Consider the following 122,500-nt stretch of genomic DNA (forward strand, 5'->3'; position numbering starts at 1 on the left):
ATATATATATATGTATGTATATCATCATCATCATCATCATCGTTTAACGTCCGCTTTCCATGCTAGCATGGGTTGGACGATTTGACTGAGGACTGGTGAAACCGGATGGCAACACCAGGCTCCAGTCTGATTTGGCAGAGTTTCTACAGCTGGATGCCCTTCCTAACGCCAACCACTCAGAGAGTGTAGTGGGTGCTTTTACGTGTCACCCGCACGAAAACGGCCACGCTCGAAATGGTGTCTTTTTATGTGCCACCCGCACAAGCCAGTCCAGGGGCACTGGCAACGATCTCGCTCGAAAATCCTACAGGAGCCAGTCAGGCGGTACTGGCAACGGCCACGCTCAAAATGGTGCATCTCATGTGCCACCCGCACAAGAACCAGTCCAGGGGCACTGGCAACGATCTTACTTGGCTTGCGGGTCTTCTCACGCACAGCCCATTTCCAAAGGTCTCGGTCCGTAGTCATCGCCTCGGTGAGGCCCAATGTACGAAGGTCTTGCCTCACCACCTCAGCCCAGGTCCTTCCTGGCCTACCTCTTCCACGGGTTCCCTCAACTGTTAGGGTTGTGGCACTTTTTCACGCAGCTATCCTCCTCCATTCTCACCACATGTCCATACCAGCGCAATCGTCTCTCTTGCACGCCACAACTGATGCTTCTAATGTTCAGCTTTTCTCTCAAGATACTTACACTCTGACGGGTATTCACATTGACATTACACATCCAACGGAGCATACTGGCTTCATTCCTTGCGAGCTTACGTATGTCCTCAGCAGTTACAGCCCATGTTTCACTGCCATGTAGCATGGTTGTTCGTACGCATGCGTCATACAGTCTGCCTTTTACTCTGAGAGAGAGTCCCTTTGTCGCCAGCAGGGGTAAGAGCTCTCTAAACTTTGCCCAGGCTATTCTTATTCTAGCAGCTACACTTTCAGCGCACCCACCCCCACTACTAACTTGGTCGCCCAGATAGCGGAAGCTATCGACTACCTCTAGTTTTTCACCCTGGAATGAGATAGAAGTTGTTTCCTGTTTGTTTGCTGTCTTTATTGCACCTGAACATCTGCCACAAACAAAAACTAACTTGCTAGTTAACCTGCCTTTGATGTTGCTGCCACCTCTTATGTGTCCATAGCTTGCACCGCGTACATCTTATAGAGTTACTACCTACTCCTTTTCTACATACTGAGCAGGGCCATCTACCTGAAGGGGTTTGTGTTTTATCTACCTTCCTACTTATTAGGATTTTGGTTTTAGCTAGGTTGACTCTAAGGCCCTTCAATTCTAGACCTTGCTTCCACACCTGAAACTTCTCCTCTAGTTCTGATAGTGACTCCGCAATTAGGGCAAGGTCATCAGCATAGAGGAGCTCCCAGGGGCAACCTGTCTTGAACTCCTCTGTGATTGCCTGGAGGACTATGGTAAATAATAGGGGGCTGAGGACGGAACCTTGGTGGACCCCTACCTCTACCCGGAATTCATTGCTGTACTCATTTCCAACCCTCACCTTACTGGCCGCATCTCTGTACATGGCTCGCACAGCTCTCACTAGCCATTCTTCTATCCAAGTTTCCTCATTGACCACCAGATAAGGGATCGGGGGACCCTGTCAAAGGCTTTCTCCATGTCAACGAAAGCCAGGTACAGAGGTTTATCCTTGGCTAGGTATTTCTCTTGCAACTGTCTCACTAGAAATAAGGCATCAGTAGTGCTTTTACCTGGCACGAGACCCAAACTGCATCTCATCTAAATTGATTCGCTCCCTAATTAGTTGGGCTATGACCCTCTCTGAAACTTTCATAACCTGATCTAACAGCTTGATGCCTCTGTAATTATTTGTATCTAAAGCGTCCCCTTTACCTTTGTAGCAGTTGACTATGATGCTGCTACACCAGTCATAGGGTATGACTCCTTCGTGTATCACCTGGTTCGTAATACGGGTGACTAGGCTATAGCCAACACTGCCAGATATTTTGAGCATCTCTGCAGTGATTCCTGATGGGCCGGGGGCTTTCCCGGTCTTCATACTCTTAATTGCTTTATCTACCCTGGTACTATCAACTCGGATAGCTGGTCCCTCTATTGGGTCGACATAAGGCAGGCTCTCTTTCTCCCATTCATTCTCTTTATTAAGCAATCTATCGTAGTGGCATCTCCAGACCTCTTTCTTTGCATCCTCATTTAATGCAAGCGTACCATCATCCATGCGAACACATTCTCTCCTACAACATCACTATTCTCTCTCCTACACTGTCTTGCAACCCGAAATACCTCGAGTCTTTGGTCCTCACGGCGCAGAACATTGGCAAATCTTTCCTTATCTGCTTCCCCTCTGGCTAAATAAACCTGTCGCCTAGCCTCCCTTCTGGCACATTGGTACAATTCCCTGCTACCACCGTTCTTCCAGTCCTTCCAAGCTTGTTTCTTTTGTCTAATAGCCCTGTCTACCTCCTTGTTCCACCACCACGTTACTCTGGGTTGGGAGGGGACCTTACACCACCCACAAATCTGGTCGGTGGCTTTCAACAGGTTGTCCCGCAGAAATCTCCAATTGTCTTCCACATTGTATGATGCTATATCCCCTTCTATTTCGTTAAATGCTTCAAGTAACTTGTCTCTAAGTCTCTGTCCGTTTGCAGGGTCTTTAAGCTTCCACACCCTTCTTCTCCAAGCCTGTCTAATTCTGGGCACCCATTTTGCCTTGATCCCAAAGTCGCTAACTACTAATCTATGTTGTGGGGTACATTCTTCGCCAGGGTAGGTTTTGGCATTTATAAGCCGCCCTCTTTCCCTATTTCTGGCGAGGATGTAGTCGATTTGGCTAGAGTGTCTGCCGGAGCGGTAGGTGACTAGGTGACTGGCAGGTTTCCTGAAGTTGGTATTGCAGACTATAAGATTGGTTGCATCACAGAACTCCAGCAGTCTGGTTCCCTCCTCGTTGCGGGAACCGAAGCCATAGCCTCCATGTATGCCATGGAAGCCCCCAGCACGACGTCCGACATGACCGTTGAAGTCTCCAGCCACAAAGAGAAGGTCCCTGTCACTCGTCGACGAGGTAGTTTGCAAGAGGGTGTCATAGAATTGGTCTTTCAGACCATCTGGTAGCCCAGGTTGAGGTGCATAGGCTGAGATGACAGTAGCTAATCTATGATGAAGCACTAGTCTGATCTTAAGTACTCTGTCACTTACTCTAACGACCTCGATTACCTTATCCACCCATTTCTCCGCTAGAAGTATTCCTACGCCCCGACCCGTCAGTGTTCCCTGCCCAGAAAATCTTGTACCTGTGTTCTTTGCCTGTGAGGAACCTTGCAGAACCTCCTCTCCATCTTACTTCCTGGATGCAGCACATATCTACGCATCTCCGTTCAAGCATCTCAACAATTTCACCAGATCTACCTTTCAGCGTGCCGACGTTGAGAGTGCCAATCCTAACAGTATGGGTGTTGGGGGTGTGGGCCTGTAGCCTGGGAAGAGGAAAAGCAGTGTCGTGTACCTGAAAAGAAAACTTGCAATTGGAAGAATTCATAAGCAAAACATTACCTACAACCTGCAAACATTTCTCATATATATATATATATATATATATGTATGTATATATATATATATATATATATATATATGTATGTATATATATATATATATATATATATATTATATATATATATATATATATATATATATATATATGTATGTATATATATATATATATATGTATGTATATATATATATATATATATATATATATATATATATATATATATGTATGTATATATATAATATATATATATATATATATATGTATGTATATATATATATATATATATATATATATATGTATGTATATATATATATATATATATATATATATATATATGTATGTATATATATATATATATATATATATATATATATATATATATATATGTATGTATATATATATATATATATATATATATGTATGTATATATATATATATATATATATATATATATATATGTATGTATATATATATATATATATATATATATATATATGTATGTATATATATATATATATATATTATATATATATATATATATATATATATATATATATATATATATATATGTATATATATATATATATATATATATATATATATATATATATATATATATATATATATATGTATGTATATATATATATATATATATATATATATATATATATATGTATATATATATATATATATATATGTATATATATATATATATATATATATATATATATATATATATATGTATGTATATGAGACCTTTGGAAATGTGCTGTGCGTGAGAAGACCCGGCAAGCCAAGTAAGATCGTTGCCAGTGCCCCTGGACTGGTTCTTGTGCGGGTGGCACATGAGATGCACCATTTTGAGCGTGGCCGTTGCCAGTACCGCCTGACTGGCTCCCGTAGGATTTTCGAGCGAGATCGTTGCCAGTGCCCCTGGACTGGCTTGTGCGGGTGGCACATAAAAGACACCATTTCGAGCGTGGCCGTTTTCGTGCGGGTGACACGTAAAAGCACCCACTACACTCTCTGAGTGGTTGGCGTTAGGAAGGGCATCCAGCTGTAGAAACTCTGCCATGGTCTTTATCAATTATCTATCATGTGGAGTCACCTTGTACTTGACTTTTCATCTTCTTTGTAGTTGTTTCTCGTTTAGGATCAGCATTAGACTAGGTAGGCTGCAGTTTGCCTTTCAGATCGCTAGAAAAGTAAGACACTCTATAAAGGTTGGCACCTCTTCCTGGGAGACTTCTGGTTTGTTTGTCTTTTATCTGGGCTCATTTTGTGTGTGTGTGTGTGTGTGTGTGTCCGCACTCTGCTTTTTCTCTTAATATTTCCCCAACCTATTCTAGCTTTCTGAATCAGTTCAAGATAGTAAGAATGGAACTGCCGCTTGTAACCATTTCTGTGCTGGAGGTGGATCCTCCACTCTCCTCCTGATTCTTGACCGTGGTCGGTCTCTGGTGGTTGTGGTACAATAGATGAGACACTTTTATGTTTCCATTCTACTTATTCTTGAAACTGCCACTGTTGATGCCCTGGAAACAAGCACAGCAGCTGCCATAGACTTCTGCTCTTGGAGAGATGTAGTTGTTGTTGTTGTTGTTATTGTCCACCGTCCTCTTTTACTGTTGTTGTTTAAAATCTAATTATCATTGAAAATCTAATTATCATTGCACATTTCAGAGACCGACCTTTCAAGCCAGAATATATGGATAAAGAGCTGAGGTATACTTTTCAAGATCGCATGGACGAGAGATGCCCTGTTGGGAAAATGCACTTCTATCTTCGAGATTTTTACACAAATATATATAACAAGGAAGACAGAAAAGCAGCAGAAGAAGCAGAAAAAGCAGCAAAAGTAGCAGCAGCAGCAGAAGCAGCAGAAGTAGCAAAAATAGATAAAATATTAAGAGATGCAGTAGCAGAAGCAGGAAACGAGATGGAAGTAGACATTTGATTGCCTTTTTTTTTTCTCAATCCCACTTTTATTAAAACAAAGTTTGAATAACATCTAAATCTCTTACTTTTTTAACATTATTTTTTCATTGTAATCAATAGAGTTTATATAAAATGAATTATTTACAAACTAATATAGAGGATTATTATACCCTTTTACTCATTTTAGCCATGTGGCTGCGGTCATGCTGGAGCACCACATTTTACAAAGTATTGTGTTGAATCAAAAGCTTTGCAATATTTTAATGCCTTATTTGCTTTTTTCATCGAGTTACAGCAAAGGCAGCCTAACATTCAAAGTGGAGGCTATCATGCTGCACCATCTGAAGCCACTTTTCTGCCAGTTCTTTGATTCCATGTTGATACCAGTTCTTGTCTTTCAAGATAAAGAATTCCTTCAGTGAAGTTTCCTCCTAATTTTGGTTGATGAAGCATTGTAAGCAGCAGGAGCCATAGAGGGGAACAAGTAATAATCCAAGGGGGATAGTTTTCTGTAACCCTGAGGGAGATAGCTTAAGCACACACATGTAGCCCTCATGTGTTCAACTAAATAAATCTTTCACTAACACATCCTGGGTCTCTGTTAATTTTTTTGTGTATAGCTTAACTAAAGCTATACTATAAAGATTAATATTCAGCATAACTTATTCTCTCGGTATATTTCTTTACTTGCTTTCAAGTCCAGTCTACTTCTTCCTCTTTGTGCAATAGAAGAATCTTCCTGTTGTGAAATAGCTGTATGTGTTAACGGTTTGCAAGATGCATCACAGAGATAATATCCTTACTCTTTTTTGTGGATTATTTTACACAATAAAGTGAGCATTTTTAGCAGAATATTCTATGTTAATAGATGAAAGATAGCAACACTAATTTTTATGTTTAATTTCTATTATAAATTCATTTTTAAAGTACCAATTATTTCTGAAATGACAAAAAAAAAAAAGTTAAATTCAGAACTGTATCAAAATCAAAAAGATATGTATTCCATTTCGTTATAGATAATTAAGGAGAAATCTAATTAGGGTGAAGGCCAGTTCTCCCAACATTCTCTGAACACCATAATTAGAAGGGGCCTTGACATGACTGGAGCTGGGTCTTAACTGTGGGGATGGTAAAGCACTCCAGCAGATTAACCCTCTTTCCATACAAGGGAGTCAGACATCTAATCTGAGACATGACATGCTGCGACAAGCTCTTCAGCTCCAGTCTGCAAACTCACCTGAAATGCAAAGGAGAGAAAAATAAACAAATACAGGAGCCTGGCCGGCTGCTATCAGTTTGTGTTGCTTTTCTGTCAAAATCTTGAGTGTCCTCAAACTTCACATTGTCAGTTTCCATAGCAGGGTCAGGATGGCTGTAGCCATCTGGAGGTGGACCCTGTGAAGTGCAGTAGCTGTTGTAGTGGTTGTCACTAGCCATTCTTCACAGCAGCATCTTTGTGGTCATGACCATGAGGTATGGCTGGGTGTGCCCATTGCTCCCACCCCACTGTCTTCTACTGCTTGATCCCCACCCTCTTTCTTCATTTTCTTTGTTACCTTGGTGAGATGGTTGTGGGGTTTTTTTCTCGATGATTTGATTTTTTTGTACTTTTAGTGTTATTTTTCTTTTGTTCCTATAAAAATATGTTGTTAATAAAAAAGTTTACATCAATTAAAAATACAAATAAAATTTTAAAAAAGCACCACATGAATTTTAATGTTGATTGTTTATATATCTGTTTTCTTTTGAAGTGTTATTTCTCAATAAGTTGGAGTGTTAAAATGATAAAATATTTAATACCAGAAGAATTTTTATCAGAGAATATTCTCAATTGTAAGTTTATCTCTATAGATTGTTGGTTCCCATCCTTTTCACTACCAAGGACCCCTTTTATTTAAATGAGTTTTTCACATGGACCCCTTTTAATATGCTTATCCTTAAGTATACATATCATCATCATCGTTTAACGTCCGCTTTCCATGCTGGCATGGGTTGGACGATTTGACTGAGGACTGGTGAAACCGGATGGCAACACCAGGCTCCAATCTAATTTGGCAGAGTTTCTACAGCTGGATGCCCTTCCTAACGCCAACCACTCAGAGAGTGTAGTGGGTGCTTTTACGTGTCACCTGCACGAAAACGGCCACGCTCGAAATGGTGTCTTTTATGTGCCACCCGCACAAGCCAGTCCAGGGGCACTGGCAACGATCTCACTCGAAAATCCTACGGGAGCCAGTCAGGCGGTACTGGCAACGGCCACGCTCAAAATGGTGCATCTCATGTGCCACCCGCACAAGAGCCAGTCCAGGGGCACTGGCAACGATCTTACTTGGCTTGCCGGGTCTTCTCACGCACAGCACATTTCCAAAGGTCTCGGTCAGTAGTCATCGCCTCGGTGAGGCCCAATGTACGAAGGTCTTGCCTCACCACCTCAGCCCAGGTTTTCCTGGGCCTACCTCTTCCACGGGTTCCCTCAACTGTTAGGGTGTGGCACTTTTTCACGCAGCTATCCTCATCCATTCTCACCACATGTCCATACCAGCGCAATCGTCTCTCTTGCACACCACAACTGATGCTTCTAATGTTCAGCTTTTCTCTCAAGATACTTACACTCTGACGGGTATTCACATTGACATTACACATCCAACGGAGCATACTGGCTTCATTCCTTGCGAGCTTACGTATGTCCTCAGCAGTTACAGCCCATGTTTCACTGCCATGTAGCATGGCTGTTTGTACGCATGCGTCATACAGTCTGCCTTTTACTCTGAGTGAGAGTCCCTTTGTCGCCAGCAGGGGTAAGAGCTCTCTAAACTTTGCCCAGGCTATTCTTATTCTAGCAGCTACACTTTCAGCGCACCCACCCCCACTACTAACTTGGTCGCCCAGATAGCTGAAGCTATCGACTACCTCTAGTTTTTCACCCTGGAATGAGATAGAAGTTGTTTCCTGTTTGTTTACAGTCTTTATTGCACCTGAACATCTGCCACAAACAAAAACTAACTTGCTAGTTAACCTGCCTTTGATGTTGCTGCACCTCTTATGTGTCCATAGCTTGCACCGGGTACATCTTATAGAGTTACTACCTACTCCTTTTCTACATACTGAGCAGGGCCATCTACCTGAAGGGGTTTGTGTTTTATCTACCTTCCTACTTATTAGGATTTTGGTTTTAGCTGGGTTGACTCTAAGGCCCTTCAATTCTAGACCTTGCTTATATATATGACGTGGGGTGTAACTGACCCACTTATGAGTACCCCTCATTCATTGGACAATGAACTTTGCTTGCTTGCTAAGACCTATTGAGGCAAGTGTGAACAAATCAAAATCGCTGACGTGGCTGATGACAGTATCGCCTGATTGGCACTTGTGCCAGTGGAATGTTAAAATCACATCCGAACGTGATTGTTGCCAGGGCCATGGATTGGCTCCCATGCCAGTGACACGTGAAAAGCACCATTCGAACATGATCGTTGCCAGCGTCACTTTACCTGCACATGTGTTTGTGGCACATGAAAAACAACATTCAAGCGTGGTTGTTGCCAGTGCCGCCAGACTGGCTCCCGTGCAGGTAGCACATAAAAACACCTCTTGAACGTGGTCATTGCCAGTACTGCCTGACTGGCCCATAGTAAATATTTTGTTGTGTCTGGGGAGAGTCATTCTGTTTCAATGCCTTATTAATTAACACACTCACCAGTTCAATTTCCACTTATTTATTTATTTCTAAGTTGCAAGAATCAGTGAGAATTTTAGAAAAAAAAAGTAAATGAGTGGAAACTGAACTAGTGAGTGTGTTAATTAATAAGGCATTAAAAGAGAATGGCTCCCCCCAGACAATAAAATATGCTTCAACACACAAATTCACATAAAGAATCTTGCAAACCAAATGCAGAATGAAAACATAGTAAATAGATTTCCTCAAATGCTCAAGAGGATCCTTTGAAGTAGCAGATAGTTTTTGTGACCTGGGTGATGAAATAAGAAGTGGGGGGTGGGGGATTGCTCTGAAAGTTAGTTGCAAGAATAAGGTCTGGCTGAGTAAAGTTCGGAGAGCTGTTATCTTTGTTAGTAACAAAGGTCGTCTCCTCAGAGTGAAAGGTAGATTGCACGATGCCTGTGTACAAACAGCTATGCTACATGACAGTGAAACATGGGCTGTGAATGTAGAGGACATGTGAAAGCTTGAAAAAAACAAAGGCAGCATGCTCTGCTGGATGTGCATATTAAACAAAGCATAAATGTGTTGAGAGAGAATTAGAGCATAAGAGGCATTAGATATAGTGTGCAGGAGAGAAGTATGTGCTAGCATGGCCACGAGATGTGTATGGATGAGGAAAGCTGCATAAAAGAAGTGCTGATCTATAAATCTGGAGGGAACCTGTGGAAGAGGAAGACATGGGGTAAAATGACCAACATGACGTTAAACTTCACAGAGCAGATAACAAAAGACCAACACAATTAGTAATTTGCTATGCATGAGAAAATCTGTAAAGTGGTTGGTGTTAGGAAGGGCATCCAGGTGTGGAAGCCATGCAGGCAGTAGAGTTTGGTGCGGCCTTCTGACTTGCCAGGTCCCGTCAGAATTGTCCAACCCATACCAGCAAAGGAGGAGGACATTCAATGATGATGATGGCCATCATGTTTTGAATCTGTAGGATGAATTGCCATGCCTGAATGCTTATAAAGTTTTTTTTCCTCTTGGATACAGTTGAAACATTCCTGCTCGAAGCTTCAGGGCAGTGGTCAGAGTGTGCTGCTTGGGGCAGCCCTTCCCTGTGTGAGATGGATTACAAAAATCTCAAGAAATTCAGATGTCTGCAGACAGGTGTGTCATGCACAAATTCTTAGATGTGATAAAGATCTTCTATGACCCCTGGAATTTACCATGGTGCTATTCAAGTCATTAGCTGGCACATCCCTACTGAAATACCAGTCAGGAAAACCAGCTCCTATACCTGCAATTCAGAATAATTTTGAGAAATAACCATTATTATTGTCATCGTTATCGTTATCATCATCATCTTCATTATCATCATTGTCACATGTGCTGGTAGTACATAAAGGCACCTCAGTGTCACACAGGTGGTACCCATGCTGGTGGCACATAAAAGCACCCATTACACTTTCAGAGTGGTTGGCGTTAGGAAGGGCATCCAGCCATAGAAAACTATGCCAAATCAGACTGGAGTCTGGTGCAGCCTTCTAGCTTGCCAGCCTGGTCAAACCGTCCAACCCATACCAGCATGGACAATAGACATTAAAACATTATTATCATCATCATCAATCTTGAGTCAGCAACCTTTGCTACAGTCAGTGCTACCATCAGAATACCAAAAAGCAGGAAATATTATCCATGACATCTTAAAGCAAAGTGACAACTTCTTCCTAAGTCATCTTCATTGCTACTTCACAAAGACAGGGAACCAGGAATATATCTACATATATACAACACTAGAAAGATTCTGATGTACCAACACAAGTGTGTTGCCACCTATCAACTTTGTTTCCTCATAACTTTCAGAAAAATAAAAGTTTTCTTTCTTAATGAAATTTTCAACAAATACCTTTCAGATATATTCTTTTATTCTTTTACTTGTTTCAGTCATTTGGCTGCGGCCATGCTAGAGCACTGCCTTTAGTTGAACAAATTGACCCCAGAACTTATTCTTTGTAAGCCTAGTACTTATTCTGTCGGTCTCTTTAGCCAAACCGCGAAGTTTCAGGGAACATAAACATACCAACATCAGTTGTCAAGTGATGGTGGGGGTGGGACAAACACAGACACACAAATACCAGTTTCCGTCTACCAAATCCACTCACAAAGCTTTGGTTGACTCAAGGCTATAGTAGAAGACAATTTCCCAAGGTGCCATGCAGTGGGACTGAACCCAGAAGCAAGTGGTTGGGAAGCAAGCCTCTTACCACACAGCCACAGTGTTGGTTACAATTATATTGGAATTTAATTTGAAAAAAAAAAAAACTTTGTACAGATACATACTGATCCACACAACAATTTCCCCAAAATTTTGTAGAACATCATCATCATCATTTAACATCCGTTTTCCATGCTGGCAGGGGTTGGACAGTTCGACTGAGGATTGGTGAGCCATAAGGCTGTACCAAGCTCCAATCTGATCTGCTAGTGTTTCTACAGCTGGACGCCCTTCCTAATGCCAACCACTCTGAGAGTATAGTGGGTGCTTTTTACGTGCCACTGGCACAGGGGCCAGAGGGGGCTGGCATTAACCACGTTTGGATGGTGCTTTTACATGCCACTGGCACGGTAGCTAGTCAAGGCGGCGCTGGCATTGGCCATGTTCAGATGGTACTTTTTACGTGTCACTGGCACAGGAGCCAGTCGGGGTGAGGGGGCTGGCATCAACCATGTCTGAAGGGGCTAATGTCTGATCTTACTCTTTTCCTAGTTCTCCTAATTCCATTTCTGTCGATAACTAAGGATGTGCAGTAAAGTGCAAATGTATTGAGAAAAAAGTCGGGCATAAGTGGAATCAAATATAGCATGCAAGAGAGAAGACTATGTCGGTTTGGACATGTGAGGCATTTGAATGAAGACAGCTGTATAAAGAAGTGTCAATCACTGAAAGTAGATGGTACCTGCAGAAGGTTGCACGGTGGCCTCTATTATCGATTCCGTGAGAGATAGCGGATATCTATATCAACCAGTACACAAATAGGTACAAAACCACAGTAGATAGGGCTGAGGATATTTTTGTTACCAGTGCCACCTGACTGGCTCCCATGCCAGTGGCACGTAAAAAGTACCATACGAGTGTGGTCGTTGCCAGTGCTGCCTGACTGGCTCCCATGCTAGTGGCACGTAGAAGGCACCATTCAAGCGTGGTCAATGCCAATACTGCCTGACTAGCCCCTGTGCCACTAAAGCACCCACTATACTCTCAGAGTGGTTGGCGTTAGGAAGGGCATCAAGCTTGCCAGAATAGATTGTAGCCTGGTGCAGCTTTCCGACTTGCCAGTCCTCAGTCAAACCATCCAACCCATGCCAGCATGGAAAGCGGACGTTAAACAATGATGATGATTCAAAGTGAGTACACAGCACACATAAATTTCTGTCAACTAATGTTATGGGGTTAGTAGCCATGTGTAACATTCTAGTTGTTTTCATAAATGTGAGAAAAGCATAGTCATTAACTGCCAATAATTACCAAAGAGTTACAGCAATTAAAAGCAAATAAAATTCTTATTCATTGTACCAGACTTTGTCCTGGTTGTGTTGAGGTCATGAAACTCATTGCAGACCCATTAATGAAATATTTGTACAATCCTTTGGCATAACCACCCAGATTTTTGGTTCCTGTAGCTTTCTTAAAAATGTGTATCTTTTATAAAATTTGCAGCAATTCTTTTTATTTAGCAATAAAAACACAAATGCTTTTTGCATCAAAGTCCAATACGAGAGGATCTCTCATGCTATCTACCACAGAATAGTTTGTTTTAACTGAACATCCACGTTTTTAAGTGGGGATAAATTAAACCCCTTGGTGTTAATATTGCCTCTGACGCTAATATATATCTTTTATTTGTCATTATTTTTTTATTTTAAATTAACCAGAAAGATAAGAAATTCATAGCTTTGAACCATTCATGTAACTTGCTCCTAATAAGAGCATGGCTGAGGTAAGGAAATTGCTACCCAATCATGTGACCTTGAGTTCAGTCTCACTGTATGACACCTTGGGTAAGTGTCTTCTAATATAACTCCAGACTGACCAAGGATTTGTGAGACAGAAACTGAAAGGCAGAAACGATAGCACGCCGGGCGAAAAGCTTAGCAGTATTTCGTCTGCCGCTACGTTCTAAGCATTTCGCCTGGCGTGCTAACGTTTCTTTATTGCCCAACAAGGGGCTAAACATAGAGGGGACAAACAAGGACAGACAAAAGGATTAAGTCGATTACATAGACCCCAGTGCGTAACTGGTACTTTATTTATCGACCCCGAAAGGATGAAAGGCAAAGTCGACATCGGGCTAATGTTTCTGCCAGCTCCACGCCTCAGCTTTCATCAGTCGTTCTGGGGGAATTTCAAACCCAATCCTTTATTTGACGGATGGAGTACACTGGGTTCTCAGTTCAAATCCCACAGGAGCCAGCTTTGCCTTTCATCGTAATGCAAGTCGATAAAATAAAATACCAGTTAAATACTGAGGTCAATGCAACCCAGTAACCCCACTATGTTTAAAAACTGCTGACCTTGTGCCTAAATTAGAAACAAGTATTGAGAAAATTATGAGGAAAGAAAATCGCTGGGAGAGATGGCCCTAAACAGTTGTTACGTGGAAGTTACTTCAGAAATACCCAAAGCATTTCGTTGTAGTTTTCTTGTCTTCCAAATAAACCTAATGCATTACGAAAAGTAAAGTGTTTTTATTTTTCTCTCATCTTAATAGTTAAAGTTTATATCATTCAAAACTCTATTCGTCGCTCATTTCACTATGAAAAAACTTAGTACACGATAGAAATTAAAAAGAATCGAAACCCTAATGTATATAGTTACACTTTTAAAATTTGGTTATCGTGTAATTGTCAATAATAATAATATTAATAATAAGTGTACCGTTCTAATCAAAACACAATTATAATTTACCGTCGACTGAATTCGATGTGGTTAATGGCGGGACTATATTCACCTTACACCGTTTACTGTTCGTCGTGATGTCAAACATCCCTACTTTCCACTTCCAGGTTCTTTTCTTTTTTATTTACTATTGAAAATAAATTGTTTTACCTAAATTAAGTCGAGTAATCTTTATGAGAAAGTATGCGTTCATTACGAAACAATTGCTTTAATTTAATATTTTGCTTTAAATAAGCAGATCACTTTGGATTTCCAGAGCAGAACTCAATTCATTGAAAAGCGTCCAATTAACGAAGTCGTTAGCGGATTGTTTGCTTCTTTTTGTTTTTGCGCGATTTGCTCTGATTCTTTGCACTTTGAGTTCAAATATCGCCGAGGCCAATAAGTAAAGTACGAGTCTTGTGCTGAAGTTCATTCCTCACTTTTTTTTCCTCTCTCATTCTGCTGTCTTTATTTTCTGAAAGAAATCTGCAACGTTCCCGATCTGGAAAGGGATAGATTCTATCAGATCTCAAAACAAGTCCAAGAGGAATTTAGGGAGCAGAGCAAAACAAATAAAAAATCTGGAACAAATAATGGTTTAATCGACAATATGAAGATTCAAATTAATTAAATTTGACTTCTTTTCAAGACACTGAATCTCTCGACTTATTAAATCCCTCGTCAATCCTAATAGAGCAGACAGATGATAAAAGTCATTCCAACAGTGGCCATCCTGGTTTGTTTTTAGGCATAGTGTATCCAGACTATATTATTTGAATGTGCCCAACCCTTTTTAAGGCTATAGAACCTTGGGGATTCATTTAAGATTTTCTGTTTCTTAAAATTTAAGAGCCATAAATTGCTTCTGCGCCAAATATTTGAACAATTTTTTTGAAATACAGTTCCTAGAAATATTTATTTCTTTATCGCCCACAGGGTGCTAAACATAGAGGGGACAAAGGGATTAAGTCGATTATATTGACTCCAGTGCGTAACTGGTATTTATTTAATCGACCCAGAAAGGATGAAAGGCAAAGTCGACCTCGGCGGAGTTCCTAATTATATTCAATTATGAAAATATAACAGGATTTTTTAAACAGAATATCTATGAGGGTTCATTTGAGTAAAATATGAATGAAAGGGGTCCACAGATGAAAAAAGGGTTGAGAAACGCTGCTGTAAGGTATATAATTTGGAGGGAAATTTGGGTGAGCGACACAGAAAGATCTCATACTTAACTTTCACGACTTCTATAAAAAGACATCTCAGAAACAATGAGGACGAGGAACAGAATTAAAATTGAAAGGAAACGACCTATTCCGTTTAAAATATCAGAAATAATGGTTGAAGGAATGAAATATATTTTTTAAATTGCTTATTAACAGTTAATACCTGGCCTGTTCACTATGACAGAGTTTTATATAGACATTACAGGACCAGACTGCATTGTTTTAGTTAATATCTTAATTAAAACAATGCAATAAATAAAACATTAAGTCAGTCATTAATTGCCGTTTTCACGTGATTTTTTGTTTTGACTTTTCACGGTATTTAAAGGAACTCAACAATTTAGTCGTTTCTAGTATTGAAAAACTATCGTATTCTATACCCAGCCTATAAATGTTATCTAAGTAACGCCCTTAAAAAAATTGCTTCATATTCTCTAGCAATCTCTCATGTCGATCTTCCGCATATGTGGTTGTAACAGCCAGTCTTCTAATCTAAATCGTGGTGGCTCGTAGATGCGATACAGGGATGAACAGACATACGAAGAGCTCTGGCATCACCGCTGATACTTGGGAAGAGAAGGCCATGTGACGCTATGAATGGCACTGACCGTTGAAGCTCGTAATACCAGTCATTGAAGAGTAACAACAGAAAGAAAGCCTCAGAGGTTATGAGAAGTATCACTTCTCCGTTGTGTCCAGTAACTTCACCTTCCGCAGATGTCGATCGTTGCTACAGATCAGGAGCAGTCCTTGTAGCCCACACGTGAGCCTGCCAAAGATAATTACTAAACAAGAACAGTCAACATCGACCTACAATGGACAGCTGAAGAAAAAGATATTTCCAGATTTCGTTTTTCATCGCTGTTTCTCTTCATTTTTTTGTTTTATACTTTTGTCAGTCACATCGCATAACTCAAGTACAGAAGTTTCACAGTTTTTAGATTTTATTTTCCCTGAAGGTAGGATTCCGACACAGAACGCGGACGGAGAGTCCGGCACATATTATATACAGGTGTTTGGGGTGATAGCTACAATAATCCTCTCAGGTATGGGAAGTGGTCCAAAGCGATTGATTATTACATACACTAAGGCAGGGATATGCAGCTTGCTCAACATAACAGGAAGCAATTGTGCTATATTATAGCGACGTAGGTTCCTGTCATCTATCTTAGCCGCCTTCCCGGGTCGTCAGGCTGGTAAAAAAATTCTAAACTATCGTGTAGTACAGTGGTGTGTGTGTAAAAGTAGGTATACAGTATCATATCAATGTTATAATACTTAATTCATTAAAATTATTAGCACGTGAAATTAGTTAGCCTCATTTTTGATATTTTCATTGTCGTTAATAATAGTTGTAACGGAATGGTGTAGCAAAAGATATCGTTGAGGCATTGCGGATAAAATAGACATGTGGACGACATCAAAGTAAAACAATGGGAAAACATCGGATTGTGGTTTAAATAATTTATTTAATCGACACCTGCATTTACGTGTTTTATACACCAGAAAATTGCGCCACATGACATTACCAACTTGCTTCGAGTTGGCGAAGTAGAAAATAAACGTTGAAGTGGGAAGTTTCTTTGTCTTTTTTCTGGAAAAAAAAAATGGCTTGCGGCGGTTTGGAGGTCAGATACATTGAATGCAACCGAAAAAACTATTCCACACCGAGGTAAGAAATATTTACCGAAAGAATAAAATCTTGTTCCGATTATACCTGTACGTTAAGTAATTCAAATTAATGTACCTGGTCTTGAAAAGTGGCAAAATTGTTGTCGGTTACCATCTGAGATAATTTTAGTAACAAATCAAACAGATAAGATGCATTAAGAATTTCAATTTTAGTGTTTATCTATAATGTTATTGCTTTTACACATGTTAATTAAATTTATCTACCCATAAAAGTTAAATTTACTCAGCAAGATCAGCTAAAATTACATAACTATAAACCAGTGGTATATAAAGCACCCACTGACAAAATTTCAAATCTGTATGTGAAAAATTTACAAAATTGCAAGCAAATATTGTAGACACCCCTTTTGAACCTGAATAATTCAAAATAACGTGAACAGATAAGCATTACATTTGACATTAATATGAACACTAAAGATGTTTTTAGGTGTTTTTTTTTCTTACACACACATAACACGGCCTCACTCGGTTGGGACTACACGTGTGTTACTTTAATATTATTATTCCATAAAATTTGTTTATGGGGAGAAAAATATTGAAAAAATTTTCAAAAGTTTTTTCTTTTTTGTTTTCGTGAAAAGATGCCTCCCATCATTCCAAAGACTTTGGTGGAAAACATTGGTAAAAATCCCCGTCAAAACGGAGAAATTGCAACTTATGTGGGCTGATCCGAAACTACGTTTTCCAGAAACTCCTCTCCCGCACCCTTAAAAACATTTTGCCTACAAATCTACACTGTTTGAAAGGAATTTGGGTAATCTTCAAGTTTAGGGGGATAAAAAAAATAAATAAAAATATTCAAGGGAAATAACTGAACGACTTACCAGTATTATCCGTTTTCTTCTAGCTGTTTATAAATAAATCACACCCTAATCCTAACCCTAACGTCAATCAAATCACGTGTGTGATTTATTTATAAACAGAGATGTAAGGAGAATACTGGTAAGACGTTCAGTTACTTCCCTTGAATATTTTTATTTATTTATTTTTATCCCCCTAAACTTGAAGATTACCGGAATTTGTATAAAATTTCATTAAAAAATATCTATTTTCCAGAAAATTATGAGGGGAAATTGGGTCCTGTGAACTTTCCGAAACTCCTCTCCCCAAACCATCGTAAAAGTTTTTCCAACAAATCTTTACATGCACTTAATCTACAGGATTAATTTTACCAGGACACCTGATGAAGGCTTGAGAGTAAATTAGCCGAAACGTTGTGGTAACAACAAATAAGATGAGGACATATATTCGTTCAATGTAAATAATATATATGTGTCTGTATTTGTCCCCCCACCACCACCATTGCTTGACAACCGATGTTGGTGTGTTTACGTCCCCGTAACTTGGCCCAACAGGTTTTTGGGATCTGACGATACGCCGTAAAACTAAACCCTTTATGGACAGGAAACCTAAGGTAATCCCATAAACCGGTCTTCCCCATTTTTAATATACATTGCTCTATATTTTAGAGTGTGCTTCTTTCAAATTTATGTTTTTTTTACAATATATATATATATATATATATAATCGATCGTCTGTAGAACATAAATGTGAAAAAGAAGCACAAATGTGCTGAAAAGTTCCTGGTTTTAAGGGTGTCGCGAAAGGCTAAGTGAGAGGCCCAACATTCCAGTTCTTTTACAGGGCTTAGAAAAACTGAAGGACCACTACAAATATGTGTGTGAATCTGAGAGGGGAATATGTTGAATAAAGTCATAATTAACTGATCCTCCCGAATTTCTTTTTTTTTTTTTACACAAAGCCAGGAACTTTCCAGCACCCCACCTATGTATGTATGTAACGATACATAGGCGCTGAAATGTGTACGGTATTCATTAATTAATATTAAAAAGGGAGAGAAAATTTAAGTGAGAAAAATATTTAGGAGAAAACGAAAGTAATTTGCGGAGTTGGGTAGAATACCGGTGCGCTGGAACCGCCTGTGAGGGAAACACGAGTGCGAGGAGTATGAGTGAGAGCGAGGAGGACAAGTGTGAGTGAGTGGGCGAAAGCAAGTGATAGTGTGAGTGAGAGTATGTTAGGAATTTAGCGAAAATAAACAAGAGAGTGAAAGAAAGGAAAATCCTGGGCCTGAGTGCATCACGTTAGAAAGGCGTGATGGAGTAAATGCATTGACAATGTTCGGAGCTTAACCGAATGGGCTTTCTCTATTCCTTCATAGATTATTTATTTTGAATATAACAACAACAAAACATGTCTTTTAAGGTGAGTAGATTCTTTGAAGGCAAAATTGAATGATAACAACGAATGAATATAATCATTCGGTTTGTTTCTCTCTGAAGATCTTGAGTTTGTTTTCTAACTTCGTTCAACACAAACCAATTCCACTTGTTAACCATTTACACACATTATGGAATGTTTCGCACATATTCTATATCTATCTCTCACTCACTCACTCTCTTTATATATATATATATATATATATATATATATATATATATATATATATATATATATAAGTATGTAAGAATCTGGTTTAATTGTATCGAGTTTATTTGTGAAGAATGTCTTAACGGTTTAGAGAACTTCCTACTGTCATTAATTTCTCTATTCATTGACTTACAATCAATATCAATCGTAAATTTTACACCCCAGTGTGTGTGTGTGTGTGTGTGCTCGTGCGTGCACACACGTTGCTACTTATGTGTATATCATGTTTGTGTCTGTATGAATGTAAGCATATATATATATATATATATATATATATATATACTCGTACAAGATAGGTCTGTAGAGTATACACAGAGTATATATACAAACTAGGTCTATAGAGTATACACAGAGTATATATATATATATATATATATATATATATATATGTATGTATTTATATACTCGTACAAGATAGGTCTGTAGAGTATACACACACGCGCATAAATATAGTAGATGACTACTGGTAGTGGAGAAAGGAATGTCTGGTGTGTGTATATATTATATATATATATATATATATATATTGTCTCGTGATATCTGCTATTTTGCCGTATAATGTTAGTCATTATTCACACCAGGGCTTGTCCTATATATATATATATATATATATATATATATATATATATATATATATATATATACACGCACACAGCACACATCTGGGTGATGCAAATATGACAATCCCTCTTTTAATTCTTGAGATGATGATAAACAACACGAATATTTTATTATTTCAACACGCAGTTTTCTCTCTCTCTCTAAAAAAAATTAATATGATAAAATGATTTGTACACATATTTATAAGATATGGGATACAATTGGTTTTTCACTAAGTGTTTACTATTAATAAAACAAATAATTAACAAAAAGGTAGGTAAGCAAAGTCTGTGGAGATATCAGATGACGTTTACACCTGGCTTCGATTTCAGTTCCTTTTTCGTTTAGAACATTTAGTTTGGGAATATAAATAGTGGTTTATATATGTCTCCCACCGTGTGATGATTATTTTAAAGCCATTTTAAAAATGGTCTTACGAGAAATCTATTTTATTTTCCCCATTTAAGTCCATATCGAATGGACGGCTCACCTAAGTTTTAGTTGCACCTGGCTTTCCGTGCCTCGGTATTTATTTGTCAGCCGTCAGATATTAGTCATAAGTTGTTTTGTCGGGTTTGATGGTAAAAACATGGCTAGAGAAACATTTGTCTCTATGTAACATAGCATGCCTACACAAAGTGAGCCGCCCCCGTTTACCTCCATATATATATATATATATGGAGGTATACATACATACACACATACATACAGTGTATGTGTGTGGATGCGCGTTGCTTAGTGGTTAGGGTGTTACACACGTGATCGTAAGATTGTGGTTTCGATTCTTGGACTGGACTATGTGTTGTATTCATGAGCGAATCACTTCATTTTACGTGCGACGGCGTCCCGTCCAAGAGCTCGGAGAAGGTAAATGCTACAGAATCCGGGAGGGAACTTTAGTTCTTTTGGTATCTATCTATCTATCTGAAGACTAATTCTAAATATACTGATAGATATAATTATATACAAACAAACATATATATGTATATACACACATCTATCTATAAATGTGTATGTATATATATATAGGTACTATTAAAGCAGCGCGGACCCGAACGCGCAGCCGCGCAGTTGCGCGTCCGCGCTAGTCGATCCTAACCCTAACCCTATCCCTAACCCTAACCCTATCCCTAACCCTAACCCTAACCCTATCCCTAACCCTATCCCTAACCCTATCCCTAACCCTAACCCTAACCCGCGTGTGCAAATGAATACGTGTTTAGGGTTAGGATCGACCACTCACGACTAGCTAGCGCGGACGCGCGTCTGCGCGTTCGGGTCCGCGCTGCTTTAGTAGTACCTATATATATATATATATATATATATCCGTTTACATGCAGACACATAGTGTTCCAGCATGGCTGCAGCCCTACTACTGAAACCATTAAAAAAATTAAAAGAATGCACATTAAGTTCCCTGTCAACTAGAGGTAGTGATTGCTTTAGAATTATGTTCATATATACACGTATATAGACAAGTAGTTTTCCTATAAATCTTATTGTTATTATTTTTATTAGACACTTGTTACTTCTACGCATTGTTTTTAGCCTGATGTTTTGCTGTGTCGTTTCGTATGGGAATTCAGGCCTATGTCTGATTTTCAGATCTATCTGCAGATATTGCAGTCCGTGTCTCCTCTCTTTGGTGACAGACTTGACCTGGCTCTATGTTGGGTGTTGATCTTGACCACCTCGAAAGTCAGATTCAAGTTGGTAGCAAGAGCTTCTCCACCAAGTTCTATTGAGCACAAACAATTCCTGTCTTCAAGGTTTATCTTAAAAGGTTTTCGAGTAGATCTTTAGATTGTCTTTATCATGGAGCAATGGACAGCCTTGTTGCTTGGCACCAGAGCTAAGTTGACCATAGAAGAAAGGCTTTAGGTAAGTGAGTGTCTTCCTTGCATACCACATGGTCAACCCACCTCAGTTGTATTTTGATAAGGAAGCATTCTATGCCTAAAATGTTGCATCTTGCTTGAATCCCTGTGTTGAGGACTGTGTCCTGCCACTTGATGTTGCAAACCAAATGAAGGCAGATGAGATCGTAGGGCAACAGGCCGTGCTTGAGGAGACCTGTTGAGTCAAGCACATCAACATCAAAAGAAATCAAATCACAATCAAATGGAAATTGTAGTTGTGGTCCCCATGCTGGTGGCACGTAAAAAGCACCATCCAATCGTGGTCGATGCCTGGTCCCTGTGCTGGTGGCATGTAAAAGGCACTCGCTACACTCTCGGAGTGGTTGGCGTTAGGAAGGGCATCTAGCTGTAGAAACATTGCCAAATCAGATTTGAGCCTGGTGCAGCCCCCTGGCTTTCCAGACCTCAGTCGAACCGTCCAACCCATGCCAGCATGGAAAACTGATGTTAAACTGATGATGATGATGTTGTCACAGACGGCTTCTTCAGATTCCTCCATGTGGGTTATGGTTGGGGTGTAGGCACTTTTGATGGTGGTTACTTGCCAATTCAAGGTACAGCTTCATGAAACGGTCATTAATTCCTTTGTTGAGTGAGTTGAGTCTGTTAGCAAGATGAGATTGCAGAACAAAGTGCTGTTTTCCTCTTTGAACTTAACCAGAAGACTGTTTCACTTGCCCCAAACTCCTCTCGCTGACCCTCTTCTGCAAATTTCGTCTCACTCAGTGCAGCTATGTCAGTGTTGCATCTGCTCAGTGTTCTGGCTATAAGAACAGTTTGGTGCTCAGGTCTCTTGTCACTCTCCAGTTGTGCCGTAATAATTCAAGAGCCAAGGATTGATTTACTGGTGTTTTGGTTGTGTCTGGATTAATAAGTTTCTCTGTGTCTTCAGCTACACCAACTGGTGACCAACCAGGAGAGATGGCCTGGTAAGTTCAGTTAGAGCAGGCTTTGATAAGGGTTCCTTTTCAGTCCCTTGTCCTTAGATTGGCGAGAGCAGTGCTGCACCTAATGGGGTCTGCTCTGTCATCTTGAAAAGATATCAAAATACCCGTTTATCTCAGGTCTGTGAAAAACAGCCATCGCTATGACAACCTGTGTGCAGGGTCAAAGCTGCAGACTTCCAGTAGCATTCTTTGCCTGTCCCTGTCGCCTTATGAAAGAGACAAATTCAAATGAAGTTGATAAGCATTTCATGTGACAAGCAATTAATACCTTTAGATAACCTCAAACAACATAATGTTACACGTAATCAAAAGTTATAAAAAAAATTAGAAACTTTAGTTAGTTAATGTTTAATGTTATAGAATTATGAAACATCATCATTCAATGTCTGTTGTCCATGCTGGCTTGTGTTGGACAGTTTGACCGGGGCTGGTAAGATGGAAGGCTGCACCAAACCCCAGTCTGATTTGGCATGGTTTTCTATGGCTGGATGCCCTTCCTAACACCAACCACCCCGAGAGTGTAATAGGTGCTTTTACGTGCCGCTTGCGTGACTCCGGTATCTGCCACAACTGTGATTTTACTTGGCTCAATGGGTCTTCTTCTCAAGTATGAGACAGTGCGAAAGGTCTCGGTCATTGGCTCCGTGAGGCCCAACACTTGAAGCTTTTCATGTGCCACTGGCATCTGCCACTTTACCTTCGTGAGACCCAGTTATTGAAAACAAATCTTAATCTCATATATCCAGGCCTACTTACCATCAACCCTTTAGCATTTAATCTGGCCCAAATATTCTGCCCATTTTATGTTCATATTGACCAGATCTAGCCTTTCACACCTATCCTTCAATATCATTATATACATAGTCACATCATTAAAATCTCTAAACTACAATATAGTGTGTGATTAATTGAAAACAATGTGAATAAACAAGTATTATATAAATGACAGAGGAATCTGAATAATAAAAGCTTAATTCAGTTGAAAAGCAACAATCAAAACGGGGCCGAAGCTGCTACGTCTTGGATGAAGTTCTTTCTCAACAATGCTTTACAAAGAATACATCTAATGCTGTCTGCAGTTTCTTCACTCTTCTCTCACAAAGCTGTCTACACTAACAGATGATGGCCATTCCAATGTGAAACTCACAGCTTGATGGCCACCACAACCATCTTAGCTCGGTGAGCCACAGTGGTCAGACCTTTGAGTATAAAAACGGGGAATGTGTGAACTTGATTCTCACTTTGAAACTACTTAATGCAGGCAGGACGGAAAGCCCTGTAGGCGGGGCGGTGGGGGGGGGGGGGTCAAGGATTGGTTTACATAACAAACAATCACTTGAGGATGTGTTGCTCTCCCTTCTGATTTCCAGACACGAAGAAACTGCCCATCATCATCATCATCATCATTTATCTCAATTATTCTCTTCTTTCTTTTCCAGCATTATTAGACAGCTGAATAAGTACAGAAAAAAAGAAAAAGAACAAGAAGTAAAAAAACAAAATGGATATGTTTAACAAATTGAAAACAGTTGTGAGCAATGCTTTGCCTGGAAATCCATTATCAAGGGATTTTGAACTCTTAAGTCAGATAGCCAGTGCTGGGCCCGGTTTGTTATGGAAGGTGTACAATGGTGTGAAGAGAACAACCAAACAGGTAGAAATGATATTTTCTCTTCTTTACTCCGAGGTCAACCTTTACAAGGTTGATCTGTGGACAGAAAACATTCTAACTTTAATGCAATTCTTATTTTCAGGCATTATGAAATTATTAGTATACTAATTGTAGCTATAGGTACATTTAGTGTACCTTATAGTGTATTGTGGTTGCTTAACGAAATAGCACGTGCCTACAAGTCGCTAATATTTACATACCAGCTCCAGGAATGTGTTTAATATGTAAATTGGTATATTTGATAACTTAACACCACTGTATGCAGTGGCAGTGGTTATATAAGCAATGTATTTGGAGGTGAGAATGGGTCAGATGGATGCTGATGAAGGAGACCCCCCCACAGAATGTGGCATATATTCTCATTACCTATTTTTGTCTTCAATCTCATTCTTTGTTTACATCAGATGTCTCAATACGAAACATTGTTGCAAAAAATCAATGTTGGCTAAAATTTCTATAGAATATCTGTAGAAATAACCTTAGTAAAATACGAGTCAAAAAGTATTTTGTTTAGGACACGAATATAATTACCAACACAGGAACATGTATCATACATCAAAATGAAGCTGGTCCTCTGTGGATCACATCCTTACTTCTCAACATAGTCACCGTTTCTCTCAATAGCAATGTTCCACTTTCGAATGAGAGCGTGTATCCCTACCCCGTAAAATTCTGTTGACTGTTTTTTGGGCCACTTCTTCCTTATAGTTTTCACTTCCTCGTTACTGGACTATCATCGTCACTGGACTATCATCTCTTCGGCCCCATGAAAGAGGGTTATATATATATATTTCTTGAAATGACGAGATAATGCATGATTAATTCAAAACTCTTGGGAATAATTAAGCATCATATTTGACAAAGTAATTTGGATACAGAAGGGTAAAAAGCACCACCTGAATGTGGCTGATGCCAGCATTGCCTTGACTAGCCCCTGTGCCGGTGGCACATAAAAGCACCATCCAAACATGGTCAACGCCAGCCCCCTCTGGCCCCTGTGCCAGTGGCATGTAAAAAGTACCCACTACACTCTCTGAGTGGTTGGTGTTAGGGAGGGCATCCAGCTGTAGAAATACTGTCAGGTCAGACTGGAGCTTGGTGCAGCCTCCTGGCTTCCCAGACCCCAGTCGAACCATCCAACCCATGCCAGCATGGAAAACGGACGTTAAACGATGATGATGATGATACCTCATTTCTTCTTCTTATTACTACCCTTCTTCATCATGGTGGGTGGGAAACAGCTAATGTTTAGTTGTTTGTTATTTTTGTATCTTGTTTATATATTTTCTCTTCTGTTTGTTGTAGGAGGTGGCTATATTTGTATTTGAAAAAAGGTTACTTGAACGATACTCCAAGCGAGACCGTGACATCATCACTGATGTCTTAAAGAGAGGTGTGTCTCAGTTGACACGGTTACGGCATCCGAGAATTCTTTCTGTTTTGCATCCTTTGGAAGAGTCACGGTGAGTTGTTACCTCTCAATATTTTTTGGCTGCTTTCAAATTAAAACAAGATTTCACAGTTCTGTATTGAAGAGATGAGGAATTATGTACATTATTTACATTTGACGGATATTTGTCCTCATCTTGTTTATTGTTAACACGTTTCAGCTGATATACCCTCCAGCCTTCATCAGGTGTCTTGGGGAAATTTCAAAACTGGGTTCTCTTTCCTAAGGTATTTTTCGATGTTATTATTATTATTACCTTTGCACAGCTTCTAACACTGGAGATGTACTACAGTGTCACCTGTTCACTACCAGTGAACTAAGGTAACACCTCTTATTTTTCGAGCACCTTCCGGAGTATTCGAGCGGTTCCAAGCTGTGCTGTTTTCTGCAAGTGCTCCACCCTTATTGCAGCCCCTATTTGTTCCACGTACTTCTTGAGATTTTTGCTCACTGTTCTCAGGGCTCTGACAATTATTGGTACTACTGCTACCTTTTTCATCGACCACAACTGCTTAACTTCCCAAGCTAACCTGTCATATCTCTCGACTTTTCTTTCTTCCTTATCGCATACCTTGTTGTCAGTTGGGCATGCTATATCTATTATTATTATTATTATTATTATTATTATTATTTCCCCAAGACACCTGATGAAGGCTGGAGGCTATATCAGCAGAAACGTTGTGTTAACAACAAACAAAATGAGGACAAATATCTGTCAAATGTAAATAATGTAAACCAAGATTTTTATAATTTCACAAATCTTTGGAAACACTCTTAGCTATTCATGCAATATTTCAGGAGATGATGCCACTGCCATAATCAAACTTCAACAAATTGACTTATTTGTGTAGCTTGGGCAGTTTTGCAGTTTTACCATTTTAATTTCTGGAGGACATTTTTTTTTGTTTTTAATTAAAATTTTTTTTTTTTTAGTATGGAAGTTTGCTGAATTAAAAAAATTTTCTTTGAAAAGTGAAGAGTAATAGAACTCTGAAGCTATAATGCATGCATTATATAATGCCACATGAAAAGCACCCATACTTGTGCCACATGAACAGCACCTGTACTTGTGCCATGTAAAAAGTATCCAGTACACTCTGTAAAGTGGTTGGCATTAGGAAGGGCACCAGGCTGTAGAAACCATTGCCAAAATAGATGATTGATGCCTCTATGTAATAAATTAGTGTATGTAATAGTAAGAATACTGGTTCCTTGTCTGTTTAATGTCACAGGTTCTTGGAGCCAGGCTCTGACTTCAAGTCCCTTCGGTCTGCACCACCACCACCTGGGTTGTTGGTGCTTTAAATGGAGTCCACTTTGCTGCAAGTATTCAGTGTAGGTGTCCTATCTAAGGATTACTTCTTTGAACCCCTCCCTTTGCTGTGATTTAACAATTTTATTTTATGAAACAGGAAAACGAGAAACGATAATAGTCAGGAAGGCAGGTGAAAATGTTATGAAAAGCAATTTCTTAAAAAATTTTACTTGCTGGGTCCTCATTGGTTCTCAACCCCTTTTTTTCTATGGACCCCTTTTTTTCCTGTCTATGGACCCCTTTGATTCTTGTTTTACTCTACTGGACCCCATAACCATTCAATATTCTAAAAGAAACCCTATTTTAATAACCAAATGTTATTAGAAATTGTATTTAAAATAATAGTTGAAATATTTTGTGTCTAACCAATTTATAGTACATAAATTCTAGCAACAAAATCTTAAGTGGACCCGAGGGGTCGAATGAACTCCAGTTGAGAACCACTGGTCAAGAGGAAGAGGCAGTGTCCATGGCCTTTGTAGACCCTACTAAATTGGTAGGGTTCATGTTATTGTCTCCATCAAAGCTTTGTAAGTCAGTAACTGAAAGGGACTAATGGAAGGTGAGCATTCAGAGAAGGAAGGGTTGGCCGTAGTGACCAGTGTGGGGAGTTGAGGGTTGTGCGCTACAGGGGTGATGAGTAGAGGAGCGATGAATGGAATAGGAATGCCTCAGTGAATGTAGCATTACTTCAACCAGATCCCAGGAGCAAAGGCCATCAAAGTATCAGAGAGAGAGAGAGAGGAGACAGTACAGTTATGTATCAAAGGTTGGAGTGTGTCTAAGAGTGGTTCTCATGGGAATCAGTTGGACGTTCAATAAATATTGCTTTATTATTTTGGCACAAGGCCAGTAATTTCGGAGGGGGGTGGGTTAAATCGATTACATCGGACCCCAGTACTCAACTGGTACTTATTTTATTGGCCCCCAAAACAATGAAAAGCAAAGTTGACCTCGGTGGAATTTGAACCCATGATGTAGACAGACCAACTGCTGCTAAGCATTTTACCTGCCATTCTACTGATTCTGTCAGCTCTTCACTTTACGCTTAATTAATTTTCATTCATGTTACGAGCCATTTAACAAGCAGAACATTCTATGTTGTTGTTAGACCTCTTGGCGTTTTTACATTTTGTATGAGTTGTTGTTTGTCTTATCGAGTTGATAAATTCTGCCGTTTCTATCAATCTGCAGAGAAAGTTTAGCATTTGCTACAGAACCGATATTTGCAAGTCTTGCCAATGTTGTGAAGTATTATCAGAATTTGCCGGCTCCCCTACCAAAGGAGCTGGAAGAACACAAGCTGTATGAAGTGGAAATAAAATACGGTCTACTTCAGGTGAGTATCTATGTCCTGAGAGAGAGAGAGAGAATATTTATGGAAAGTGATTTTCACTATTAAAAACAAATGTTTCTTTTTGCCGTTAATGTTTGCTATAAATATATAGAAACAATATTACATGGTTTATTTTCAAAGGGGGAAAAAGAAAAGAACTGAAAACACAGCATGTTTGGCGCAGACGTAGTTGTGTGGTAAGAAGCTTGCTTCCCAACCACATAGTTCCGAGTTCAGTCCCACTGCATGGCACCTTGGGCAAGTGTCTTCGACTTTAGCCTTGGGCCGACCAAAGCCTTGCGAGTGGATTTGGTATCCAGAAACTGAAAGAAGCCCGTCATATATATATATATATATATATATATATATATATATTTTCCCCTCTCATTCTTCCTTCTGTTACTACTATATCTCTCTCTTTCTCTCGTTGCTCACCTATTTTCTACTTCCCTTTTTTCTCCCTCTACCACTTTTTCTCCTTACCGCTCGCTGGTCACATGTGTCCAGCTACTAATTCTTTTCTTCCTTGGCTGTCGCCAAGCAAACATATGAACCTAATTCGTCTCACTTCCTTCCAGTTCGTTGCTTCACAGCGTTCAATATACACATAATTTTTCACGTCTGGCCGTATAGCCTTTTCCGTTTGTTTTCCTGTCTTGTTTTCTGTCCGCCACTACATTCCTCCATGGTACAAATTTCATTTGTGGTCCGTGGGAAGAGCCATTTTAACAATGCGTCCTGCCCTAACTCCTCGAAACGCCTGTGTTAGAATGGTAGCAGCTGATGAAGGAAAATGTTCTCTATGTGGCCTGTGTGTTTTCTGTACTCTGGTTATGATTATTTTTTTGTCTACGTTTTGTTTGCAACGTCCTGTACCCAGATATGCACCTATATATACAGGTAGATGTAGGTATGCACATACTTGTACGTATATATGCATATACTCATTTATTTGTTTTATATATATATATATATATATATATATATATATTCGCCATGATAGATCGCTGACCACTACATTTATATATTTTTTTTCCTTGTTTTTCTCCTTATTTCTTTCTGTTGAAGAGCATACCTCGAAATGTTAAAGACTTTCTCTATTTCCGAGCGTTAAACTAATACATCCTTTTGTTGTTTACACCACCTGTCCTCGTCTGTTGTTGTTTTTTTCGTAAATTCTCCCATATATATATAAAGGAATACAAAAAACGGGACAAGAATGCAAAACATCCAGACAGATGATACAAAAGAGGGACAAGAAAAAACATGTTCGGATCATTCGAACTTTTTATATGTTTGTTCCCTCACCATCGCTTGACAACCGATATTGGTGTGTTTACATCCCAGTAACTTAGTGGTTCGGCAAAAGAGACTGATAGAATACGTACTAGGCTTAGAAAGAATAAGTCCTGGGGTCAATTTGTTCGACTAAAAGCGGTGCTCCAGCATGGCCACAGTCAACATGACCGAAACAAGTAAAAGAATATTATTACATGGTTTATTTTCAAAGAGGAAAAAAAAAACTGAAAACAAAGCAAATTCATTTTAAAGCGCACGCGCGCACACACACACACACACACACACACACACACACACACACACACACACACACACTCACACTCATTCATAAGGGAGATAACTCATATTATTGGAATTGGAATGAAACCTGCCACTCTGACTGTTACTATACCTGTTCCTCTCACTTTCATTTTACTTCTCCTACTGTTACTCTTTTCCCTCTATTTTTTTCTTGGGCATTGACTGCTGCCCTTTCTTCTTAGCCTGACTGCAAATAAATACACGTGGCTAATTGTTTGTGGATCACTGACCTGAATTTATGGAATTTTTGGGTTTTTTTTTTGTTTTTTTTTTGTCTCTGCAGCTTGTTGAAGCATTGGCCTTCTTGCACAACGATGTCAATATGATGCACCACAACATCTGTCCTGAATCAATCATTGTAAACAAAAACGGGGCCTGGAAACTCAGTGGGTTTGAATTCTGCATTTCCAGTAACAACAAATCTAGTCAAAATGTAAGTTTCTCAGCATTTATAACTCTCAAATTACAACAGGTACGTAGTCCATTTTTTGTGTAATAGTGCATTGTTGTACCATTCAAAACTTTTTATTCTTTATAATGAAAGCAATTAATAAACTATAGCATATTTTGGAAAGACTTCCTCCCGTCCCCAACCATTTCCGCCCAATTTTTTTTTTCTTCAAAAACCCCCGTTTTCGGATACAGAGATTCTGGAAAATTGTCAAAAATCAGCATTTTGAAATTTTGCCCCCCATTCCCCACATTTCTTCATTTTTTACTTTTTCCCTAACCCCCTAACCCTAACACCCCCCCCCAACCCTAAACCCTACCCCTAACTCTAAAACCTTAACCCTAACACCCTGACACTAAACCTAACTACAAAAATTTTTGGAAATTGTTTCAGAATCATAATCTCCATTGCATGCGAAAAATTGAAAGTCTTGAAATTTAAAATTTAACTGTCTTTAACCCTTTTGTTACTGTATTTCTGTTGAGATGCTCTGTGTTTCTTTCAGTTAATTTAAAATATAACAAAGAATCTAGTAAAATAACTTAGTTATCATTCAGCTTGTGTTAGGAACATAAATTGTGACTAAGGTTTGGTGGAAGATTTGAATTCAGAACTTATGAAAACGAGACATTTGTACTCAGAGCCAGAGGTGGTTTCAGCCAGGTTGGTAACGAAAGGGTTAAGCCATCCTATTTTCACAATACTTCAGCGTCCCTTTCCAGTCCCCCTAAAATCGTTTTGTGGCCCCCTTTGGAACCACAGACCCCAGTTTGAGAACCACTGATCTAAAGCAAAATGGTTTTCATAGACCCTTAATTTACTACTGTGGGCCCCCAATTTACCATTTTGCTTGTGTGAGCTCCTAAGATTCTTCTCTGAATCCCCAGGGCTCATATGGAGCCCAGATGAAAACCATTGTTGTACATCATGCTAGTAATGTCTGATGCTGTCGATTCTGTGGTGTTTGATGTTTTTATTTTGTTTCTTCACTATTATTATTTACTTTTTAATGTTTTTTTTATTTATATTTTCCAAAATCTTTCTTCAGTTTGATTTTCAAGAATGGGAAATTGATTATCCACCTATTTCCCAACCTAAACTGGATTATTTGGCTCCAGAATATTCTTTAACGATGACCTGCAGCCCGGCAAGCGATATGTTCTCTCTTGGAATGCTTATCTACACTGTATGCAATAATGGTAAATCTTTATACGAATGTAATGATGAGTTGAGGCAGTTTAAAACGAATATTGACGTAGTAAGTCAGAATACATTTTAAAATTTCCTATTTGATCTCTTGTTAATAATATTCAAAGTAATTGTTTTAGAGAACACAAAACCATAGAGAGATGCCTTCCATCTGCCCAACGCTTATTTCACTCTTTCATTGTCTGCATCCATAATTTCTCTTCAAAGATTATGCAAATGATTAAATTTCTCATCTATTTAGTGTATTTCCTTTTCTTAATGGGTTTCCATTATCATCATCATCGTTTAACGTCCGTTTTCCATGCTGGCATGGGTTGAATGATGCCACCAGCACAGGAGCCAGTCAGGCAACAGTGGCAATGATCCTAGTCTTTAAATAATTTCTTCATCATCATTTAATATCCGTTGTCCATGCTGGCATGGGTTGAATGATGCCACCAGCACAGGAGCCAGTCAGGCAACAGTGGCAATGATCCTAGTCTTTAAATAATTTCTTCATCATCATTTAATATCCGTTGTCCATGCTGGCATGGGTTGAATGATGCCACCAGCACAGGAGCCAGTCAGGCAACAGTGGCAATGATCCTAGTCTTTAAATAATTTCTTCATCATCGTTTAATATCCGTTGTCCATGCTGGCATGGGTTGAATGATGCCACCAGCACAGGAGCCAGTCAGGCAACAGTGGCAATGATCCTAGTCTTTAAATAATTTCTTCATCATCATTTAATATCCGTTGTCCATGCTGGCATGGGTTGAATGATGCCACCAGCACAGGAGCCAGTCAGGCAACAGTGGCAATGATCCTAGTCTTTAAATAATTTCTTCATCATCATTTAATATCCGTTGTCCATGCTGGCATGGGTTGAATGATGCCACCAGCACAGGAGCCAGTCAGGCAACAGTGGCAATGATCCTAGTCTTTAAATAATTTCTTCATCATCATTTAATATCCGTTGTCCATGCTGGCATGGGTTGAATGATGCCACCAGCACAGGAGCCAGTCAGGCAACAGTGGCAATGATCCTAGTCTTTAAATAATTTCTTCATCATAGTTTAATATCCGTTGTCCATGCTGGCATGGGTTGAATGATGCCACCAGCACAGGAGCCAGTCAGGCAACAGTGGCAATGATCCTAGTCTTTAAATAATTTCTTCATCATCATTTAATATCCGTTGTCCATGCTGGCATGGGTTGAATGATGCCACCAGCACAGGAGCCAGTCAGGCAACAGTGGCAATGATCCTAGTCTTTAAATAATTTCTTCATCATCATTTAATATCCGTTGTCCATGCTGGCATGGGTTGAATGATGCCACCAGCACAGGAGCCAGTCAGGCAACAGTGGCAATGATCCTAGTCTTTAAATAATTTCTTCATCATCGTTTAATATCCGTTGTCCATGCTGGCATGGGTTGAATGATGCCACCAGCACAGGAGCCAGTCAGGCAACAGTGGCAATGATCCTAGTCTTTAAATAATTTCTTCATCATCGTTTAATATCCGTTGTCCATGCTGGCATGGGTTGAATGATGCCACCAGCACAGGAGCCAGTCAGGCAACAGTGGCAATGATCCTAGTCTTTAAATAATTTCTTCATCATCATTTAATATCCGTTGTCCATGCTGGCATGGGTTGAATGATGCCACCAGCACAGGAGCCAGTCAGGCAACAGTGGCAATGATCCTAGTCTTTAAATAATTTCTTCATCATCATTTAATATCCGTTGTCCATGCTGGCATGGGTTGAATGATGCCACCAGCACAGGAGCCAGTCAGGCAACAGTGGCAATGATCCTAGTCTTTAAATAATTTCTTCATCATCGTTTAATATCCGTTGTCCATGCTGGCATGGGTTGAATGATGCCACCAGCACAGGAGCCAGTCAGGCAACAGTGGCAATGATCCTAGTCTTTAAATAATTTCTTCATCATCGTTTAATATCCGTTGTCCATGCTGGCATGGGTTGAATGATGCCACCAGCACAGGAGCCAGTCAGGCAACAGTGGCAATGATCCTAGTCTTTAAATAATTTCTTCATCATCATTTAATATCCGTTGTCCATGCTGGCATGGGTTGAATGATGCCACCAGCACAGGAGCCAGTCAGGCAACAGTGGCAATGATCCTAGTCTTTAAATAATTTCTTCATCATCATTTAATATCCGTTGTCCATGCTGGCATGGGTTGAATGATGCCACCAGCACAGGAGCCAGTCAGGCAACAGTGGCAATGATCCTAGTCTTTAAATAATTTCTTCATCATCGTTTAATATCCGTTGTCCATGCTGGCATGGGTTGAATGATGCCACCAGCACAGGAGCCAGTCAGGCAACAGTGGCAATGATCCTAGTCTTTAAATAATTTCTTCATCATCGTTTAATATCCGTTGTCCATGCTGGCATGGGTTGAATGATGCCACCAGCACAGGAGCCAGTCAGGCAACAGTGGCAATGATCCTAGTCTTTAAATAATTTCTTCATCATCGTTTAATATCCGTTGTCCATGCTGGCATGGGTTGAATGATGCCACCAGCACAGGAGCCAGTCAGGCAACAGTGGCAATGATCCTAGTCTTTAAATAATTTCTTCATCATCATTTAATATCCGTTGTCCATGCTGGCATGGGTTGAATGATGCCACCAGCACAGGAGCCAGTCAGGCAACAGTGGCAATGATCCTAGTCTTTAAATAATTTCTTCATCATCGTTTAATATCCGTTGTCCATGCTGGCATGGGTTGAATGATGCCACCAGCACAGGAGCCAGTCAGGCAACAGTGGCAATGATCCTAGTCTTTAAATAATTTCTTCATCATCATTTAATATCCGTTGTCCATGCTGGCATGGGTTGAATGATGCCACCAGCACAGGAGCCAGTCAGGCAACAGTGGCAATGATCCTAGTCTTTAAATAATTTCTTCATCATCGTTTAATATCCGTTGTCCATGCTGGCATGGGTTGAATGATGCCACCAGCACAGGAGCCAGTCAGGCAACAGTGGCAATGATCCTAGTCTTTAAATAATTTCTTCATCATCGTTTAATATCCGTTGTCCATGCTGGCATGGGTTGAATGATGCCACCAGCACAGGAGCCAGTCAGGCAACAGTGGCAATGATCCTAGTCTTTAAATAATTTCTTCATCATCATTTAATATCCGTTGTCCATGCTGGCATGGGTTGAATGATGCCACCAGCACAGGAGCCAGTCAGGCAACAGTGGCAATGATCCTAGTCTTTAAATAATTTCTTCATCATCGTTTAATATCCGTTGTCCATGCTGGCATGGGTTGAATGATGCCACCAGCACAGGAGCCAGTCAGGCAACAGTGGCAATGATCCTAGTCTTTAAATAATTTCTTCATCATCATTTAACGTCCGTTTTCCATGCTGGCATGGGTTGGACAGTTTGACCAGGGCTGGCAAGCAGGCTCCAGTCTGATTTTGCATGGTTTCTTATTTTTTATTTTTTTATTTAAAAAAAAAAATTTCTTTATTGCCTACAAGGGACTAAACATAGAGGAGACAAACAAGGACAGACAAAGGGATTAAGTTGATTACATCGACCCCAGTGCGTAACTGGTGCTTAATTTATCGACCCTGAAAGGATGAAAGGCAAAGTCGACCTTGGCAGAATTTGAACTCTGAACATAACGGCAGACAAAATACCGCTAAGCATTTCACCCTGCATGCTAACGTTTCTGCCAGCATGGTTTCTATATGGCTGGATGCCCTTCTTAGAGTCAACCACTTTACAGAGTGTACTGCATGCTTTTCACACAGCACCGGTACAGGCCTATCTTCCTCACCAGGAGGAGCAGCCTCTTCTGTGGATCTCCAGTACAGCAAGGCGCCAGGCATCTTGATCATTTGTCATCTCATCTGAAAGATTTAGTGTCCTGAAGTCATCCTTCAGTACTTTGTCTCACGTCCTCCTTAGTCCTTTGGTTTCTTTCACTGCTGCAGTGATCAACATCTGAACAAGGACTGAAAGGACACTTTTGAGAAAGGGGCCAAGTGTCTGGTGAAGATGTTGGTTTTACATTCATGAAGTTTTGGGTTTGATTCCATTGTCTGGTATCTCGGGGCAAGTGTCTTCCATTGTAGCCCTGGGATGACAAATGCCTTCTGCACGTAGTTTAGTAAATGGAAACTGAACAGATGTGTGTGTGTGTGTGTGTGCTTATGTGCATTCATGTATTTGTGTGTATGTGTCCTCATGTTGACGGCAGTGACATTGTATATGTCTTGTATAAACAAAAAGTCGGCAGTTTGGTGGTTTGATGTGCAAAAATGTACAACAAAATGCTTTACTTGGAAGCAAGTTAAGATTGACATTAGGAAAAGCATCTGGCTGTTGTCTGGCTTCAACAAGTCTTATCCAATCCATAGCCTGCTACATGAAAGGCATTGGTGCTGGTGTCATGTAAAAAGCACCATTGCTGATACCATATAAAAAGCATAGCTGTTGGTGTCACACAAAAAAACTCTGGTGATGGTGCCACATAAAAAGCACCCAATACACTCTGTAAAGTGGTTGGTGTTAGAAAGGGCATCTAACTGTAGAAACCAGGCCAAAACAGACAGTGGTACCTGCTGTGGCTCCTGGCCTTACCATCTCCTGTTAACCCCTTATTACTGTATTTCTGTTGAGATACTCTGTGTTTCTTTCAGTTATTTTAAATATAACAAAGAATTTAGTAAAATAACTTGGTTATCATTCAGCTAGTGTTAGGAACATAAACTGAGACTAAGGTTTGGTGGAAGATTTTAATCCAAAACTTATGAAAACAAGACATTTGTATAACAGAGCCAGAGTCGGTTTCAGCCAAGTTGGTAACGAAAGGGTTAAACTATCCGACCCATACCAGTAGGGAAAAACATATTAAATGATGGTGATGATTTATTTTAATCTATATTAGAGCCCATAGAATCTTAGTATGGAACCATTATTGAAAGTTGTGCCAGAAACCTAAGTTTACTGAGGTTAATGATTAAATGTTCAATAATGAAACCGTTTCTTGAAAGATTCCCTGTTTTCCTTTAACACCAAGAAATGATTTTGTTTTTAAGGTTGAACAACTCAGCACAACAATAGAATTGTTTTGAGTAACTCCATTCAGCCTCTGGTTGATGCCTAAAACATTCCAAATAATCTAAGTTTATTCTCATTTATAATGTTGCTTTATTATATTCACTTTCAAGAGGTTCAAACTAGCTATTTGTCCTTAATTAGCCATTTGTCCTTAATTAGCTATTTCACTGCACTGCTCTACCAGTAAGTCATTTCTTTATACGTCACACCCCAACTCTGCTACCGTAGTCCCAACAGCCTAACTATAATATCATATTTCTGTACAATGTGAGAAGGGCGTTTGTTTGTGTCTGTTGATTGTTGTTCTCTGTGTTGCCAACTTTGTCTATGAACGTAGCATTGTCACTCTTGACATTTTCACTCTTGATTGCAGAGATTTCCTTTGTTGGCAGAGATTGCAAGCAGGAAACCTCTGCAGTTCTATAAAGCAACATTATAAATGAGAATAAACTTAGATCATTTGGAATGTTTTAAACATCAACCAGAGGCTGAATGGAATTACTCAAAACAATTCTATTGCTGTGCTGAGTTGTTCAACCTTACAAGCAAATTTACAGGCATATGGGGTAGTGGTTAAGAGTGCAGGCTACTAACCCCAGCATTCCTAGTTTGATTCCAAGCAGTGATCTGAATAATAATAATAATAATAATAATAACAACAACAACATTGAAAAATACCTTAGGAATAAGAACCCAGGTTTGAAATTTCCCCAATACACCTGATGAAGGCTGGAGGGTATATCAGCTGAAATGTTGTGTTAACAACAAACAAGATGAGGACAAATGTCCATCAGATGTAAATAATGTAGGAAACCTCTGGTCCTTCGTTGATTTAGAAAAGTCATTGGTCAGCAGAACCAAAAGACAACTGATTACATTTATGTGGCTCTGTTGTTATTGCTATGGGTTACCTTTGGTCAGATTTTTTATCCAGCCAACAACTCTACTCAGAAACTGGGATGCATCCTGTTACTTGTATGATTCAGGAGTGTCAGCTCAGGCTGTGTGGCCATGTTGCTTGGTTTTCTGACTTTGACCCTGATTGCCATGTCTCCTTCACTGAGGGTCTGGCTAGGCTAATGGCTTGTGCTGGTCAACCACATGGTCACGGCAGAGGAGGAGCTTTCTCGTGAAGATTGTGACTCACTGGCACTCTGCTGAACAGGTCACCCAGGGGGATCCAGGAATTTACCGACAAACGGTGAAAGCAGCAACATACTCCAGTGGTGTTGTTATTGTTTAACTCTGATGTAACAAGCTTCTGACTAAACCTATTCCAGCTGCAGCCTTCCTCTCTTTTTCTGATAGAGTTTCTCACACCACATTTTTCAATATACTCTTCATTTTTCAAACTACAGTGGAACGTGCTTTTGGCTGCTATTTCTAGCAGGTTGAGTAACTAAATAAAGCAGCAATTCTCAACCGTGGTTCCCAGGGCCTCGTGTGACCCTCAAGCATCCTTCCAGCAGCTCTTGGTGGGTCTTCCCTTGGATATTAAGAAGGTTAACAACCACCGATCTCGAAGTTCTGTGTGTTTAGAAGGTTTGCTTTTGCTATAAAGCTGTTGTTTTTATCTAAACAGTACCCCCCCCCCCCAAAAAAAAGCTAGAAACATCTGTCACTTATTGATTTATACAAGGCCAGGATGTTTAATTGATCCAAAATCATTACCAGCTGCTTCTGTCTTCTTTAGAACTTTATTAACAAATATTGCTGACATCAGATGACGACGATGATGATGATGATGATTGTGTTTTTTGTTGTAGAGTTTTTTTCTCTTTTTCCTGTTGGTTTAACTTGTGTAACATTTTGTGGACTAAATTAAATTTGTTTCAGTCTCTGTCAAAATCTGTCTGTGTTGTATTCAGCAACACAAGTAATTTGATATAAACGACATTAATACATATAAGATCCTCGTTAACTAATGTTAATCAATATTTCCAACAAGATAAGGTGCTGAGCAGGTAAAATCATTTGCTCAAATTCTGCCGAGATTGACTTTGCCTTTCATCCTTTTGCAGGTGATAAACTAGATACCAGTTGAATACTGGGGTAGATGTAATAAACTTAGCCCCCCCCCCCCGCCTCTCCACTGAAACTGCCGGCCTTGCACCGAAAGTTTATTTCCAACAAGATACACTCTCTTTTACTCTTTTACTTGTTTCAGTCATTTGACTGCGGCCATGCTGGAGCACTGCCTTTAGTTGAGCAAATTGACCACAGGACTTATTCTTTGTAAGCCTAGTACTTATTCTATCGGTCTCTTTTTGCTGAACTGCTAATTTACGGGGACGTAACCACACCAGCATCGGATAGTGGTGGGGGGACAAACATAGATACATACACACACACACACACACATGATGGGCTTCTTTAAATTTCCTTCGACCAAATCCACTCACAAGGCTTTAGTTGGCCCGAGGGTATAATAGAAGACACTTGCCCAAGGTGCCACGCAGTGGGACTGAAACCCAGAACACTAAATACTTCTTTCAATTAATTTTGAAATTAACTGAGTGATTTTTTTTGTTTTTTTTTCTTTTGTGTTAATAGTTTGGTTTAGGGGTTAGGGACTGAGCCCTTCATTTTCCTTGGTCCTCTGAGACCAGTGAAACTGAAGTTGACAACTGCAGGAAAGGGAATTCCAAAGGGCTGACATGATGGAAAGAAAGAGTTGGTTCTAGTGGTCAGTGTGGGGTGGAAGTGGGAGACTATACTGGGAGATGTAAGGAGGAGGAGGAGGAGGGAATTGTCAGTACTTGAATGGAGTGGGTTTGTGACCAACCAGCTGCAATGAGATGAGGCCATTGGCATACTAGTGATAGAAAAAGACATTCCTCTCTCTGGCTTTTTTTACTACTACTACTACTACTGCTGCTGCTGCCGTGGATGACGAATCCAGCCAAGTCGGGTGTCAGTTTACCTGGAAAGAAACAATACAGTCATTAATAAGAAGAATTGAAATTAATGACTTCCAACTGTAGCATCACTCCTTTGTAGTCAGCCAATGAACTTGCCAACCCACCCTTATAATTGTTGGTCCAACCATTCTTGATCTGATGAAGTTTTGAACCAACTACTACTCTTGGTATTACTTCTTCATATTCATTCTATGATGCTGTGAAAGGGAATTTGGTTGGAGGCAAGGGTATTTTTTTCCCAGCCAATTATGGCCTTGCTCAATATATCAAAACTCACTTGTTTTCTCAGTCTACGAACTTAGCTGCTTCATCATCATCATCATCATCATCATCATCATCATCATCATCATCATCATCATCATCATCATCGGTTGGATGGTTTGACAGGAGCTGGCAAGCCAGAGAGCTGCTCTAGGCTCCATTTGTCTGTTTTGGTAAGGTTTCTACAGCTGGATGTCCTTCCTAATGCCAACCACTTTACAAAGTGTGCCAGGTGCCTTTTATGTGGCACCAGTATGTTATGGCTTTTATTTGATGATTTTTCCGGATGAATATTTCAGGTGACTACTGAACGACAGAATCAGTAAAGCATTAAAATACCTTGTGGTAGTTGATTACATCCCTCTTCATTGTTTGGATCCCACCTCCCACTGAGTTTAATAAAGTAATTGAGTGAGATTAATCTTTTAGCATTTAGGCCAGCCATATCCAGCCAAAATATTCTGCCTTGTTCTATGTTCAAACTGGCCAGATCCAGCCTCTCACACCTACCTTACAATGTTAGTCTAAAAGAATATACAATCACATCATTGAAATCTCAAGGCTACAAACTAATGTATGATCAATTCAAAACATTAACAAAACAAGAGCACTCAAAGAGCACAAAACTTCACCAAGGCAACACTAACGTCCTCTCAATGATTAGCCAAGAGATGATTTTTAAAATGAGAATATCTGAAATAAACTTGGCTGCTCTCACAAACAAGAATACTAAAAATGAACCCGACTGCTCTCAAAAATTAAGTAAAAAAACAGGAAAAATAATCTAGAATCCTAGTCTGGTAGCGGATTGATCCCAAAATCTAATCAGTTCATGCCAGTTATGAGGCCAAACATCCCTGAAAGCTTCATCTGAATCCATCCAGCAGTTCTTGAGATATCTTGTCTACAAATAAACAAACGTGACTGAAAACAACACCTCTGCCGGTGGAGGTAATAAATAAACATTACATTTGACAGTGATATGAATGCTAAAGGCTTAATGAGTCTGCAAGTTCACTGCCTTAAACGAAAGATAATAAAGTTTATTACTTTAGAAATAAAGGCTACCATGTTGGATTCCATCTGGTGCTCTGTACACATCCAGGCATAACATGATTAAACCTTGGGTATTTCAACCAGTCATATCCTAAATATTCTTGTTCAAACTGGCCAGATCCAGTCTCTCACACCTACTCTACAATGTCATTGTAAAAATAAACAATCACATCATTGAAATATTGAAGCTACAAGTTAATGCAGGATCAATTCAAAGCATCGACTAAATAAATTTGAACAGTAAAGGGCTAAAGGAATTTAGTCAATCCTAGAAGCTGGGGTCCCACCAAGGTCACATGACTCTCACATGACTGAAATTTGTAAAAGAATAAAAAAAAAAAAAAAGTGGGAGTTGTCACTATTTTCCTCAAACTAAGTTTTCTTCTGTTTTAATTAAGTAACATCTTCGTTAGAGAAATTAATATTCTTAAGTTTGAGATTGTATTGGTTTCTGAATGTATTTTCTAGTTGCGACATCTAACCCCTTCGCGGCTGGGATGTTTATCTGAGGAGGTCCGGGAGCATGTGAAGCTGCTGTTGAACACAGAGCCATCAGTGAGGCCGGATGCAAACCAACTAACAAAGGTAAGCTTTCTTTCCTTTCTCTATTAATTGTTTCAGTCATTAGACTGTGGCCATGCTGGGGCAATGCCTTCAAGAATTTTTAGTTAAATGAATCGACCATTTATTTTTTAAGCCTGGTATAAAAATCATGCAAATATAAAAATCAAGCAAATTCATGATTGAATAGAAATAATTAGATTAATTAATTTTTTTCTCTCTCTTTGCACTGGTATGATGAGTATATGTATTCTTGTCCAGTGTTCTTTCTTTTATGTATTCCCTAATCAAAAAACAACTAGAATTCCTACATCAATGTATACTAATGTGCAGATATGCCTCTACTCACGTATAAGTATATATACTAACAATTTTTCCCTTTATAAGATTTTTATATGACATTATATATAGATTATTTGGTATACTTATTTGCACCCCCTACTCGTCAATTTCTCTTATATTCATAATACATAATACTCTTTTATTACTTGAATATTAATTCTTAACATAATACCACTATATATCCCTGTCACATTATGCTAAGCTAGCTCCTTAACTCATACTTTTATTTATACTTAAACATAGTGAATATTATTACCTTACATATCGATACATATAATCTAAACCCTCTATTTTTCAATTTTTCATTCCCAGCTCAATTATCTCCCCCAAATTGTTATTTTTCATATCCCAACTTACAATAATAAACCTCTGAATGTTCTTTTTTCATCTTTATAGCCACAGCAAATATTTACTATCTAAATTGTAATATTAACAACTATTTTCCCGTTTTTACTTATTTTTCTATCTTGTATTTAATACATACAAACGAATATTAGTTCTTTTACAAACACAAAACCATTTTTCGCAGCTTATTCTCTCTTCAAGTATTTCTACCCCATTAATACTTGTTTACGTTAACAATCCAACGGCCCTTTATACACGATCTCCTCTAGATTAACTTCATTCTCATGTATAAAAATTTTGTTTTTTAATTATACACCACACTTAGTATTGTTTCTAAGTGTCAAGTCATCTCTTAATTTAAACATAGCCATTCCTTTCCTTTGGACATTTCTATACAACCTGTAGGAAAGTGGTTATACACCATTAGGTGTACACCCGCTTCCGTACATTAAATTCTGAAGAAACAACGGAACGCAGATTCTGAACCATCAACACAACAATATTTATTTACAGAGGAAATAGGCAGCACTTTGCCCTTTGGTTGCTGAGATGCCGTCATTGATGTTGAGTGGTTATTTGTCTAGCTCCAGAGTTGGAATGTTGGAAAGAGCTGTCTCCAGAGTTGGAATGTTGGAGACAGACAGCTTGACACGTCCATGCTCATGGCTGGCCAGCCGAGAAAGAGACTGAATAAGGGCGCCAAACTTGGATCTCTAATGACCACGCATGCGCATGAGACTCTTCTCGTGTTCCTTCCGGAACTAGTCCCTGCGCATGCGTGGATAAGCTTACCGGAAAAGTCGTCTGCTAGTAAGGCGTTACTACAAACCTTTTACCTACACAACTTACTTGGCGTTAGAATTACTAATCTCCTGAGTCATAGAGGGAACGTCTCAAAATCCTTTCTCACTTATATTTTCAAATAATCGTTAGAGCCTTAGTTTTAGTTTATACTTAACTGGACTCACATCTCTTCTTTCTTTCTCATAAGGATTAATATGAATCTCCGAAATTCTATTCTGCTAGTTCCTTTATCAAGTTCTTGGTGAAAATTTTGTTTATACTTCTTGCACTGAAGAGAACAGTGATATATAATTAATTTAATTTAATTAATTTAATTATTTCTATTCAACCTTGAATTTACATAATTTTTTATATCGCTGTTTGAAACGATCGTCTGCAAGAATTAATACCCTCTTACATTTTAACATCTTCTCTTCTCCATTTTTAACAAATTCATTGAGTTTTATGGGATTCCTTTCCATAAATTCACATAACACACCATATACAAGTATTATTTTCATAATCACGAACTTACACCAGTAAGCTACCAGCAAAATATATACATATATGTGTATATCATCATCGTTTAACATCCGCTTTCCATGCTAGCATGGGTTGGACGATTTGACTGAGGACTGGTGAAACCAGATGGCTACACCAGGCTCCAGTCTGATTTGGCAGAGTTTCTACAGCTGGATGCCCTTCCTAACGCCAACCACTCAGAGAGTGTAGTGGGTGCTTTTACGTGTCACCCGCACGAAGGCCAGTCAAGCGGTACTGGCAACGGCCACGCTCAAAATGGTGTATTTTATGTGTCACCCGCACAAGAACGTGATCATTGTCAGTGCCACCTGACAGGCTCCTGTGCTGGTGGCACATAATAAGCACCATTCAAGCGTGGTCGATGCCAGTACCCCCTGACTGGTCCTTGTGTCGGTGGCATGTAAAAAGCACCCACTGCACATTTTATATATATATATATATATATATATATATATATATATATATTGTTATAGTCAAGACTACTCTGTGGATTTCTAGTGTTTGAGATCCTTGTACGGATGTTTATTTCAGAAAATTGGCCATAGAATTGTCAGTTGTCATCTAAACGTAACAAGCTATTATTATATAAGGAGAAAAAATGAGAAGCCAGTGAAGTGTTTGTTAGAGAAAGAGTGTGTGATTGTTGTAGTAAAATTAGCAAAAACTTGAACATTGACAACCTTATTAAAAAGACAAAAAATTGTCTTTAAAATGTTTAATAACATCTAATTACTATATGTTGTTTTTGTATTTGCAAGATTCAAAATGTGAATTTATTTGTTAAAACAAATCTTGTTGTGTCTTGGGAGGATCATTGCACCAATAATACCACATGCACTGGTTCACCATGACTTCTTTTAATGATAAAGCAATGATATTGAACCACTGCATGTGTGTTATTATTATTGGCATAATGACCTTCCCAAGACACAAGATTTAATTATTAATATGTTGTAAGAAATTATTGTCAATATTAATTTTATTTAATTATTACTTCATATATAGAAAACTGTTGCTAAATGTTTCTACCATCTTGATGTAGTATATTGTTTTCTAAAAATCTTTGGCATATTTCTTTCTTTTGCAGATTCCATTTTTTGAGGATGTTGGATCTATGACTCTACAGTACTTAGACACATTATTTCAAAGAGATAACTTACAGAAATCTAAATTCTTCAAAGGTTTGCCAAAAATAATTGCTAAGTTACCAAAGGTAAATTTCTCTTTGTCTTCTTCATATTCTTTGTTTTGTTTTGACTTCCCATGAAATTTAGTTGAAATGTTGGTGGCTCCAAGGGAGAATTCTTCACATTATTGGAAGACTCTGTTTCAAAGTGGCTTTGTGGATGAGATCTGAGTTCTTATTTATGAGACTTCATCTTGGAATATGAAATTATTTCAGTTTGACTGGAAGTGTCAATTAGTCATAAATTATCATAAATTAGAAAGTAAACATGAATGCAGAAGATATTCATTCCTTTTAGGTGGTGGGCATGGAATGGCTAATTTGCAAGCCTGGGCACCAAACTGTTAATTTGTTAATCATTAATTAACGAAGTTAACATTTTCGTTAATGATTTAACTTCCAAGTTAACTTTGGAAATCATTATCGGACTAATTAACTTCTGTTAACTTCCGTTAACTTCAATTCAATTGAAGTTAACGGATTTTACAGTTTTAGCACTTTTTAAAGGTGTTTTAGGTGGATTGAGAGCAAAAACGGATTTTTCTTTTGTTTTTTGTCTATAATAAAAATTAACGGTTTGTCGATAACTTCTGCTATGTTTTTAAACATTTAACTGATTCATGGTCATCAAAGTTAACCGATTAACAAAGTTAACTTTTCGATTAACCGTGTCCACCATTGCCAATCTGTATTATCCTTGTATTTTATCTTTCACTTGTTTTTTTCCCATTTTCTTTTAATTCCATGATTGACCGACTTACCCTTTATTCCAGCGAGTTAATCAGCAACGCATCTTGCCGCCATTGTTCAGTGAATCGGTCAACCCTGACATGATACCATTTGTACTTCCAAGCATTCTTTATATCGCAGAGCAATCAACAGAAAGGGAATATGTGACACTTATCTTTCCTGAAATTATTCCAATGTTTAAACTCCAGAAGCCTGTTCAAGTAAGTTTTTTTTTTATTGAGTTCTATCATTTTTCTGAATTTATCTCAGCGAAAACAAATTCTCATCTGTGACTTTTTTTGCTGTTTTATATAAAAGACAAGAATTCCGTAATATTGAGGAATTCATCTTGAGAAAGCATTACTTACAGCTGTCGAATGCTAAAAAGCACAGAGGTATCAATAGCAGATGAAGAATGTCCAGCACTAATAATGGAACTGCTAGATCACGTGATTTCTGCATGTTTGCACGTCATCATCAGTAAGCACCCACTGTCACTACATCCTTATCAAACTTTGCTTCTACTGATGTATCAAAAGACAGTGACTGATCAGTCGCTGGTGTTGCAGATGGCTGGCAGCCTCAGTAAAAATGGTTTTTAGTGATGCAAGTAACATTTGTACCAAATAACATTCTGTATCTATTATTTAACTTGGGAGAAGTGTTCATCATCATCATCGTTTAACGTCCGCTTTCCATGCTGGCATGGGTTGGATGGTTCGACTGGGGTCTGGGAAGCCAAGAGGCTGCACCAGGCTCCAATCTGATCTGGCAGTGTTTCTACAGCTGGATGCCCTTCCTAACGCCAACCACTCTGTGAGTTTAGTGGGTATTTTTACTAAACTGGACTGAACCCAGAACCATGTGGTTGAGAAGCAAGCTACTTACCACACAGCCACGCCTGTGCCAGAGGTGCATGGGAAAACTCATTTAAATAAAAAGTTTGAGAACCACTGCACTATACTTTCATTATAACAGGGCCTTTTGAATTTGAAGGTATTTGGCTTAAATCATAAGGTTGAGAGTTCAATTCCTGGCAGCATGTTGTCTCCTTGAGCAAGACCCTTTATTTCTTATTCCTCTAGTCTACTCAGCTGGCAAAAATGAGTTGTACCTGTAATTCAAAGGGGGCCAGCCTTGTCACATTCTGTGTTGCTCTGGATCTCCCTGAGAATGTGTGGTAAGAAGCTTGCTTACCAACCACATGGTTCCAGGTTCAGTCCCACTGCTCAACACCTTGGGCAAGTGTCTTCTACTATAGCCTAGGGTCAACCAAAGCCTTGTGAGTGGATTTGGTAGATGTCATATATATATATGTGTGTGTCATCATCATCATCATCATCATTTAGCATCCACCTTCCATACTGGCATGGGTGGAACGGTTGACAATAAGTTATGAATACCCAAATTGTGAAGACAATTACATAATAACATGAAATTAGTTACCTGATAGTAAGAATTCAAATAAAGTAGCCCCGAAAAGGGCTCTAATGTGTTCCCAGAGTATGTAGAACATAGGAGGAAATCATAATAAGGTATGTATACTAAAATCGTGAAGCATGTTACGTAATAACAGGCAAATCAGATATGAGATGATAACAATTCAAACAAAATAACTCTGAATAGGGCATTTGTGCATTTGCAGAGAATATTACCCTCAGCGGAGTTAGTGTTGGTATATTCGTGAATAAGTCACTAACTGAAATAAGTGGATCTATTGTTTAGGAAAATACTATTTACTTGTTTAAGGGTTTGTTCTGGATAAATTGTGAAAATAATTCTAACAGTTCAAAATACTAAGAAATAGGCATAATCAATTTGATTTATACCAAATGATTTAGGAAAACCCAGAACCATGTGGTTGGGAAGCAAACTTCTTACCACACAGTCATTCCTTGTTTTTTTTTTTTAATTTAATTGCATTTTTTTGTATTATTTTGTCTGTTATGAAAGTCGAATAATAAATCTGTTGTTTGTTTGTTTGTTTCTTCAGATCCTCCTGATATTCCTGCAGAATATGACTTTACTTCTCAGTAAAACAAGTTCTTCAGACATCAAGAATCATGTTTTACCCATGGTTTACCATGCTTTAGAATCTAATGATCCCCAAATTCAGGTAAATTCTTTTTTGAAAATTTTACAAATCGTTGCAATCCACACATTGCATGAAGCGTGACAACGAACGTTAGTGACAGTTAGGGAAATATTTCAAAGAATCCTATGTATTGTCAGATATTGGTTCAATGTACAGGATTCTTTGAAAGTGTAGCAATTAAATAGCAATTACCCTAACATGTATGAATATATTAATTAAAATTTTTGGTTGTGAAATAAGTGTTTTACAAACCAGCTGAGATGATGAGGAATTTACTTAAATTGGTTGCCACCTGCACCACCACCATCACCATGATGATGATGATGATGCTGTAATGTCCATTTTCCCTGCTGGTATGGGTTCGATGGTTTTGACAGGTGATGGCTCCATTTGTCCGTTTTAACATGGTTTCTATGGCTGGATACCTTTTACATGGCACTAACTTTTTTATGAGACACCAGCACAGGGACACAAAAAGCACCTGTAAAGTTATCTTGCATCTCATAATAGATACATGTTTATTAGTCCCTCTGGTTGGGTAGCCATGCATCTCCTCTACAGCAGCACACCTGTTTCTAACCTCATTCTTCATCACTCCCCTTCTCTTACTTTTCCCTCTGACCAGGTAACCAAGTATCTCCTTTACATTAGCACACTCGTTTCTGGCCTCTTTCTTGTACCTCTCTCATACTCTCCCCCCCCCCCCTCTCTCTCACCATGTACCTCCTCTATAGCAAGGCACCTATTTCTGCCTCTCTATTTCTCTGTTGGGTGACATGCTATGCTTGAGGAGACCTATTGAATCAAGTAAATAAAATCACAATCAAATGGAAATTGTAGTTGTGGCCGATACCAGTGCTGGTGGCACGCAATAAGCACCATTCATGTGTGGGTTGTTGCCAGAGTCACCTGACTGGCTCCCCATGCCGGTGGCATGTAAAAAGCACCATCTAAATATGGCCCATGCCAGTGCTACCTGACTGGCTCCCATGCCGGTGGTACACAAAAAGCACCCACTACACTCTTGGAGTGGTTGACGTTAGGAAGGGCATCTACTACAATTAGCCATCATTTTTGATGGCATGGGGCCACCTAGTTATATATATAATTCTTGTTGGCTGCAGGTTGCCTATGACTGGTTTATAACAATCTTTTCTAAGATAGAAGATTCCAGCAAAAATATTTTAAAAATTTAATAACCCCAAAATATTTCTGTTTCCACAGGAACTTGTTCTCAATATCATACCTACTTTTGCTAGTCTTATTGAATATACGTCCCTGAAAAATTGTATTATACCAAGGATCAAGAAAATGTGTTTAGCCACCTCAAGCCTTTCGGTGAATATCTAATTTATCTTCTCTTTAATTCTAATCTGTTTTCTTTCAGATTCTGTTTTTGTTAGTTTGCTGCTTTTTCTGCATGAAATTTAAATGAAAATTACAAAGTGTGTGTGTGTGTGTGTGTGTGTGCGCACAAACACACACAAACATTGTTGATGTCATAATAACTTATAAACTGTTGAAAGAATGTGAAATAATTCTATTTTGAAGCTGTGGACTCTTTCTGTCCAGTGGGGTTTTTTTTACAACCCAATATTTAGATGTGATTATTTATAACTTTATCATCTTCTCCAAGATTCACTCTTCCAAGAAATATTCATGTTTGTCTGTACGTTAAAGATGATTGCTGTCTGCTCAAGTAAGAGCATCTCAAATTAAAATAGGACACTTACGTACAGGTTGGTGACAACCCCATCAAGCATTTTAGGTCTGCACCTGCTTCCATCTTCCCATTGCCATGGGACTTCAAAAAAAAACTGAAAATAAAATGGAAAGCATGTCTGCAATTCCTGAGCAGAATTTTAGGTTTAGTAAAGTTCTTAAAAGTGTTCCTAACCTGTTGGCTTGATTCAAAGACAAGCTTAGGCAAGCTACTTGGTGTCAGTAAAGATTCCTGACTGAGGAATGCAGGGACATTATGGATCTTATACTGGCATTAAAGATTCACAAAATGGTCCAGACCATTCTTTGCAAAATGGGCTGAGCCTCCTTCACAGTGTCCGTGCACTGGACACTGACCAGTCCTAGGGATGCTTATAGATGGCAAGAACTGTTCTTTACATTTGATCCCTGTAAATAATGGCATTGTTTAAGAACCACAGCAGCATTTCGTTTCTTCTTCTGGTGACTCTTACTGCGTTGACTTTGTGCCTCACGTCTCTCTTTCATGTCATTGCTTTCATCTTTCAGGTACGAGTTGGATGTCTTGTGTGTATTGGTAAACTTCTGGAATACATGGATAAATGGTGTGTGTTGGATGAAGTGATACCGTTGCTGCCTCAAATACCGTCTCGAGAACCTGGAGTGCTTATGAGTATTTTAGGTAGGTCTCTCTTTGAATATCATCATCATCGTCATCATCGTTTAACATCTTATTTCTTTATTGCCCACAGGGGGCTAAACATAGAGGGGACAAACAAGGACAGACAAAGGGATTAAGTTAATTACATCGACCCCAGTGCGTAACTGGTACTTAATTTATCGACCCCAAAAGGATGAAAGGCAAAGTTGACCTTGGCGGAATTTGAACTCAGAACGTAACGGCAGACGAAATACTGTTAAGCATTACACCCAGCGTGCTAACGTTTCTGCCATTGTTTAAGATCTGTTTTCCATGCTGGCATGGGTTGGACGGTTTGACTGAGGACTGGTGAGCCAGAGGCTGTGCCACGCTCAATCTGATCTGGCAGAGTTTCTACAGCTGGATGCCCTTCCTAGTGCCAACCACTCTGAGAGTTGTGGGTGCTTTTTACATGCCATTGGTACAGGAGCCAGAGGAGGCTGGCAATGACCATGATCGGATGGTGCTTTTTACATGTCACCGGTACGAAAGCCAGTCAAGCGGTGCTGGCATCGACCACATTTGGATTGTGCTTTTTATGTGCCACCAGCATGGGGATCACAACTACAATTTCCATTTGATTTTGATGTACTTGACTCAATAGGTCTCCTCAAGCATGGCATGTCGCCCTATGATCCAAGGTACTTTTGAGTGGGCTGGGGCTGGTTATGTGAAACTGGTGTGGGTTACAGCTGTGATCTCACTTTATTTGCTGGGTCTTTGCAGTCACAGCATACCTCCAGAGGTCTCGGTCTTTCGTCATTGCCTCATCCCATGTCTTCATGGGTTTTACTCCTGCCCCGGATTCCTTCAAGTCATGAAAAATGAAAGAGAAAAGATTGTGTCTGTAAGAGGTGTAAAAAGGTAATGTAACCAAATGAAATTTATTGTGTTAGGAAGGACATCTGGCCAGAGAGACTATGTGAAAGCAGACAATGGAACTTGTTGCAGTCTTCTGACTTGCCAGTATGGAAAAATGGACATTAAATGATAATGATGATGGTGATGGTGATGTTTACATCTATTTCAAACATTTTGTGTAGTCTTTTGTAAAGATAATTTAGTTTGTATATGTCTCAGTTGATTGAATTGTGGGAAATTGATATTTCTGGGAAAAGTTACCTGTGTTAGGTTATCATCCTATACAGGAGGAAAATGCACTCTCATCCACTTAACAGAAAATAGTTAACCCTTATACTACCAACCCAGTTGAAACCGGCTCTGGCTCTGAGTACAAATGTCTTGCTTTCATAAGTTTTAAATTAAAATCTTCCACCAAACCTTAGTCACAATTTATATTCCTAACACTAGCTTAATGATAATAACTAAGTTATTTTACTAAATTCTTTGTTATATTTAAAATTAATTGAAAGAAACACAGAACATCTCAACAGAAATACAGTAATGAAAGGGTTAAGGTAAACATCTTTGAGGAACAATTTTTCAAAGAACTGAATTTACTTTTTAATTTGTTTCTGATTTGAAATTTGAGTCTGTGATCATTTACTAACACCCCCCCCCCCCACTGACCGAAGATAATTGGAATAACATGAAAGTTAGTGGTCATATGGATATTGTGATGAAGCTAATTGAAGAATTTTTTTTTTCTCAAAGGTTTCTTGTTTGTATTCTAGCTAATGGCTAATCAAATATTTTTTCTATGCAGGAATCCTGAAGGTAACATTTTCCCATCCAAAACTAGGATTTACAAAAGAAATTCTGGCTACAAAAATCATTCCATTCTTAGTACCTTTGTGCATTGAAAATAATTTAAATCTGAACCAGGTAAGTAAACTTTATTTGTAAAACTTCTTTTCCCAATCATTTTACACCTGTTAACAATTGTTTTATTGAACGTTAACAATCTATTAGATTTTGTGTCAAGTCACTCATTTAGTCTCACTTCACAGTTGAGTGGTTACTGTCGAGTCACTCATCTAGTCTCACTTCACAGTTGAGGGATTAATAGATGATGACTTATCTGGTCGATGGTGTAGTAACAGTAGTAGTAGAAGTAGAAGTAGTAGGAATATTGGTATTGGTACAAGTAAGAAAATGTGTTCCCTGATGTCTGTTGGTTTTGCTCTGATTGCAGTTTAGTGCCTATATTGCCATTGTGAAGGAGATGATTAGCAAAGTGGAAAACGAACAGAAGGGAAAGCTGGAGCAGTTGAATTCAATGCAAGAGGAACAAAAGTAAGTAATTAATACAGATAGCTTTTTATTAATTGGTCTTAATTAATTCTTTCTTTCTGAGGCACAAATAATTCCTTCCCCGATGCCTCACCAATTGTCTGGGATCGTATTCTAACTTCATCGTGTGTATTATCACTGATCTTCACTTGCAAGTATTCTCGCTTCAAGATTGCTTCCGAATTCCTCTGCATTCTTCTGCCATCTTTACCATTCTCCTTGTTCCAACTACTGCCAGTAGGCGTCCAACAACCCTTCTCTCTCTTTCCTCTATTCAAAGCATCTCGTCCACTTTACCTCTCTTTCTCTCCCCCTCTCTTCTCATCATTTTCGGTCATTTTAAGATCAATAACTTTTCCTGGTTCTTTACCAACACAGCTGGCACAGACCTCGAATACTGATTCATCATCATCACCATCATCATCAGTATTATTATTTAATAGTTCCATATTTAAGAGATGATGAATTATTTACCTTATTTACATTTGACGGATATTTGTCCTCATCTTGTTTGTTGTTAACACGATGTTTCAGCTGATATACCCTCCAGCCTTCATCAGGTGTCTTGGGGAAATTTTGAACCTGGGTTCTCATTCCTAAGGTATTTTTAGATATTATTATTAGAATATGATCCCCTGAATAATAATAATAATAATTATAATAATAATAATAATAACATAGAAAAATACCTTAGGAATGAGAACCCAGGTTCAAAATTTCCCCAAGACACCTGTTGAAGGCTGGAGGGTATATCAGCCGAAACGTTGTGTTAACAACAAAAAAGATGAGGACAAATATCCATCAAATGTTACAATATGTACTGATGATACACACACATATATATATATGTGGTGAGAGAGAAAGAGAGAGGGAGAGAGCTGTTTCTGTTCTGATCCCTACTTATACTGGTCCCTACTTTCTTTTTTTAGGACAATAGACATCAGCAAGGTGAATGTTCCTGATGAGAAGAATCTGCTGCCTGAATTGATTTCTCCTTCATCAAGCAATACACTGGTAAGTGACCCTTGGAAATCCCTCCACAGACCACGACAAAATTTACTTCTCTTAATCTACGTATTTTGAATGCCAACACCTTTTCTATCATCATCATCGTCCTCATGGGATGTATTAGACCGTCCTCTCACACAACATATCACTGACTCTGTGTCCTGATCCTTTGGGCATTTTGTCTGTCAACCACAACATTATTCTAAGAACCTGATCTCATCTGTTCTCTTCATATTCTTTCTTTGGCTGTCTTTGCTACAAGTATCATTCATTCATAACACAGAATACAAGGTCAGGGTGTTCTTGATAAGAAGCCCACACCTTTGGCCGTTGGTTCCTTTATTGTAGTCTTCAGGTTTTGCCAGAGCTTCTCTGGGTCTGTTTCAGCTACTTTGATATTCAAAAGCTTACTGTCCAAGCTTCACTGAAACTCTTCCTACAGTTGTGCAAGTCCGTTGATTTGCAGTTTCTTCGTTAGATGACCTTTCTTCTTCCTGACAGGCTTGATGGACAGTGACTTCTGCACGAACCGATCTGTCGTCTGTAGCTGTCTGCACTAGGCACGTGCACTCAGGTCTGGTGCACATCCTCTGTATCTGTCTGCCACACCAGGACGTTGTCCAGCAGGTGCCAGTGTTTTGACCAGGGTTTTCTCCAGAATCTCTTCAACTGTTTCTCCTGCTGAAACTGGGCTTTGGTGATGAAGAGACCATGCTTAATGCAGAATTCTCCAGCAGCATTCATTCACCATTGTTGGAGCTGCCAATGTTAAGTTGACCAAGTACTCCTGGCAATATGGTGTTGTTTTTGCTGACCTTTGAAATCACCCTCAGTAACGATCCTGTCCCTACTGCTGGTCTTTTGGAGGAGGGATCTCAGTTCACTATTGAACAATTCCTATGTAGCTGGATCAGCCTGAAGGGCTCGAGCATAAATGCTAACGGTAGTTGTATACTGGTTGTCCAGTGAGGAAGCTGTAGAGACATAATGTGGTCAGAGTGGCCGATGGGTAGGCTCTCAAGCCAAGAGACAATGGTGGTGTCTATCGTAAAGCCAACTCCAGACTGCCTTGGGTCAGCCTTGACTTGTCCAGACCAGTACTTGCTCCGTCCAATACCTGTTCTCCATCGCAACAGAATTTTGCTTCCTGTCTGTGTTTAGTAGTTTTATAGCAAAACTATGTCTGTGCCGTCTGACCCCACTCTTTAGACTTGGGGCTCTGACCACAGTGGGTCAGTGGGCTAAGATAACCATAGCGACTAGCAAGCTGTAGGTTTTGTATTGGAGTGGACATCTGGATGAGAAGCCTTACAGGGCTGGAGAGGGGTAAATCAATTGCATTGATCTCTGTATTCAACTGGTCTTTATTTTATCGATCCTGAAGAGATGAAAGACGAAGTTGAACTCGGCTACAGAACTGAAAGAAATGCTGTTAGGCACTTTGTCCAACGCGCTAACGATTCTGCCAGCTCGTGGCATCCAGCCTTATGGGAAAAGTTTTGTTCAAGGGAGATAACCTAATGTCTCCAACTTGGTAACCGCACTCAGCTGTGAGAAATTGTAGCCAAATCTCCCTCAGATCACACCATTGTTTTAAAAAAGTCATTGCATGATATAACCAAAACAAAAACGTTAAGATAATCACGGCAGGAATGCCTTTTTTGCCAGATCTGCTTGGTCAGCGGCCCTCGGGCCTTTATCTTATGAATAAACGAAGTTAGCTCCCTGTGATTATTCGCCCTGCCAAATGTTTTTCTCAAATCACAAAGGGAAGGTTCTCACAGAAACGTGTTGCAAAACTTTCGATTAATTGAGATTATCCATGCAATTTATAGAGAAAAACTTCCACAGAAGTGGGTTTTAAAATCTGAAAACAATCAAGGGAGATAACTGTAACTGAAATGTTTGGAAAATAAAAACGATTTAAATGGAATTAGCTGTTAATTAAATTAATTACTGGAGGAAAGTGATGGAGAGGTTTTGGGTATTAGATCTCTCTGAACCAAGTTAAAAAATGATTGGATATTTAGAAGATGAGAATTCTTTATTTCAATGTCCTGCACTGATATATTTTTTTATTCCTTTGAAGCAAAGTGCAGTATGTGTGTGTGCACCTGTCTCTCACCAATACTCATTCTCGATACAATAATAAATGGTCGATGTGCTAAGCACAGGCGTGGCTCTGTGGTAAGAAGCTTGTTTCCCAACCATATGGTTCTGGGTTCAGTCTTACTGCTTGACACTTTGGGCAGGCGTTTTCTACTAAGACGGAATCTGTCGTGTGTGTGTGTGTGTGTGTGTATAAAATTGATTGATAAAATAAGTTCCAGGTTAAAAAAAAATGTACTGGGGTTAAATCAATTGACAAAAAACTTCTTCAAGGCAGTGCTCCAGCATGGCCACAGTCTAATGAATCAGGTTAAAGTTAAATACATATTTTTTAAATATTTGGACACGTAGTCGATAGCTTCCGCTATCTGGGCGACCAAGTTAGTAGTGGGGGTGGGTGCGCTGAAAGTGTAGCTGCTAGAATAAGAATAGCCTGGGCAAAGTTTAGAGAGCTCTTACCCCTGCTGGCGACAAAGGGACTCTCACTCAGAGTAAAAGGCAGACTGTATGACGCATGCGTACGAACAACCATGCTACATGGCAGTGAAACATGGGCTGTAACTGCTGAGGACATACGTAAGCTCGCAAGGAATGAAGCCAGTATGCTCCGTTGGATGTGTAATGTCAATGTGAATACCCGTCAGAGTGTAAGTATCTTGAGAGAAAAGCTGAACATTAGAAGCATCAGTTGTGGCGTGCAAGAGAGACGATTGCGCTGGTATGGACATGTGGTGAGAATGGAGGAGGATAGCTGCGTGAAAAAGTGCCACACCCTAACAGTTGAGGGAACCCGTGGAAGAGGTAGGCCCAGGAAGACCTGGGCTGAGGTGGTGAGGCAAGACCTTCGTACATTGGGCCTCACCGAGGCGATGACTACGGACCGAGACCTTTGGAAATGGGCTGTGCGTGAGAAGACCCGGCAAGCCAAGTAAGATCGTTGCCAGTGCCCCTGGACTGGTTCTTGTGCGGGTGGCACATGAGATGCACCATTTTGAGCGTGGCCGTTGCCAGTACCGCCTGACTGGCTCCTGTAGGATTTTCGAGCGAGATCGTTGCCAGTGCCCCTGGACTGGCTTGTGCGGGTGGCACATAAAAGACACCATTTCGAGCGTGGCCGTTTTCGTGCGGGTGACACGTAAAAGCACCCACTACACTCTCTGAGTGGTTGGCGTTAGGAAGGGCATCCAGCTGTAGAAACTCTGCCAAATCAGACTGGAGCCTGGTGTTGCCATCCGGTTTCACCAGTCCTCAGTCAAATCGTCCAACCCATGCTAGCATGGAAAGCGGACGTTAAACGATGATGATGATAAGAGGTGCAGCAACATCAAAGGCAGGTTAACTAGCAAGTTAGTTTTTGTTTGTGGCAGATGTTCAGGTGCAATAAAGACTGTAAACAAACAGGAAACAACTTCTATCTCATTCCAGGGTGAAAAACTAGAGGTAGTCGATAGCTTCCGCTATCTGGGCGACCAAGTTAGTAGTGGGGGTGGGTGCGCTGAAAGTGTAGCTGCTAGAATAAGAATAGCCTGGGCAAAGTTTAGAGAGCTCTTACCCCTGCTGGCGACAAAGGGACTCTCACTCAGAGTAAAAGGCAGACTGTATGACGCATGCGTACGAACAACCATGCTACATGGCAGTGAAACATGGGCTGTAACTGCTGAGGACATACGTAAGCTCGCAAGGAATGAAGCCAGTTTGCTCCGTTGGATGTGTAATGTCAATGTGAATACCCGTCAGAGTGTAAGTATCTTGAGAGAAAAGCTGAACATTAGAAGCATCAGTTGTGGTGTCCAAGAGAGACGATTGCGCTGGTATGGACATGTGGTGAGAATGGATGAGGATAGCTGCGTGAAAAAGTGCCACACCCTAACAGTTGAGGGAACCCGTGGAAGAGGTAGGCCCAGGAAGACCTGGGCTGAGGTGGTGAGGCAAGACCTCCGTACATTGGGCCTCACCGAGGCGATGACTACTGACCGAGACCTTTGGAAATGTGCTGTGCGTGAGAAGACCCGGCAAGCCAAGTAAGATCGTTGCCAATGCCCCTGGACTGGTTCTTGTGCGGGTGGCACATGAGATGCACCATTTTGAGCGTGGCCGTTGCCAGTACCGCCTGACTGGCTCCTGTAGGATTTTCGAGCGAGATCGTTGCCAGTGCCCCTGGACTGGCTTGTGCGGGTGGCACATAAAAGACACCATTTCGAGCGTGGCCGTTTTCGTGCGGGTGACACGTAAAAGCACCCACTACACTCTTTGAGTGGTTGGCGTTAGGAAGGGCATCCAGCTGTAGAAACTCTGCCAAATCAGACTGGAGCCTGGTGTTGCCATCCGGTTTCACCAGTCCTCAGTCAAATCGTCCAACCCATGCTAGCATGGAAAGCGGACGTTAAACGATGATGATGATGATGATGATTTGATAATAAATAATTAGTCAATTATCACATTACTGTTCAAGCTTTTTAGCATTCAGATTCCTCTCTCAAAAGTTCTGCTTATTTATTCAAATTGTTTAGAATTAATCAAGCATTACCCCATAGCTTCAATGATTTAATTATTTATTTTTAGAATGACATTGTAGGGTAGGTGTGAGAAGTCAGATCTGGCCAGTTTGAACATAGAATGAGAAATATTTGGGCTGGATACAGCTGGCCTAACCTCTCATTACCAACTCGGTTGAAACCAGCTTTGGCTCTGAGTACAAATGTCTTGTTTTCAAAAGTTTTGAATTCAAATCTTTCACCAAACCTTAGTCACAATTTATGTTCCTCACACTAGTTGAATTGGTAACTAAGTTATTTTACTAAATTCTTGGTTATATTTAAGATTAATTGAAAGAAACACAGAGCATCTCAACAGAAATACAGTAATGAAAGGGTTAATAGGATAGTGGATACAGATTTACAAAAAAGAGTAAAGTTTCTCTTGTTTCACGTCTGTTTTCTATGCTGGCATGGGTTGGAGAGTTTGACAAGAGCTGGCAAAGTGGAGGATTGCCCCAGTCTCCAGTCATCTGTTTTGCCATAGTTTTTATGACTGGATGCCCTTCTTAATGCCAACCACTCCACAGGAGGTACTGAGTGTTTTTTATGTGGCACCAGCACAGGTGCTTTTTATGTGGTGCTGGCACGGTTCTCAAATGTGGTGCTGGAACAGGTGTCTCCATACGTGGCGCCAGCATCGGAGCTGTCCCAAGGATAGAAGAAATGTAGTAAAACCTATGAAATTATGAACTCGGGTCTGTTTTAATCAAACATAGTTATTGGTGAAATTTCAGCTTCATTGAATTAAAGGGGTTCCTATTTTCTTGAAGGGTCTACATTTGCAGACCTTGAGATGACGTGGGATCCAAAATCGGAAAATGACTACAAAATGTTTGCAACTCCGAACAATTCCGTTGCTTTTACTCCATGGCATAGGAGAAAAATACATGTTTATTAAATGGATTACTCTTTTACTTGTTTCAGTCATTTGACTGCGGCCATGTCTGAGTACCGCCTTTAGTCGAGAAAATCGACCGCAGGACTTATTCTTTGTAAGCCTAGTACTTATTCTATCGGTCCCTTTTTGCCAAACCGCTAAGTTACGGGGATGTAAACACACCAGCATCGGTTGTCAAGCGATGTTGGGGGGACAGACACAGACACACATACATATATATATATATATATATATACATATATATATATATATACATATATACGACGGGCTTCTTTCAGTTTCAGTCTACCAAATCCACTCACAAGACTTTGGTCGGCCCGAGACTATAGTAGAAGACACTTGCTCAAGGTGCCACGCAGTGGGACTGAACTCGGAACCATGTGGATCATAAGCAAGCTACTTACCACACAGCCACTATGGATAATATTTTACATGTTTTTGTGATTTTCATTATTTCAAGTTTGCAACCAAACAAAAAAAAACTTAAATGACTACAATTATCTGGTTTTCTACCAAAAATGAATTGAATAGCTCTCACTCTCTCTCTGTTTCACACAATTTAAATCTGTCAGTTGACAATAACCTGTTGTGTGCTAAATAATATGTACTTGTAGATATTGGGATAAAATGGGTTAATTTGATGCGATTTAGTGAGACTTATGAAAATAATCCATGAGCTTTTAAATCAACATTCTTGTTTTTTTCATTGTTCTGCTGGTTTATTCTGAACAGGGATTTAGTTTTTAGTATTTTCCATTAAATAGAAACCAATCAAATATATTTTCTAGCAGTGTAGGTTACATAACTGTGGCAAGAAGCTTGCTTCCCAACCACATGGTCCTGGTTTCAGTTCCACTGCGTGGCACCTCGTGTCTTCTACTATAACCTTGGGCCAACTGAAGACTTGTGAGTGGACTTAGTAGATGGAAACTGAAAGAAACCTATCATATATATGTGTGTGTGTGTGCTTTTGTGTCTATTTGTCGCCCACCATCACTTGACAACCAGTGTTGGTGTGTTTACATCCCTGTAACTTAGCAGTTCAGCAAAAGAGTCCAACAGAATAAAAAAAAGAAAGATAGCGGTGCCCCAGCATGGCCACAGTCTAATGACTGAAACAAGTAAAAATACACACACCCACACATTCTTTGCAGTCGAAGTCTTCTTCTTTATAATATTAAATTTCATATCCACTCTATTTAAATGTATTGAGTGCTTTAATTCAGTTATGTTTTTTTTTTTGCTGTATGGCTCTGCATAAAACATTACATGTTATATGTTGTGAGTGTAAGAGTGACTCCTGGTGGCTGACCTGTCTTGGACAAAAACTGGTCAACTTTCTCTTGACTCCTTCGACTCATGCAGAGATAAATGATGTTGATGGTGGAATTGAAACTGTGTGTTGGTATATCGTTATTGAGTTTCACATTTTCAAAGAATTGATAATTAACAAATACAACCTGCCTCCAGCATAAATCATCACCATCGTTTATCATCTGTTTTCTGTGCTGGTAGGGGTTTGACAGGAGCTGGAGGGCTGCACCAAGCCCCATCTGTCTGCTTTGGTATGGTTTCTATATTGGCTGCCCTTCCTAACACCAACCACTTTACAGAGTGTACTGGGTGCTTTTTATGTGGCACCAGCACCAGTGGGGTCAGCCAGCAGATTGCAAGACAAAGACCTCTCAGCTGAGGGAGGGAGTGGAACCAAAGCTGTGACCCAGGTGAGAGGTTAGAGCATAATAGAGGGGCAGAGGGATAGTTGTCTTATTACTGAGGGGATGCTTGGCTACCTCTAATAGGACAGGGAAGGGCCAGAGCTAAATGTTTATTTGATTGTTTGCGGTTGTCTTTTATGCCAATGTTAAGCTCTTAAATGTTACGTGTAGCTGCTCAATTGTATATTGTCACATGCTGTTTTCTCATTTTCTTGGGTTAACCAGAGCGAAAGGAATAACAGTAAGGTAAGCTTGCACACCTCACAGCATTACCTTTAAGTGCATTATGTGTGTGTGTGAGAGATTTGTAATTCTAGTTTTTATCTCCATGTGACTGCTTCTTTGGTGTTGTTGTTCATGTTGGCTGCATGTTCTCTTGCTATCACTCCTCCTCCCTGACACTTTCAAGTTAACCATTTGTTGATGCGATGAAAGAATGTCTCTGTTTGCTTCGTGTAGTTGTCTTTCTGTTTCCTTCTTGGTTATTTTCCTGTTTTGAAAGGTGTTCGTTAGTGGTGTTTGACAGTGAAAAACGTGTGGGGAAATAAAACACAGCAGGACTCAAGTAGAACTGAGAAACCGGTGCTAAAAATGAGTTTTCCAAGTTCTTAAAATGATCCCTGCACATTGACATGGTCACACAAACAGATTATATACACTCTTACACACCAGACCTCCATATAATCTTCAACACCAAAATCTTGATATGACTTATCAAATGGACACCCACACGTTCCGGTTCAATTTATTTCAAATGTCATCATGTTATGTAGCCTCCGACACTTTTGGTGCAAGGACTGCAATTTCAGGGGGGAGGGTGTCGTTGATTACATTGATCCAAGTGGTCAAATGATATTTTATTGACCCCCCCCAAAACGTAAAGCAGGCCTTGGCAGAATTTGAGCTGAGAATGTGAAGATGGATGAAATGCCGCCAAGCATTTGGTTGAGTCTGCTAACAGTTCTTCTGCCTTAGATTGTTAACAGCCTGTCATAACAGCTATGATTTGGTTTAACAATCATTGTGCTTACATTTCATTCGTGTAACCACAAAATATCGTCTCTTAAAGCTCACATATTGTGTTGAGAGCAAAACAATTATCAGCTGAAGACTAATTAGTTTATATCCTGTCTTTTGGGCCAAACACTGAACTTCCATCTGATGAGACTGTATGCTGTTTAATTGATTTGCTAAAAGTAGCATTTAAATCTCATTCAAACCACACCTTGTATTGTCTTTAAAAAGAGGAAAATATTAGACAATGCAGTCTTGGCTAACAAAAAGGTAAGGCGGTCACAACTAGAATGTCCTTGGAAGCTAAACAATTTGTAGTTTGGGAGTTTACTACAAGAATGGAATTGCATGTTGATCAAGAAAATATTTATTTCAGACAAGGCTAAATATAATACAGTTCTATATTTAAGAGATGAGGAATTATCTATATTATTTACATTTGACAAATATTTGTCCTCATCTAGTTTGTTGTTAACACAATGTTTCGGCTGATATGCCCACGGGTATATGATGTAGTGGTTAAGAGCGTGGGCTATTAACCCCAAGATTCCGAGTTTGATTCCAGGCAGTGACCTGAATAATAATAATAATAATTATAATAACAACAACATCGAAACATACTTTAGGAATGAGAACCCAGGTTCGAAATTTCCCCAAGACACCTGATGAAAGCTGGAGGGTATATCAGCCGAAACGTTGTGTTAACAACAAACAAGATGAGGACAAATATCCGTCAATTGTAAATAATGTACAAGGCAAAATATCTTAAAATGCAAACTCTTGAGAAAATGAAGTCTCAACTGTTGTGTATTGTTGTGGTCTGCAATTCATTGGTGAATTGGGACTGTGGTACAATGTCAGTCATTTAATGGATGAAAGCAAACGTTGGTCTACGTTCAAAGTTAGTTCCGTATTCTGTGTTGGTTAGTTTTCATGTCTTGCTTATTTCAGTCAAAGATAGTTTTATCTTAGAAAATTACTATTTTTAAATCCCACAACGAGAGATATACAGCAACAATACTTTGGAGTAAAGATTGTTTGCCAACATAAAATGGCAGTCCTGGTTTAGGATGAATGTTGCTGTAATTTAGCCCCAGGAGACATGGTCTCCAGTTGGCTATACGATATGATCTGTGTCCTTATATTTTCGAACAAGGGAATCTAGCACCCCCACTCAGCTCAAAACAATATCTGTGTATCGCGATTTCTAGGTTATTTCCCTTCATCAGCACACAATAATTGTTCGGCTAGAGGTGGCACTGCCAAATTATTGTGTGCTGATGAAGGGAGATAACCCAGAAATCACGATACACAGATATTGTTTTGAGCTGAGTGGGGGTGCTAGATTCCCTTGTTCGAAAATATAAGGTAAAACAGATCATGTCGTATAGCCAGCTGGAGACGATGTCTCCTGGGGTTAAATTACAGCAGCATTCATCCTCAACCAGGACTGCCATGTTATGTTGGCAAACAATCTTTACTCCATACTTTTATCTGTTTCCACCATCTTGTTATTTGCATGAGCTCTGTTAAATATGACCATCACCACTCTTGCATCAGTATATTATCTGCTGTTGTCTTTGGTTAATCCCTGCATGAATATTGGATACAACCCACAGCAGAACTAAGGTGACTCCTTTTGTGTTATAGAGTTAGCAAACAGCAAAATTGCCTCAGAGATATTTTCATAAAAATAAAATTGTGGATTTTCTTGCATGTTTCCTTTAACTCTCTTAATGCTTTGTTCCTTTCGTATTCTTCTTCCTAACTTATTGTTCTTCATGTTGAAGTTGTGTTCATGAAATGACTTATTCGTTTGTTGAGCCATGAAAAATTTCATAAATTGTGAAACACTTTTCGACTCTTTAATGGACGATTATTACAAGTTGTTGATCTTCTCATTCATACTTAGCGATTCTTGGATGTTGTCTCTTTGAATTTACCAAACAAACCACTCCGTCTTATTCCACAGGATTTCCTTGCCAAAAGTCTTTTCACTCATTCACAATGTTTCTGATACACAGTGTTTGACATTTAAAGCAAATCCAAGATTTATGGAGTTTTGTGTTTGTTGGCTTGGAAACAAGGGGTACGCTTGCAACCTCTAAAATTTTTAAGGGGCAATGAAAATGCTTTGAATATCTTCATTGCCAAAACAAGTCGATGCCAGCCCCCTCCGGCGCCTGTGCTGGTGGCACTTAAAAAAGCACCCACTACACTCTCGTAGTGGTGGGTGTTACGAAGGGCATCCAGCTGTAGAAACTCTGCCAAATCAGACTGGAGCCTGGTGCAGCCTCCTGGCTTCCCAGACCCCAGTCGAACCGTCCAACCCATGCCAGCATGGAAAACAGACGTTAAACGATGATGATGATGATGAATTATCATTATTAAATCTGTGTTTGTTTTAATATTAGGATTGAAAAATATCAAAAATTTTGGATCTGGGTAAATAAGCTAATTTCTTTGCCCTCACTTACGGTTGAGCCGTTGCAGAAGGTAGAGGATATCAATAGTAATCTGTATTCGTTTATTCTTTTACTTGTTTCAATCATTTGACTGCAGCCATGCTGGAGCACCGCCTTTAGTCAAGCAAATCGACCCCAGGACTTATTCTTTATAAGCCCCAAACTGCTAGGTTACGGGGATGTAAACACACTAGCATTGGTTGTCAAGCGATGTTGTTAGGGACAAACACAGACACATATATATGACGGGCTTCTTTCAGTTTCTGTCTACCAAATCCACTCACAAAGCTTTGGTCAGCTTGAGGCTATAGTAGAAGACACTAGCTCAAGGTGCCACGCTCTATATAAAACAAAATGGTTTTGTAAATCACTTCCTTATTCTTGTTGATTTAGGGGTTAGAAAATAATAAGTTGTCCCATTATTTTGTGGACAGCAACTAAAAGTTATGTTGTATGAAATTGAATGGAAGCGGTCTGCTGCTCAGTGGGACCCAATCTTCTTGATTTTATGGGAATTAAGATAATCTGCAGACATTCGAAGTATTAAAAAAATCTGCATAACAATGCTTGATGTCTTTTCATCAACAAATACTGGTTTCAAATTTTTGCACAAGGCCAGCAATTTCAGGGGAGGGTGGGGGACAAGTCGATTACATTGATTGCCCCCCCCCCCCCCCTCGGGATTCAAATGGTACTTGTTTTATTGACCCTGGAAGGACGAAAGATAAAGTTGGCCACAGTGCAACTTGAACCCCTGAACACTAGTCAGCATTTTGTCTGTCTCTAAATCCAGTCAAGGATAAAATACACTGACCCTTAACAGTTCAGAAAAGGCTTATCCCTAGGTTTTGAAAAGAAAGGATTCCTTCTGCTGCAACTCTATGTCTATGCAATGAAGCGTATAGAATTGTTCTTGCAAAGATTCTGAAGGTTAACAACGATTTCAAATTTTTGCCATAAGGGCAGCTTGGGGGAAGAAGGGATTAAGTCAATTATATCAACCCCAGTGCGTAACTGGTACTTATTTAATCGACCCTGAAAGGATTAAAGGTTAAGATGACCTCAGCGGAATTTGAACTCAGAACTTAGCGGCAAATGAAATACTTGCAAGCATTTTGCCTGGTGTGCTAATGATTCTGCCAGCTCGACCCCTTATTCTGAAGATCAATAATATTCTTTTCTACTCTATGTACAAGGCCCCAAATTTTTGTGGGGACGGGGCCAGTTGATTAGATTTATTCAGTACGCAACTGGTACTTAATTTATCGACCCCGAAAGGATAAGGGCAAAGTCGGCCTCGGCGGAATTTGAACTCAGAATGTAATGGCAGACAAAATAGTTGCATGCAAACGGTTCTGCCAGATTACTGCCTTAATTATTGTTTCCTACTCCAGGCACAGGGCCCTAAGTTTCTGTTGATCTTGAAGAGTATGTCACTAATTTCATAACCGATAATGCTGCTGCTGGTGGTGGTGGACAGGTGCTGGTTTGGTTTTCTTACTGCATGTTTTTCATTGCTTTCTTTATAACAGCGCAGGAGTGGCTGTGTGGTAAGTAGCTTGCTTCCCAACCCTATGGTTCCAGGTTCAGTCCCACTGTGCGTCTTCTACTATAGCCTCGGGCCAACCAAAGACCTGTGAGTGGATTTGGTAGACAGAAACTGAAAGAAGTCCATCGTATCTATTTATGTGTCTGTTTGTCTCCCCCCCCCCATTGCTGGTGGATTTATGTCCCCATAACTTAGCAGTTTGGTAAAAGAGACTGATAGAAAAAGGACGAGGATCATCATCATTGTTGTTTAATGTCTGTTTTCCATGCTGGCATGGGTTGGACAGTTTGACTGTGGACTGGCAAGCCAGGAAGCCACATCAGGCTCCAGTCTGATCTGGCAAAGTTTCTACAGCTGGATGCCCTTCTTAATGCCAACCACTCCGAGAGTGTAGTGGGTGCTTTTATGTGCCACTGGCATGAGGGCCAGCTAAGCGGTACTGACGTTGACCACGCTTGAATGGTGCTTTTTACATGCCACCAGGTTTTGTATGGGATGCATGGTACCAGCACCAAAAAGGGTCACCAAATGTCTTGCAAGACAAAATCCCTGAAATGGGAGGGCCAGAGGTAGGTGTCTTGAGGGAGAGTAGATACATGGATATTCCAATTAGAAAATAAAGGTGAGTGAGAGGTCTAAATATGGGGGAGGGAAAGAAAGAAATCAGATTTTCTTTGGGAAAATATTTACATTGAGGCAAAAGATCTGAAGACTATAACCTCCTCACCTTCTTGGGCACTAAAGTTCATGTGAAAGAGTGTGTAGTAAAAACATTTTCATTTACAGAACTAATCTCAAAGAGTCGTCTAAATAGGACATAAAATACTTCAAGTTTATGTAAAAATATATGACATACCACCTTGAAGCCATGGTTAACAGAGACAGCATTTCACGATAATGACAAAAAAAAAAAAGTGTTACTCATTTTTGTTTTAATTATGCTGCTGCAAAAAATTGATTTATGTTTCATAGAAAATAAAACCACAAATTCAAATACTGGAAATGAATAATTATTTTTCTATTTTAGATGGATAAGTTCATTTCTGGTTATGGCCTTAACTCTTTGCTGACAGCATCTGCTAAAAACCAAACAGTTAGCCCTTGTCTAGAAAGTCCTACTGAAAAATTAAACAGTGAGACAACTCCTTCTAGAATCTTTAATCAGCCAGCAAAGGTAGGTTTATTTTTCTCGGCTTTAATTACACATTAAATATATAATTTTAGTATTGTAGTCTAGTTATCTACTGAGAACAAGTAAAATTGTGTTTATTTCAATTTAAAAGTTAGATAAGAAAATTACTATTTCTAAATCTCACGAGATATATACAGCAACAGTAGTTTAGAGTGAAGATTGTTTGCCAACATAACATGTTTTGAGCCGGGTAGGGGTGCTGGATTCCCTTGTTCGAAAATATAAGGTCACAGATTGTGTTGCATAAGCCAGCTGGAGAGGATGTCTCCTGACGCTGAATTACAGCAACATTTGTCCTAAACCAGGACTGCCATGTTATGTTGGCAAACGATCTTTACTCCAGGTTAGATAAGGCTCAGCATATTTTGTAATAATGCTGCAGGAAATAAAGAACCAAATTACAATATATTTCTTTATATTTAACAGGTGAGTCTAAGCATGGAAGAGAAACAGAGGTTGGCACGTGAGCAGGAACAACAAAGCATTTACAAGAAACAAAGTATGCTTGTCCCTAAAGCAAACCCTGATCATGAAAAGAGTGCTAATTGTGGTAGTCAAAGCTCAAGTTACCATAAACCCAAAGACCTTACCTCAACACTACTCAACAACAACCTAAACCAACTGCAACATTCTGGTCCATTAAATAACTCCTGGAGCATGGCTCAGTCAAATATGGCTTGCTCTTCCTTTGGTGCTTCCTCCCTGTCAGGTGGTGGCATGCCTATGCAGAGAACTAACCCCATTGTCCCTCTGAACCAGTCAAAGCCTGCTGCTAACAAGTCTGTGGACCTTTCAGCTTTTGACAATCTTCTGTCACCATCCTCATCCCAAGTGAAACCCTCATTAAACCAGATGGCTCAGAAGACCTCAACAACAAGTGGCATGAAAGCTGGCAACATGGGCTTCATGCCAACCAGTTCCAGCACAAGCATTGCAATGATGGGGAATGTTGGTACAATGCTAAACCAACCACCAGCCATGATAGCACATCCACAGGTTATGATGAATCAAGGCATGAGAGTCAGTGCACCCATGGTGGCACCTGGCTTTCAAGGTATGGCATTAGGCAACACAAACATGACTACTGTCAATCACAACCAGTTCAGTAATGCCAGTTCAGGACCGCAGCAGCTGCAAAATGGTTTTCCATCATCAAACCCTGCTGGAAATGAACTGGATGACCTTTTTGGCTGAGTAACACTATATTTCCTAAGTGAATTTTAGGGGACCAGATGTTCAGGCCAACCACTGATTTTAAGGCACAAAGGCAATTGCCCCCTGCTCCACCTCCCTGGATGATTGCTAATTGTCAAGTGTATGACCTCTGGAACTGGTTTTAAGTTGGTTGTGCATATAAATGATAATTTCATAAGTATCTCAAAATACCACTGTCTTCAATTTACAAAAAACAACTTAAATTTCTTAATTTGTTAAGTTATTAATTTTCTCATTAGAGATAAGTACTTATGCCCCTTTCATGCAAACCCAAGTCACTCTTTTGACCAATTGTTTTATAATCAAGAATATGATGGCTTTGTTACTGATCCACTGACTCCAAGCAGAATGGATCGGCTTTTAAACAATTGCCAATACAACAGCAAAACCTCCATTCTTAAAAGTTTAAATTTTAAGTCAGTTCCCCATTTACTGTTTGAGCTTCCACTGAACAGGTCTTTAATTGCCCCCCTCCCCCTCAGGACCTCTATTTTAATATGCATTTTATGGTTCAGTATACAATAGTATTCTTTGTTCAAACATTTCTTCCTTACATTCCATCCTGAATCCATCATCTACACAAGTACCTTGTTTTGCTTTTGTACACACTGGAAGTTATAAATTGATCCCAAAAGGATTCTTAAATTTAGGCTTTCATTTCTAATATTTGAAAATTTTTAATTTTGGTTTAGACTTAGTTAAAAAGAAAAAAAACTAAATGCTGGGAGGGAGAGTTGGAATGCTTTCAAGTGTATTAGGCCTCAAACAGATATAAAAGAACCATCATCTAAAGGATTTTTGTCACTTTCTGTAAATGTCTAAGAAAAGAAACATTCAAAATATTAGAAGGCTTTAATGTGTACTAAATTAGTTTTACTAATGAAGCCAACTAAATCAAACAGTTTACCGTTAATCTTAAAACAAAAAACAAAACCCATCAGATTTAATCACCTTGTCATTTATCCCTTATCTTCTGCTTAGGTTTCCCCTCAGTTCCAATTTGTGATATTTTTTTCTATAAAGGATGCAATACAGAGAATTTCTAATTCGTTTCCAGTACCTTGTGCAAATTGTCATTTTGAAGACACCATCTTATCACTACAATCTTCAGTCGAAATATTTTCATTGTACTGATTTACTCAGTTCAGCGTCCCTTTCCTTTAAAATGAATTGTCACTCTTGTGAACTGCAGCAGCCCCTACCAATAAGTTATTCCAAACTAATTTATTCCCTTTGTCAACTGGATAAAGAAGACTGCATATAATTCCATGCTTGTAAATAGATTGCTCAATAAAACTAACAAAAGTCTGACATAGCCAATACAATTATTAAAGTAAAACATTGATGCTTTTGAGGTATAAAGCAGCTACAACATTACAAGTTTCCTCTAAACCCTCAATGTTTGAAACTTTGGTGTATGATAAGAAAGCTATGATGAAATCATTGAAAGTTTATAAGTTAATAAGGATAGTTTCAAAATAGCAGTCTTGGGTTATTCCAGTAAACTAAATTATTTTCCACATTGTCAACTGAGGTTATATTTCAGACAAGTAATATAACCTTAAGACAAAAAGGACATCACAAAATTTGTATTTTGTCTAATGTTGGTTATATTTTAAATGTGAATTTATTAATATTTAGCTTGGAAACTAACAGGTGCAATTCCAGGAATGTGCAGTTTATAGAAATTTACAAGAGCTTTGCTCTTGTTCCATTAAAAATTTAATCGAAATTGTAAAACCAGTCTTTCAGTTGAGTGCCCTGAATGTTCCTCGCCTGTTTGTAAATATTAATTCTTTAACTTTGATTGCAATGGCATCAATAAATATTTGTGCTGCAGAAATTTAGTTTGATTTTTTTCAAAAGTTCAAATTTAAAATAACACAGTTTTGGGGAAAAATGACCAAAAAGGCATATCAGCTTACAATATGAAATATACTAAAACTGATATTGTAGTGTCTGCAGATGAAGGATCTTGCAGTCAAAAACTGAAAAATATCATGATTCATCATCATTGTTTAACATCTGTCTTCCATGCTAGCATGGGTTGGATGGTTTGACTGAGGACTGGCAAACCAGATGGCTGCACCAGGATCCAATCTGATTATGGAAAATTATTCTTAATGGTCTATTCACTAGAAGTAGTCTATATATATATATATATACGTAAAAAAAAACAAAACAAGAAATTAAAAGGAAACTTTATTAAATACTTTGAAACATGTATCGATTCAACTGCTTTAATAAATGTGGGCAATACTTGCCTTCAAAGCATTAAATATAAATCACATGCTCCCAAAATGACTAACTGTTCATATTATTATTGAACAGCTAAAGCTATCCTTCCCTGTAAATCTAGCTTCTTAACACTTTTGGAAAGCGACTAACAACACGGCTCATCAAATTTAATGAAAATGTAATCAGGTGTAAATAATCCGAGACGAGTACAGGATGTATATATCTTGGAGAGACTCTAGCCAGATTTATTGACTAGTTCTAAAATCAGTTGTCTTCATTCAATTGAATTTTCAAAGACATTGAATTTTTTTTATAACTTTTAGAGAAGTCATGTAAAACTTCTCTCAAAACCAAACTGATAACCACATACGTATTTTAATATCTAGTTGGTAGCTAACCAAAACTTTACGATAACTACATTCAGCCAACCTTTAGCTGAAGGCTTAACTATCATTGGAAAATAGCAATGATAAAGAGAAAACGTTTGAGAAATAACAAGTACAGGCAGTGGGGCTCTCGTCTTTCAGCTGAGAGAGAAAAAAAAGCCCAAAAAACAAAACGCTCAAATGGAATTATAAATCGAAAATTAAGACTACCATGAATCAGTCTTATATTAAGTTGCTAATGCAACAGTTTCAGCTCGAGTAATAACTGTCGAAGATAGTGAAACAGGGATAGCAAAAGGGAGCGAGTGAGTTATGGTGTTAAGATATCGTACTCAACAGGAGTAATACCGTTTGAAAGTAGGAACAAGAATAAAGCGTCTAAATCAATGTGAAGTAAAGTCTGCCCACAAGCAGAGAACAGCTTACAAAACAAACTCAAGAAAGTTTAGGAAATTCTTCAGGAAACAATACCAACTGTCCACAAGTTGGACAAGATCTTTCATGCCGATGCACCCAAGCCATGATACACTGGAAAGGAGAACAAAAAAATACAGCGCAAGAAGAACATTCCATGCAATTGTGTAACTGGTTACATATGTACAATTTTAATAGTATGTAGATAACCAGTTAATTAAGCAATACATTATAAACAATTCTATCGTGATATATCAGCAAAAGAAAAGCATCAAAGAGATATTCTATTGGAATAACTTTCCAGAATGCATTCTGCAAAATGTGGCGTTTATGTATCTAGTAATGGAACAAAAAAAAAAAATGATTGCAACATTTTAACTTGTAATGAAACAGTGATATTCTATTTCAAATACACGTAGCAAGTGAAGATTTGCTATTTTCACAAGATACTTTTCATTTTCATGTATTTGGGAAATTTTAATTGAAAATCCAGTAAATGTGCACAACTATTTTTTTTTTTTAATACAATAACATGATCGATCAGACTATTGGATGTTATCACTTGTCACAATGCACTTTGCATTTGTTATGCCATTCCCCCCTGATCAGAAAGCTAACCTGGTGCAGGGTCACCCATTTACTGCAGAAGTATTTTACTCAAAAACACAATGTTAAGCCAGTCTGGTAATTGAACCCATGATCACAGGATTATGAGTGCAACATGCCTAGCCACAAAGCCACACACCCTCACTATACAATATAGTTACATTCAAATCTTATTCTAACCAAAACATCTCATTTATAGGATTTAGTCATTTTGTTTGTTTTAAATTTTCTACACATTACTAATGAGTTTACTAAATCAGTTACAACCTCCATTTATTTGTTGCATTTGAAACAACATTACAGGAAGTTGGTAATTATGGTTGTTTTGAGATTCATTCTGTACAGTTAAGAACCTTTTTGTAAATGTGGTAAAATGTAGAGAAATGTCTTTGTTGAACAAACCATTAGCCATTCATTTCTGATCACTTTTTCTATAGCAACTGGTTCATTAAAGGTCATTTGTTAAAATGGAATTGTATAGCTACCAACTCTTCCAGATATTAACTGAAGCTTGGCACCAGTTAAAAACCAAGACAAAATTTTTAGAGGATTATTATGAATTTCCAGTATTGTCTTAAACACCTCAATTTAAAATGCTATCCACAAAGTCATAATTAAATGCAGCTTTGTATAGCATTAACATTTCTAATTCAGAAATGGCAGCAAGCATTGATTTTTCTGTTTCACTGACTCGAAAAGTTGATTCTTTCTCTTCACTGAGATTAGTCAAAGTTGGAACACCTGTATGCCATTGAAAGTACTGATAGTTTTTTGAGCAAAGCTTGTCTTTAGAGAAAAATTTAAACCACTTAGACTCCAATTTGGTTTTAGTTGAATCTAGCTTCAACTAATAATAACCCTTTCTACTTTGGGCACATGGCCTGAAATTTTTGGGGAAGGGGCAAGTTGATTACATCAACCCCAGTGCTCCCCGAAAGGATGAAAGGCAAAGTTGATCTTGGAAGAATTTGAACTCAGAACGTAGTGATGGGTGAAATGCTAAGCATTTCGTCCAGCTTACTAACGATTCAGTCAGCTCGCCACCTTAATAATAATATAAACGAACTTATTGTATAGTTCTCCGGTGCACTACAACTCATCAGAAAAAAAAAACGGCCTAAAGTGCATGTACATAAAATAATTTACAGGAAATGAGTCATGAAAAAAAAGTGTGTGCAATCAGTTGTATGGTTGGTGAATTTTGAGAAGCATGGAAGTTTTGAAAGCCATAGTGTCCTGGCAGCTAACAATTGGTACTAATAGTTTATTGTAAGTTTCAATTCTGAGCATGGAAACAGGTTTCTACTAGTATAGGCAAAGGCTATATAGTAGAAGACACTTGTCCAAGATGCTATGCAGTGGGACTGAACCTGGAACTATGTGGTTGAGAAGCAAACTTCGTACCACACTGCCACGCCTGCACCTAAAGAATTAAAAGAATTATTCTAAATAGTTGGAATAATGATCAAAGATACCGAGCCTGTGAGTATCACGAGGGCTAGAGATGGGAGCGATAAACTCCCTTGCTCATGCCAGATGGACACAAACTTTGTGTTGATAGCCAGCTGGAAAAGAGGTTTTCCTGGGGCTAAACAGCAGTAACTTCGTCCTGTGTAGGACTGCCACATTCTGTTGGGAAATAAACTTCACCACTAATGTAAACTCCAACATTAACATTTAAATCATTAAATTTGCAATTAAGAATATAAAACTCTTACCTCCTCATGGAAATTATGGCCACAGTCCAGCTGTTTCTGAGCTTTCAACTTCAAGTCTTCAACACATAAGGCACATTGGCTATCAGTGTTAACCACCTTTAAAATAGAAAAGATTTTCCCATTTCAGCTATTGGCCTAGATGTGATTGAAAGGTTTCATTCAGACTTGAGAGAACATTTTCTGTAGTTCAAGCTTCTGCTGCTAGAAGTTACTTGATGTGACCCTTGTTCAGAGAAAGCGATCCTGGAGTAAGCAACATGAGCCACCATTAGCCACCCCAAAAGCTGGTCTTCACTCTAAAAAAGTCTTGCTTTGTGTCTGGTGGGATTGGAAAGGAATTCTGTACTATGAGCTTCTCCCAAGTAACCAGACAATTAATTCTGAGAAATACTGCACACAACTGGACGAGTTAAAAGCAGCAATTCAAGAGAAACGTTCAGAATTGGCCAACAGGAAGGGTGTTGTTTTCCAACGTGATAATGCAAGACCGCACATTTCTTTGGGAACCAGACAAAAATTGCTGCAGCTCGGCTGGGATGTGTTACCCCACCCTCCATATTCACCAGACATTGCTCCTTCGGATTTCCACTTATTCAGGTCTCTGCAGAATAGTCTTAATGGTAAAGATTTCAATTCCTTGGATGATGTAAAAATATACCTTGATGAATTCTTTGCCATGAAACCACCTCAATTCTGGGAAGAGGGTATTTTCAAGTTAAAGGAAAGATGGAGATGCATTGTGCAACAAAATGGTTCATATTTGGTTGATTAAAAATGTAATGGCAAGTATTTGACCTTTTTCTTGCCTTTAAAAATTGGCATGAACTTTCCGGACAACCCAATATAAGGTAGAGAGGAGCTTCAGCCAGGTTCCTCACAGGCAAAACACATAGGTATAAAATCTTCTGGGAAGGTATAAGCGACAGGGTAAGTGGTGTGGGCATACTTCTTGCTGAGAAATGAGTGGTTAAGGTCATAGAAGTAGTCAGAGTATGCGAGAGTGCTTAAGCTGAGGCTAGTCTTGCAGAATAGTATAGCGATAATTATTTCTGTCTATGCTCCACAACCAAATGAACAGACGAACCACTTTTATGATATTCTTCTGCAGGAATTACTCTTGAGATGCTTAAAATATCTGGCGGTGTGGGTTATGGTCTAGTCACCTGTATTATAAATTACCTACTAGTTCTCACACTACCTGCCATGGGATCTCAAAACACCTGAGCAAGTCCAGGGTGCTCTCGTGGGGATGCCTTACAAATTTTAAACCTGTGAGTCCCTTATCAGGTACAAAAACTTCTCTCCTTGAAAGAAAAAACACTGGTACTTTGATTTGCAAAGTACAAATACTGCAAGAACATATATGATTGCCAACTCTAATGATGATTGTTTCATCTTGATAAATAATTGCTGTCACATTATCAAACTGTTCAGTCAGACTTTACTGTTGTAAATCCATGTACTACAGAATCACTAAAACCAGGTGAGCATTTACAAAGAGAAGATCAAAACTCAGACAGAACAATAATTGTGTGCATATGTGGAATGAAATAGTACATGAGTAGTCCGAGTTGGGAATTAGAGACAGTGGTATCAAGAGAGAGAGAGAGAGAAAGAGAAATAGAGAAAGAAAGAGCGTGTGTGTGTGTGTGTGTGTGTGTAATTCAAGCAAAGGAATATATCCACTTGTGGTTCTTTGGATTATCAGCCAAGCTCAAGTGAATATAGTAATCTATATGAAATAAAAGCGAAATTTCGTCTGTATCTCAGTCTACATTTGCTGTACACAGGCATATATACCTTTTTGGAATCAGGATGATCCTGGGAATGAAAGTCTGCCCTTCATTTGGGTTGCTATTTCTTGCAAGTAAAGCAACAGCAAACGGCTTCAGAGCCATAGTATTACGGAGATGGGCGAACAAGAGTTACCTCCCTTAGCTTAAAGTTTTAATAAGGAATTTAGTGGTTCATTTATCTTTTCAGTCATCAAACTGTGGCCACACTGGAGCATCGCCATAAAGAATTTTAATCGAACAAATCAACACCAGTTCTTTCTTTTATGCTTGCTACTTTCTTTATTGGCCTCTTTTACCAAAACAGCCGAGTCATGTGAATGTAAACACACCAACACCAGATATCAGGCAATGGTGGTGGTGGTGGGGGACAAACAGTTTAACTCTTTGGCTCCTGACAAAGAAAGGGGTTCCAATCATGCTTTTGAGAAATATGGATCCTCTCCAAAGCTGTGTAATGGAACAAGACTGATTATCAAGCAATTTGCATTCACATCTTTTGGAAGCAACAATCCTCACTGGACAAGGAAAGGAATAAAATATGTTTATTCCAAAAAATTCCACCGATTTCAGCAGACATGTCCTTTGGATTCTAGAGACTTCAATTTCCAGTTTTGCAATGTCAATTAACAAGAGTCAAAAGCACAATCACTGAAAGTTGCTGGACTTTGCTTCATGCAACAGTGTTTCCCCCCCCGGTCAGTTGGTTGTTCCAGAGTTGGAAATAATAGCAACCTCTTCATACTCCCACCAAATGGTAAAACCAAGATGGTTGTTTATTCTGTTTCTTTACAGTGATACAAAATCCTTTAAACATGATACTCTGAAATGGTAGGAGACCAATAAAGGCTTTATCATTATTTTCCTCAAACCAGATTTTCAGTTAGTATTCTATAAGGACAATGTTACAAGACAGGTATACTTGATCTCACAACATAGCCAGACATAAGGACCGGTCTCCTCAGATAATGAGTTGTAAAGGTAAGCTATATGTAACATATCGTTTCTACATCTGCTTTCCCATACTGGCATGGGTTGGACAGTTTTTTTGGAAGGAGGTGCTTTACAACTGAATATCCTTCCTGTTGCTTCTTAGATTTATCATGTTTTTCTTTTTACTTGTTTCAGCCATTAGACTGTGGCCATGCTGGAGCACTGCCTTGATGAAATCAACCTCAGCAATTTGTTTTTAAAGCCTGGTACTTATTCGTCATTTGTTGAACTGCTAAGTTACAGGGACACTGGTTGTCCAAGTGGGAGGCAGCAAACACAGACAATGTGCATTCTTCAGTTTGTTTACCAAATCCACTCATAAGGCTGAGGTTGTAGAAAGCACTTGCCCAAGGTGCCACACAGTGGGACTGAACCTGGAATCAAGTGGTTGGGAAGCAAGCTTACCAGAGAGCCCTGTATGCAGGGACACATCTAACAAGATGCATTGTCTCCTGGCTGAGCTGTCACATGAATATATATAAGAGTTTAAGGGAGAAGAGGAAGAGAGATACAAAGTGACATCAAGGAGTTCCCAGACTAGTTCTGTAGCACACCAACAGATGGTTGCGTGCGCAGTGAGAGCTAGTAGTGACCTCCAGGAGGCAGTGTGCCGAGTGACATCACTGTGTTTGCTTAACAAATTGTGAAATTTTCGTTTTTGCAATCACATCTCTGCTGTGGTCTGCAGTTTTGTCATGGAGAGGAAGTTGGAACAAAGAGCCAACACGAAATTTTGCATTGAACTTGGGACGTCTGCTGCAGAGTCATTGAGCATGCTTCATTGAGAGGGAGTGGGTTGTATGCAATGTTTCAAGTGACATGGCTATTTCAAAAGTAGAAGACTGTCCCGAGAAGACCTGCCAGAGGCATCACGCCAAGAAATGGGGAGGAAAGTCATCAGCTTGTGCATGAAGATTGTTGGAGGACAATCAACGACATTGCCGATGTTGTTGGTCTGTCGGATGGGTGTGTGCAGGCAATCCTAACGTCTGAACATGCAGTGTGTCTCTGCCAAGTTTGTCCCCATGTGCCACTGATGACCCATCATGTTGGGGATCATCACTGGTGACGAGAGTTGGGTCTATGGCTACAACCCTGAGATGAAGCAGCAGTTGTCGCAATGGAAGAGCCCTTCATCCCCAGGACCAAAGAAAGCATGACAGCCACAGCTCAATCAAGAACATGCTCATTGTTGTTTCTGACATTTGTGATATTGTGCATCGAGAATTTGTCCCCAATGGGCAGACCATCAATCAAGAGTTCTGATGCAATGTTTTGAAGCATTTGAGGGATGACATGTGAAAGTGAGCAGAGCTGTGGAGCATGAAGAAATGGATTCTTCCCAAAGACAATGTACCCGGTCACTGAGCTCTCCTCACTTGTGAGCTTCTTGTCAAAAATAAACTATCACTTCAACACCTGCCCTATTTGTCAGATTTAGCACCTGTAGGCTTCTATTTCTTCCTCAAAATGGAAATGCAGTTCAAAGGTTGCCATTTTAACAAGGTCCTTAATTCGTTTATGGAAAATTACCTCCAGGTTGGATTCCAAAAGTAGCAGAAATGCTGGGACTGGTGTACTGCTGTGCAAGGGGGCTATTTTGAAGATTATGTTAACACTTAGGTAAATAAGGTATTTTTTTTTTATTAAACACAACCAGTCTGGGAACTTTTTGATACCAACTCATCATTAAAAAAGGCTGAAGGAGGAGGAGGAGTTATACACAATAAATGAAAGTGATACTGGTGATTAATGGAGGGAAGTGGTAAGAGTGAGAGAGAAGAGGGGAACAAGGAATCCTGTTTTTCTCCCCAAGAGACACCTTACCACCATCGGTTCATTTTCACTCACTGTCCTAAATGCAAGTTATCATGTACAACTCTACAAGAGCCTGCTCCACCCCAACCCTTTCACTCATACCTTACCCCCCCCCCCCCCAATATAGAGATGCTCCCACCTTGGGTTTTGTAGGCTTGCAAGCTGCACGATGACCTCACTAGTACCAGTGGTATGAAAAAAAAAGCATCCAATACACAATGTAAAATGGTTGGTGTTAGGAATGGCATCCAGCCATAGAAACCATGCGAGACACTGGCCTTAGGATCCTGTCAGACCCATGCTAGCATAGAAAATGGACTTAAAATGAAGGAAAATGGGACCCTGATAACACCAGGGAAATGACTGTTTTGTATGCAGGAGTTGGTAGAAATTCCGTAAGGTGTGCCCAGTGTAAATAATGGCTATACAGAGTACAGTGGGGATGTAAGCACTCAAGAAATACAGGATCTCAATTGGCTGTAGTGGACAGCATTTGTTACACGAGAGGTATAATTAGCAGTGGTGCATTTCACGAATGCATGTTGATCAGCAGTATTCAGTGTTCGTCCATAGAGGCATGCCAAAACACATGTCAACATTGATAATCTCCTTTTCACAGTTCTATGCTGCCACTGCAACAAAGTACAGCAGTAGTGGTCCGTACTGTACATCCAAGTTCAATTAGATCTCACTGGATCGACCCAACCCCATCCCACCCTTATTGCCTATCCTAAAGCACATGTACAAGGAATTGTATCAGATCAGCATGTACCCCCTTATGCTACAATGTGTTTCCTTCATCCACCTATCCTGGTTTTATCTTAACTTGTTAATTCATCTAATCAGTCACTTAGTGTTAGTACCCCTATGTATACATCCACCCACCAATAACCCATACATGTGCACACGCTCTTTTGGACAGTCATTTGAGTTTCATCCACTTTCTTACAGATTTCCCAATGACCCTCCGCCCTGATCAGGTTGCGTAAGTGACCTATTAAGCACACGCTTATAAAGTGGATGATAAGATGATATTATATACAAGTATATTTCAGAAGGAAACTATGCAGGAGTATGCAGGAGTTGGTAGAAATTCCGTAAGGTGTGCCCAGTGTAAATAATGGCTATACAGAGTACAGTGGGGATGTAAGCACTCAAGAAATACAGGATCTCAATTGGCTGTAGTGGACAGCATTTGTTACACGAGAGGTATAATTAGCAGTGGTGCATTTCACGAATGCATGTTGATCAGCAGTATTCAGTGTTCGTCCATAGAGGCATGCCAAAACACATGTCAACATTGATAATCTCCTTTTCACAGTTCTATGCTGCCACTGCAACAAAGTACAGCAGTAGTGGTCCGTACTGTACATCCAAGTTCAATTAGATCTCACTGGATCGACCCAACCCCATCCCACCCTTATTGCCTATCCTAAAGCACATGTACAAGGAATTGTATCAGATCAGCATGTACCCCCTTATGCTACAATGTGTTTCCTTCATCCACCTATCCTGGTTTTATCTTAACTTGTTAATTCATCTAATCAGTCACTTAGTGTTAGTACCCCTATGTATACATCCACCCACCAATAACCCATACATGTGCACACGCTCTTTTGGACAGTCATTTGAGTTTCATCCACTTTCTTACAGATTTCCCAATGACCCTCCGCCCTGATCAGGTTGCGTAAGTGACCTATTAAGCACACGCTTATAAAGTGGATGATAAGATGATATTATATACAAGTATATTTCAGAAGGAAACTACCCCGAGGGCACTGTTTCTCATCGTCCATTTCAATGGTATTTATACACCACCAGGGAGTGAAAAAAGACTATCAAGTATTTCATAACACAATGTAGATCTAGGATTTATGTAACAGGATTTTGGGCATTAATTAGAATCTGAAGTTTAAAAAACAAAGCAGACAATCTTAAGTAGTGACCAGTGGATTTTTTGATGCACTGCATCCAGAGAGAAAGAGGAGGGGGAAGGGGGGAGAGAGAAAGAAAGAGGGAGAGAGAGCAAAGACAACCTATTAAGTCATTTGAGAGAGAAATTTAAATATCAGTGAAGATGATTGACAAAACTTTCTACTTCTCAGAGATGTCTGAAGTGTAGCAACATTATTTTGCTAAGTGACAAGCAGGAACAGTTATTAGGATAACATTGATAATTTGGTGAGAATTCAACGTTTAGGATTGATATATTAAAAATATAAATGAAATTAACCAGAATTGGCCAGTCCCCAACCTGCTGTCAGAGGAGATCTATGATTAAGCATTCCAGCCATAACTATTTTAGTAATCGTTTCGATAATCTAAACAACTTAAGGGAGATTGTACTACCATACATAACAGTTTCCTCACTGGTTCATCTAAAATAGTAACAGTAAAAACATTAAATTTAATATGGGGGGGGGGTTAAAATATTGATGGAATGTGTTAAAATGCATCACAAAAGAGTTCATTGCTTCATGGTTTCTACAAAAATAAAAATCAGTGCAACAAATGTTTACATTGTGCAAACATAAGGTGAGAAGCTGGCAGAATCATGAACATGCCAGACAAAACGCTTAGTGGCATTTCATTCATCTTTATATTTTGGGTCAATGAAATATGTACCAGTTATTGTTACCAGCGTTGCCTTACTGGCACGTTAGAAAATCATTTGAGCGAGGTCGTTGCCAATGTTGCTGGACTGGCTCCTGTGCTGATAGCACTTGAAAAAAAAAACACCATTTTGAGCGTGGCCATTGCCAGTACCGAGTGACTGGCCCTCGTGCCGGTGGCACGTAAAAGCACCCACTACACTCTCAGAGTGGTTGGCTTTAAGAAGTGCATCCAGCTGTAGAAACTCTGCCAGATCAGATTGGAGCCTGGTGCAACCATCCGGTTCACCAGTCCTCAGTCAAATCGTCCAACCCATGCTAGCATGGAAAGCGGATGTTAAACGATGAAGCACTAGGGTCAATGTAATCAACTGGCTTTCTCTTTCGGGCTTATAATAGAAACGATCGTATAAACATAACAATCAATGAAATTATATATGTAAAAATATAATTTTTGTTAAAAATTAAAGAACTTAGAGATTTTAATATTTTAAAATTTGGTTTAATAAAGAGAAAATTACAAAGATTATGAAAATCAATAATCAATTCACTTAGACTATTGAGTGCCATACATTGTGCTGCTCTGAACTAGAAAGTTGCATACTATCTCTTCTAGGTCTTTCACTAATCATTATATTTAATATTTACTTCTCAGAAACACTGCACAATGCAATGACTTTCCTCAAACTAAACATGTTACCAGTCTCAAAGGACCTGCTAAAGGTCATGGTCATTGCTGTCTTAGATTGAAATATTTCTAAGATTAAAATGTTTATCATTAATAAAATTTAACTTTAAGACTATGTATTAGCTAAATAGAGAAAATTTAAATTTTATTTGCTCTATAATTATCAAATAGCTTTCTGCATTTTGGATGTAGAGGAAGGTTTATGACTATCTTTCCTAGGACAGACATACAATATAAATAGTGTAGCATTATAGTCTGACAGAAAAATCTGAGGGAAAAAAAGAAAGCTTAATTGAATGAAAGAAAAAAAGTGGAGAGGATACTAGAACTGAAGCAAGGGATACGAGGCAAAAATGGAGATGTAAAGCTTAGATATTACAAATTGTTTATCGTTGGGAAAATTAAACATCATTAAAGAATTTTAAGGCTAGTAATAATAATCCTATTCACCAATTTGAATCCTGTGCCAAACAATAAGAGCTGATCACCAACTCAAGTAACTAGCCTGAAGAATTAATATTCTAATAGCAAGTTTCAACAATTTCTAGTTTAGGGAGCAAAGTTGCATTTTTGGGGAGGGATATAGTTGTTTGCACCTGCCCTAGTAGGGTGAAAAGACAACCTGCACAGGAGTTAATGTTAAAATATTACACAATACTTAAACAACTAAATTATCACATGTTAAAATTTTATTTTGCTTGGTTGGACTAGCCAAAATACTAGAAAATGAGAGGGAGTTATCATTCAGTAATTGATTTACATTCATACAGGAAACAAAAGAGGGTCATTAAATCAAGACAAATTTAAACAGCCATTGACTATGTATGGAAAAAAACTGAACAGTTTGATATTAGCCATTTTGACACCAAAATGCACAAGATCACTACCAAATTCTACAATAGAAATGTCTTATTCTAAAGTGATCTAAATGGAAGCATATTGAAATTCGAAACCCCTTGAAAGTATTTTAATAGATTTTCAAAATTAACTGAAATGAAGATAGTATATATATATATATATATCAAGGGTTAAGAGTAAAGCCATGGTTTTGATAATTGAAGTAACAATTGTCAATAATGAAAGAAAGTGGTTTTAATTTTGCTTCAAGTGTACAAAGCAATCAATCAGCAGCAGTTCAATAGATCTAATCAAATCAATTCACTGAAAGAAAGATTTTACTTCAAAGTTATTTTTAAAAATAAATCAAACAGGATTCCAACCAACTACACAGATCCAAATTATTGAAATTACATGGTCATAGAAGCCATTTTATTATTTATCCCAATTATCTGTCAGCAATTTGGGAGTCAAAGTCTTAATTCATAATTCAAGTATGATTACCTGCTCTTTATTTTTAATTTGATATAGAAATGATTACTATTGATATATTAAAAAAAAGCAAAACAAAAACGTACTTACATTTGCAAATATCTTATTTTTCTCTTGAAGTATTGACTTGGCTTCTAGAACTATTTCTCTCATAGTCAAACCACCAAGCCCATTTTTACGACGCCTTACTTCTCTAATGAGGTCATCTACTTTTGTTCTAGAAGGAAAAACATTCATAATTATATCAACAATAGAATTAAAACTAAAAAAAAAAAAAAAAAATCAATTCCCATTGAAACATATGAAACAATGATCTTCCAGTGACAAATCAGATTCCTATCTATTTTCAAACCCAAATTTGAGCATCTTTCAAGTTTATGAACTGGAACTCAAATGAACTGAGACATGCACACTAGTTTCTAAAAGTTTCTTTAAATTACATTATTCCCCTCATCAAAATTGGAAGTCTTATAAAGTTATTTTCCTTTCTAAAAAGAATTGTCAATTTCATGAAATATCTGTTAAAGTTTAATTTTGATTTAAAAATCTCACACCAAACTCCACAAGACCTAGAAAGAAAAACTATAGCTAGCTATAAAACATAGGATTCAAAGTTCTTTCGATGTTTGCATTTTATATTAGAAAAACTCAAGTCCTACCTATCGGTATTTGGCAGTCTTTCCTGCATGACTTGAACCAGCCTTTCATAATTTCCCTTTCGGATATTTGCATCAATTTTAGCATTCACATTTCGTTTGGTCTGCTCCATTGCAAACTGAAGTCTTTTTTTTCTTTTAAAAGCCTGAGTGGGGGAAAAAAAAGAAAGAAAAAGCAAAGTTCCCAATGGTAGTTTACTAAACCAATGTTAATATCTAAATCCAAGACAACAACAACAACAACAACATCTTCCTGATAAGTACCTGCTGGAAATTATTTCCATGAAATTCACTGGGGGTGACAGCAAGGCAGTCTTTGGAGTTTGGGCTTTGATACCTCAGGTTAGCTTTTGCTGAAAGTACAAAATACCAAGCTTTTAAAATAATTTATAAATCATGGATTAGTTTTTAAAAAATACCCTAAATGAAATTAGTTAAATTAGTTATAACTAATGAGGTATAATAATCTTGCTAAAAATTCTATGCCCTAACGATTAAAATGGTTCCAGGTTCAGTCTCACTCTGTGACACCTTGGGCAAATGTCTTCTATAGCCTCGGGCCAACCAAAGCCTTGTGAGTGGATTCGGTAGATGGAAACTGAAAGAAGCCCGTCGTGTGTGTATATATATATATGTGTGTGTGTGTGTTTGTATGCGTTTGTCCCCCACCATCACTTGACAACTAATGTTGGTGTGTTTACGCCCTTTAACTTAGCAGTTTGGCAAAAGAAACCGATAGAATAAGTACTGGGGTCTATTTGTTCAACTAAAGGCAGTGCTCCAGCATGGCCAGTCAAATGACAAAAGTATATATATATATATATATATATATATATTATAATGGAGAAATACCTGCCAACTTGGAAGCCTAATGCAAGATCCCGAGCTCCAGCCTGAGCTGTGAACATGAAACCTAACGGATGACTAATTATAGCATTTAATCAGCATACCCATTCGCTTAGATCACCAGTGAACTAAACCCCTCAAATCCTTATAATATGAAATGATGGGATGGTGCAGATGTCGCAAGAAGTTAGCTTCCCAACCATACTGTTTCAGGTTCTGTCCCACTGCATGGCACCTTGTGCAAGTGTGTTACACGATATCTTTGAGGCAACCAAAGCCCTTGTGAATGGATTTAGCAGTTCATCGATTCGGATCTGCCTCCCACCACTGCTTGAAAAGTGGTGTTGGTGTGTTTATGTCTGTGTAATTTAGTGGTCCTGCAAAAGACACTGATAGAATAATTATCAGGCTTAAAAAGAAAATTAATTACTACAGTCAATTAGTTCAGCTTAAATTCTTCAGGGTGGTGCCCCAGCATGGCCGGTGACTGAAACAAGTAAATGACAGTGCAAGGCTGTTGGAGAGGTTAACAGTTAAGGAAATTCAGAAAATTCTGGATATCAGTCAACTATGGCCAACCAGATCTCTATTATAACATTTTACAGTGATTGCTAAAAAAATGTAGCTTTCTGCAATAGAAATTAGCAGTAAAAGAAAAGAGTTAAATTAATTGGTTTCAAATTTTGGCACAAGGCCAGCAATTACAGGAGATGGGGTAAATCAATTACGCTGACCCCCAGTATTCAAAGGCAAAGTCGACTTCAATGGTAAAGATGGAAAAAATGCCAAGCATTCTCCCTGAGGTGCCAATGATTCGGCCAGCTTGTAAATTAATATACAAGAATTTCTGATCAAAGTATAATATTCATAAACTGTTTCCAAAAAATTAACTTACTGATAACTGAAGAGGACATCACAGGGTTATTCCAGGTACTTTTTTCCACTGCTTTTTTCATAATTGCATTTGAAGAATTCAGATTATCAAGGTCGTCGCATTTTTCAGAGTCTGTTACTTCATATTTTATGGGACTGAATCCAACAGAGCCCCAATCCATCTGAGAAATCTTTGAAGAAATTTCTGGCAAAACTGGTTTTGAATAATAATCCACTTTAGGAGAAAATGGCAGATTCTGAAACTTTCGATAAGGTGGGTTAAGCATACACCTAAAGTCTGGAGTATCAGAATAGCGCCGTGTGGCTGAATTATTGGTTGAAGAGTCATCGGGTGTGACATAATCAACGTCTCTCTCGGAAGAAACAGTAGTCGAAAGATTATGGAAAAATTTATTTGCTTCCATCTCCTTTGGAGCACCAACTGTTTTAGTGATTGCTCTGGGTTCGTCAGGAAATGAGTAATGCATCTGAGATCTCTGAACCTGAAGAGCAAGTGTTTGTGTTTTAGCAAGAAGCTGTAATTCTTGGGGTGCTTTATTTAGAGCTGGATACTGCTGCTTTAACTTCTCCAAAACCAAACAGTATAGATTAAAGTCCAGTTTTACTTCATTCAAATTTTGCAGGTTTTGTTCCTGGAAGCAAGGAGATTCAGTAGGCCGGTTGTTGTTGTTCCAGAAAGTGTTACGAGCATAGGAAACATCACAGTTAATATTTTCAGGCGACTGAGGTGGTGTATTGAAAATAGGAACATCTGCAAAGCTATTGTATTCAGGATAATTTGCACCATCTCTGAATTGACTCTTTGGTGTCTGCTGAAGATTTGATTTTACACAAAACTGGTCACCATAGCCATTAAATAAACCAGTGTTAGAGTTCTGATCAGCAATGAACGGCTTGTTTATGTCAATGTCTGCTGGAGGAATCTGAAATAGAATTCATTAATGGTCAGAAAATAAACTGGACCAAGGAATATTTAAAGCATTTTATGACCCCCCCCCCCCACCAATACCACAACAAAGAAGTCTGTCATAAGAGAATTTCAACATAGATATTAACATGCTCAACAATAAGTTCAGTATTTTAATTTCAATAATTCAAAATTCCAAGAATTTCTTCTCCACCACCATACCTGCCTCTTAAAATATTTACTTTCTACTTACCCACTGCTTTAGAGATTTTTCTTGTCCACTGATTATGAAAGGCAATTCAGTTTGTGTCGATATTTCTTTGGCACTGCTCGTCTTCCCTTTATCTGCACATCCACAGAGATTAACATTAATAGCAGCATCCATCATCAAAACGCTTATTTGGTTTCCTTTGTTGGAAGTCACTGTTTGTCCTGAACTTTTGTACACTGGCTCCACAACTTCTGTCTGAGTATACATACTGTTTATTTTCGAAGACAAAGGGTCCAATTGTCCAGATGTCACATCACTAGTTACTTCCACTGGTAGATTCGTAAGTCTCCTGGGATAGTCTTTGTTTCCAGGGAAGCAGATGTTCTGTCCAATCAGATCAAATTGGCCAACAGTTATACGATCAGTATTTTCTGATTTTAAGGCATTAGCCTTCTCTATGCAAGTTTCAAAACCTGTAGAATCTTGACATGCTGAGCTGCATCCATTGATTGGCGAGTGGTGTGGTATTATGTTGTACTGGGTATCAGGACTTTGGTTTGCTTTATTGGAAAGGCCACTGTTCATCCATTCCGGTTTCCAAGCATCCATCATGGAGTTTTTCGAAACAACTTCAATTGCAGAATATTCCAGCTTCATCGATTGCATCTCTGGTTCAATATCCAACAATTTATTCTCATAAGAATTCTTAGTTTTTTGTAGTGTCACTGTGGTAATTTTGTTAGGTAAAATTTCATTAGTCAATTCATTATCTGGCTGCTGCATATCGAAACTATCGGAAAAAGATTTTGGGTCTTCAACATGTATACCACAAGAGGCAGCCATCTGTCGAAACATTGCACCAGAGAGATCATTTTTATTATCTCCTGCTGGTAATGTGTTTACAACTTTGGTATATTGTTTTACATTTTCTTTAAGAATTTGCCTAACATTATTCACATCAGTTGACTTCTTAAAACCTATAAAGAGAGAGAAAGTTTATATTACATATAGGTATTTAGAAGAAAGGTAGAAACAATTTATTTCTGAAAATAACTTACTCGAAACATTTTCTGTGGAATTTGCATTGGTATCAGAATCAGCCATGTAATTATGATAACGAGAATTTTCAAAACTTAATTCTTTAGTTCTTGAGAATTTGTAGTCAATGTTTTGGATCAACTTCCTAATATAAAGGAGGAAAAAGAGCATTAATAATAGATGGAATGACGGTTTACAATGAGTTTTATCTAAATCTGATTATGTGACAATATGATGCATGACAAAAATAATCGTACCTGCCCATAACTAATTACAATGAAAATCTCACTTATAGTAGTAATAGAAAATTCTTACCTGTTGGTTAAAGAACTATGCTGGAGATTGCTAACTGCTGCATCAGTTTGACCAAGCCATTGACTAGCAATATAGTACGTCTCATCTCCTTGTTGATAACCCATTAGGGGCTTTAGGCACACATTAGAAGTAGGAGGGGACACAGTTTCTGCAGTGCTTTCGCTAGGTGACAGGGAAAACCTAGGATGGAAACTAGAATCCGCTCCATTATTCCGGTTGGCTGGCAGCAAGGCGTCACGCAGTGTAGATGCATACATTCTTATCTTAAAGAAAACCAAAGTATTAAAAAAAAACAAAACCGAAACAAGTTGCTTTGATAGGAAAAAGAGGTTCAAAGAAAACCTTGGGGCTCAGTTCAGATCAGAATTGAAAGGATGCGTCACTAGGGATGACGAGTACAAGTCTGGAAGTAGCTGCTATCCATAAAACAGAGGTGGTAAATTAAGTTAATGGAAACTAATCACAAATACAGAACAGTTATAAACCATACATTGATGGCAGGTTTAAGGTACCTCTTTAGAAATTTCCTTTTCAAAGATTTACAGGAAAAAAAATTTCTATTTGAAGCCTCAAAATCTCAAATATTCTCAGTGGAAAAAAAAGTTACATTTAAATCAAGGGTTCTCAACCGTGGTCTCTAAAACCCTTCTTCAGGGTCCACATAAGATTGCTCAAGTTTATGGACCATAAATTGGTTATACTTCAACAATACACAAAATTAAAAATTTTTATACAATATTCAATTCTGAAAATAGGGTTTCTTCTTGAACACTGAATGGCTATGTGGGTCCAGCAGAGTAAGAATCAAAGAATAGATGAAGAAAAAAAACAAAAACGGCTGAGAACTGCTGATTAAAGTGAAAGACTTTCAATAGTTTATAACTTTTTGAGTCTTGGATTCCACCAGGTCGAGGAACTTGACTTTTTCCTTCCATTCAGTGTAGTCTTTTATTAAAAATGGGGCATTTTGAGGAAGATTTGGCTACTATCCCCAGCAGATTGACTCCTGCTGCTAATACAGTTACAGTTTGTAAATGGCAGATTTGGAGTTCAGTCAATAAACCAGAATATTTATAGAAATATTTTCTTTGAAGTCAGTTGTGTAGACCTAAATTAAACTGTTTTAAGAATTTTGTATTTTTTTTCCCTCACAGACCACGAAAATAAAATTTACATTTTTTCCTTTTCAACAATTATTAGCTTTGCAATGATGAAGTCAAGGGTTCGATTCCACCACCACAACGTTTTGGGCAAGTGTTTCTTAAGGTGACCGTAGAGGCCATCTTTGTCACACTGAGGATTAAACAATTGTCTACAAGATAATCTGCTTACATTAATTTCAATGAATAAACTTCCGTTGTTATTCCAATTACTGGAACACCTATTCACTTTAAAAAACGAAAAGCAATGTAATTAATTACACAAGCTAATTAAATTTTCATGAAAAAAAAAAATTGTCAAGATTTGAACAGAGACAGCTCTTGGTTGTATAATTTAGAATTGGTAATTTTTAATTATTATTTCCAACTCTCAGAACAATGACCGCCAGAGAAGTAAAACTCGACCCCGCCTCTACTTTTTCAAGGCAAATTAGATTTATTCCATTCTAAACAACTTTGCTGCTAGTTACCAAAACACAAGGACAACCACTGGTTTCTTGGGATTCTAATGCTTCTTCCCTTATCTGAAATATCTGGTCTTTATTCGAGGCCAAGTTTCATTTACTAAACGGCGAAGTTTATGGTCAAAAATATCCAGGAACAAATACAAAATTAAGCAATGTCACTTGTCAAAGACATTTTCTAAACTCTAAAAAGGATCCACCACGGTTCGAGAAAATAACTGCCAGGTGCTGGGGTTGGACCAAATCTCCTTCATTGATATTTCAAGTCTATAAACTATTTTATGACAGGTAAACCTCAAACAAGACAATCGACTGCTTCTCACCTTTAATTCTAGAAGATCAAAGAAAGAGCTGAGACATGGTGGCCGAGATCAAATCTCCCGTAAGTCACACATTATCTGTTTTTTATTTTTTTAAAAAGGTCCTAAATACACAAAAAGATGGGTGACGCTCAATTGGCGCTATCATAGAGCTAAACAACAATAACAGACACTAAAATAGGTTTTCCATTTTCGAAGTGAAACACTTGATGCTATTAAAAGAAAAATGGACATTTTCTTTAACAAATGGCGTCTGTTGATTATCCCCAGGTCGACTCATCAAAAGACGTTCCAGTCGTGACCATAGTCTTTTTATTCAAACTATTTTCACATATATATCTAATGCCCTTCATTATTGACGGCAGGATATGATTTATGAGAGATCTGAACAGCTATTTCTAGCGTATTGAACGACTGGCTCTGGGTTGTCTCAAGGGAAGACATTTGCGGTGTAAATTCCAAAAGTATTCGGCAATCTTGTTATTTTATCGTCTCGCCAACCCCGCCCGCCACTAAAATGAAACATGGAAAAGTTTACCTTGGCGGGATTTGAACTGATAAATGCGCCATACTAATACGAGACATCTGGTTCAAATGGTAATTAAATAAACTCGGGAGTTTAACCAACATTTTACCCAATTTGAAAGGTAAATATGTTTATTGGTAGCAAAATGTAAAGGAAATTTATATAAAGCAAAGAAAAATAAAGCTGTTCACTGAAAAACAAAATATCGGGGGGCATTTAAAAATAATTCCATACAAAATATTTCAATGGAAATGATATAAATATGGTAAAAACTGGAAATGTATAAAAATATGAAATGGCGTGAAAAGTAAACGATAGTCGTTAGAGAGAAATAAAAGGTAAAAGCAACGACGAAATACAACGTCTGTCTGTAACAGACATTATATATACATATATGTATGTATATTATATATATATCTCCATTATTGAGGGAGGCAGACGATGTCTCAGTGTCTTTTGTGGCCATTATTGAAGGAGGCAGACGATGTCAATGGCTGCAAGACGCAGAGCACTTTGGAGGATTATACAATAAAACAACAACACTGGCAGGAAAGAGGAATTCAATAAAAAATGAAGTTTCTGGAAAATTATTAAAAGAAAAATTAGTGTGTATGTGGGGAGAAAAATGAAAGACAAAGCTGTAAAATGGTTTGAAAAATTACAATGTCATACAAACCGTTTGGAAAGAATATTGATTTTGATTGTTTGTTGAAGAGTTTACGAGAAATATACGGAGAAAATATTCTCATCTACTTTTAGTATAACATTTAAATAAATAAAACAATGGGTTGTTTGAATAGAATTCACTTAAAAGTTGGTTTAAGAAGAGCAAGTGAAATGGCTCAAATGGAAGTCAAGTAAAATAGAGAATATTTTCAGTGAAAATGTTTTTTTTCCAAGACATTTTTGAGTGAAAGAACAAAGATTTAGATAAAATAAAATAAGTTTGAAAAATATAGAATAAAATAATGAAAAACTTACCAGATAAAAGGAAAAAATATTAGCGAGGAGTTTTTGACCAAAACAGTTTATGTCGGGTTTCTTTTAAAGTTGAGGAAACAAGAAAAAAATTCAATTTTTTTGTTTGCTTTCGTCTTTGAATGATAAATATAAATTATATTTTTGGTTTTTAAAAATAACAAGCCATTTAATATGACAAAAAAAAAGTATTGTTAGAGAGCAAGGTGTAATAATAAAATGAGAAATGTTGGCCGAGTGTCGGTGGACATGGAACAGGTTTTGGGTTTCAATGGGATTTAATTATTAAAATGAAATAAAGAAAAGTCGCAAGGTTTCTTTCAGGAATAATATAGAGTGAAAGAAGGAGCGGTAAGAAATTTGAGGCAACAAAGGAGAATTAAATGGGAAAATTAAAGGTGTCTGGCAACAACAACAACAATAGTGATGATAATAAATAATAATAATTATAATAATAATAATAATATGGAAAGCCATACACACAAGAAGGAGGCAATTCTTTACCTGCGTTCGAAAACGAAGCAGACAGGGAGGAGGAGGAAGATAAACAGCGTCGCGGTGGTGGCGGCAACAGCAGCAGCTTCTCTTCCTCCCACCACCGTCACGGGCGTTCCTATGTGTGTATATGTGTGAATGGATCTGTATAGGTATGCATGTACGTACGTATGTATGTATGTGTATGCATAAACACACACACACACACACACACACATATATATATATATATATATATACATGAACATTATATATATATATATATATATATATATATACACACACAGAAACACACACATAGACATGTATATATATATATATATATATATATATATATATATATATATATATATATATATATATATATATACATATATATTTAGCTGAAGCAACAGAGTGACTCAAGGGCCGAAAGTTTCAAAGCATTATAACTGCCCGAACTGAAGTTTGATTGGTGCTAACGCATTAAACTCTCGGCCCTTGAGCCGGTTCCTTCTGCTATTTATATATATATATATATATATATATATAGGTTTGTTGGTGCAAACAGGAAAAATAGAACTCAAAACATGAGTATATGTATATTTTTATAAATATTTAGCGGAACCAATGGAGCCACACAAGGGCCGAGAGTTTCTTGCGTTGGCACTTACTCATGTTTTGGGCCCAATATTTCCTGTTAGTATCAGCAGTTCTATATATCTGGACGGATGGATGTATCGACATAACTATATATGGATGCATATGTCGACATAGAGATAGACATCTCTCTTTCTCTCTCTCTCGCTTTCATTCTCCATAAGTTTCTGACTTTTAACCCCCACCCCTGCCAACCGGCTGTCATTGTAAACCTGTTTCATTTTATTTAGCCGACTTTTATCATTCATTTACCCTGGCTCACTTTCAAAATCAAATCATCACTTATCATTAACATACGACTTTTGTCTCAGTTTGGATTTTAATGGATTAATATACATCAATACACACACAGAGACGAGTGTGTGTGTGTGTATATATATTTCTTTATTGCCCACAGGGGGCTAAACACAGAGGGGACAAACAAGGACAGACAAAAGTATTAAGTCGTTTACATCGACCTCAGTGCGTAACTGGTACTTATTTAATCGACCCCGAAAGGATGAAAGTCAAAGCCGACCGCGGCGGAATTTGAACTCAGAACGTAACGGCAGACGAAATACCGCTAAGCATTTCGCCCGACGCGCTAACCACTCTGCCAGCTCGCCGACCTTCTTGTATATATGTATGTGTGTGTGTGTGTGTGTGTGTGTGTGTGTGTGTGTGTGTGTGTGTGTGTGTGTGTGTGTGTGTGTATGTACTCTTTACTCTTTTACTATATAAATATATTATTATTATTTTATTTGTTTCAGTTATTTGATTACGGCCATGTTGGAGCACCGCCTTTAGTCGAACAAATCGACCCCAGGACTTATTCTACCTGTCTCTTTTGTCGAATCGCCAAGTTACAGGGACGTAAACACACCAACATCGGTGTCAAGCGATGGTGGTTGACAAACACGGACACAAATATATATATACGATGGGTATAGTTTTGTTAAGCTACATACAAACAGTTAGAGACGAGAATTTGTGAATGAAATATCTATTCCTTTAAGTACATCGGGCGACAGTCACCAGTTACTTCTGGTTCTCCAAAACCTGCTCTACCGGAAGTCTTCTTCGCTGCAGATCAGCTCCCTAACTAGCCCGCAGCGAAGTTCCTGTCTACAGTTCGTCTGTCATAAATCCTGCCCTACATAGCTCCCTGCCCTACATAGCTCCCTGCCCTACATAGCTCCCTGCCCTACATAGCTCCCTGCCCTCGAACAGTTGACTGTTAATGGAAACGGGAAACCTTTTTAATTGTCCTGCTCGTGCGTGTGGTTACTCGGTTCTTTGGTGACTGTTCTTTGCCAAGGGTTGGTGTGATCTGCCTAGGGCGGACCCTGTTTGGTGGTTGGGCTACCTGAACACGACTGTCAATATCGAGATGGGCCGGTTTCAACCTATCGATGGAAACTGTGTCCAGGCGTCCGCCAATTAGGAGTTGAAATGATTTGTCTCCCAGACGTATGACTTCATACAGACCATCGTAGGGTGACTGGACGAGTTTACGTCGAATGTCACGTCGTACCAACTAAAAGTCAGCCGTCCGGAGTTCGTTCGGTACGGATGATCTGCGTGTACCGTGTGTTGGCATGGGAATAGGGCACAACTGTCCCACGCTGTCTCTCAGTTGAGCGAGGTACCTTTCAACGGGTCTGACGTCGTATTCGGAAGGAATTCTCCTGGCACTGTAAGTGGGGCACCATACACCATTTCCGCGGAGGAAGTGTTGAAATTTTCTTTTGGGGCGGTGCGGACTTCCAGCATCACCCATGGCTTGTGGATTGTAGGCTGTTGTGCGCTTTATTGTGATTCTAAAAAGGTCACACATGTCATTCTACAGCTTTGAGGTGAATTGTGGACCCCGATCGGATGAGATGTTATTTGGGACACCGAAACGGGCGACCCAGTTTGCGATGAAGACTCGGCTGACTTCTTGTGTTTCTGTGTTGCGGAGAGGGATAGCCTCAGGTCAACGAGTGTAACAGTCTACCAAGGTCAATAGATATGAGCAACCCTGTGGAAGTGGTAGGGGGCTAACAAGGTCTATGTTGACGTGGCTGAAACAGGCCTGTGATGGTTGCCGAGGGGTGCTTTGGTGTGCTGATGGACCTTGGCTTGTTGACAGAGCATGCAGGTCTTGGCCCACTCTCCAATTTGCTTGGCCATACCGTACCAGATAAATCTGCTTGACAGCAGGCACCGTATGGCTTTAGTATCTGGGTAGGACAGCCCGTGAATGATGTCGAAAATTTTGCTGCGCCAGGGTGATGGGACATCGGTCATGGCTTCTCAGTGGATACATCACACAATAGGGTTGTGCCGTTAGAGTCAAGTGTCCATCCTGCAAAGAAAGTGACGTGATGGCAGTGCGGTAGGCCCTGATCTCGCCATCTGTCTGTTGGGCTGCAGCCATAGTCTCTTAATTCAGGCTTTTCGTTATTGGGGTTAGGTAAAGGCATTGGAAACTGGGTTGCCCTTGCCGGCTATGTGTTGGATGTCCGTGGTGTACTCAAAAATGGCCGATAGCTGTCGTTGCTGGCAAAGGCTCCGAGAGCTTGCTCATAGCAAAAGTGAATTGTTTGTGGTATGTGAACTCTGTAAGCGTGCGGCCTTCAAGGAAATAGCAAAGGTGGCGGACACCTAAATAGACAGCCAGTAGTTCCTTGTCAAAAGCACTGTATTTCTGTTCAGGGGGTCGTAGTTGTCGGTTGAAGAAGGCGAGTGGTCGCCACTGTCTGTTGATGTGTTGTTCCAAAACGCCCCCACCACCAATGGCTGTATCGGAGCCGTCAGCTGCGAGTGCAGTCCAAGCTGATATATAAGGCTAGTTGCTTTAGCCAGGGCCTGTTTTGTGAATTCGAAGGCTGTAGTCATTATTCTATCCCACTCCACCTGCCTTGTTGAACCCTCTTTTGACAGTGCCTTGTATAGGGGTCTAATCACTCTTGCTGCAGAAGGGATGAAGCGATGGTAAAAGTTTACCATTCCCACAAATTGGTGTAGAACCTTGCTTTGGTGGGGCATGAAAATGATAGGATAGCTTTCACTTTTTCTGGCAGGAGTGTAACGCCGGCACCTGTGATTCGATGTCCCAAGAAGTCAATTTTTGTAACGCCCAAAACACACCTGGCGGGGTTGATAACTAGACCATACTGTTCGAGTCTATCAAAAAGTGTCACTGGGTGCTTCTTGTGTAGCTCCGCATTTTGGCTTGCAATAAGAATATTATCTAAGTCTATGCCAAGACGAAATCAAGACTCGTGCACACGGTGTCCATCAAGCGCTGGAAGGATTGTGCTGCGTTTCTCAGGCCAAAGGGTGTACGTAGGAATTCTTACAAACCGAAAGGAGTGATTACAGCGGCTTTCAGTACATCGTCATCTTGTACTTGTATTTGGTGGTAAACTCGGATGAGATCGACCTTCGAGAAAACCGAGCACCCGGCTAGCTGGGCTGAGAAATCCTGTATGTGCAAAATGGGGTAGCGGTCAGATGTGTCTGCGTTGAGACGGCGGTAATTTCCGCAGGGCCGATAACCTCCGCTGGGTTTCGGTGCTACATGCGGAGGTGACGACCAGCGACTGCTTGATCGGCGAACTATGCTCAACACTTCCATATTGTCAAACTCAGTTATTGCAATTGCAAGTTTGTCTGGTGATAGATGACGTGTGTAGCTATGCACTGGGAGAGGGGATGGCCGTAATGGGGATGCGGTGTGTTCCGAGGACTTGGAATCGACTTATTCCTCCTCCGGTATCTTGGCTGCCGCTTCTCGTTCGCTGCACCAGAGTGTATCCAGCAGTCTGTATTTCAATGTGGTGTATTTGTGCGTTGCTGGGGGCTGTGTTAAAATGTCCAGCACCTTCGTTGCTGTATCTTCATCCAGTGCCGCTATAACGTATGGCTGCCATCTCATTTTAACAGATATATTTACCAAAATCACATCGAGGTGGGACATGATGTAAAGTCACATGTTCAAGATAATCTACATTTCTTGTTAAAATTCTAAAGTTTACAGGGAAACATACCTGCCATGAGGCCTCTTCCAGTCTGCAGCTCCTGCATTGAATGAGAGTTGAAGCCCTTGTAGAATGACCTAGTGTGAGACAGAGGGCATGTCTGCACCAGCACAGCTATAAGGAGGGAGGTTGTGGGCTGATGGGTGTGTGTGCATGCAGTTCTTTGTTGGAAACATGATGGTACCATTTGATGTTCTTGACGGTTCTCAGGTCTCTGCTATTGAAGCTGTCAATCCTCTTTGCCAGGGTCTTCGAGAGGGGCCATGTCTCTACTGCATAGAGGAGACTGGAGAGGGCTGATGTGTTGTAAATGCAGAGCTTCCTCTTCCTAGAGATAGAACAGTGGAGCCAGAGGGGCTTCTATAGAGAGTACATGACCCTAGTGGCCAGACCACATCTGCAGTTGGTGACTGTGGAGTCCAAGTAGATGAAGGAGCTGACGACCTTCATAAGATTGGGACCAATATGGAGAGGGGAAGGGTCTGGGCCATCTCTGACATGTGTCAGCTTAGTCTTCACTCAACTCATCTGAAAGCCAAGCTTTGCTGTTTCTTCTCTTTGTATGGTCAGTGTGTCAGTGTGTCCTTGAGCTTGTTAATCAAGTTGCTGAAATGATCGGTGTTGTCCACATTACTCCAGGTCAGTAAGGTGGTAGTTCCCAAAAGTAACACCAGAGGCTTACTCACAGACCTTGGTCATCAGATAATAGACGACACAGTTGAAGAGGTTGGGGATGGCCACACAGTTCTGTCTGAAGCTGTTGTTGATGGGGAACTAGTCAGAGCCCTTTATGTCTATGCATACACAGCCCTCAGCACTCCAATGGAATGGGGGGGAGGGGAGGGGAGATCTTCGGAGGTGCGCTGATGAATTTGAGAATTTCCCAGAGGGATGCATGGTTGACCGCGTCAAAAGCTGCCGTGAGATCAACGAAGGTGATGTAGAGGCAGTGATCTTTGAAGAAATCCTGAGATCTCCCAAGGATGAGGAGAAGGAAAAAAAATATGGATGGTGGTAGATAGATTCAGCATGAATCTGGCTTGTTGTGGGTGGCGTCTACTTTTAATGGCAGGAAGATCATGGTTGGAGAGGATCCTGGTGAAGAGCTTGCCCAGAACGGAGAGGAGAAAAAACATGATCCAGTAGCTCCTGTGTCTTCAGAGTGACCCCTAAATCACTGGACTCATCATCTACCCCCTTCTAGGAATGGAAAGGAAACACACTTGTCTGCAGCAACCATAAAGTTGCTCTCCTCACATCTACACTTCCTTCTTCAGACAAAACAGATTCCTGATTATAACAGAAAGAAAAAGCAGGCCCTTAAAACTGCTGCCTGTTTTTGAATGAAAACTGTTTACTGCTCCTGTGTTATAAGATCCACCAAAGCAATAATCATGGAATTTAAACTTCTACAACACGAATTCACTCATATTTCCATATTGTTATCTTACCAAAATGCATAAGTTTGCTCTTCTCTCCTGACACACAACCTTAATATAATGAATATGAATATAAATCATTCTAGCATTGCTTGGCAGCAGCTGTTATCATTGTTGGTGATGATGATGATGATGAAAAATGGCGATAAAAATGTAAGGTAAAACATAAATACTAAAGCATACAGATTTATCTGGATAATATAAAAGTTAAGAAGAAAATATTAACACCAAAAGCTTCCCATACACCCAATGTTGGGCTCCTTTTTCTCGCAGCACTCTCGCTATACTTGCTTCCCCCTGTTTATTTCCTGACAGAATTATGTACAACTATCCATGTGCAAATGGTTCAGCTGGGAAGAATGAAGCAAATTTGCTCAATGAATAGCACTGAGTTTTATTGAACCGGAAACTGCAAACACATAAGGGGGAATGGCAGAGTGGTGATAGAAGATTTCAGTCTAATTCTTGGTGCAATGACTTGTTTTCCAGAATGTTCACCTTCAGTTACAATATAGTTTTCAATCATGCATTCATATAAATTGGTGATTGAAATTTTTCTTCCATTGCAAAGTCCATTAACCTTATTAAAATTTCGTAACAGCATTTACAGCATATCCTTTCCCAAATTGCTTTTCTTCACATTGGGATTCCAGAATTGCCACATCTAATTTTCCATTTTCACTTTCTTCTCTCTGTCTATGCTTTTGTTTTTTTTTTTCTGGTAGCATCTCTGTCCTTCTTTTCCAGTTTCTTTATCTTGTTCCGGTGCTCCTTATTTACATATTATGAACACGTATAGGAAGGCAGAAATTCCCTGAATAGACACTCTATGACGGTGGTTAACTCTAACAGTTTACAGTGTATTTCTGCTTAAAATTTAAAGTGGTATTGCTCCAACCACATAGTTCCAGGTTCAATACCGCAGTGAGATAGCTTAGCCAAATGTCTTCTACTATAGCTCTGGGTTGACCAAATCTTGTCAGTGGATTTGGTAGATGTAAGCTGAAAGAAGCCCATTGTACACATATGTATGTGTGTTTATATGTATGCATGTATGTATGTATATAATTTATATACATACACACACACACACACACACACACACACATACACACACACATATATACATTATAGGTGCAGGCATGGCTGTGTGGTAAGAAGCTTGCTTTCCAACCACATGGTTCCAGGTTCAGATCAACTGCATGGCACCTTGTGTCTTCTACTATAGCCTTGGGGTGACCAAAGCCTTGTGAGTGGATTTGGCAGACAGAAACTAAAAAAAGCCTGATGTATATATATATGTATTATATATTAGGTTCGTGCATAATTATTGTGGCATTTTTTCAATAAATTTTATTCAACAAGAACAACAACAACATGTAACAAAAACATCTTTAAATGATTATTCCGGAGCATATTCACCATCTACTTCAATTTCTTATTGGCGTTTTGTTTAAATTTTATGTTGAATAAAATTTATTGAAAAAATGCCGCAATAATTTATGCACGAACCTAATATATAATATATATATATATATATATATATATATATATATATATATATATGCAGAGAGACTTTTCGAACACTCTGTATAACATTCTTATAAAAGACAACCTCCTGTCTGCCGAGATTCTGGTAAATATCAAATGAAAGTATCATCCTAGCACAGTGGTTTCCAAACTTTTTCAGGCTGCCACTCACTTGGTTCCAAGGCCACATTCCTAGTGGCCACCCTCACTCACCATCACAGACATAGACCATTTTCTGCAGCAAATTCAAAACAACATGTGTCTATGGGCATATGGTGTAGTGGTTAAGAGCATGGGGCTACTAACCTCAAGATTTCGAGTTTGATTCCAGGCAGTGACCTGGCTTATAATAATAATAATAATAATGATAATAATAATAATAATAATAATAATAATAACATTGATAAATACCTTAGGAATGAGAACCCAGGTTTGAAATTTCCCCAAGACACTATAAAACTAAATTGAAGGTTAAATAATTAGCACATGTGCTTTTTGGCAAAATGACCCTCCCCAAATATAACAATGCACTATAAAACTTTTTATCTGTTTAAAAATCTCAATTTGGTTTGATGGGATGGTTCATGTTGGTGTGTATATAATAAATCTGATTTGTCCAAACAATCTTATTTGTGAGAAAATGCTAACGAAATTCAATTATTGAAGACAAGTTTATGTGGCGAAACAGAAATAAAATTGCAATTCTATTAATCAGCATCTGATAAATATAGAGTCTGTCCATTTTAAAGTTGAAATTTTAATTTAATAAATATAGGGGCAGGTGTGGCTGTGTGTGGAGAAGTTTGCTTCCCAACTACATGGTTCTGTGTTCAGTCCCACTGTGTGGTACCTTGGGCAAGTGTCCTGTAGGCAGGTGTGGCTATGTGGGGAGAAGTTTGCTTCCCAACCACATGGTTCTGGGTTCAGTCCCACTGTGTGGAACCTTGGGCAAGTGACCTGTACTATAGCCTTGGGCTAATCAAAGCCTTGGGAATGGATTTGGCAGACAGAAACTGATAGAAGCCTGTCATGTATATATACAAGGGGAAGTAAAAAATTATCTGCACTTTCATCATAGCATATCTTTATTATTGTCACACTGCCATCTAGAGTTGTGTGCTTACAGTTGGTACTATTGTGGTTATGTGATCAAAGTTTGAGTCTGATTGCACCATTTTTCTTTCTGGCTTTACAGTGTAAGCATGGCTGCTCCATTTGCAATATGCACCAAAGAAAAACAAAGAGCAGTGATCCAAGAAATGCTAATGGTGAACCGGTTCACCATTACCACCGCTTGGGCTTGCTGAATCTTCTCATCAGTGGTGGCGGTTGACGGGCGTCCTGTTCCCTCTTCATACATCATGCTTGTCTGGCCACTTTTAAGTTTCTTGATCCATGGATACACACTTCTACATGGTAGTGTGCTGTCCCCGTATTCTGCTAAAAGCCTCTGATGAATTTCAGCACCTGACACACCTTCCGATCAGAAAAATCGATTCAATGCTCTTTGTTCTTTTTTGGTGCACATTGCAAGTGGAGCAGCCATGCTTACACTGAAAAACCGGAAAAAAAAAGAAATGGTGTGATTAGGCTCAAACTCTGATCACCTGACCATAATAATACCCACTTTTCCATAAGGCGGTGAGCTGGCAGAAACGTTAGCATGCTGGGCGAAATGCTTGGTGGTATTTTGTCTGTCTTTATGTTCTGAGTTCAAATTCTACTGAGGTTGATTTTGCCTTTCATCCTTTCGGGGTCGATTAAATAAGTACCAGTTATGCACTGGGGTTGATGTAATTGACTTAATCCCTTTGTTTGTCCTTGTTTGTCCCCTCAATGTTTAGTCCCCACTGTGGGGAATAAAGAGATTGATAATAAAGATATGTTATGGAAAAAATGCAGATAATTTTTGACTTTCCCTTGTAAATGTATATGTCTCCCTCCCACTACCACCTGCCAACTGGTGTATTTACATTCCTGTAACCTAGCAGTTTGGCAAAAGAGACCGATAAAATAAGTACCAAGCTTAAAATATAAATAAGTCCTGGATTTAATTTATTCAACTAAAAATTCTTCAAGGTGATGCCCCAGTATGGTCACAGTCAAATGACAAACAAGTAAAAGATAAAGGATTTAATTGGGGAAGATTTCCATGTGACCAACCAACCTTATATGCCCAGAAATTTAAATCGAAAGCCGTGTAACCCTATCGTAATCTGGTTCAGTGTTTAATGCAAAATAATTTATCATAAAACGATCCTAACTAATTGCTTTAGTTCATTAGTAATCCCAGTGCCATCCATCTTAATGCAGAGGCACACTGGGCAGTTGTCCAGGGGGTCCCACAAGTTTAGGGGCCAGTTCTGATCTATGTATGCTGTGGTTTGCTAACAATAAATAAATACTTATAGGGCCCAGGGCATTGATTTGCCCAGGGACCTGTAATGCTGCTAAGATGGCGTTAAGCATTCTTAATAATGTCATTTCATTTTCATACAAAGTTGAGCAAGATAGATGCTAACCATTTTTCTCAACTGGAAGTGTTACAATCCAGATTTCCATGGAATCCAACTGAAGACTGAATAAGATAATTTCTTAAACCCATTTCACTCTAAGAAACACATCTCACATTTGGTCTCTCCATCACTGATGATGTTTCATATGGATTCTAAGGCCTACAAGTGACCTACAAGTCTTTCTACACTGACCACAAGTCAGCTTTCCAGCAATAGCCTGACCATCTGGATGTTGGGACACACAATGCTGCATGAGTCCACTGGCCAACCCTTACACTCTGCTTCACAAGGTGCACCAGAGAACATTCTGGATATCGCATTGGTAGATGTGTTGCACCTCTGTGCCCATGCTTATGGCTGAGTATCCCTGCATTTCAGTAACAGACATAACCACAGTTATCACCTGAAAGAGACTTTTCCAGGTTCTTCTCTGAGAGAGGGTTCACATCTTCCATATATATGCCAGTGCATTTCAGCTCAGTGTATGCAGCCCTGTTGCTCTTCTCAAATTCTTTAACACCAGCAGTAATCAGGTCCCTCCACAGCTCCTTATCTGATGCAAAATTCTCCCCGGTCTTACTATTGATAATGGTCTTTTTAAGCGTGCCTTTAAGATTGTCTCTGAAATGCTTGCATGGTTTGCACCAAGGACACTTTCCTTGTTCCAGCTCATTCTACAACACCTGTTTTTGCATGAGTCTGCCTTCTAAACAGACAAGATGACCAGACCATCTAAGTTGCTGTCCTGCTTACCTATCTATCCATCTATCTATCTATCTATCTATCTACCTACCTGCCTACCTGCCTACCTACTTACGTATGTATGTATGTATGTATGTATGTATGTATGTATGTATGTATGTATGTATCTATCTATCTATCTATCTATCTATGTATATATATATCTACCTACTTAGCTATATACCTAGCTAGCTAGCTACCTACCTACCTACCTACCTACCTGCCTACCTACCTAGCTAAGAGATTTCAGATAGGTTTTTCATATTTGTACCAACATTTTTTGTCATACAATTTTGGAACATTAATAAATTTAAATAAAATTCAATTTAAGTGTACAAATAAAACCAACATTTTATTTAAGATGATAATGAATGAAAACAAAGAGTGTTTAATAAAATATTTAAATTGGAATTGTTGAAAAACATTAGTTATTGTATATTTTCAAGTCCTTGAAGAATTTTTTGCTAATTCAATTAAATATGAATTTAATAATAATTTTGCAGTTATATTTTCTCATTTATTAGGCTGCTTCACCAACCATTATGCTACAATTCTCTGCTAATAATATGAGCTAACAAGGGTACCTCCATGCAGTCATACACCCTGCCAGAAATAGCAACCAATTTCCTCTAAATCATACCCTCTATCTTAAAACACAGAAATGATACTTGAATGATGAAGTCCCAGATATTGTGCTGACTGAAAAGTTTTGCAGTATTTTGGTAACATAATTGCTTTATTTGTCAAGTTACTACAAAAGCAGTCTAACATCCAAAGTGGAAGCCATCATGTGGCACCATCTGAAGCCAGCTCTCTATGAGTTCTTTGATCCCACATGGATACTTGTTCCAAATCATGTCTCACTTCCTGTGTTTCATCAATCAAGAGGAGGTGGAAGCTTCAATGAAGGAGTTTTTCATCTCAAAGGATAAGAACTGGTATCAACATGGAATCAAAAAACTGGCAGAAAAGTGGTTTCGGGCGATGCAACACGATGGCTGCTACTTTAAATCTTAGGCTGCTTTTGTTGTAATTTGATGAAAAAGAAGCAAATAAATTACTGAAATGTGGCAAAACTTTTGACTTAACACAATATATAAAGTGATGAGACGGCCATGGATCACTGGCTCCTTCAGTCAATAACTTAATTGCAATAATGACTTCCATAATGGAATCAAGGAAAGTTGGTGATCAAACAAAAACCAATTCCCATTTAATTTTATGAATCTCATGCTAAACTGAGTCTATGATTTGGTTTCCTTTCCCGTTTGAAGCTATTTCATTTCTGTTGGATTGAGGTGGGTTGGAAGCATAGGGGGCAGTGATATCACATGAATGGCTGAGGGCCTTGCTGGGAAGGGAGGAGTGACAGAAGTCATGTGAGCAGAAGGATGACTAGTGTGGGCCTCTTTTGCTTTGAGGCTGTTTCTCAGGATGGACTTGGTGACTGCATGAGTTGAAGGAATTTGTCGTTAGGTTCTGGTCAGAAGTTTAAGTGGGTTGGCTTCTTACAGGTATGTCCTGACTGGAAAGGATTGATGTTATGAGAGGACCTGCAAGGGAGGTGAATCACATCTTTTTCCCCATGCCAAAAGCTATTTTGGTCATTTGTATGATGTCACTGACGTCATACTTCTGGGCCCACCTCAGCCCCACAATTTCTCTGAAGTTGTTATTCTTTGAAGCTTTGATTATAAGCATCATATGATAGAGAACATGTGATCTTGGCAGATAGTAATTATTGTTGTTCTGAGTTCAAATTCTGCTGAAGTTGACTTTTCCATACATCTTTGTGGGGTTGATGAAATAAGTTCCATTTGAGCTCTAGGGTTGATGTATCCAGCTAGGCCCCTCCCCTTAAAATTTCAGGCTTTTTACTTGTAATAGAAAGGATTATTGTTGTTTAATCCTTCAGCATTCAGATTATTCTGTTAAATGCAATACTTATTTATTCACATTTGTCATCATCATCATCATCATCATCATCGTCGTCGTCGTCATCATCCTTTAATGTCCGCTTTCCATGCTGGCATGGGTTGGATGGTTTGACTGAAAACTAGTAAGCTGGAGGGGCTGCACCAGGTTCGAATCAGATTTGGTGAGGTTTCTACAGCTGGATGCCCTTCCTAATGCCAACCACTCCAAGAGTATAGCAGGTACTTTTTATAAGCCACCACACAATCTTCTGTTTTTCATCACAAGACACCGGTCGTCTCTCACAAGCCGCCATGTTGACAGTTGAATGTTCCAATAATGTAAGATCATAAGAAATAATTGTGAGCCTATCAACAGTTTTCTAAACAACAAATACTTCGGTTAGTGGTTCATTTTCTCTAAGTGACCCTTAACTTTTGGGTGCTGCAATTTGGAAGACTTTGTTTATTTCCTCATAACTTATGAAATATTTATTCCATTCACTTGAAATTTCCACGAAAGATAGATATTTTAGATATATCTGGATATGTGCAAAAATATCTCGTCTCAACGTGTTGTTAATCTTCTATAATAACCATTTCAATACACTGACCCTTATATTATCGCCGCTACTGTATATATGCATACTTATGTTTGTATTTATATATACGCATTCACATATATACATACATACATACATATATACATATACACATATATGTATATATATATATATATATAAATATGTATATGTATGTATGTATTTATGTATGTCTGTATGTATGTATGGTATACATGCAAATGGGAAATATATGCCTCAAACTGTTTTTTCTATTCAATTAAAGACTCAACAACATCAAGCAACATGACACTCAGCCATGTTTGTCTTTTGCTTCAGTTGATTTTTTTCGCTCGAGGATCCATTCCTGATACGTTTGGTGAAATAATTACATTGTAATAATGATCTAGGTAAGGCTAACACTATGTATGTGTGTGTGTATATATATATATATATACATATATATATATCTATATGTATATGTATATGTATTTATTTATATATATATATATATATATATATATATATATATATATATATATATATATATATATATATATATATATATATATATAGATATGTGCGAATATATATGTATATAAATATATGTGAATATAATACATACATATATATATATATACATATATATAATATATGGATATAATATTTATATATGTATATATATATATATATATATATATATATATATATATATATATATATATATATATATATACTACATTAATATATATATATATATATATATATTTACGCACACACCTATCTATCTATCCATCTATCTATCTATCTATCTATCTATCTATCTATCTATCTATCTATCTATCTATCTATCTATTAGTCTGTCTATTTCTATTTGTGTGTGTCTGTGTAATATATTAACGGCAAATTCTCCAACTTCCAACGCTGGAGGCTCATCATCAGCAGAAAACCAGATTACATCGATGTTTCGCTAATTTAATACTCTTCATCTCCGCCTGGCTGGTCGGTACAATGTTGAGATGGCCAACCCAGTACTTCTTGCTGTATTGTTCGTCAAATCCTGGTCTATTCAACATAAACCAAACTTTGTTGTTCCCCAAACTCTTCTCATTTTCTTCATCTTAAGTCAAACAGCTGAACTCACTTTTGAAAGGTAAACCCTGCAAACCTCCTGCACAGAACCGCCATTATTTACAGCCCAATCTCTGCCATCAATTCCTTTAATTCTTCTTCCAATCCCGTATCCTTCTTTCCTTCTTGTCTCCCTCTTTCTCCATTCTTGTCTCGAACGACGCATTCAACTTCACGAGGACCACACAATGTCATGCCTTTGACATAATAACCATATCACGTCAGAAAGTTGTATCCATCATTTCTAATGCTAACTTCTGCCTCTCATCCTCATCCCGTAACACTCTTATTTGCCGTTGCTAACAATCCACAACCACCCAGGGGTACAACACATCACCCATCGCTTTTTCTTTTGCCTTCCCTTCTCAAGTTTAATACTTTTTATCTGCTGTAGTCCTTAGTCTTCTTCCTTTGCACTACCTTGCGTGTAGCCCCTTGAGCGTGACCCCATGTTTAGTCTATGAATGGTGCTGCCCAGCTAAACAACACCTGTTTCAGCAACCTATTTGACTTCTTACAGAAGTCTTACTCATTTCACCTGTCTCAGTTCTTCATCACTTAAGATGTCTTGGAGTTGGTAACACCTCAAATGTAGAAGCACTTACAAACCGGATAGACCCTGCCGACGAAATGCACTTCTGATCCATTTCGCCTCACTACGCATGCTCACTGAACTTCTGAATATGGTCCAACCCTTCTTTTCTCTAACAACTTTCACCATTAAGTCTCGCATGGCTTTTCGACTCAACACACAGAGCCACTGTTTCGTAAACAAAATAATCTCGCTTCTTTAGTTAGTTTGCACACCAGCCAAAATCTGCATGCGTTCAACCCTTGTAACTGCTACCTTGTATAGAAAGAGTTGTCATACAACGTTTGACTGTAACTCTAAATTGTCACCACCACAGCTGTGCCTTTTCAGGAACCGATGTTACATCATTTTTCGTAGGAGCCACTCTCTCATTTGCTCCCGAATCTTTACACCACAATGTTTAACATCCAGACTGACCACGAACAAACCTTTTGACCTTTTCAGTTTCTGTTCCAGAACCATTGGGATGTTTTTAAAGTTTGCTTCGGATCTCTTTCGTGACACCTTACCTTTTTCGAGAGACACGATCCAGCCGTTCTTTGCATTAAACTTCATTGACGTCCGTAGTATCAGCTCCTCAAGATTTCTGAAGCTTCCTTCAATTGTACTTTTTGGTTTGACACAACGCCAAGCTTTCAATGAAAATCCTCTCTGAAGGCAACGTAACCTTCTCCAGAAGTACTGCAATCCTTCGGTATACTCAGCCACATAACGTTCAAAATGTCCACCCCCCCCATCACACAGAGGAGTGGTAAAAACATTACAGCCTATAGGAATGGAAATCTCTAGAGATTTCCGCTCCATGGCATACTAGTATATCGTGGTTCGTTTTGAACTAACAGTTATTCCAGATGATAAGAAAGGGGAGACACGCGATCACGCGATCTGGAGCAGCATGAGATGAAGTGTTTTGCTCAAGAACACAAGGCATCACCCAGTCCATGAGTTGAAACTACGATCTCGCGATCGTGTGTGAAACATCCTATCCGTCATGCGTCTTCATATGTACAGAATGACCACAAATTATAAAAACACATAAACAGAATTACAAGAAAAAACAAAATCATAAAAAAAATTTAACCCTCGTCTGCTATGTCGTTATGAGCTCTGGCAGTTTCAACGTCTTGAGATAGGACTGCTAACTTACTGGCATCAACAATTATTGTATTTGTTAGACAACTGAAACAGTGCAGACGAGACATAAAGGACGAAAAACAGAACAGAATCATTGAGAATGGAAGGGAGAAAATGTAAGAAGGAAAGGAAATGTGACATAGATTAGCAACTAAGATAGGAAAAATAAAAATGTGAGTTGACTTTCTGTGAAATTAAATAAAACAAATATTGTCCGATACAAATAAAGCATTAGTTAGTTGAGATATTTCTTCAAGAAAATATCAGAATAGAAGGGTGCGCTGTGCTTGTTAGTTGAGATGAAAGGTGAATGAAGGATCTGTGGCCGGTGAGGAAGCAGGAAGTACAAAGCTGGGAAGAGTAGATAGGCAGAAACGACAGCGTAGAGGAGAGAGAAAGTGTGTGTGTGTGTGTGAGAGAGAGAGAGAGAGAGAGAGAGAGAGAGAGAGAGAGAGAGAGAGATAAGAAAGGGGAGACATGCGATCACGCGGTCACATATATATACGAATTTTTCGTCGTTTCAGTCCTTAGAATGCGGCCGTTCTGGGGGCACCGTCCTGAAGAATTTTTTAGTTGAATGAATCGACCCCAGTACTTATTTCATTAAAGCCTGGTACTTATTCTATCGGTCTATTTTGCCAAACCGCTAAGTTACAGCAACGTAAACACACCAACACCTGTTGTCAAGCGGTGGTGGGATACACACACACACACACACGACGAACTCATTTCAGTTTCCGTCTACCAAAACCACTCACAAGGCTTTGGTTGGCCATAGGCTATAGTAGAAGACACTTTCCCAAGGTGCCACGCAGTGAGACTGAACCCGCAACCATGTGTTTGGGAAGCAAACCTCTTACCTCACAGCCATGCTTGCCCCTGTTTTTCTTCTATATCGTAAACAACGGCACCTCTCGATTAGCTGTTCCAAAATGTTTCAGATTTATGATACCAATTTTAATTTAATTTGAAATGCAAATTTTTTTAACGCAGTTTTACATTAAAATCATTGAATTATTCTTCATTCACATCCTATCTGATTAAGAATCGCTGGTGTAAAATATCAAGTAAAATAGAGCAACTTCAGGAAACACAAATGCTTATGTGAACCGTGTGATGTATTTGCACAGACTATCAAGATCCGACACGGAGAATTAAAGCAATGTAGTTATTTTCAGAAAATTGGATGGCGCAGCGAGTATGAAAAAAATGTTCAGTTAAAGACAAATTATAATTGGCTCAATAAAGGAAAAAGAAAAGCGAAAACGAGCAGTTTTCGGTTATTCCTTATTTATGAAATATCTTCTGAAGATTCTTAGAATACCAATCAATTTTTGATCTACTTTAGCTTTCAAAATATTTTCTTTTCTTTTTTTCCCCCCATTCTTTATTCTTCCTCGTGTCTCATCTTAAAATCGTTGATTCAGAATTAGAAACCCCCACCACCAAAACACACACGAAAAAACAAAGCAAAAAACCCAACAACAACAAAAAATCAAAACAAAAACAACTAATGACAAAAAAAAAATATACCTTTTTTTTGATAAGTTAATTATAAATAGTTGGAACTCATTCTTTTTTTTTTTTTTTAGAAGCATTTCAACAATATATTTCAGAAAGTGAGAAAATCACGAAGCTACTAACTCAAAGTTGAATAAAAACTGGGAAAGATTTGACATTCGGAAGAATAAAAACTTAACACAAGGGTTTTTAAAAATGTATTGTTTGTCATTTTATTGCAGCTCAGAACTATGCCAACGTCAAAATAAGGTGTGTGTGCGTGTGCGTGTGCTTGTGCGTGTGCGTAAGTTATATGTTAGCATCATTGTGTAGAATACTCTTGGTAGGAATATGCGTTCTGTTGAAATCGAGACTTAGCATTTATCCCCACTTAATCGTGGATGTTCTGTTAGAACAAACTACACTGCGATAGATACCACGAGAGAAATTTTCATATAGATTTTGTTTTTTAAAACAAAATGCACTCTTGGATAGTGTGCTCTTTGAGATAAATCCCGCTAGCCATATAAACAAGCGTGCATTTTGAGATAAATCCCGCTACCTCCCCCGCTAGCCATATAAACAAGCGTGCATTTTGCACCAAAAGCCTTTATGAGAGTTTCTCTCATGCTAACTACTGCAGTAAAGTTTATCCCAACAGAACATCTATGTTTAACTGAGGATAAATATTAACTCTTGGTAACAATACTGCCTCTGTCGCTAATATATATCCGTTGAAATCGTTGAAATCACGCTGTGAAAGAATTAAGCTCTATCGAGGCATTTTTGGTAAAGTTCATCGAAACACATCTCGATTCTTCGTGAAGAGTGTTTTCAAAGTTCGATGGACAGTTTCAAAACAAAATTGCTTCCACGTCAGAAAATGCCTCAGTCTGTCTACACACAATATCGCTGCATAGGCTTTCCTTCCAATGTTTGACCACTACAATTGTACCTGGGGAAAAGGTATGATTTCTAAAAGCCACAGGGTGTTTCCTTTTTGAAATATCCAGCTACAGAAATTTTGGAAAAAACCCAAGGTAAGCACCAAGTGCTCATTGTTTTCATTGAATATAAAATTGGAGCTTCTGAAAGATGAGTGATAAGTGATGTGAGACGTATTTTCTTGTTCTTTATTCCACTTAAACTCTTTAGATTTAGCTGATAAAACTGGTTCGATTTTCTCCCTTCTGCTGGAATAAATGTGTAATAATTTGTTAAACCTGATATCTTTTTAATGTCAGCCTTTCATCTCGTTACCTTTATTAGTTTTCTATTGTTTCACTAAAGTTTATGAGATGGAGATACTTGTTTCATACATACATACATTCGTACGTACATATGTATATGCACATACACCCAGACACACACACACACACACACACACACACACACACACACACACACACACACACACAAATACAATATATCGTTTAGGCAAAGCGATACTAGTAAGCTGGTGTTAGAATTTAGTATAGATACTCTTCGGAAAAAAAGTATTGGTCGTGTACATAGCATAATAAGAGATTATATAAATGACAAGGAAACTAATAATTATGGAAAGAGCTTTATTAGCTTACGGCTGTTTCTACTGTCAGATGCAATGCATTAATAGTTGAGCGCTTGTGTATCACTTTATAGCTTAGTCCGTGTTTCAGAAATGAAGCGCAGTTTTATTTTGGAAAGCATGTACATACAGTAAACCCTCGCTATACCGCGGTTCACCTATCGCGCACTCAGTACATCGCGGATTTTTCTGGCTAATATATGTAAATATATATCGCAGACTCCTCAGTATATCGCGGGTTTCTGCGACCGATAGATATTTATATTCTTTTAGATTTTAATTATTTCTGTGGGAGGTTTTGGAATATAAAACTCACGATAATCGAGAGATTACTGTATTCATTCCCAGAACAAATCAGACTTGTCCTGGAGAATGAATTTCCTTTGTTCGATGAGGAATTGAACCTAAGATAATCTACAAACTATTGCATTCTCTCTACTCATTAACTTTAATTCAGGGATAGCATTGATAGGGATTCCATTTTCTTGATATACAATTCCATCACAGTTCCGAAATACATCATTTTCATTCTTAAAATCCATTTGAAATCTCTTTACTAATTACAGACCATTGGTTGTATTCATAGCAGAAATATGCCGCACAAAAATATGCCAGTTTGCCGCACAAGGCGTCGAGCTGGCAGAAACGTTAGCACGCCGGGCGAAATGCTTAGCAGTATTTCGTCTGCCGCTACGTTCTGAGTTCAAATTTCGCCGAGGTCGACTTTGCCTTTCATCCTTTCGGGGTCGATAGATTAAGTACCAGTTACGCACTGGGGTCGATGTAATCGACTTGATCCCTTTGTCTGTCCTTGTTTGTCCCCTCTACGTTTAGTCCCTTGTGGACAATAAAGAAATAAGAAATATGTCGCACATTCTCATCTAAAGGCATTTGTCTTTATGCATGCTTTAAATCTAACGTGGAGAAAAATCTTGCATTCGTCATATCGCAGAAGATTGTGTAAGTTGATGGCGTGGGAAAAGAATATTTGTCAATAAATGAATTTATATGTACCTAGTAATTAACGTACATTCAAAGAGACCCTTTTCTTTTTATTAATTAGTCCACAGGCAAGGCAATATATCTGACGGGGTAATAATATCAATAATTTCTAATCTTCACAACTCGTTTTTAAATTCGTCTCGTAAATGAGGGCTGATCACATTACAACTTGTATCAAAACAGTTCGTATGAGCTACAAAACTTTTATCGTATATAAGTCAGATATTCAGGGTTAAATTAAAACAAAATGAGATGTCCTTAATCGTAGTGTTTCCAATCAATACCAAAGTGAAAAGGCCATCCGCTATTATAAAGTTAAAAGATACCTCTGTCTCATTGACTTTAGGCTGAATTGCCCCAACAACCTTTAGATCAAAACCATCAAAAATGGTTAAGCGATTGGGACACAATTTGATATAGGACCATTGAAATGAGAAGCGAATGAAAATGGAACTACGTAAGACGCTCCTGTAACCATTTTCACGCAGATGTCTTATCTACGCGTTGTTCATAAGGCGTTTGCCTTATCTGCGCGTTGTTTATAAGGCGTTTGCCTTATCTACGCGTTGTTCATAAGGTGTTTGCCTTATTTGCGCGTTGTTCATTATTTACTTTTGGAATCTGCTTCTTACTGCCATGAGACTCGGCCCCAATTTAGCTCCGTGAATCTTGTTTACGTTCTTACTAAATTTCGATCTTTTACCTTTTACTTGTTTCAGTAATTAGAGTGCGGCCATGTTGGAGCACCACTTTGAAGAATTTTTAGTCGAATGAATCGATCTCAGTGCTTATTTATTTTCAGTCTGATACTTATTCTATCGGTCCATTTTCCCGAACCGCTAAGTTACAAGGATGTAAACACACCAACACCGGTTGTCAAGCTGTGATGTGGTACACACAAACACACACACTTGACAACCGGTGTTGGTGCGTTTACGTTCCCGTAACATAGCGGTTAGAATAAGTACCAGGATTAAATTGGGTCGATTCTTTCGACTAGAATTCTTCAAAGCGTTGCTCCAGCATGACCGCAGTCTAATAACTGAAGCAAATAAAAAAATAAAGATTAAAGACTAAGGATACCCTTTAGATTTGCCGAGGAATTTGCCTCTGTCGCCATTTGCAAAAGCTTCTCATGCTTTTTTAATCAAATTCGCTTCTGCTGTGCCAGTATCTGGCGAACCCAGTCTAAAATGTCCTCTGAACTTAAAACAAGATCGATTTGTCTTCTACTTGTATCTATCAATCATAACAACAACCACAATATCTAATCTGACCTAGAGTAGCTTCTTCGGTACTAGCTAAGATGGGACATGCACCCAGAAAACTAATGTTTTTTTTTTCTAGACTATTTATTTAAAGTAACTGTGTAGGTATTGATCTTGTGATCAGCAGAGAAATAATCTAGAAATTGTGGTTATCATGTTTCATTCTTATCTGATCCTATATCTGCTTGAATACAATCTAACCAATTCGACTGAAGCAAATGGACCATCACTCTTCTATGGAAGTACAAAACTGTCGCAACCAGCTATTGGAAACTGTCCTGGATGCAATTTACATTTAATATTAATCTGTTCTTCTGATCCAAGATAATCGCAATTCTCAAACTAAGCAAAAACTTGTATTCATCCAATTGGAAAGTGAATGGAAGGAGAAGCACTTTGTTCCGAAAATAGCTTTCACGATCATATCAAGCGGCTTGATAGTGTTCGATAGATGTCACGCCTCTTCCTTGAAATCAGGCGATGCACAAAAGACTTCCTTGAATGTTCCCTCATTAGGAAAAAGAAGAACAAAAATAACAAGAGCGAATGAGTACTTCCCAGATCTAGAGATATTGAAACCAGGCATATATAAATCTCATCTCTTTTCTTACGAAGGATTCCCTTAGTCTTCAGGGCACAAACGTTGGCCCCTGGAGTCTATTATCTGAACATTATTATTGCATTTTCTTACATTTGATGCATTTTCACCGACCAAACGGAAATAAATATTCTCCGTTCCGTTGTTCAAGTTATTGCTTTGGCATTCGTGAATCGTGAATATTATTTACTTGTTTCTAATTTTGAAATCCTGTTACGTCTATTGGTACAGAAAATACGCATGCGCGCGCGCACACACACACACACACACACACATAGTCCAATGTGTTTCACACATATTGCCTTTGAGGAAAATTTTATCCCTGGGCTGTTTCAGCAGCGAAAGGTTTTCCTTCGTCCGAGTGTCACGAACATGTTGAATATGATTGTACACGATAATATGTTATTCAACGGTGTTTCGTGCGCCTTTAGTCATTTAACCTTAGCTTGACCAACCTTCGTACACATCAATAATGTACTGTTTGCTGTTCTTATATATAAGAATTATCGTTCTTATGGGGCTGTGAAAGACCAATTCAGTTTTTGTAGCTGACGACGCCCAATAACGCAAAAAATGCATTCGTCCTAATATGTTTCACACATTCATTTTAGGAAATAAATTCGGTGGAGCACCAAACTGTAGATATGCACACACACACACACACACACACACACACACACACACACACACACACACACACACACACACACACACACACACACACAGAGATAGATAGATAGATGTATATATATATATGTATATATACCAAAGCAGGACGAGTATTTCAACTCATTTATAATAATTTAATTAGGGTAAAGTTAATTTGAGATCTTACAACTGTTTCTGGGATATCCCAAGTGATAGGCTAGCATGTCCGTACACTGGGTATTCCGCCATCAGAGACAAAGTGAGTATGTATGAAAGTTCTAGACAGGGAAATTCACAGTTTATAAGGAATAAAATCAAAGAATAAAGAGGAAAAGTAGATATAAGAAGACAGACAGGAGAATAAAAGTTCATAATTCATCTTTTTCCAAAGGGTATGGAGGCTGGTCTGTACTTCTGCGAAGATTCTTATATCTACTTTTACTCTTTAGTCATCAATTTTATTCCTTATAAACTGTGAATTTTCCTGTCTAGAGCTTTCATACATATTCACTTTGTTTCTGTCGACGGAATTCCCAGTGTACGGACATGCTAGCCTATCACGCAGGATCTCGGAAACTACTGTAAGACTGCAAATTACCCTTACCGTAATTAAATCATTATAAATAAGTTGAGACACTCATCCTGTCTTGGTGCTTTTCTTCTAATGTATATATATAGAATATGAGAGGTTTAGTTCACTGGTACGAATAGGTACGCCGAGTAAGTGCTATAGTTGGTCTCCCGTTAGGTTCCAAGTTCACAGCTGAGGCTGGATCTAGGGATCCGTATTGGACCTCCGTTGTTGCAGATATATATCATATTAGAAGAAAAAGCGGATCTTTTTTAAAACGGGGGCCACATTTTTCATTAACGAAACACTTTGAAACTTGGAACACTGGTAGAATGTGTCATATAAAACATCTTTTTCTCTTAGTCTTCTTTAAAAAAAAAGAAATCCATAAATTATTCCATGTTAAAGTTGTCGTATTTCTGTAATTTCAACCAATCACTGACGTCCATTCAGCCGATATACATTAAGTGCCGACTACATAAACAAACGATTCTGAAACAATTAATCCTAACCCTAACCCTAACTCTAACCCTAACCCTAACCCTAGGGTTAGGGTTAGGGTTAGGGTTAGGGTTAAAGCAAATTTAAAATGAAAAAAGCAAATAAAACGAAGAATCGTTTGTTTATGTAGTCGGCACTTAATGTATATCGACTGAATGGACGTCAGTGATTGGTTGAAATTATCGAAATAAGACAATTTTTTACATGAAATAAATTCGAATACAAAAATATTTTTCTGTTCTATAACACAAAATAGATAAGTATACGAAGTTTGAAAGTCTTTCCGTACCAAAAACACTACGTAAAACATTAATGAAAAATGTGGCCCCCGTTTTAAAAAAGATCCAAAAAAGCAAAAAGTTAAAACTTAAAGTTACAAATTTTAATTTTAGTTTATGTTTTAACTTTCATTTTCAATCCTTTAACTCGTATCATTTAATTGCTATAAAGCTTGAAACACACTTTTAGATATCTGATATTTGGGTATCTGTAATAACCACCAAATCATTGTCCCTTGTCACCTTACCTAGATTGGCCTTCCTTCACCACTTTAACGTTTGACCTCTCACCCCGATGCAATACTGACAAATCTCTATCATTACCTTTATTTTAATTTTTATTTCTGACTTTTATTTTTGATTTTCAGCCTACTCCCTATCTCCCTTTCTCCTCTCTCTCTTCATTCTCCCTTTTTCTCTCTTTCTTCTCTATCTCCCATATACATCCACGCACAAAACCCATTTATGTCTATCTTACTTTCTCGCTCTATATACACATTTACATACAATCTATCGCTTCAACATGAACGCATCATTCAAAATACTGCCTGGATTTACCTGGGATTTTAATTAAGGACCTGTATCTTCATGGAGATACTGACCAACATCCCGTCTGTATTATTCTTCTAACTACTTTTACTCTTTATTCTTCAATTTAATCCTTTATTCTTCTATTTTATTCCTTATAAACTGTGAATCTATTTTATTCCTTGTAAACTGTAAATTTTCCCTGTCTAGAACTTTCATACCTTGTCTCTAATGACGAAATACAAAGCGAACACGTCAGAGAGACCGAAGAGAAACCTCTGCATGACCAAGTTTGGAGAGCCACAGAAGACGTGGCGTGGAGAGGGGAGGCTGGTATGCATGGGCGACTACTGGCCTTCCGTAAACAACCTTGCCCGGACTTGTGCCTCGGAGGGTAACTTTCTAGGTGTAATCCCTTGGTCATTCATATATATCAGTAATGTTTAAAACTAAAATCTGGACTTTAGTAGACAAGTGCAACGTAAATAATACGTGGGATTATTAAGATTAATTAAAACTGAATTGATTACCGTTTTACAGTATATTTTTCAAACAATAACACACCTTACTTTAGAATGTTCTTGAGACATTGTGAGATCCCAGAGTGTTTCTATATGATCCCTAAGTAAAAATCGATGACAGAAGGCGTGGGAATGTCACATGATTTAAGAGCAGATGGTATATTGTTATTGCACACACAATTTTTCAATTGTCGAATACTTAAGAAGACAAGTAGCAAAACATAAATAACCCTAATAAATGTTTTATCCTTTTTCTCAAAATTTGTTTTTCCTTTTCATTTAAAAAGGAATTATTATTTTGTTAACAATTAAAGCATCTAAGCAGCTTACACACCCTATCTAAATAAGGACATATTTACAATGCTTGGACCATATTATCGTGTAAAATGAACGTCACTCAAATTATGTTTATGTCTAAAATGTTTTTGCAATTAATTGTTTCATGAACCTAAAATGGAAGAAAGTAACGAAGAAAAACAACAGATATTAGTATGGGAAAGAAAGAAACAAAGAAACAAAGAAGGAAAAGAGAACGACAAACTTCATAATCGTTGAATTATAATTACTTGATGTACGCCATATTTTCTGACATTACGTTTTGTGACAAAAGTATTCTTCCAAACATACATGCATACGTACATACATACATACATACATACATACATACATACATACATACATACATACATACACTGACGTAGACTGTCACTATCTAAAACGAAAACAAGGCGGCAGAGGCTTAACATCGATCCAAAATGCTTTTAAATGTCGTATCGTATCCCTTCAGCAACATCTTTTAACCACCAAGTGTCGAAGTGCATCCCTTGACCAAGTTTACATAGATGAGGCTGGTAACATCGTAAGATTTGGAAGGCAGCTCCTTGAGCAACACTCTTTGTTTCATAACCTAGAATGCATGCCCAAAGAAGTCACATGACTCTACTGCAATGTATCATCAGAAGAAAGGATGAGCCTATATGAGGAGAAGTCTATGCATGGATATGTTAGTAGAAAACTCTGTGATTGTAAGATCGATCATCAAAGCAGTTTAGCATGGACGAATAGCCGGATTACTACGTCCCACTTTGATGGGTATGCATTTGCAATCCAGGAACAGGAAATATCAACCAAGTACCTGATGCACAAAAGAGATAGAGATGCAGGAAAAGCCGTAAAATGTGACAACTGATGCAGACTTTGTGGAGTTCACACTGAAGATATCACCCGCATCATAAGCAGTTGACTGAAAATGTTATCACGATATTATCTACCGATGAGACATGATGCTGTAACTAGGACACTCTATAATGAAATCCATTGGAAGGATAATCCTGGGAACAAAGAAATAAGAAGCCGCAATATGGTAGAATCCATAGCCAGTCATAATAAAAAGGAATACTGGTGGAATGTACCAGTGAAGACCTCAATAAAATGTAAGCACAACAGACCTGATATAATGATTTGGGATAGAGAAGAGAAACTGTGCACAGTTGTGGAAATTAGCTGCCCAGCGGATGTTAAGACATGAAACTCCAACACTCTGAAACTAATAGTTACCAAAACTGGAGCATAGATACGATCTATGCATAGGTCAGTCAAGCATTGACATTGCTCCTAGGGTTGGTGCCATGCCTCATCAGACCACTCTCTCTATACAAAAAATTAGTATGACATAAGAAGAGTTCTGGGAGAGGTGACAAGTACCAGCAAACACATCTGTATGGGTCTGAGACGTTTGTCAGTCTATACAGAATTTGAGTAACGCTTTCAAAATGCGTTTCCTTATTTCTGTCAACACTACATCACAGGATAAAAATCATACAAGCGATACGAAATTGCTTGTCTATAGGAAGAATACAGCTAGAGAGTGTTCAGAAGATATTGGAATGTTTTAATTTTAAACCAAATTTATTCCAAGATTTTAGTTAAAGAAATGGTAAATAGTATGGTTGTATTTTTAGAACGTTCTATTGAAAGAAATATTTGAGAGTGAAATATTTTTAGACGCATGTTTACAACGAACTATCTAAAATCACAATGTTAGGCGACAATGTTTGTTGTTGGCACATCTAAAAAGACGAAAGCTAACACAGATAACCATATTTTATATATAAGAGAAGAGATATATGCTAATAAATATAATCATATCAAGCGCACAGTGAAATGTGTGATATAAATATACAGACACGTATCAAACTTACGCTTGTCAAGTTTTATGTATTCGACGCAAAGAAAGCTCTGGTATCAAATATAATCTTTACGAGAGTATCCGAGCCATCAATAATGACGGAGTTATTGTTAAAAAAAGTTACCGACGAAAGTTGATAATTAGATGATGAGGAAACAGATATAAATGTCAAGAGACAACGAAATAAGAGACTTATATCTATCACTCCCCAAATAATAAACAGACATGGTTCAGTTCTATATTTTAGTGATGAGGAATTATGTATATTATTTACATTTTTTCACATTTGACGGATATTTGTCCTCATCTTGTTTGTTGTTAACACAACGTTTCGGCTGATATACCCTCCAGCCTTCATCAGGTGTCTTGGGGGAAATTTCGAACCTGGGTTCTCATTCCTAAGGTATTTTTCGATTTTCGAATTACATAAAATACAGAAGAGACAACGCATCAGAAAGTGATAAGTGCAGGATTTGTGAACAAAATGGTGAAACCGTATGGCATATTACCAGTCAATGTACGCTACTAGTCTAGAAAGAATATAAGAGACGTCATGACAATATAGCAAGGATCGTCCATTCGACACTTTGCAACAAGTATGGACTTGACAGAGCAAAAAAGTGGAACGAACATAAACCCGAAGGCATCATCGAAAATGATAGTGCAAATATCCTATGAGATTTTATGATTCAGTGCGACCATGTGATAGAGAAACCAGGCATAGTGTTAATTAAGAAAGAAAGCAATCGATGCTGGATCATAGATATAGCATACCCAGCTGACAACAAGGTATGCGATAAGGAAGAAAGAAAAGTTGATAGATATGACAGGTTAGCTTGGGAAGTTAAGCAGTTGTGGTCAATGAAAAAGGTAGCAGTAGTACCAATAATTGTTGGAGCCCTGGGAACAGTGAGCAAAAATCTCGAGAAATACATGGAACAAATAGGGGCTGCAATAAGGGAGGAGCACTTGCAGAAAACAGCACTCCTTGGAACCGCTCGAATACTCCGGAAGGTGGTCGAAATCTAAGGGATGTTACCATAGTTCACTGGTAGTGAACAGGTGACACTGTAGTACATCTCCAGCGTTGGAAGCTGTGCAAAGACAACAACAACAACAACAACAACAACAATAATAATAATAATAATAATAATAATAATAATAATAATAATAATAATAATCATCATCATCATCATCATCATATGTTTGAAAGAAATTTGGTTTGGCTCGAACTGGATTTGGACAAACACTTACCTCTCTGATGAATCTCTCATCAACTTCTTCAAGTATCACTTGAAGAGGAAGGTGAGAGCAGAGAGGGAAGTTTTGTCTACCGAATGCTTAAAAAAAAAGATGAGTGAATGTAGCAAGGATGGCGTGTGTGAATGACGGAGCCAGCTTGATCATAATCCTATGAACCAAACAAAGAAAGGAAAAAAAAAAGAGTCACTTACTGTAATGCGTTTTTTTGCATGACGTTATTACCCGAGGTTACCGTGGTCTTTCCCGTAGGCTTTTCTTTCCACGGATAAACCTAATCTGTTTCCCCTTTTTACACTATGACATTTCTGTGATACACGGTCCTTATTGGTCGGCCTTTTTTTTTTCCACGATCCATTTTGATCGAAATTCAACACACTTTTTTTCCTTCTCTCCCCCCCCCCCAAAAGCTCTACTTTGTATTATTTCCCCTTTGTGTTCAGCCTTGTGTGGCCAATAAAGAAACATATCTTCTTATCTTTTACTTGTTGCAGTCATTAAACTGCGGCCATGCCGGAGTACCGGCTTGAAGTCGAACAAATCAACCTCAAGACATATATATTTTTAAATCCTGATATTTATTCTATCGTTCAATTTTGCCGAAGCGCTAAGTTACGTGGACGTAAGGAAACCAAATCCATGGTCAAACGGTGGTGGTAGTGGGACAAACACACCCACAAAGGCACATACACATAGATATAAGCATGCATACATACATATATACATTCATGCATAAACACACACACATTTTTCTTTTAGGCGCAGGCGAGGCTGAGTGGTAAGACACTTGCTTCTCAACCACATGGTTCTGGGTTCAGTCCTGCATGGCACCTTGGGCAAGTATCTTCTACTTTGGCCTCGGGTCAACCGAAGCCTTGCGAGCGGATTTTGTAGGCGGAAACTGAAAGAAGCCCGTCGTATCTCTCTCTGTCTATCTGTGTATATATATGTATGTGCGTGTTTCGTTGCTTCTGTGCTTGTCCCCTCACCATCGCTTGAAACCGATGTTGATGTGTTTATGTCACCGTACCTGAGCGGTTCGCAAAAAAAAACCCCGATAGAATAACTACTAAGCTTACAAAGAATAAGTCCTGGGGTTGATTTCTTCGACTAAAACCCTTGAAGGCGGTGGTCTAATATGGCCGAAGTCAAATGACTGAAACATGTAAAAGAGTAAAAGAATTAAAAATATACGACAGGCTTCTTTCAGTTTCCGTCAACCAAATCCAATCGCAAGGCTTTGGTTGGTCCGCAGCTATAGGAGAAGACACTTTCCCAAGGTGCCACTCAGTAGGACTGAACCCCAAACCATGTGGTTGGGAAGCAAACTTCTTACCATACCTGTGCCTAACGAAGAAATGCAAAAATCCAAATAAGAAAACGAAAAAGCAAAACTAAAAATCTGCAAATGGATGTATGGATATCATATGCTATGAAGATTGTGGTTTCATTTTGTTATGGGGATAATAGTAATAATTGGTACACCCCTGAAACGTGATGAGTGATATGTGCTAGTCGTTATAAATATGGTGACGTCGGTCAGTATATAGAGGGAGAGTACGAAGTAGACGCTCTTAGATAGTCGTATCTTACTGGTCTAACAACTATATTACTATACCGGAGTAGGCGTTATAACAATTCGACATAAAGGATTACAACAGATTGATAGGAAGAAAATTATCTTCTAGACTAATGGCCATTACACTACGTCTCGTTTCAGCAGATATTTCTTGCCACTCCAAAAGGCAAAGATTAGTAAGTAAATAATTAATGAAGTACTGATATATAAAAGCCTCTAATCTCACAAAGTTTCGTTTATGTCCCAATTAAATGTAGGAAAAGATAATACCGAAAACATCATTCTGTGTCAGGAAAATCATGTATGTATATATATCTACACACACACAGACGCATCCGTCCGTCCATCCATCCATCCATCCATCCATCTGTCTGTCCTCTGCCTGTTCACACGCGCGCGCACATACAAACGCAGATACACGTACATCTTGTAAATTCGTGGACAGTATGCAAATAAGATTACACATATCACTTTATACAAAGTATCGGACGGACTTTCAGAAGTCCAGCCTCTTCCTTTCTTTTGATGTTAGGATGTAGGAAATAATGGAAAATTAGAATATGGTCTCAACAACAAATCAAAACAGCGAAAATATTAAAACACTTAAAATTTCCTGTTTATTTTCTTCACTTTATTTCTTTTATGTTACTCAAGATATCTCACACACAAAAAAAGAAAAACATGTAAAATGACTCGAATAGAAACATTTTATAAATTATAACCT

At 38.6% G+C, this 122,500-nt stretch overlaps 3 protein-coding genes across 9 annotated transcripts in view; 2 read left to right on the forward strand and 1 right to left on the reverse strand.

The window, feature by feature from the left end:
- Positions 1–7,185, forward strand: part of LOC106877687 (uncharacterized) — a 288,271-nt gene extending 281,086 nt beyond the window's left edge. For both annotated transcript variants that reach the window (XM_089353047.1, XM_089353048.1), the window contains one exon: positions 5,226–7,185. In XM_089353047.1, coding sequence (XP_089209173.1) covers positions 5,226–5,499 — 274 coding nt within the window. In that variant the 3' untranslated portion in view covers positions 5,500–7,185. The remainder of the gene's footprint in view (positions 1–5,225) is intronic.
- An 11,918-nt stretch (positions 7,186–19,103) lies between these two features.
- Positions 19,104–70,003, forward strand: LOC106867821 (SCY1-like protein 2). Of its 2 annotated transcripts, XM_014912843.3 has the most exons (18): positions 19,104–19,227; positions 24,358–24,572; positions 25,896–26,053; positions 28,550–28,694; positions 30,574–30,723; positions 31,790–31,999; positions 41,746–41,862; positions 44,939–45,064; positions 45,811–45,987; positions 47,760–47,882; positions 49,086–49,199; positions 50,112–50,244; positions 51,929–52,047; positions 52,358–52,458; positions 53,385–53,469; positions 60,951–60,971; positions 66,781–66,927; positions 67,372–70,003. In XM_014912843.3, the coding sequence occupies exons 2-18, from the start codon at positions 24,420–24,422 to the stop codon at positions 68,137–68,139; spliced, it is 2,847 nt and encodes a 948-aa protein (XP_014768329.1). In that variant the 5' UTR covers positions 19,104–19,227; positions 24,358–24,419; the 3' UTR covers positions 68,140–70,003. The 2 variants fall into 2 exon arrangements, with proteins under 2 accessions (XP_014768329.1, XP_014768330.1); XM_014912844.3 differs by lacking the exon at positions 60,951–60,971.
- A 346-nt stretch (positions 70,004–70,349) lies between these two features.
- LOC106867822 (uncharacterized) lies at positions 70,350–91,686 on the reverse strand. 5 transcript variants are annotated; one of them, XM_014912846.3, is made up of 11 exons: positions 91,575–91,674; positions 91,074–91,133; positions 87,623–87,885; positions 87,328–87,452; positions 86,312–87,246; positions 85,153–86,074; positions 83,676–83,764; positions 83,415–83,557; positions 82,846–82,972; positions 73,523–73,618; positions 71,082–71,312 (listed from the first exon to the last, which is right to left on the reverse strand). In XM_014912846.3, exons 3-11 carry the CDS (start codon positions 87,877–87,879, stop codon positions 71,220–71,222), a joined length of 2,787 nt encoding a protein of 928 aa, XP_014768332.1. In that variant the 5' UTR covers positions 87,880–87,885; positions 91,074–91,133; positions 91,575–91,674; the 3' UTR covers positions 71,082–71,219. The 5 variants fall into 5 exon arrangements, with proteins under 5 accessions (XP_089209175.1, XP_014768332.1, XP_089209178.1 ...); XM_089353052.1 differs by having other exon boundaries at positions 91,074–91,186; positions 91,575–91,667; XM_089353049.1 differs by lacking the exon at positions 91,575–91,674 and having other exon boundaries at positions 70,350–71,312; positions 91,074–91,495.
- Between the last annotated feature and the right edge of the window lie 30,814 nt (positions 91,687–122,500).

The sequence above is a fragment of the Octopus bimaculoides genome, chromosome 5 (assembly GCF_046866305.1).
Source record: "Octopus bimaculoides isolate indiv1 chromosome 5, ASM4686630v1, whole genome shotgun sequence".
In the NCBI taxonomy this organism is placed as follows: Eukaryota; Metazoa; Mollusca; class Cephalopoda; order Octopoda; family Octopodidae; genus Octopus; species Octopus bimaculoides.

Excerpts from the sequence above, each read along its gene's own strand:
- LOC106867822 (XM_089353049.1), bottom strand. The coding sequence starts at position 87,879 with ATGTATGCATCTACACTGCGTGACGCCTTGCTGCCAGCCAACCGGAAT. Across the intron at positions 83,558-83,675 it reads ATGGAAATAATTTCCAGCAG|GCTTTTAAAAGAAAAAAAAG; the intron begins GTACTTATCAGG and ends TCCCCCACTCAG. Across the intron at positions 73,619-82,845 it reads AAAATAAGATATTTGCAAAT|GTGGTTAACACTGATAGCCA; the intron begins GTAAGTACGTTT and ends TCTATTTTAAAG.
- LOC106867821 (XM_014912843.3), top strand. The coding sequence starts at position 24,420 with ATGGATATGTTTAACAAATTGAAAACAGTTGTGAGCAATGCTTTGCCT. Across the intron at positions 41,863-44,938 it reads ATGCAAACCAACTAACAAAG|ATTCCATTTTTTGAGGATGT; the intron begins GTAAGCTTTCTT and ends TTTCTTTTGCAG. Across the intron at positions 47,883-49,085 it reads CTAATGATCCCCAAATTCAG|GAACTTGTTCTCAATATCAT; the intron begins GTAAATTCTTTT and ends CTGTTTCCACAG.